Source organism: Pinus tabuliformis, chromosome 4_2, assembly GCF_031772625.1.
Source record: "Pinus tabuliformis cultivar Carrire ecotype Pingquan chromosome 4_2, CPIR1, whole genome shotgun sequence".
Lineage (NCBI taxonomy): Eukaryota > Viridiplantae > Streptophyta > Pinopsida > Pinales > Pinaceae > Pinus > Pinus tabuliformis.
The window spans coordinates 544,190,767-544,334,945 of record NC_142304.1 but is presented as its reverse complement, the minus strand read 5'-3'; the positions used below and the strand labels follow the sequence as shown (position 1 = coordinate 544,334,945).

At 36.9% G+C, this 144,179-nt stretch overlaps 1 protein-coding gene across 1 annotated transcript; it reads right to left on the bottom strand.

Moving 5' to 3' along the window:
- Window positions 1-64,781: 64,781 nt before the first annotated feature.
- On the bottom strand, window positions 64,782-131,305 carry LOC149170437 (uncharacterized). Its single transcript, XM_089429019.1, has 23 exons — window positions 131,095-131,305; window positions 130,296-130,997; window positions 129,887-129,952; window positions 129,506-129,777; window positions 129,239-129,313; window positions 128,902-129,036; window positions 117,269-117,390; window positions 116,391-116,693; window positions 115,941-116,052; window positions 115,485-115,590; window positions 115,255-115,368; window positions 114,242-114,405; window positions 113,943-114,060; window positions 92,532-92,756; window positions 68,546-68,736; window positions 68,064-68,231; window positions 67,829-67,934; window positions 67,479-67,616; window positions 67,183-67,347; window positions 66,845-67,057; window positions 66,254-66,448; window positions 66,076-66,147; window positions 64,782-65,867 (listed from the first exon to the last, which is right to left on the bottom strand). The coding sequence occupies exons 1-23, from the start codon at window positions 131,140-131,142 to the stop codon at window positions 65,709-65,711; spliced, it is 3,969 nt and encodes a 1,322-aa protein (XP_089285145.1). The 5' UTR covers window positions 131,143-131,305; the 3' UTR covers window positions 64,782-65,708.
- Window positions 131,306-144,179: the final 12,874 nt, after the last annotated feature.

Sequence of the window (144,179 nt, the reverse complement as noted above, 5' to 3'; positions counted from 1 at the left end):
CCTCTGCTTTCTAACACCTGAAATTTTTCCAAAAACTTGTTCACCTCAGTCTGCATATCCTGGGTTCTTCTTTCCAATGTCTGTACTAAGTTTCTCAGTGTGAGAACCCTTTTGACCATTTGGATAGTCTCAGTTCTGTTTGTAATTCCCATGGTAGCTAACTGAGAACTTGTTTTATGGTTAAGTACATTGATCATTCTAGTGGCCACTTCAGGCATATTGCTCAATAAAGCTCTTGATCTGTGAACCTCCCTCTGTGCCTTTGGGATGAGCTCTAGTTGCTCATGGATGGTTTCAATATATTGCCATTGCTCATTGATAGATTGACCAATGTTAGCCCACAGCACTATTTTAAGTTCAGCCACCACTTTATCTAACTTGAGCTCATTCTCTAGCTCTTTGATCTTGTCTTTAAGGGCTTTGATTTCCCTGCTCTTTTCTGCCACTTCTCTCTTTGATTTATCATGCCTGTCATTGATCTTGGCTAACTTTTCCCTGGTCTCATTTAACTCTGTCATTTGAGCTTCCAGGATTTGGATTTCATTCTTCAGCTTTTGCATATCCAGGCTTTGGGCCCGCTCTGTAGTTGTTGGCGCTGCTGAAGTAGATGTTGTTGTCTGTTCAGTCTGTTGAGGAGGAGGAGCAGTGATAGGAGCAGTTTCCTCAAGATTTATGGTCTGAGGAGGAGGCTGAGAGGTCTGACCCTCTTCTCTTTGTTTCAATGCTGCTTGCAGGGCCGCTTGTGTAGCCTCAGATTCTCCCAATTTTTCTTGTGCCTGAACAAGCTGTTTATAAATGGAGATCAACAAATCTGTGGTGTCCTTCTCATGCCTTTGTTGGGCTACCTCATCTGTCTGAGGGTGAATGGTAGCTGGGATTTTGATTTTCTTCCTCATGGCAGCCATGTCAGCATCCCTCAACTTCAAGATTTCCTGTATTCCTGAAATATCTTTGGGATCATGCCCAATTTCAATGATTATGTCTTCCAGGGACCTTATTCTGTTGTCCTTCGCCTGGGATGATGCCTTCTCCAATTCCAGTTGAGAGGCTGTGGCATTAAGGCTGCTCTTTAGTTTGTAATTTTCTAATGTTTCATCTGCCAAGGAGGCATACACCATCTCACCAGTCTGTTTGTGCAGTTCAATTTTGTCCATTGGGTGTATGTCTTTGGCCAGGACCTCCAGGTTGGTCCTGAGGTAATCTGAGGCAGATTGGGGATGCAGTGCTGTGGGCATAAAATGACTCATGATCATTTTGCCTTCACTTACATCAAAGGCAGACATAAGTCTTTGCTGATTGGTAGGAGCCATGTTTAGCAGATGATTGTACAGCTGTATTTTGATAGGATCACTCCTCCTTTTGATGTCTATAAATTGTTGTTTGATGCTTACTTGTCCTTCTTTTTGTTGGCTGGAGGAGCTGACCTCCCCTCCCATAGTCCTGTCCTGTTCCTGCTGGAAGGAACTTGCTGAAGCTTCTCTGCTGGGTGGGCCCATGCCCAATGCTTGTCTTATTGCTATGTCATCCTCCGAGAAGTCATTCAATCTTTGTCTTTTCTCTCCCTGGTTGATAGATGAAGTCAGAGGAGTCTCTCTATCCCTTTTTCTGCTTAAGTCCTCCTTCTGTGGAGTTTGGAGGACCGAGGCATCAGTGGTGACTTCTGGCCTAGGAGGCACTATGTTCTGAGCCTGTTGCTCAGTGGAAGTTGGAGTATCAATTACTCTTTCCTGCTGTAAGGGCTGTTGTTTGTCATGTTGCCCTTCTTCTTGCTGCAATCCTTGTTGCTGTTGTTGCTCTGCCTACTGCTTTTCTTTATCTTCCTGCTCTTGAGTCACTGGAGGTGACTGCTCCTTCTCTTGATGTGGTTGCTCTGTCTCCATTTCCTTTTCTTTGCCTTTGCTGGATGTACTTTCAGTGGCCTTGGTAGTTTGTTGTTTGGCAGTTGAGGAGGATGCGGCTGCTCCCGCTTGTGTGCTTGGAAGTGTGAATACCTGTGAACAAAGTTCAAGGTCAGCCATCTTCCTTAGATTCCTTAGTGCCCTCTTATTTAGATCTTCTTGTGACATGGGCTCTTCTAAGGTCCCTCTCCTCCATTTGTCTTGGTTTGCATATTTTTCAATGTGAGGGATACTATGGTGATCATGGGCAGATAACTTATATTTGAGCCTCCTCATAGATATGAAATGATTAGGGTCATAGGGAGCCCATATGAAACTGGTTTGCAGGCCAAGGGCCTCAAGCATTCTCTCTGCTTCCCTCCATCCTTGCTCCCTCTCATTATAGATAAAATGGCCAAGTTGGCTTTTCACCTTCAACTGTGCTTTTTTGCCTTTTCCTGAAAAGTGAAGCACATCAACTCTGCCAAATTGCCTAAAGTACTCTAGGGCAAATAGCCTCATAGGCACATACTTAGGTAGTTTGAATGGAGGTAGGTCACACCCATATATCCTGATGACAGTGTGGTTTTGGTAGAAGTACCAATCCCCAATGCTGTAAGCTTTGGACAGCTGAAGAATTCTCTGCATGTCATCAGTGAGTCTTGGAGGAGGTGAGCAGTGAGTCTTGGAGGAGGTGAGCTCATCAGCATTGCCATAGCTGGATGGATGAACAGACCCATGAATTCACAGTAAGTGTATGGAGACTCAGGTCTAATGTGGAAGACAGAAGACCAATAGACCACTGATCTGGGATTTCCTTGGGCATCCATTCTTTTGATTGAAAAATGAAATTTCTCATGTTGATGGTACAAGATCAAATGGTACATATACGAGGTGTATTTGAACATCCTATCTCTCCTCAAATTCATCAATTGCTCATGAATCTTGTCTGATATGTAGGTGGCATAGTCATAGCAGATTGGTGACTTGCCAGGAGCAAACATAAGCATCATTACCAGCACAGTTGCATCAATATGCTCAATTGAACTATATCCCAAGATGGGAGAAATCATATCTGCAAGGTCTCTGCCCAGCTCATTGAGATATACATGAACAATTGGAGGGTACATCACAATGTCAGTTTTAATGTATAATTGATTAAATTTGATAATTTGAGCATCTGTCAGTTTATCCCCTTGTTTTATCAGGTTCACTAGTGACAAAGGGACCAACTTCTTCTGAGGGTTGAAGCAAAGCATGTCTCTGATAGCTTGAGGGGTAACATAAAAAAGTACTGAACCAGATGGGTCAAAAATAGCCCTCTGAGAAACATCATATTGTTCAGCACACAGGTGGATTAGTTCAAGGAACTGGTTGACCTGAGGGAGCTTGAAAATAGGGAGGAAAGAGTCCCATAAGCCCAATATATCTGTCCCATTTTCATGCTTGGCTTTCAACTCATTCAACAGATGAATGTGGAATTTGCTGCTCATAAGCTTTTCTTCTGTAATTTGGTAATCCATATCTGCCAAGGTTTGCCATTTCAAGTTCTTTTGAGGGGCATTCAGAGGTTGAACATTTAGTACTACAGGTGTCTCCATTGCACAAGAGGATTTTGAATTGAGTGCAAAGTGGTTTTGATTGAGCAGGAAAGTACAGAGGAATGCCTCTTTTTCAGGGAGGTGAATTTATCAGGAACAGAGAGTGGTTCTAGTAAATAGCAATTGAAATACTATTTGTAGTGCAACTAGGACAAATGTTTGGCCTCACTCTGTCTCTCTCAGTAGTTAAATTCGGTTTGAATGAGTCTGTCGCGATTGCGCAGACAGAGCTTAGTTTTTTCAATGAAAATGCAGGTAAAACAAGGCTCGGCTAGTAGTTTTCGAGTTCACAACTGTCAAAGGGGCAGGTGCAGGGATTTCTGCCGGTGAATTCAAGAGTTTTCTCTGTTCTAAGCTCTTTCGAGGGACATAACAGATAAAGCAGGTACGTGAAGGATTTATGGCGGAAAATACCTGGTGAGGAGTAGGCAATGGTCACGGATGACTGTGGAAATGGCGCTCCTCCAGTCTCCTGGTCGGGTTCTGCAGGTTGGTGGACTTTGGACGTGAAAATCGCATGCAGGAGCAACAAAGTCTTTTGTGAGAAAAATGTGAAAAAACACGAAATTTCACCATATAATTGGTTTTTTGGACTTTTGGCGCGTTTTTCTGCTGACGTCAGCATGATGTCATAGGTGGGGTCAGGGCCGGCTGACGTCATAGGTGAGGTGGCGGGATCTGATTGGTCCACGGGGATGGTGAAGTGGCAGGACAGGTCGGCAGACGGTCGGGCGCAAGGGTTGACGTGACGGCATGGTGGCAGTGACGTGGGATGATGTGGAGGTGACGTAGCATAGGCGGAAAAGCCGAAACCGGAAACAGCCAGCGGTTTCATATCGCACCGCTTATGGTACGGGGGGGAATCTGTCAGACGTACCTCCGACGAGCTGTGGCGAGGACGCGTGGCTGCCGAGTGACGTAACCTTTTTACGGACATCGGACGATATCCGTCGGATGCGAGACCCACTCCGATATCAACGATGACCGTCGGATCTGGGGGGGCTCGATCCAACGGCTGTCGGGGGAGTGACGTGATCGGTAGATATGGTGGGTAAACGGCGGACGTCGGAGCCGCTCCGATGTGATAAGAGCCGTTGGATGCTCAAGATCCTATCGAACGGCTGTCGGGTGGATGACATGCACTGTGGATATGGCAAAAGGCGCGGCATTATTTTAATAGTTATTTTCGGGTTGCGCGCTTAGGCGGAGGGTCATCGGGGTATAGTGCTTTAGTAAGGTTTTCCATGTATTTCAAAAAACAAATATATGCGCCGAGACTTTGGTTAAGCAGTCAAAAGTGGGTTTTTGGGTCTTTTTATGATTTCAAAGGGGTTATGGGTAAAAAGGGGCTTGTATGGGGTTTTTCTTGGCAAATAATGGTTTAGTGAGTGGAATGACTTGAGGCAAGGGGGGTAGATGAGGTATAGGTTCATCCAAGTGGCCAGATGTCACTTTGATCCCTGACATAGGACTTATTGGCTATAATGCCAAGGGGAGGGGTATTTATACAAAATTTGGGGTTTATACACCATGGTGTTTAATATTAGTAGGGGAAAGGTGATATAGGGATTTACATAGTAAAGTTAGAGTTAATATGGATGGGGGGTGAATAAAGGGAGAAAACACTGAGTGGCTTTTTGTGAAACACTTGGTTTAAAGAGTAGATCAAAATGAAAATATTTTTACACAAGAAATGTGGCTTTTGAACGAACAAGAACCACCATGAAACCATGATCTTCTTCCTTGAATCTCATCTAATGAGGGGATGTTAGTAATGAAATGGAAGGGGGAAGGAGGGAGGTTAGTCATGCTCCCTGCTGCAACTTGATGAAGATGAACACCTTGTCAATTGATTGACTTTGCTTTGGTAAACACAGTGAACACATCTGCAATGGTAAAGATAATCTTTCTGCAACCCCAACTACTTACCCAGCTACTTGCCTAGCATTTTTTATTCCTTCTTGGAGGGTGCATTTGGACTTGCAGACCCTTACTTGCCTTTTCTTTTCTTTGGCTTTTTCTTTTGTTTTTCCTATCTACCTCTACCCTTATTTCTTCCAAGGTCCCAGATTAAGCTGTTGGGAGCCTTTTCTTCTCTACCTGGACTACTTGTCTGCCAAGATTAAACAGTTTGGACAGACTTTCTTCTCTAATCTACAACTGCAAATTTAAACCATGGAATGATCCAGATTAGACTGTTGGACCACCCATCAAAATTTTAAGTCCATACCAAGCTATAAACATGGATTGGATTCTCTTGGAAATATGTGATCTTTGAGTCATCAAAGCAGAGCATATTTGGTCCTTTCATAGCCAATCATGAAATATGAAACCTATTGGTATAGGTAGGTAACAAGACCATCTCCACCCTCTGACTATACAAGGAATTGAGAGACCATTGTTCCTCACCTAGGAGAGACCTTCGTCTTGCCAATCTTGCCAACCGAACTAATATCACAGTAATCCTTCCTTTTCTACAAGTGTCCTTTGTTGTTCCTCCTTACACTCATGTTGAATGTTGATAGAGTGAATGAAAAAAATATGAGTCTATGAGTGAAATGAGGTCAAACCCCTTTCTTTTGTTGTGCTTCTCCTACATACCAATTTAATTCTAAGAACCAGTCCATTAAAACACACCAACCAACCTTTAATGATTGTCACAACAGTTCAGATTTCTTTCACAAGGAAACCTTGAATATCCCAAACAAGCAACCTCCTCGACTCTGGAATATGTGTCCCTTTACTCAACCCCTTTTTAATATATTTTTGAATGAAAAAAAATACATTGCATTTTCATAAGGAAACTAGGGTTGGGGTTGTCACAAAACCCTCCCCATTGAGGGAACACTTCCCTCTATGTTATTCTACTCATATGAAACCACAAGAAAGAAAATAAAAACACATATTATTTTCATGGATCTTTATATATATAGCTCTATACAGTATTTACAAAAATATATACATTTTATTCAACCAGCAAACAAAAAATGCCTTATGGTTCCCTCATGGAGTTAGCCATTTCCTATGTAGAATCCTCTGGCCCAAATTTCCTCCACTGCACTTTGACTTTATCTATGGCTCGATTCTATAGCATGAGACTCCTCCGATCTAGAATGCACAATGGCTCTAGCTGGAACTCTCCCTCTAGTTCCACTTGTATCACTGACCAATCAATAACATGATTAGCATTATGTACATAGATTTTAAGCAAAGAAACATGGAAAACATCATGAACTTTAACTAAAGGAGGTAAGGCCAACCTATAGGCCACTATTCCAATCCTTCAAAAGATCTGAAAAGACCCACAATATTGTGGTTCCAACTTGGCACATGACCCAATATTTAAGTCACTCTTCTTGGGTTTTATTATCAATTAAAAATGCTCACCAACTTGGAACTCTTTATGCATCCTATGTTGCTTTGCATATCTTTTATGTATGTATTATCCCACCTTCAAATTATTCCTGAAGATCTAAATTTTCTACTCCATTTCCTTGAGCATGTTAAGCCCAATATGCACTTTGTTCACTAGATCACTCCAACTGATAGTAGTATTGAAACTCCTCCCATACATTACCTCAAATGGACTCATATTTATGGATTCCTAGTATCCATTGTAGTATGAAAATTATCTAAGTAGAAGATACTCCACCCACTTCTTAGGATGATGCCTTACATAAATCATCAACATATCTTTGAGGATCTTATTCATCCTCTCTATTTTCCCATCCATTTGTGGATGATAGGTTGTACTGAATGCCAATTATATTCCTAAACCTACAAACAGTTCCTTCCAAAATCTTGAAGTGAACTTAGCATCTCTATCTGAAATAATTTTCTTAGGAATTCCATGCAACCTCATGATCTCCCTTATGAAGATTTGTGCCACCTCACTAGCAACATTAGTAGACTTGACTGCCACAAAATGAGCCACCTTTCTCAACTTGTCAATCACCACCATGAAAGCACATGTTGTTTGTAGGTTCTAGGAAACTTGTGATGGAATCCATAGAAATTACCTCCCATTTCCATTCTAGAATGGGAATGGACTACAATAATATTGTTGGATTCTTGCATTTAGCCTTCAGCCGCTAACATTGTATTCATTTAGCCACAAAATCAGCCATTTCTTTCTTCAAATTTTTCCAATAATAGAACTTTTTAATGATTGTGGGGGTCTTTTGGTACCCTGGGTGACTTGAATATGGCTTGACATGGAACTATCTTATTATGATCCTCTTCAATTCACTATTATTTGGCACATAAATTTTTTTCTTGAACCTAATTTAGTTGTCATCATTGAGGTGATGGTCTTCATCCCCACCATCTTGTAGCATATTTTCTTTCATCAACTAATATTTTTCATCATGTTGTACCACATTCTTGACCTTCTCTACTAGGTCCATCTTGTAAGAACTTATGGCTACTAACTGATTCGCTTGAATTCTCCTACTAAGTGCATCAGCAACCTTATTCTCTTTGCCTTGGATGTACTTGATCTCAAAGTCAAATTTTCTAAGTATGGCCAACCATCTAGCTTGTCTTGTGTTCAACTTGGGTTGCTCAAATAAATACTTGAGCCCACTATGGTCCATCATAAGTGTAAATTTCCTACCAAGGAGGTAATACCTCCACATCTTCAATACATTAACGATGGCAGTTAACTCTAGATCATGAGTCATGTAATTTACTTCATGCTCTTTCAACTTCCTTGACTCATAACATACTACATGTCCTTCCTGCATCAAGACTCCACCGAGCCCTTCCTTGTAGGCATTTTTGCACACCACAAAATCCTTGTCAGCATTGAAATCCTCAACACTAGTGTGCTTGTGAGAAACTATTTCAACTACTCAAAACTTGTTGCAAATTGAGTTGTCCACCCAAATTTCTTCCCCTTTTTCTACATGGATGTGATAGGATGGCCTATCTTGGAGAATTTTTTTTATTAATCTTCTATAATAACCTATTAATCCCATGAATGGTATTATCTCATTCACACTCTTTGGTTTTGGTCACTCCATTATAGATTTAATATTCTCTTGATCAACTAATATCCCTTCCTTGGAGGCAATATGCCCAAAATAATGTATCTGTGACTGGAAAAAAAAACACTCACTGAGCTTTGAATAGATCTTATGCTCCCTCAGCAATTGTAGTATTGCAGTCAAATGGTTTTCATGCTCTTCCTCAGTCTTTGAGTACACTAATATGTCATCAACAAAAATGATGAAAAACTTGTCCAAATAAAGATGCAACGCACATTTCATTAAGCACATGAACATGGTAAGGCCATTAGTAATTCCAAATGGTACCACTATAAACTCATGGACGCTCTTGAAATTAGTGTTATGAATGTCCTCGTCCTTGATCCTTACTTGATGATATCCTAACCTCAAATCAATCTTAGAGAAGATTGTTTATCCCCTTAGCTGATCAAAGAGATAATCAATCCTTAGCAATGGGTATGTGTCTTTATGGTTACCTTAGTTAATTTCCTGTAGTCAATACATAATTTAAGGGTCCCATCCTTCTTCTTTAAAAAGAGTACTGGGGATTCCCATGGTGACAAACTTAGCCTTATGTATCCCTTGTCCAGCATCTCCTTCAGCTGCAATTTTAGCTCAACCAACTCAGGGATACTCATCATGTATGGTACCTTGGATGTCAGTGTTGATCTAGGCGCCAACTCAATAGAGAAATATATCTCTCTATGAGGAGATAATCCAGGAACCGCCATTAGAAATACATCTGCATATTGTTGTAGAACCGGGTACCCTGTTAGCATGTAAATTTCCTCATTCTCAACATCACCTCTAGCCTTTACATCACTTAGTATTTGCATTGTAAACAACATGCATCCTTTTTTGTTGTTGCACTTGGCTTGCATAGTCATGATCAGCCTTACTGAAGTAGTCTTCCTCCTGTCCTTCAAAACTCTTCTTTCTCCTTGCTCATTCAAGAATTTAATTTCATTTTCAAAAAAGTCCACTTTGGTCCTATGTAAGTATAACCAATCCATGTCCAATAATATGTTGTATGCACCCAGTGGAAATAAATTCAAATGTGTTGTTGTGGGCATGCCACTAAGCTCCAATGTGCCACATGATTTCACCCAATGATTACTCTTTCTTTTTGTTATGGTTTCCAATTGAACCAACCATGGTTCTTCATGTGATTCCTTGACCAAATTGCATTTTTCAACGATCATTGTGTTGGGTCCCTATAATACTAGTGATTACCCCATTACTATTATAGTTGCATCCCTTATTAATATTGTTGTGCCCCTATTATCCCCATATTGTTATTATTGTGCCCCATAGAATCCCTCTATTGTCATTTTTGTGGCTTTATATTATTATTGTTAGGTCGACTGGGTTATATTATGACTCCTTAGACTCCTATATATAGAAAGGAGGTTTTGTCATTTGAATCATCCAAGAATTGTTCATTTATGTAATGTAAAGGAGGCTGCCCCCTCGAAGAGGCTGAATTCTAAGGCATTGATCTATCTTTTCTATCTTTTCTTAAGCTAGTTTCATAAAATTTGGTATCAGAGCTTTGGATTCTAGGGTTTCGCTGCTCCAAATAGGTCATCATGGCATTTTCGCTAACAAAATTTCTGTGACGTTTCAGAAGCTAAAAACAAAACCCATTTGCGAAGACATCGCGCTGAACCTCGGGTCCAAATTACAGAGCTTTTTGCGCTATATTAAAGGAGATATGATCTGAGGAAGTTGGTATTTTTGCAAACTCCTGAATTACATTGCAAACAGGTGACTTGGGGAAAATCGTCATAACTTTCTCTCTGAGCATCAGATTGAAATTTTGTAAGAAGTTACAGAAAGAGGACAGACTGTAGTTTCTTGTAGATATTTTTTAGAGCTAAAGGTTGAAACAGTGACTCGTGGCACCTTGTACAAGTTTGCTCTACTGAACCCGTCTATAATCAAGTCACTATGGGAGATTTCGCATAACTCTTCCTTGGAGAATCCAATTTGGGTCAGACTGGTGGCATTGGAAAGAGGACATAGAGGGCTACTACAGGTCACAATTTTAGAACTGGATGATTATAAAGTACAGAGATACATCAGAGGCAATATCAAGCTCCTACAAGTGAAAAAAGGTGTGTAGATTTTTTTAAATTTTTGCTTAAGCTTGGTTTGAAAATTTATTTTGAAGGAATTCAAAGGGCATAGTAGAGCATTATTATTGTTAAATGATGCCCCGAGGAAAGAAAATGCAAACACCTAGTAAGAAACCTAAAAGCCCTAGCATGACTCATGAAGAAGAGGAAGAAATGCTACATGATATATCAAAATTACAAGAACAAGTGCAACAAATGTCACTCTCACAAAAGCTAACAGAAGCTAAGATAAATGGCGTGGAATCTAATATAAAGGGCGTGGAAGCTAAGATGGATGATTTGAAGATAGATTTGAAGACAGATTTGAAGATAGATTTGAAGACAAACATGGCAGATTTGAAGACAAATTTGACAAATTTTCTACAAGAAATACTTACTAATGGTGAAAAGGTAGTAAATGAAACTCATGATGCAAACAAAAGAAATGTTAATCATGATTACTTAGACTCTAATGTGGGATTGAAGACCCACCATATTCCAAAAATCGATATGAGGAAGTTTGATGGCAAGGATCCCGCAACATGGATATTACAGATGGAGCAATTTTTCGATCTCAATAATGTGCAAAACACACAAAAGGTACGTATTGCAACTTTATATTTCGAACCAAATTAGTTTGTCTGGTATCAATGGCTTTGATCTTGTAAACAAATTATCACTTGGGCAATTTTTACGGAAGAATTAACAACACATTATGAGGATACAAAAAGCAACACTTTTTTTAGCCAATTGATAAGTCTCAAACAAAAGGGTTCAATAATGGAGCACATTGAGGAGTTCCAAAAATTGAACATAAGGGTAAAAAATATTCCAAAGGAACATCGGATTGATGTGTTCATAGGGACTTTAAAGTATAATATCCAACATGATGTTCCCCTTTGGGAACCTGATTCATTAGAGAAGGCATTCAGGTTAGCAAGAAAAGTGGAAATCAAAATTATGGAAACCAAGAAGCATACCACTCACAAATATAAAGATGGAGGTGTTGTTTCCCCTAGTCTTCCACAACCTATAAGTTTGACACCACAAAAATTGGAAGAAAAAAGAGCAAAAGGGCTTTGTTACAGTTGTGATAGCAAATACACTAAAAGTCATAAGTGTGCTGAGAACAAATTATTCTACATAGATTGCGAAGAGGAAGAAGAAAAGGAGCAAGAAAGGTCAAAAGAAGAGGATATACTCCAAGAACAAAGCCTAGATAAAGAAGAAATGAATCCGACCATATCTTGTAATGCATTGGTGGGAATTACCACTCCTCAAACCATCAAGATAGAAGGACAAATCAAGAAGAAAAAGGTAATAGTGTTGATTGATTCAGGAAGCACCCACAATTTTGTTCATTGTAAGGTAGCAAAAGAATTGAATTGCTTCTTATATCCAACACCAGAGTGTCAAGTGATGGTTGAAAATTGAGGAACAATAAATTGCTTTGTAAAGTGCCATGATATCAACCTATCGATGGGAGAATATGTATTGACTAGCCCAATGCTTTCCATTCCAATGGGAGGTGCTGATGTTGTACTAGGAGTCCAATGGCTACAATCCTTGGGTACAATAGCTTTTAATTTTCAAGAACTTTTCATGAAATTTTCTGTGGAAGGAAAGGAATTTGAATTAAGGGGTATTGCAGGGAAACTGGGAAAGATAATTAAGCTCTAACAGTATGACAAAGCTTCTAAAAAGGGAACAAAGTGGTGTAATTGCACAATTATGTTCGCTCGATGTTTCCACCTTGCAATCATCTATTTCTCAAGATATCCAAAAAGTCTTGGACAATCATTCCAAGGTATTTGAGACTCCCAAGGTCTCCCACCTATTCGTGATCATGATCATGCTATTCATCTGATTCCAGGAAATGTTCCTCCAAACATCAGGCCGTAAAGATATCCCTATGCCCAAAAGAGTGAAATTGAACGTATGGTTGCAGAAATGCTAGAGGCTGGTATAATTCAACCGAGTCAAAGTTCTTTCTCTGATCAAGTAGTATTAGTGCACAAGAAGGATGGATCATGGCACATGTGTTCGGATTATAGGGAGCTCAACAAGCTCACTATTAAAGATAAGTTTCCCATTCCCGTCATTGATGAATTACTGGATGAATTGCATGGATCAATTTACTTCACCAAGTTGGATCTTCGTTCAGGATATCATCAAATCATAATGAATACTGAAGACATTCCGAAAACAGCATTTAGAACTCATGAGGGTCATTATGAATTTTTGGTCATGCCTTTTGGCCTTACCAATGCACCTTCAACATTTCAAGGTTTGATGAATTCCATTTTCAAACCATTCCTTAGAAAATTTGTGTTAGTATTTTTTGATGATATACTAATCTACGGCAAGTCTTGGAAGGATAATGTTGAATATGTTGATAGGATGCTACAACTATTGGAGGAGAAACAATTATATGCAAAAATATCCAAATGTTTCTTTGGAGTACAAGAGGTGGAATATCTGGGTCATATTTTATCTCATGGAGTTAAAGTAGACCCTAGAAAAATTAAAGCCATTAAGGAATGGAAAATCCCCACATCCATAAAGCATATGCGAGGATTTCTCAGGTTGACAAGGTATTATCGCAAGTTTGTTAAGAATTATGGGAGAATAGCAGCACCTCTAACAACATTATTGAAGAAATATGCATTTTCATGGACTCCAGAAGCAACAAAGGCCTTCGAACATCTTAAAGAGGCAATGTGCCAAGCACCGGTCTTAGCTACACCTGAATTCACAAAAACCTTTATTGTGGAATATGATGCTTCAAGAAATGGAATTGGTGTTGTTTTAATGCAAGATGAAAGACCCATTGCTTTTGAAAGTCATCCAATCAAAGGAAAGTTTTTACACAAAGCTATTTATGAGAAGGAAATGTTGGCAATACTCCATGCACTTAAGAAATGGCAACCCTACATAATGGGAAGACACTTCAAGGTAAAAACGGATCATGATAGCCTTAAATACTTTTTAGAAAAAAGATTATCCTCTGAAGAGCAACAAAAGTGGGTCACAAAGATGTTGGGTTATGACTTTGAAATCATCTACAAAAAAGGGAAGCAAAATGTGGTGGCAGATGCACTCTCAAGAAAGGATGAGGATGTGGAATCATTGTTGTGCGCCATTTCTATTATCCAACTAGATTGGATAAACGAAGCAAGGGAGGAATGGAAGAATGACGAAGAAGTGTGGGCACTTGTTCGAAAGTTACAACAAGATTCCAGTACGTCTAATACATTTAGCTGGCAAAATGATTCTTTATGGTACAAAGATCGCTCATACCTCTGTAAGAATTCCCAACTAAAACAAAAGATTCTTATGGAATTGCACACTTCTCCCTTAGGATGGCATTCAAGATTTTTAAAAACTTACCACAGGGTTAAGAAGGAATTTTTTTGGGATGGCCTTAAATCGGATATTCAAAAATTTGTGGCAGAATGTTTGGTTTGCCAACAAAATAAAGTTGAAACAATTAAGACATTGGGTCTATTGCAACCTTTATCCATTCCAAGCCAACGTTGGGAGGAGGTTTCAATGGATTTTATCACAGGTTTACCCAAGTCTGAGGGAAAGAGTGTCATCATGGTGGTAGTTGACAGACTTACCAAGCATGCACACTTTTGTGCACTATCACATCCATTTAAAGCCAGTACAATTTCTACTACATTTATGGAAACAATTCAAAAGCTACATGGAAACCCAAATATTATTGTAAGTGATAGAGATCCCATTTTCACTGGAAATTTTTGGACAGAATTACTTTCATGTCTTGGTACTCAGTTAGCTCATAGCTCATCTTATCATCCTCAATCTGATGGGAAAACTAAGATAGTAAACAAATGTTTGGAAGGATATCTTCGTTGCTTTGTATCTGATAAATAGACACAATGGGTTAAATGGTTGCCTCTGGCTGAATGGTGGTATAACACTTCCTTCCATACAGCAACAAAAATGACCCCATTTATGGCACTTTATGGATATCAGCCACCATCCATCACATCATCTTTAAGAGAAAATTCTAAGTTTCAAGCGGTGGAACATCACATCGAACATCAACAACAAGTCCTCCAACTCTTAAAGGATAACCTCGTGTTGGTACAGAATAGAATGAAACAACAGGCAGATCAACATCGCAGCGAAAGAAGTTTTGATGTAGGTGATTGGGTATTTCTACGGCTACAACCATATAAGCAAATGTCCCTCAAGCAAGCTAAGAAGGATCATAAATTATCACCAAAGTATTATGGTCCGTACAAGGTGTTGCAAAATATTGGTATTATGGCGTACAAATTGGAGCTTCTTGCAGCTTCTCGATTGCACCCAGTTTTCCATGTTTCATGTTTAAATAAGGTTATAGGCAACAACCTCCCAGTTCAAACAATATTTCGAGAACTTGACGAGGAAGGAAAAATTATATTGGAACCGGAAGCAGTCACGGAAACAAGAACTCGAAGCTACGAAATCGATCAATTTCGGAGTATCTTATCAAGTGGAAGAACTTATCTGCTAAAGATTCCACATGGGAGGATGAGAATTTTATACAGAAGCATCCAAAACTACTCAAGCGTTGAAGACAACACTTTTTTGAAGGAGAGGGGCATGTTGGGTCCCTATAATACTAGTGATTACCCCATTACTATTGTAGTTGCATCCCTTATTAATGTTGTTGTGCCCCTATTATCCCCATATTGTTATTATTGTGCCCCATAGAATCCCTCTATTGTCATTTTTGTGGCTTTATATTATTATTTTTAGGTCGGCTGGGTTATATTATGACTCCTTAGAGTCCTATATATAGAAAGGAGGTTTTTTCATTTGAATCATCCAAGAATTGTTCATTTATGTAATGTAAAGGAGGTTGCCCCCTCGAAGAGGCTGAATTCTAAGGCATTGATCTATCTTTTCTATCTTTTCTTGGGTTGGTTTCATAACACATTGAGCAGACATAGCTATAATTATAACCTAAATCAATTAGAATAGAAACAATTTGATTAGACAACTTACCTTCCATCTCAATGACAGATGCCTAGTGATCAGTCTGGTGGTTTTCCTTGTTGTCTTCATTTGTTTTTTTGTTTCTCATTCTCGCTTGAGTTGGTTGCTCCATATAGAGTACCAACTCCTAAGTACCCCAGACGCTTGGATTTTAAAAAAATTTTTAAATTTAATCAATTTATTTAATCAAAATTACATTATTGTACACATTTTCTTAAATAATAATAAAATATTATTTATAACCAAGAATAATAAAATAATTTGTTTATCTTCATTTTCAAAGTTTATATATATATATATATATATATATATATAGAGAGAGAGAGAGAGAGAGAGAGAGAGAGAGAGAGAGAGAGAATATTTGTGTGTGTAATTTAAAAATATATTTATTTGTATAATTAATATTTATAACTTTTTATTAATAAATATTAAATTTGAAAAAATATGAATACAAAAATTTCCTAAAATGTATCATAAAATTATGTCTTTAAAAATCTTAAAATATTCAAATTATAAAAAATTCAACTTCAACATATAATTTAGGGTTAGTGGTTAATAGGTTAAGGGGTTAGATGTTAATATATTAGGGTTTAAGTTAGTTTTAGGGGGTTTAGGTCTAGGCTATTTAGAGTTTAATAGGGCTTATCGGGTAAGGGGTTATTGGTTAAGGGTTTAGGGTTGAATGGTTTAAGTTTTAAGGGTAAAGCGCTTAGGGGTTAGGGGTTTAAGGGCTTAATTGTGGGGAATGGAGTTAAGGTGTTAAGGGTTATGGGGATAGGGTCTAGGGGTTAGGGTTTATTCCAAATTAAAGGGTTAGGTTTGGTGAATATTTTAGAGGTTAGTGGTGGTTTAAGCCAGGGATTAGAGGGAAAGCTCCCATCGACTTAAAATCCTATGTGGTTACCAAGTGAAATCAAGAAAGAATATGACATGATGATGAAGCATAAATAAGAATATGTTATTTTTTTTTGGTTGTGACTATCTATCTCACAAAGCGTATCTCTTTCTACATGTCAAGAAAAGTAACATTTTTCCTAAAAAATTTCAACATATTCCATAAACATTTTGATAAATTTCACAAGCTTCATCATTTATTTGTTTTTTTTGTTTCTCACTCTCACCTAAGTTGATTTATCCATCTAGACTACCAACTAATAAGTACCCTAATTCTAAGATGTTAATAACCTTTTAACCCCTAATCCTTCATCTTTTAACCCCTTATAAATTAAATTGTGGTCTCCAAATAGTTAGGCCAGGAAAAGTTTCCATCGACATCAAACTTGTGGTCTCCAAGTGAAATCGAGAAAGAATATGAAATAATGATGAAGGTAAAAAAAGAATAGGTTGTTTTTGTTGGTTGTGAATTTATATCTCACAAATTGTCTCTCTATCTAAATGTCAAGAAAACTATTAATTTTCCTATATTTTTTCAATGTATTCATAAGCATACTAATAAATTGCACAAGCTTCATCATTGATTTGTTGTATTTATTTCTCACTCTTAGCTAAGTTATATTTGTCATTGTCTTTCTTGTCTTTTTTTTCCTACATTATATTTTTAAAATTTTGTATCATTTAAAGATTTGTTATATACACTAATATTACTTGATTGTTTGTAATTATAAAGAAACATTTCCCTAGGGCACTACCCATGGATCAGGATGACGTGGCCATTATACAAGTGCATGTTCAGGAACATGGAACAAATATTGAATATCAAGTTAATGATCCTATGGAAGAAGATGATGATGCTAATAACATAGTAGAAGAAGAGGGGACAAATATATTTATCCAAGAGACATTTAATGATGTTGGAATGGATGATGATGATGACCAACTAGATGGTGTTTTTGATAGACCTCTAATTGATAAGGCAACAAACCCTCTTTATGAAGGCTCCAAAAAGGTCTTCTCTATTGTTAAGATAGTCTTCGGCAAAATCACATAACCAATCTTTTGTCGACGCGTTTCGAACCAACCAGTGTAGTTCATCGTCAGGACAAGTTGAAGAACCAATCTGGCTTAGCTCGATGTTAAATTGATACTAGTGAACTTAAAGGTTATGATGATTTGTTAGACACTTGTGCCACATAGATCCTAAGGTATGTAATACATTTTGTGACATTTAATACATGATGATAAAGGTTTTTGTTTTTCCTCTTTTTTATTGTTATTTGATCATTTGCAAAATTTGGATGGAGTATCTACGATTAATATTCTTTATATTAAGCAATAATGATTTTTTAATTATTTTGTAGAACTTTAAGTGATTTTTTACTACCATTGTCAAATGTTTTACCTCGCACATACCGAGATATGCATTCCATTATGAAAGATATTGGAATGGAGTATCAAGTTATCCATTCACATCCTAATGATCATATTATGTATTATGGTGAAGATATGTTGAAAGAAGAATGCCCAAAATGTCAAATTAGTAGATATAAAACCAATCAAGAAACAAAAAATGTGCCTCGGAAGATTCTTCATTGTATTCCCATAATTCCATATTTATGAATATTGTTCAGATGTAAAATCATAGCACAATTTATGGATTACCATGCAGAGAACATAAGTAAATATGGTGTCCTTCGAATCCTTACAGGTGGATCTGCATTTAAGAAGATAGAGGAAATATGGCCACTTTTTAAATATGAACCTCATAATATTAGGTTGTCATTGGCAGCTGACAGTGGCAATCCATTTAGCGAGCTCATATCTTACTTACTTGGTGTGGTATGTTTTTGTTTTCAACAATAATAGTCCTCTGTGGATGTCAATAAAATGGGAGCACATAATGTTGGCAATGATTGTTCTAGGTATTTGTTTAGAATATATTTTTTCAACACAATAACATATCATTTGTCTTCTTTGATTCATAAATATGTCTTATATGTTTGATATTTTTTATTTACCGATAAATGTAGTATTTATGTAATTTATGTTCAATCGATTAGGTGAGTACCAAGTAAAAGATATGAATATATATATCGAGCCTCTCTTCCACAATTTACTAGAGTTACAAAATGGCATCACTATGTATGATATGTCTAGACCAATAGGTGTGCAAAGTGAATTTCAATTCCATGCAATGCTCATATGGAAAATTTATAATGCCCCTGGGCTAACACATTTTTGTGGTATGTTATAACATTATACTACACTTTAGTAGTGTTTAATTTTATGAATTTCATGTCATACATCGTTTTTAAATAACATACTTCAAATAATTGTTATATAATTTAATATATCTCTTCTAGGTCTTCAAACAAAGGGTAAATTTGCATATCAAGATTGTGGTCCTAAGATGAAATCTCGACGTTCTAGAAGTTTAGGAAAGGATGTGTTTGATGAGTATAGACACTTCCTCTCTAAGAACCATATGTATCGAAGTACCGTAAATCATATTTTCAGTGGGAAAGAAGAGACTTGATTAAAGCCATGGAGAATGACACCTTGTCTATGGAAATTGCAATATAATAGAATTAATCATCAATTTATGGATTGACAAATATTTATGTATCATACATGAAATTTTTGGAATATTTTATATTTTTTTTCCTTTTTTTCAATATACTAATTGACAAGCATTGTTGTGATATCTTTAATTATGCTTCATTTTGAAGGTCATGATTGTTAGAAAATCAGAAAGGGAGAAACATTTTATTATTCTTAATAATTACTTGTGATGTTTCATGTTATTACAAATATTTATATCTTATTTCTTTTAGTTCATCAAGAAATTACCAAAGCAGCAGCACATAAAATAATAGACACCATATGTAGGCACTATGCCAGGGAAAAACCCCCCTCACATGGAAAACCCAGTCAAGAAATTCTTCCTTTCAATAGTATTCTTTGAGACTTTTCACCCTAGGCCAAGACCAGACATTCCCTCCACACCAAGTCAGCCTCCCAGAATTTCGACCCCTTTCTAGCAACTTCGACTAGGCAATAGCTTCCGAAAAGAGTGAAACTACTTCGATCTCCCAATCCAGGGCACAAAACAAAGAGAGAGAGAGGCACCAAAATTTCGCTTTTTCGTATCTCCTTAGACTTCCCCAAACTCGCACTTAATTTGGCTTCCCAGTAACGGACTTTGCACTTTTCCCAGCTACAAGACAAATAGAACTTCTTGTGAGAGAGTGCTCCCCAAATGAATTCGATGTGCTTGTATTTATAGGCTCCATGTGTGGTCGAATTAGGGTCCTTAGGCCGACTTGATCTCTTCTAGGCCGACTTGATGTGGAGGATACATAAATTATATTTGACTCAATACATAACCCTTTTACATGATTCGAACGCCCAAGAAGGATCTCTTAAAAGTACAATGACCATATTGATTCACAATACATCCTACAAGTCCTCAATGGGACTTTGACCTAAAACATGGTGACCCAAGCATGAAACTCATGCTTTAATAAGTCACATTGAGGAATTATTATTATTTTTATTGTGACTTATTAGAGCATGAGTTTCATGCTTGGGTCACCATGTTTTAGGTCAAAGTCCCATTGAGGACTTCTAGGATTTATTGTGAATCAATATGGTCATTGTACTTTTAAGAGATCCTTCTTGGGCTTTCGAATCATGTAAAAGGGTTATGTATTGAGTCAAATATAATTTATGTATCCTCCACATCAAGTCGGCCTAGAAGAGATCAAGTCGGCCTAAGGACCCTAATTCGACCACACATGGAGCCTATAAATACAAGCACATCGAATTCATTTGGGGAGCACTCTCTCACAAGAAGTTTTATTTGTCTTGTAGCTGGGAAAAGTGCAAAGTCCGTTACTGGGAAGCCAAATTAAGTGCGAGTTTGGGGAAGTCTAAGGAGATACGAAAAAGCGAAATTTTGGTGCCTCTCTCTCTCTTTGTTTTGTGCCCTGGATTGGGAGATCGAAGTAGTTTCACTATTTTCGGAAGCTATTGCCTAGTCGAAGTTGCTAGAAAGGGGTCGAAATTCTGGGAGGCTGACTTGGTGTGGAGGGAATGTCTGGTCTTGGCCTAGGGTGAAAAGTCTCAAAGAATACTATTGAAAGGAAGAATTTCTTGACTGGGTTTTCCATGTGAGGGGGGTTTTTCCCTGGCATAGTGCCTACATATGGTGTCTATTATTTTATGTGCTGCTGCTTTGGTAATTTCTTGATGAACTAAAAGAAATAAGATATAAATATTTGTAATAACATGAAACATCACAAGTAATTATTAAGAATAATAAAATGTTTCTCCCTTTCTGATTTTCTAACAATCATGACCTTCAAAATGAAGCATAATTAAAGATATCACAACAATGCTTGTCAATTAGTATATTGAAAAAAAGGAAAAAAAATATAAAATATTCCAAAAATTTCATGTATGATACATAAATATTTGTCAATCCATAAATTGATGATTAATTCTATTATATTGCAATTTCCATAGACAAGGTGTCATTCTCCATGGCTTTAATCAAGTCTCTTCTTTCCCACTGAAAATATGATTTACGGTACTTCGATACATATGGTTCTTAGAGAGGAAGTGTCTATACTCATCAAACACATCCTTTCCTAAACTTCTAGAACGTCGAGATTTCATCTTAGGACCACAATCTTGATATGCAAATTTACCCTTTGTTTGAAGACCTAGAAGAGATATATTAAATTATATAACAATTATTTGAAGTATGTTATTTAAAAACGATGTATGACATGAAATTCATAAAATTAAACACTACTAAGTGTAGTATAATGTTATAACATACCACAAAAATGTGTTAGCCCAGGGGCATTATAAATTTTCCATATGAGCATTGCATGGAATTGAAATTCACTTTGCACACCTATTGGTCTAGACATATCATACATAGTGATGCCATTTTGTAACTCTAGTAAATTGTGGAAGAGAGGCTCGATATATATATTCATATCTTTTACTTGGTACTCACCTAATCGATTGAACATAAATTACATAATTACTACATTTATCGGTAAATAAAAAATATCAAACATATAAGACATATTTATGAAACAAAGAAGACAAATGATATGTTATTGTGTTGAAAAAATATATTCTAAACAAATACCTAGAACAATCATTGCCAACATTATGTGCTCCCATTTTATTGACATCCACAGAGGACTATTATTGTTGAAAACAAAAACATACCACACCAAGTAAGTAAGATATGAGCTCGCTAAATGGATTGCCACTGTCAGCTGCCAATGACAACCTAATATTATGAGGTTCATATTTAAAAAGTGACCATATTTCCTCTATCTTCTTAAATGCAGATCCACCTGTAAGGATTCGAAGGACACCATATTTACTTATGTTCTCTGCATGGTAATCCATAAACTGTGCTATGATTTTACATCTGAACAATATTCATAAATATGGAATTATGGGAATACAATGAAGAATCTTCCGAGGCACATTTTGTGTTTCTTGATTGGTTTTATATCTACTAATTTGACATTTTGGGCATTCTTCTTTCAACATATCTTCACCATAATACATAATATGATCATTAGGATGTGAATGGATAACTTGATACTCCATTCCAATATCTTTCATAATGGAATGCATATCTCGGTATGTGCGAGGTAAAACATTTGACAATGGTAGTAAAAAATCACTTAAAGTTCTACACAATAATTAAAAAATCATTATTGCTTAATATAAAGAATATTAATCGTAGATACTCCATCCAAATTTTGCAAATGATCAAATAACAATAAAAAAGAGGAAAAACAAAAACCTTTATCATCATGTATTAAATGTCACAAAATGTATTACATACCTTAGGATCTATGTGGCACAAGTGTCTAACAAATCATCATAACCTTTAAGTTCACTAGTATCAATTTAACATCGAGCTAAGCCAGATTGGTTCTTCAACTTGTCCTGACGATGAACCACACTGGTTGGTTCGAAACGCGTCGACAAAAGATTGGTTATGTGATTTTGCCGAAGACTATCTTAACAATAGAGAAGACCTTTTTGGAGCCTTCATAAAGAGGGTTTGTTGCCTTATCAATTAGAGGTCTATCAAAAACACCATCTAGTTGGTCATCATCATCATCCATTCCAACATCATTAAATGTCTCTTGGATAAATATATTTGTCCCCTCTTCTTCTACTATGTTATTAGCATCATCATCTTCTTCCATAGGATCATTAACTTGATATTCAATATTTGTTCCATGTTCCTGAACATGCACTTGTATAATGGCCACGTCATCCTGATCCATGGGTAGTGCCCTAGGGAAATGTTTCTTTATAATTACAAACAATCAAGTAATATTAGTGTATATAACAAATCTTTAAATGATACAAAATTTTAAAAATATAATGTAGGAAAAAAAAGACAAGAAAGACAATGACAAATATAACTTAGCTAAGAGTGAGAAATAAATACAACAAATCAATGATGAAGCTTGTGCAATTTATTAGTATGCTTATGAATACATTGAAAAAATATAGGAAAATTAATAGTTTTCTTGACATTTAGATAGAGAGACAATTTGTGAGATATAAATTCACAACCAACAAAAACAACCTATTCTTTTTTTACCTTCATCATTATTTCATATTCTTTCTTGATTTCACTTGGAGACCACAAGTTTGGTGTCGATGGAAACTTTTCCTGGCCTAACTATTTGGAGACCACAATTTAATTTATAAGGGGTTAAAAGATGAAGGATTAGGGGTTAAAAGGTTATTAACATCTTAGAATTAGGGTACTTATTAGTTGGTAGTCTAGATGGATAAATCAACTTAGGTGAGAGTGAGAAACAAAAAAAACAAATTAATGATGAAGCTTGTGCAATTTATCAAGATGTTTATGGAATATGTTGAATTTTTTAGGAAAAATGTTACTTTTCTTGACATGTAGAAAGAGATACGCTTTGTGAGATAGATAGTCACAACCAAAAAAAAATAACATATTCTTATTTATGCTTCATCATCATGTCATATTCTTTCTTGATTTCACTTGGTAACCACATAGGATTTTAAGTCGATGGGAGCTTTCCCTCTAATCCCTGGCTTAAACCACCACTAACCTCTAAAATATTCACCAAACCTAACCCTTTAATTTGGAATAAACCCTAACCCCTAGACCCTATCCCCATAACCCTTAACACCTTAACTCCATTCCCCACAATTAAGCCCTTAAACCCCTAACCCCTAAGCGCTTTACCCTTAAAACTTAAACCATTCAACCCTAAACCCTTAACCAATAACCCCTTACCCGATAAGCCCTATTAAACTCTAAATAGCCTAGACCCTAAACCCCCTAAAACTAACTTAAACCCTAATATATTAACATCTAACCCCTTAACCTATTAACCACTAACCCTAAATTACATGTTGAAGTTGAATTTTTTATAATTTGAATATTTTAAGATTTTTAAAGACATAATTTTATGATACATTTTAGGAAATTTTTGTATTCATATTTTTTCAAATTTAATATTTATTAATAAAAAGTTATAAATATTAATTATACAAATAAATATATTTTTAAATTGCACACACAAATACTCTCTCTCTCTCTCTCTCTCTCTCTCTCTCTCTCTCTCTCTCTCTCTCTCTCTCTATATATATATATATATATATATATATATATATATATATATATATATATATATATTTGAAAATGAAGATAAACAAATTATTTTATTATTCTTGGTTATAAATAATATTTTATTATTATTTAAGAAAATGTGTACAATAATGTAATTTTGATTAAATAAATTGATTAAATTTAAAAAATTTAAAATCCAAGCGTCTGGGGTACTTAGGAGTTGGTACTCTATATGGAGCAACCAACTCAAGCGAGAATGAGAAACAGAAAAACAAATGAAGACAACAAGGACAACCACCAGACTGATCACTAGGCATCTGTCATTGAGATGGAAGGTAAGTTGTCTAATCAAATTGTTTCTATTCTAATTGATTTAGGTTATAATTATAGCTATGTCTGCTCAATGTGTTATGAAACCAACCCAAGAAAAGATAGAAAAGATAGATCAATGCCTTAGAATTCAGCCTCTTCGAGGGGGCAACCTCCTTTACATTACATAAATGAACAATTCTTGGATGATTCAAATGAAAAAACCTCCTTTCTATATATAGGACTCTAAGGAGTCATAATATAACCCAGCCGACCTAAAAATAATAATATAAAGCCACAAAAATGACAATAGAGGGATTTTATGGGGCACAATAATAACAATATGGGGATAATAGGGGCACAACAACATTAATAAGGGATGCAACTACAATAGTAATGGGGTAATCACTAGTATTATAGGGACCCAACATGCCCCTCTCCTTCAAAAAAGTGTTGTCTTCAACGCTTGAGTAGTTTTGGATGCTTCTGTATAAAATTCCCATCCTCCCATGTGGAATCTTTAGCAGATAAGTTCTTCCACTTGATAAGATACTCCGAAATTGATCGATTTCGTAGCTTCGATTTCAAATGTTTCTCAACGTTTCACCTCCATCATCATAGAATTCTCTTTATCTAGGTTTTGGTTTTCTTGTAGTTGGCATTGTAGGATATAATCACCATTAAATAATTGATTTCCTTCCATGCACATTAACTCCCCTTTGAATGATGGTTCTCCTTCATGGTGTTTAAATAAACTCTTCATATTTTTATTGTGGCCCAATGTATCTAACAAAATGTCGTAATATTTTATTTTATTTTATTGTCAGTCGAGTTAATCAAGCGTTATTGGGTGGGGTTTTGTGGTTGATCTGTGGACCATATTGAGACAGGGCATTTTTATGTCGATTGTTGATTCCCCGAATATTCGAGAATCGGACGGATATGGACGCAGTCAAATAATTGACCGCGCCATGTCTGTCCAATTCCCAGATATTCTAGGAATCAGCAATCGACATAAGCTTGGGGATTGAGACACATTACAATGTTGTCGACTTTCTCCATATCCCAAGGTTCATCCAAAAACGGCGGGCATATACAACCAACATGAACTGGATTATAATGTGACCCCACAACATTGGTGCCAAAGTTTGACCAGAAGAAAAGACCCTTTGATGCCCCATACATGCAACACAAGGATGATAGTCATTACATCTTCGTTGTAATTGTATCACACATTCTCATCACATCTTGCGTTAACATTTCAGCCCAACTGATCATACTTCTTATTGCAGCTTGGACACAGTCATTATGTGTGTTTCTTTGCCTTTCAAATCAACATTGTTCTTTTCTCCTAGCACATGAGAAGCGGACTCTATATGCCTCCCATTGCTCCTTCATGCACTTATTATCCTTTAAAATATTTCACGTTGTGCTTTTACTGGAGTGCGGTGTCATTTAATGTATATCCCTCCTTGCAATCTTGTATAATCTCCCCATCGTGATATGGTTGAATATAGTCTCTATAACTCACTCGGTGTGCCATAATATAATATATGTTAGTAGGGTCATGGGGAATAGAATGAGTTCATATTCTCTTAAATACTAAAGTTCTAAATAGATAGGGTGATTAAAAACATGGTCTAAGTGAGTTTTACAAAGTCTTCAAGAGGCTTCTACATTACTATGTCAGTGAAAAAGCATAGGATGTTTCAAATGTTTGTTTTAAAAGAAAGATATGTGACACAATGTATAAACTTATAAGAACCAACCTTGTATGTACAAGTGAAAGTTTTCCATCAACTTAGCATCCAAGCACATGACTAAATAATAAGGATGTAGAATGAAATCATAATAATATGGTGTTTTAATGGTGTCTAAGTGAAATGATAGTTACTTAAATCCTAATACGCTCAAACATATGAAGGTCAAGGTGGAATATGGTTATCAACATAAGACACCATCCTATAATTTGAAATGCATCTCATGGAGGCATAAGGCTTGAATGATAGATTCACAAACCCTAATGGATTCCAAGGGATGAGGATTAAGATGAAGGAAGTGATGAACAAGTACAATGTGCCACGTAAAGCATGAGTAACCATAGAATTTGATGGGAGCTTGGTCATGACACATCTGATCCATCAAAGACATAGTCATAACCATTGGATCCTTGAAAAGCAAAAGGGGGTACCCAAAATTTGAATAGTGTCAAAAAAATTTGGGTTGTGTTGTAGCGGCTACAACACATAGAAAACCACTGGTAGAATCCAACATCTCAACCTTAGTCCCATTAACAAATCTAGTTTTAAAATGGACACAAGGAAGTATTGAACTAGGTATTGTAGGTACCACTTAAGTTATTTTATCGGTTACAAGTATGTCATTTGTTTGTTCCATGGCTAGGTCCCTTAGTCTTTAAATCCTATATCAAGAGCTCACACGTGTCAGTCTTCAACAATGATATAGAGAACCTGAAAGAGAGCTTATTATATTCAAAATTTTAAAGAGAGTTTCTAGTGTTGCTCCACTACAAGCAGGCATGTTTAGTACCCTGGCAGAGTCACTCAAGAAATCACAAGCATTGCTTCACTGTCAGTAGGCATATTCATGACCTTGGCGAAGTTGTTTGCATCACCTCTATGCAGGAAGCCTTTCTCTTCATTCACCCTTTATTTTATTTTTCATCATGCTTTTGGAATTTTATTAGGCATTCATTGCACCAGGGTGGAAGAGGGATCCCAATTTACTTTACGGGAAAGAGAGGTTATTCCTCGTTTTACAGAAATTGGAAGATCTTTTGAGTTAGGTGTGTCCTCATGCCATATTTCTATGTCATGTCTCTAATTGACAAGTGGACAATGAAAATACAATATAAACTATCAAAACTCGATTGGAAATAAACTTCAAGTTAGAGATATCGGTCTTATAAACTGATTAGAGCTCCCTGCCAATATCCAATCATATTTTCCTTGTTGCTAAAGTAAATTCATGTATAAACATAAGGGACTATGTTTCAATGTCGGTATCTACAAGTGGTTTCCTCCTGAAGTGACCGCATCAACCACACAAGACCATTGGATGGGATCTCAGTATTTTGAACAAGGAGGGTAAATTTGATAAAGGAAGATAATGGGAATTCTTCATGGATCATTTATGTACAACTTAAAGGACATGTAGAGAACAAGGCTCAAATGAGAAGCACATGCATAATGCAAGAAAATGATTGAACGGAAGTATGATTGAAGATAATGCAATGTAGAAAAGAAGGAAATGCAACAAATAATGAAAAAATATGCAATAAAAAGCAATGCAAAATGGTAAGTTAACGTAACTAAAAACAATGCAATGCCCATGCAAACAATCCCAAAATGAAATGCAGAGAAGATGTAGTTGTGTACAACCATGGAAAACTATTATAATAACCAAAAAAAACTATTTTAAAACTAAATTCTGATCGAAAAGAAATGAAGGTTGAGATCAAGTGAAATCAAACTTCCATTATAGCCACAAGAGTTGCCTCCAACCTGCAAACAGAAATATATAAACGATTACTAATAGTATAAAAGGATGTGCAAAAATAAAAATACTTGCCTGAATAGTTTTCACATGAGAATGAAGGTCACGTCTACAAGTAAGAAGGTTAATAAAAAAATGTCGCTCTAGCCATATCACAACTTCATGTCGATAAATAGAATGATAAACAGGAGCATCCTGAAAATCCCTCATGAATGTACATCCATCCATGTCTTCATTCATATAAAGTATCATATAAAATTGAAAGTTCTTATTAGAAAGTAAGCTTGCTAAATAAGAATCCTGTTGGGTCCCTATAATACTAGTGATTACCCCATTACTATTGTAGTTATACCCCCTATTTATATTGTTGTGCCCCTATTACCCCCATATTGTTATTTCTGTGCCCCATAGAATCCCTCTATTGTTATTTTTGTGGCTTTATATTATTATTGTTAGGTCGGTTGGATTATATTGTGACTCCTTAGACTCCTATATATAGAAAGGAGGTTTTGTCATTTGTATCATCCAAGAATTGTTCATTTATGTAATGTAAAGGAGGTTTCCCCCTCGAAGAGGCTGAATTCTAAGGCGTGGATCTCTCTTTTCTATCTTTTTGTGAGTTGGTTTCATAACATTTGGTATCAGAGCTTTGGATTCTAGGGTTTCGCTGCTCCAAACAGGTCATCGTGGCATTTTCGCTATAACTATTTTTCTGTGACGTTTCAGAAGTCACAAAAAAAACCCATTTGAGAAGAAATCACGCTAAACCTTGGGTCCGAATTTCAGAGCTTTTTGCGTGATATTTGCGGAGATATGATCTGAGGAAGTTGGTCTTTTTGCAGACTCCTGAATTACATTCAAAACAGGTGACCTGGGGAAAATCATCATAACTTTCTCTCTGGAGATTGGATTGAAATTTCATAAGAAGGTACAGAAAGAGGACGGAATTTAGTTTCTTGTATGTGTGTTTCAGATTCAAAGGTTGAAACAGGCACTCATGGCACGTCGTACAAGTTCGCTCTACTGAACTAGTCTAAAAGCAAGTCACTGTGGGAGATTTCACATAACCCTTCCTTGGAGAATCCAATTTGGCTCAGACTTGTGGCATTGGAAAGAGGACGCAGAAGGCTACTATAGGTAGCAATTTCAGAATTGGATTATTTGAAATTACAGAGATACATCAGATTCAATATCAGGCTTCTATAAAGTGAAAAAAGGTATGTAGTTTTTTTTTTTAATTTTTTTATAAGTTTGGTTTAACAGAATTCAAAGGGCATAGTAAAGCATTATTATCGGTAACTGATGCCCCGAGGAAAGAAAATGCAAACACCTAGTAAGGAACCTGAAAGCTCTAGCATGACTCATGAAGAAGAGGAAGAAATGCTACATGATATATCAAAATTACAAGAACAAGTGCAACAAATGTCACGCTCACAAAAGCTAACAGAAGCTAAGGTAAATGGCGTGGAATCTAAGATAAATGGCATGGAAGCTAAGATGGAGGATTCGATGGCAAATTTGAAGATAGATTTGAAGACAGACATGGAAGAATTGAAGAAGTTGCTACAAGAAAGGGTCACTAATGGTGAAAAGGTAGTAAAGGAAACTCATGATGAGAACAAAAGAAATGTTAATCATGATTCCATAGACTCTAATGTTGGATCGAAGACTCACCATGTTCCAAAAATCGATATGAGGAAGTTTGATGGCAAGGATCCCGCCACATGGATATTACAGATGGAGCAATTCTTCGATCTCAATAATGTGCAAAACACACAAAAGGTACGTATGGAAACTTTATATTTGGAACCAAATCAGTTTGTATGGTATCAATGGCTTTGTTCTCGTAAACAATTTATCACTTGGGCAATTTTTACGGAAGAATTGATAGCACATTATGAGGATACAAAAAGCAACACTTTTTTTAGCCAATTGATAAGTCTCAAACAAAAGGGTTCAATAATGGAGCACATTGAGGAGTTCCAAAAATTGAACATAAGGGTAAAAGATATTCCAGAGGAGCATAGGATTGATGTGTTCATAGGGTCTTTAAAGGATAATATCCAACATGATGTGCGCCTTTGGGAACCTGATTCATTAGAGAAGGCATTCAGGTTAGCAAGAAAAATGGAAAGAAAAATTATGGCAACTAGGAAGCATACCATTCACAACTATAAAGACGGAAGTGTTGTTGCCCATAGTCTTCCACAACCTACAAGGTTGACACCACAACAATTGGAAGAAAAAAGAGCAAAAGGGCTTTGTTACAATTGTGATAGCAAATACACAAAAGGTCATAAGTGTGCTGAGAAGAAATTATTCTACATAGATTGTGAAGAGGAAGAAGAAAAGGAGCAAGAAAGGTCAAAAGAAGAGGATATATTCCAGGAACAAAGCCTAGATGAAGAACAAATAAATCCGACCATATCTTGTAATGCATTGGCGGGAATTACCACTCCTCAAACCATCAAGATAGAAGGACAAATCAAGAAGAAAAAGGTAATAGTGTTGATTGATTCAGGAAGCACCCACAATTTTATTCATTGTAGGGTAGCAAAAGAATTGAATTGCTTCCTATATCCAGCACCAGAGTGTCAAGTGATGATTGCAAATGGAGGAACAATAAATTGTTCTGGAAAGTGCCATAATATCAAGCTATCCATGGGAGAATATGTATTGACTAGCCCAATGCTTTCCATTCCAATGGGAGGTGCTGATGTTGTACTAGGAGTCCAATGGCTACAATCCTTGGGTACAATAGCTTTTAATTTTCAAGAACTTTTCATGAAATTTTCTGTGGAAGGAAAGGAAGTTGAATTAAGGGGTATTGCAGGGAAACCAGGAAAGATAATCAGCTCTAATGGCATGACAAAGCTTCTAAAAAAGGAGCAAAGAGGTGTAATTGCACAATTATGTTCGCTAGATGTTTCCACATTGGAATCATCTATTTCTCCAGATCTCCAAAAAGTCTTGGACAATCATTCCAAGGTATTTGAGACTCCCAAAGGTCTCCCACCTATGCGTGATCATGATCATGCTATTCATCTGATTCCAGGAAGTGTTCCTCCAAACATCAGGCCGTACAGATATCCATATGTCCAAAAAAGTGAAATTGAACGTATGGTTGCAGAAATGCTAGAGGCTGGTATAATTCAACCGAGTCAAAGTTCTTTCTCAGCTCCAGTAGTATTGGTGCACAAGAAGGATGGATCATGGCGCATGTGTCCAGATTATAGGGAGCTCAACAAGCTCACTATTAAAGATAAGTTCCCCATTCCTGTTATTGATGAATTACTGGATGAATTGCATGGATCAATTTACTTCACCAAGTTGGATCTTCGTTCAGGATATCATCAAATTAGAATGAAGATTGAAGACATTCTGAAAACGGCATTTAGAACTCATGAGGGTCATTATGAATTTTTGGTCATGCCTTTTGGCCTTACCAATGCACCTTCAACATTTCAAGGTTTGATGAATTCAATTTTCAAACCATTCCTTAGAAAATTTGTGTTAGTATTTTTTGATGATATACTAATCTACAGCAAGTCTTGGAAGGATCATGTTGAACATGTTGACAGGGTGCTACAACTATTGGAGGAGAAACAATTATATGCAAAAAGATCCAAATGTTTCTTTGGAGTCCAGGAGGTGGAATATTTGGGTCATATTGTATCTCATGAAGGAGTTAAGGTAGACCCTAGCAAAATTAAAGCCATTAAGGAATGGAAAATCCCCACATCCATAAAGCATCTGCGAGGATTTCTTGGGTTGACAGGGTATTATCGCAAGTTTGTTAAGAATTATGGGAGAATAGCAGCACCTCTAACAACATTATTGAAGAAAGATTCATTTTCATGGACTTCGGAAGCAACAAAGGCCTTTGAACATCTTAAAGAGGCAATGTGCCAAGCACCGGTCTTAGCTACACCGGACTTCACAAAAACCTTTATTGTGGAATGTGATGCTTCAGGAAATGGAATTGGTGTTGTTCTAATGCAAGATGAAAGACCCATTGCTTTTGAAAGTCGTCCAATCAAGGGAAAGTTTTTAAGCAAAGCTATTTATGAGAAGGAAATGTTGGCAATACCCATGCACTTAAGAAATGGCGACCCTACCTAATGGGAAGACACTTCAAGGTAAAAACGGATCATGATAGCCTTAAATACTTTTTAGAACAAAGATTATCCTCTGAAGAGCAACAAAAGTGGGTCACAAAGATGTTGGGTTATGACTTTGAAATCATCTACAAAAAAGGGAAGCAAAATGTGGTGGCAGATGCACTCTCAAGAAAGGATGAGGATGTGGAAGCATTGTTGTGTGCCATTTCTATTATCCAACCAGATTGGATAAACGAAGCAAGGGAGGAATGGAAGAACGACGAAGAAGTGTGGGCACTTATTCAAAAGCTACAACAAGATTCCAGTACTTCTGATACATTTAGCTGGAAAAATGATTCGTTATGGTACAAAGATCGCTTATACCTCTGTAAGAATTCCCAGCTAAAACAAAAGATTCTTATGGAATTGCACACTTCTCCCTTAGGAGGGCACTTAGGATTTTTAAAAACTTACCACAGGGTTAAGAAGGAATTTTTTTGGGATGGCCTTAAATCATATATTCAAAAGTTTGTGGCGGAATGTTTGGTTTTCCAGCAAAATAAAGTTGAAACAATTAAGACACCAGGTCTATTACAACCTTTATCCATTCCAAGCCAACGTTGGGAGGAGGTTTCAATGGATTTTATCACAGGTTTACCCAAGTCTGAGGGAAAGAGTGTCATCATGGTGGTAGTTGACAGACTTACCAAGTATGCACACTTTTGTGCATTATCACATCCATTTAAAGCCAGTACAGTTTCTACTACATTTATGGAAACAGTTCAAAAGCTACATGGAAACCCAAAGATTATTGTAAGTGACAGAGATCCCATTTTCACTGGAAATTTTTGGACAAAATTATTTTCTTGTCTTGGTACTCAGTTAGCTCATAGCTCATCTTATCATCCTCAATCTGATGGGCAAACTGAGATAGTAAACAAATGTTTGGAAGGATATCTTCGTTGCTTTGTATATGATAAACAGACACAATGGGTCAAATGGTTGCCTCTGGCTGAATGGTGGTATAACACTTCCTTCCATACATCAACAAAAATGACCCCATTTATGGCACTTTATGGGTATCAACCACCATCCATCACATCATATTTAAGAGAAAATTCTAAGGTTCAGGCAGTGGAACATCACATCGAACATCAACAACAAGTCCTCCAACTCTTAAAGGATAACCTCGTGTTGGCACAAAATAGAATGAAACAACAGGCAGATCAACATCGCAGTGAAAGAAGTTTTGATGTAGGTGATTGGGTATTCCTACGGCTACAACCATATAAGCAAATGTCCCTAAAGCAAGCTAAGAAGGATAATAAATTATCACCAAAGTATTATGGTCCGTACAAGGTGTTGGAAAAGATTGGTACTATGGCATACAAATTGGAGCTTCCTGCAGCTTCTCGGTTGCACCCAGTTTTCCATGTTTCATGTTTAAAGAAGGTTATAGGTGACAAGCTCCCAATTCAAACAATGTTGCCAGAACTTGACGAGGAAGGAAAAATTATATTGGAACCGGAAGCAATCACAGAAACAAGAACTCGACAGCTACGAAATCGATCAATTTCAGAGTATCTTATCAAGTGGAAGAACTTATCCGCTGAAGATTCCACATGGGAGGATGAGAATTTTATGCAGAAGTATCCAAAACTACTCAAGCATTGAGGATAAAACTTTTTTGAAGGAGAGGGGCATGTTGGGTCCCTATAATACTAGTGATTACCCCATTACTATTGTAGTTATACCCCCTATTTATATTGTTGTGCCCCTATTACCCCCATATTGTTATTTCTTTGCCCCATAGAATCCCTCTATTGTTATTTTTGTGGCTTTATATTATTATTGTTAGGTCGGCTGGATTATATTGTGACTCCTTAGACTCCTATATATAGAAAGGAGGTTTTGTCATTTGTATCATCCAAGAATTGTTCATTTATGTAATGTAAAGGAGGTTGCCCCCTCGAAGAGGCTGAATTCTAAGGCGTGGATCTCTCTTTTCTATCTTTTTGTGAGCTGGTTTCATAACAAGTCCTCCATCCAATCAGCGATTATGTCATGAAATTGGAAATAATGAGAATGAGAGACCCGAAAATCATTCAAAGATGAACATTGATTAAATGAAAATGTACTAGGGAAAGACTCTTGTGGAGAAAAATTATTTTGATCATCTTCAAAGATATTTTCAATATCGTGAGGACCTGACACCAACCATTAGCAGAATTTGGAGGGCCTCAACCACTTGGAAAGTGTCTAAACTCTAAAATGATGCATGGATCATCGAATTTGGGTGGCTCATAAAAATCAACCAGTGAATAAGAACAACTATCAGTATATGTATCTGTGAATTCATTGTCAATAGAATGATAGTTGTTACATCCACTAATTTGATCAGATTTGGCATTTAACACAAGAGGCTCTTGATGGATAAATAAATTTCAATGAATCAGTTGAAGGACTTCCTTGAACATTTAAAGTTTTAGAATCTTCCTCCTCGCCTACAATGGATTGGAAATTAGGTAAATCATGAACAACGCTTCAATATTTTCATCTTCTCATTGTCATACAACACTGTCATCTACCTGATTGTAATCAAGACCAGTAGGTTAGACATATAAATAATTATGAGCAATTGGTGGTGTAGCGGACTCATCAAACACATCAAGGTACAATAAATAATGTTTTATAGGTGAAGGAAGATTGAAAGACTAAGGTGAATAAATGTCAGTTGCTACTAAATCTGATTCAAAGTTCAAATCTTGGGTACTCATATTAGCTTGTAAAGACAATAGATCAATGTGTAATTTATACTCTATGAAACTATTTGAACATTTACCATCACCCAAGAAAATTCCTTGCTCATGGCAGGGAGGGAAATGTAGGAGCATATCATGGGGTGGTTGAAGAATAACAGAAATTTCATTTACATGATGGTCAAAAGATGATATACCAATGTGATTTTCAGATTGACCTCGCTCTTATTCACCAGGACATATTGAAGTTTCAAAAGCATGACAATTTGTTTCCTTATCTTGAAATGATCCTTCATTTCCTAATTCATGAGAAACATAAACTTCAATGTCAGTACGAGAGTTTGTTAACTCATTGGGGAACAAAGATGGTCTATAATGAGAGGAGGTAGGGGGATCCATCTCCTCTTCGAAGGCTTGATATTTTGTTTGAGTCTCACCAGAACAAGAAACACAAGTTGGCATAAAAACTTGTTGATTTGCAGGTGGTGGATTATTAGAATCATCAGTAATCAGTTCCGATTCAAATTGCTCCAAAGAAAGGTGAACCAATTTTGCACACTTTTCCTACAAATAATTCCAATCCAAGTATCTCTAAAGAAGGTTATAAGAAAGGTTGTTAAATATACATATAAAATGATCTAATGATTCACCGTTTCATTCTAAGCTTGTTGATCTTTCCAAAAAAATATTGGTGACTATATACCTCAAAAGGAAATAAGAACTCATAAATAGATGCAGGTCGTAAATTTTGAGACCAAACTGTGACATGGCCTTCAAAGGAAAGAGTGAAAAGTCTACATATCATTGCTTCATCCAAAAAATGAATTGAGATACAACCTTCAAGGAATTGATCAAGATGTTTTGATGCATAAATTTCACTCTCACCATTAAACTTGTTTTTTGATAAGAGATAAGCTTCGACAAGATTTTGAGAAGATATTTCTCCAAAAACACAACTCCAAACACAAGGTTCAGAAGAATCCATTATAAGATAAATGAATTAAACTCGGGTCGGTTTTTCATCTACGCTCCTTCTAGCACCAAATTCATTGACGGTGTTGGATAATCCGCCAACACTAGGGTGTCTCCCCAGTATGAAGTCTCAATTAGACCTCACACAATTTGGGATAGGAACCCCATCCAAATACCAGCCCAGCTACCATTATGTGTGTGTTTTTCTCTTGGGTATCAGATGTAGAGATAAGTGTGATACCAAGTGTACTATGTTAAAAGAATGAGATGAGATCATCTCTCCATTGACATCTTGTGAAACATGATATATTAACACAACAACAACATGATGAGCAAGAACATGACTTTAGAGAGAATTACATAGCCGAAACTAATTGAGACATAGACAAAGTGAAAGAGTTAAAAATCAACAAAAAATTAGTTTAGCATCAATTACTAGCACAACATTAAATGAGAAGCAAAGATTCAATGCCTACACACAAGTTGCATGAAAACAAATTGCTTCATAAACATGGAACCGATGTGTAGACCCATGCATACATAATTTAAATACCATATAGGCTATAGCTAATATAAAAATAGAGAAACAGATGGGAATCAATGCATGAATGGAAAACTTCTCATTAATATTATCATCTATCCAAACACATGTACATAAGCACGTCAAAACCCACTAGTGGGATGACAACAGTTCATATCATCTTCATAACATAACACTAGCCTCACAATCCCTCCACCTATAGGCTACCAAGATCGAGTTCCTTTAGCTCCTTGAGGTCAAAATAGCAATAATATTACTAGCCTATCTTAAGTGTTAAAAGCCCTCTTGAATGATGCATGATTTTGTATTTGTAGAGGTGGGGTGACCTTTCACCTTCCCCATGACTCTTGAACTCCCTCATGACCTTTCGACTTCCCATTGACTTTTCATCTTCCCTAAGGCCTTTCGACTTTCACCATAACTCTTAGATTCTCATGTGACCTTTGATATTCTTCTTTTGTCCTTTTCCATAGTTTTAATATTTTGTCATTTATGACAAAATAATATTTACAACATGATATTGGAAAGTTGACGAGCTCTGATATAGCCCATTCAATCTTGGGCTTTGTTGAAGTCTTCATTATGCCTGAGGGTCACCTTGGCATTGGGTTGACTATTCAATAGTTGTTACTATGTTTGAATATGCATCTATGAAGTGTTTAGGTCTAAATGGCCAACATACTTTGCAACTCCAATCCTACAAACACAGCCATCAATTTGTATAATTAGTGTTAACGGTTGATAATAGTTCACTTCCCTTAAAATGATCCTTTCATCTTGATGCAACATTGATCCATCAATGGTGTTTTACGTATCTTGGTCTCCTTACATCGCATTCCCTTGTTTTTTATAAAACATTGCATCTTTTGTCTTTCTCATCACATTTGTATAGCCTCCAAGTTGCTCTTGTCGCACTATAGTGTTGCAACAATACAATGGTAGCTTGGACATTTGATGCGCTTATGCCATAGAGCAGTGTGAACTACCCTTTATTTCTAAACTTCTCGGTAGCCTTGTGTCTTCACCCTTCGACATGTAAATTTCCTGAGCTAGGGCATATTATCTTCATATGTTATGGCCTCTCAAAACATTATGACTATTACTTTTTCACCCCACATTGGAATATGAATTTTCAAAGCTACTTTATATCACGTGGTTCTCCTCATAGCAAACATCCATTTCATTGTATCTCTGTGTGCAAGCATTATCATATAAGCTTTTGACACCTTGATACCTTAGAGTAATCATTAGTGCTACATTTGAATTAGTTATTCAACACATTCTTTAATCATCCTCAACACATTGCATTGCTATCTTAATCAACACATTCATTATATTTTTGTGTATCAAGGCTCTTTTAAGGTATCATTCGCTTGTCGCACTCTACTTTGATGGAAGCTAAATCGTCGTCGTGCTTTTGCAATCTAGTTGGGTGATATTATGCTAGGGGTAGAAGTTTTGATAGTAGATAAGACTAGCTTGCTTCTCTATAATGTTTCACTACACTAGAAATATCTATTTTTAATCATGATATCACACTCCATAATCAGAATGGAAGACCATGTTCCTCATTGTTATGCGCTAGTGCGAACGTTTATAGTTTTCATCACTTGTCGAACCTGGTGATTTCATTTCATATGCCAATATCTTCATATTCAGCCATGCATTCTTGATCTTAGCGCAGATTTGGGTGCATTGTGTATTCAAACCTTGGGCACTATCATAATCTTTATCACAAATCCCTTATTATAATAATTGTCGAATGTATGCAATATAGACTTACAGCGGCAATGATTTATAGTTTCTTCCACGTTAGGGGAATTTTGAGGTCTAAAATGGGTCTCCTAAGAAAAATGTACAACCAAAACAAACTTTATAAGAACGAATAGGATTCAAGATGATGATTTCAACCATGGGCTATGATTCACCATTTTTGGAGTAAACAAATAAAAAGATTAAAAAATAATAAAATAATAAAACTACTTTTTCAACATATCTCCCTAAGTTTTTACTCAAATTTCAAGGAGTACTCTTTGAATGCAAAATTTAAGTCCTCATTCAAGGAGTACCCATGTTTCATACTTTCAATGGACCCTGATACATTAAAAATGAGAAATACATGAAAAAATGTGATTGCAATCACGTTTTTAATGTATTTCTCATTTTTTGTGTAGTAGGATTCATCAAAAGTATGCAACATGTGTATTACTTGAATAAGAAATCAATTTTTTCATCCAACGAGTGTTGTCATTTGAAATTTGAGTAAACCCATATGGAGATAAGTTGAAAATATGAGTTGAAAAAATATATTTTTATTTTTTCCCTCTAAAACTTGATGATGTAATCTAATCTTATTTTATTATTTCCACTATTATTTTATAATTTCCATAGGAGGCCCATTTTAGACCTCAAAATTCCCCTAATGTTTACGCAGTTGCAATTAGGAATTCTAAACCTTCTCCTTACTGGTATGATGTGAATTTGCAATTTTATCCCTTTCTAAAGGTGTGCATATGATCTAATTAAAACATCTATTTTGTTTTGCTTCGCACCATAGCATCCATTGCATGTCATTTAAATCATTGCTTACCTTGTGTTTGACATGTTTTAATGTATTATGCTTGTCAATATGTAATTGAAAATTCATCATTAGTTAGACCTTTTCAACTCTCCTTCGTTTAACATGTGGCAATAGTTCTATTATATCGTATTTTCATTGCATGTATATCTATAACTGTATAACATATATTTAAACTACCTCCAACACATGTCCACAATTCTTCCAATGTGCTGCAATATCACTTCAATGCTCTAGCATCCTTAAAATGACTACTTAAGTGGTTTTTGAATCTATCATTTCCATGGTAAGATGTAGTGCACTATCGTCAGCGTAATAGTTAGGGACATGCACTCAAGGCTCTGGTCATGAAATGTGCAGTGTGCAGCATTTATTTCCTGCCTTCCCATAATGTGTTGGCGGCAACTCAAGAGTTGAATACAAGTTTTCAAGACAAGATACTTGGCAATGCGCAGTGTGCTTACCTATGATGTCTTGCAACACATTTTCTAGCAGCATATTATATAAGTTACGCGTGACATTCGACCATAGTATCGCTATTTTGAATTGGCACTAAGCATGCACCTGATATCTTGTCGTCCCTTCCTCAATTTGTTTGATATATATATATATATATATATATATATATATATATATATATATATATATATATATGTGTGTACTACAAATTTCACTCTTATGTTTGAAAAAGTGTTGCACGTATCCTTGTTTTATTGTTTGTTTTATCACAATGTGATTCAATCCTTATTTCATGTTCCAAGATTTACACATGCTTATGAAGATTTCTCTCCAATGTGCATATAGTGTTATCCCATCTTCCTATACATTGTATATATGTTCACTTTTCAATGAAGCACATGTTGTGTTTTGTATGGTCCTTTTTTTCTCTACATGTGTATTTGGCTCTTTATCCTTGAAGGATTTTTTTAATATTTTGTATGCATTTAGATGTTTCTCACCTTCATCGTTATTGAATTTTCCTTATGTAGGTCTTGGTTTTATTGTGGTTAGCCTTGTATGATATAATCACTAGTGAATAATCTCTTTCCTTCAATGTGCATTAACTGTACTATTTGAAATGGTTCTCCTTCATGGCATTTAAATTACTTCTTCACACTTTATTTTGACCCAATGTATATAACAAAATGTTGTAACATTTTTTTATTGTCATTCGAGTTAATCAAGAATTATTGGGTGGGCTGTCGTGGTCAATCCCTAGACAATACTAGGTCTATACAACCAACATGAACTAAATTATAATGCAACCCCATGGTGTTGGTTTGCATGCAACATTGGCACCAAAATTTGACCAGAAGGTTAGGCCCTTTGATGCCCCCCATATGTGCAACACAGAGATGATAGTCATTAAATCTCGGGTGCAATGTTATCGCACCTATTCACCGCACCTTGCATTAACATGTGTGTGAAACTTATCATACTTCTTATTGCATTTTGGGCGCAGTCCTTATGTGTGTCGCTTCACCTTTCAAATCAGTGTTGTTCTTCAATTCTAGCGCATTACAAAATGGGCTCTCTGTGCCTCCAATAGCTCCTTCATGAACTTATTATCCTTTTTCTTAGAATATGTTACATTATGCTTCACCTAGAGTGCGATGTCATTTAATATATAACCCTCCTCACAATCTTGTATAATGTCCCCATCATGATATGGTTGAACATATTCTCCATAGCTCACCCTGTGTGCCATAATATAATAAAGGTTAGTAGTGTCATGGGGAATAGAATGATTTCATATCCACTTAAATACTAAATCTCTAAATAGATAGGGTGATTAAAAACATGGTCTAAGTGAGTTTTACAAAGTACTCAAGATACTTCTAGATTACTATGACAGTGCAAGCACTTAGGATGTTTCAAATGTTTCTTTTAAAAGAAAGATATGTGACACAATCTATAAACTTATAAGAACCAGTCTTGCATGTACAAGTGAAATTTCTCCATCAACTTAACACCCAAGCATATGACTAAATGGCAATGATGTAGAATTCAATCATAATAATATGGGGTTTTAACAATGTTTAAGTGAAATGACAGTTACTTAAATCCTAATATGCTCAAACAGATGAGGGTCAAGGTAGAATATGGTTATCAACATAAGACACCTTCCTATCATTTGGAATGCATCCCACGGAGACATTACCCTTGAATGACAAATTCACAACCCTAATGAATTCCAAGGAATGAAGATCAAGATGAAGGAAGTGATGAACATGTACATTGTGCCTCATAAAGCATGAGTAACCGAAGGATTTGATGAGAGCTTGGTCATGACACATCTAATCCATCAAATACATAGTCATGACCATTGGATCCTTGAAAAGAAAAAGGGGAAACCCAAAATTTGGATAATGTCAAAAAAATATGGGTGGTGTTGTAGAGGCTACAAGACATGGTGAACCACTCATAGAATCCAACATCTATGCATTAGTCCCTTTAATAGATTTAGTCTTAAAATGAATGAAAGTATTGAAATAGGTACTATGGGTATCAATTAAATTATTTGACCAGCTACAAGTATTCCATTTGTTTGTTCCATTGCTAGGTCCCTTAGTCTTTAAATGTTATATCACGAGTTCACACATGTTAGTCTTCAACAATGATATAGATAACCTAAAAGACAGATTATTATATTCAAAACTTTAAAGTGAGTTTCTTGTGTTTCTTTCCTTCCAGGAGGCCTATTTAGTACCCTGGAGGAGTCACTCAAGAAATCACAAGCATTTCTTCACTGGAAAAAAGTTTATTAAGTACCCCGGCAAAATTTCTTACATCATTTCTTTATGTAGGAAGCATTTCTCTTCTTTCATCCATTATTTTTTTTTTCATTATGCTTTTGTAATTTTATTAGGCATTCATTGTGCTAGGGTGGAGGAGGGATCCTAATTTATTTTATAGGAAAGAGAGGTTGTTCCTTGTTTTATAGAAACTCAAATATATTCTAAGTTAGGTGTATCCTCATGCCATATTTCTATATCACATCTCTGACTGGAAAGTGGACAATGAAAATACAATATAAACTATTAGAACCTAACCAAAAACAAACATCAAGTTATAGATATCGGTCTTACAAATTGATTAGAGTTTGCCCAAAGTATCTAATCGTATTTTCCTTGTTGATAAAGTAAAGTAATGTATAAACATAAGGGACTAGGTTTCAATGTCAGTATCTATAAGTGGTTGCCTCCTCAAGTGACCGCAACAACCACACAAGACCATTGGATGGGATCTAGGTATTTTAACAAGGCAAGTGAATTAGATAAAGGGAGATAATGGGAATTCTTCATGGATCATTTATGTACAACTTGTAGCACATGAAGAGAACAAGGCTCAAATAATAATCACATGCATAATGCAAGAAAATGATTGAAAAAGGTACAGCTGAAGGTAATGCAATGTAGACAAGAAGAAATTGCAACAAATAATGAAAATTTCCACCAAAAAAAAAAAAAAAAAAAAAAAAAAAAAAAAAAAAAATTCAAGATGGTAAGTTAATGTAATAAAAAGCAATGCAATGCCCATGCAAACAATTCCAAAATGAAATGTAGAGCACATGCATTTATGTACAACCATGGAAAAATATTATAATAAGAAAACAAAACTATCTTATACCTAAATCCTAATCTGAAAGGGATGGAGGTCGAGATCAAGTGAAATCAAACTTCCAATGTAGCCATAAGAGCTGTCTTTGACCTATAAATAGAAATATATAAACAATTAGTAAAGTATAAAAGGATGTGCAAAAATAAAAATACTTGCCTGAATAGCTTGCGCATAAGAATGAAGGTCACGTCTATAAGTAAGAAGGTTAATCAAAACATGATGTTTTAACGAGATCACAACTTCATGTCGATAAATAGAATGATAAATAGTAGCATCCTAAAAATCCCTCATGAAAGTACATCTATCCACATCTTCATTCATAGAAAGTATGAGATAAAATTGAAATTTATTATTAGCAAGAGATCTTGCTAAATAAGACTCCTCCAACCAATTAGTGATTTTGTCATGAAATTGGAAATGATTATTATGAGAGACCCGAAAATAATTCAAAGATGAACATTGATTAAATGAAATTGTACTAGAGGAAGAGTCTTGTGGAGAGATATTGTCAATATCGTGAGGCCTTGACATAAACATCAGCAAAATTTGAAGTGCTCAACCTCTTCACAAGTGTTTAAACTCTAAAATAATGAATGGAACATTGAATTTGGGTGGCTTGGAAAAATCAGCAAGTGAATAAGAACAACTATCATTAGATGTATATGTGAATACATTGTCAATAGAATGATAGTTGTTACATCCACTAATTTGATCAAATTTGACATTTAACATAAGAGAATATTCATGGATAAAGAATATGAATGAATCGGTGTTGACGAATGATGATGAAAATGAAAAGTGACTCCCCTCTATTTTTATGAGGGAAACCAAGTCATTGTTTCATGAATTTCAAGCAAAACACATAAACAATTTACTTTAGCATTCCACTAGGTCAAAACTCACAAGTCGACCTTCAAATAGATTCTAAAACATAAAAAAATGTCAAAAATAACCCACACATGTGGAATGAAAATGGTCTCCACCATGGCGTCGTCCTCCAAAATATCCAATAATGCATCTAGAAACTAAGGCAATGTTCCAAGATTTATCCTCACTCCAAGAAAATCCCAAAATGCAAGTGTACATCTCCAAAAGGTGCCTTCTCCACTATGATGTCACCCAAATAAACCCTAAATCACCCTTTTCATGCATGTGGGAGTAATTTGGCACCTCTCAAAGCAAGCCTTGGCATCGAAAAGGGATGTGATATACTTCCCAAGTTATCTCTATGATAACCATCCTCATATTGGTTCTAAAAAAAGGTATCGTCCATCAAACAGGATCAAGGCCAACCTAGGGGCGACCGTGGTCCATCTAAGCGCATTATCAAATAGTCCAATGCCCAATATTTCAATCTCGACATTTCAGCATTTGGAGGCTCATCAAGAGGTGTAGTAACAATTGGAAGTTGATCAAGGCCCAACATTCATCTTTGGAGGGTCAGTTGGGGCCACAAATTCAAATTTTCTCTTAGAATGGGGAAAAGTACCCCCTAGAATGGTGCAAAGTACCCCCTAGAAGGTGTTGAAGAAGATTCAAGCTATCCCTTAAGGGATCTATGTTGCATATTTGATACCGTATAAACAAAACCTCTTAATATCAAGTTATATCACCTCCATTAGGGAAATGAAACCAATAAAGTGTCATAATGAACCATATCCAATGTAAGGGCCATAGGAATACTTCATAAAAAACTCACCTTCAAATGTCTAACTAGATGAGGATATGAAAACAAGCTACCTCACTTAGGGTTGATTAGGTCAGAAACCCTATTAGGTATTTCCAACCCCCAAAAGGGAGTGACATGTCTCATCTTAGCCTATAAACCCATAGATGTTTGTGATATGATAATCATGAAGTGGGAGAAACTTCAAGGATAGTGCCACATCCATGAGACCAACTAATTGGGGTTCAATATCTTGAGTGTAATAATGTAAGGAGGTAAAAATCATGGTTGCATGTGTTACCCCTTTCCTTAACCTTTTGTTTCCACCCCTTTAGTACACCTTTTACTTTAATGAGTTATATTTATTTGGTGCATAACTTAGGTGCCCAAGCTTGCTTTCTTTTTTTCTAATAATCCTTTAAGATGTAGAAGTTTCTCACTCATCGAGGTTAGGGCATCCAAGAGTTACTTTATTTAAATTAATCAGTAAATGCATGAAGAACTGGGTGATGGCTAATGAGGGCGATAGAGCTCATGCTAGTCTTTTTCCCATGAACTAAATAGTATCCCAACAATCTCTTGCATTTTACAGTTTCTTTCATTGTGGCTTTATATAATTTTGACATTATTTTAACTACATCAACCTTTGAGTCCAAGTTTTAGAGCCTTGACTTAAGGATGTGCATATATGGTGCCAATCCCAATGACTAATGACTACCAACCCAAATAATGGAGATGGATAATTGGGACATGCTATATTAATCAATGCCTCCCCCTTAATGCCTCTTCTAAGGCCCCAAAAGATATTCTACTAGACTATAATCAAAGACTAACCTCTCAAGTGAAGTGAGAGAACAATGATACAATCAAAATCAGTCAATCATCCAGTTTTCCCCATTATCCACATCAATATGCCCATAACATTAAATGAAAGTACATTATTACAAAAATGGTTAGAGTATTATTGTCGCTGCGACAAACACCCTCCAAAATTTTGCATACACTAGAATTTTGGAGCCTACTAGGATCTTGTGATCGGTCATTCCGTAGTCACTTCTTGGTCAGTTGCTGATCTTTGAGCTTTGTTCTTGGATTGGAAGTGTCAAAGTCACTTGCTCACACATTCTCATTCTATAACAAGCACATGAGCGCATTATTTTACACAAGCTTGGACAATAATAGTAAGTTCCATCAAGATTGTGCATGTGCGATGTCCAATCCATGTCGACAATCAGTGCGCACTGACAATGACAATTTCTCACATTCTAGCTGCGTTTCTACTTCCATTTCGGTGAGTTTTGCAAATTGTCTCTTATGCACACCTTTGTTCTCGTGAGTGTCATTTTCATGTTTTTGGTTGTCGCTTTCACTTTAATTAGTGTCATTTTCATGTTATATTTGTTTCGGCATGTGTTAATTTCACTATCGTTCACATATTGCAAGAGTCATTCGCACTTTAGCAATTGTCATATTTTCGCATGTTAACTGTTGCACAATGTATGTATGCTTGTTATGGTGGTTTCAAGGGGTTATATTTGTGTGAATGAGTTGATATAATCATGTAAACATCATTCACACTCATTCCCAAATTTTTAAGCACTGTCGCACAAGTGTCATCATAGTTATCGCAAAGTGTACCTTTAGTATCGCACTCATCGTAAAGTCATCGCAAAATTGTCACATTGAGGGAAATATGTTGTTAATTTGTTCCATATGATCTATGTTGTTGTGTCATCAAAGTTTTTAAAGGGTATGATCAGATTCAAGACATATCACTATTCACAATAGTCTCTTCGATCCCACACTTAGCCAAATTTCGAAAAATTATCAGCAACCTAGCCTCATACAACCCTCTTGAATTGTGCATTGTGCATTCTTAGCCCTCAAGCAGCGACCTTGTCTCTTTTAATTGTGAAATGCATAGTCTCTTCCTCCTAGAACTACATATTTCACAACCTCAATGCTCAATCCTAGCCCTTAAGTCCCTAAACTACGCAATCTTTCTCTCCATCCAACTCAGCACTGCACATTGCACAGTCTCAATCCTCAAGCCTTAGTCTTGAGCTCCTAAACTATGCAATTATGCAATCATCTGGCCTCATGTCCTTCCGGTACTGCGCATTTCACATTTTCGGTGCTCAAGCTTAGGCCCTAGCCTCCAAAACTGCTCAATCATGCCCTCCAACTAGGCATGAATTGTGCATTTTGCAATCTTAGACCTAAACCCCAATACTTGAGCCCTTGATTTGCATAATTGCATTATCCCAAAATCTTCTTTGCCTCCCATAATTACGTAGTTGATTGAAATAGTGCCCAACCCCTCAACCTGGCTCACTGAACTCCCAAACTACGCAATCTTCTTCCTCAATCCATCCTAAATTGGGAAGTGTGCAGTCTCAAGGCTCAAGCTTCACCCTTGACTACCTGAGTTGCGCAATTGCGCAGTTACTAAACCTATTTCCTAGCCTGTCAGACAATTTCGGATCAATCAGTGGATCAATATGCACCATCATAGACTAGGGGTTTATCATACTGATGTTGTCTTGTCATGAGTGGATTGCAGAGGCAAGTACTCTATCATGTTGTGGCAAGATTATGAAGAGGGAGATGGAGAAGGAGGACATGCTAGAAGACACATATGGAGTTGAAGAGTAAGATGATCAGCAAGCGAGAAGACGAAGGAACACTAGACTATAATAGAAGATTAAGATCAATATCACATGGAAGGCTCCTTATCTTGAAGTCATAAGGAGGAGGAAAAAGAATAACGTGTACCATCTTTTCAAGAAGATACAAAGAAAGAAGCAGCAAGAAGGACATCATGGCACTGTCACATCATCATGCAATCCATGTCATTAGTGTCATGTCATGTCTTGTCACAAGTCATCATATGCCACATCATTATTGTGGATTGTGTAATTATCTATTCAAAATGTATTGTAAAGTGGAAGTCCAAAGGACACATTCAAAATACAAAGAGTCATGTAAATTCAAAAATTCATAGGAAGTCAAACAACCATGAGGGTAGTCAAAGAGTCACAAGGAAGGTGAAGCATCACCTCTTGGTTATATATACACCGTCATTGTATGAGCAAGGGACTTTTCACCTTGGATCCTCCCGCAAGGCATTAGAAATACAAACTAGTTCTTTTGAGGAGCAAGGAGTGGCTCCAACGCTCCACTATTGGAGCTAGTGATGTTTAGTGTATACATGTGTCTTGGGAATTTTACTTAATAACAAAAGCCTTCATAGTTGGCACGTTCTTCATGTTGAAAAGTGTGCAACAAGAAATGCTTGTTGAGAATGCAACAACATGATGGAGCTTAGTGAAAAGAGTCACCTTCACTAAGTGGGCCCGTAGGCAAATTATGGCACAAGTTCTATTTTTGATCCCAGTAGGGATGATCACAGTATGGGTGATCACAGTATGAATGATCACACTATGGGTGATCACAGTATGGGTGACCACAGTATGGGTGACCACAGTCACAGTATGAGTGATCAAAGTCTATTTTTAGACTGGCTGTCAAAAATAGAAAAGTCAAATATTATTGTCTCATAATAATATTTGGACTATAAACTTGATCTTATTCTCTTGGAGCACTTCAGGATGAGCTACGAATGTGGTACATGCAGATCCTAGAAGGAAATACGTGGTTACCTATGGGATGACTAATATTTGCATGCAAGACTTCAGTTAGAACTCAAGTGAGTTGAGTTTAGTGGACTGGAGGTGCAGTTGATGGAGTTGTGTTCAGTTTAGCTTTGTTAAACTAGTTGTATTTAGTCTAACTGATTAATAGACTAGAGATGAGTTGGGTGAATTAGTTATTAATTAATTCACAAGTTATTAACTCATGATGCAACTATAGAATACATCAGTTAACTTAGTTGCATGTCAATGCATGTTCAGTTCAGCACGGACAGGTGTTAGAGGATCAGATTGCTATCAGTTGTGAATATAGTTGTGCATGATGATTTGCACAATCAGAGGGATTGAGTATGCCAATGAATTGGCCAATACCAAGAATTGTAGCCTGTGCTCACGTCCAACATAGTGTGAGTGATTCTTTGCAGGTGAAATATGAGTTTGGTAAACCATTCTCATCAGTTCTTGAGCAGGTATTGAGCTGGAGAGGCGGGCAAGCAGTGGAATAGATTTGGAGATCAAATCTGAGCTGTAATGTGTGTAACAGGTGGAGCTGGTACTAGATTGCTTGTGATAAGAAATGTACTTTGTAATGTTACATGATTCAATCAATATAATATACAGATAGTTGGGTTTTTTAGCGAGATGCTTTCCCCGGGATACATACTGTGTTAATGAGTTTGATTGATGCTTCTATGTGCGCCTGTGAATGTTTCTGCTTCTGTAAATTGATGATCAACGTAGAGGAGCTTATGTATTGTGTATGTATTCCGCAATAGTACATGATCAGGATAATCTCCATTGAATATGTGTTTATTATTCAAAATTTCTACACTTCATGCATGGATTATGAATATTTGTAAGACTATTGTGCAGATGTTTGTATTTCATGTTTGCTTTCATCTATGCTAAATTAGTTGAACTATTTCGGTTATTTTAGTACTCATCTTATTGACAATGCATTGTGATGGTTGTTATTGTTGTCCCATCCTTGTGGACTATTCAATGGGATACTAGACAGATCTTTCTCATCATTGGTTGTAATGACTGTCGCATATTTTGTGGACTATTCCGTTGGATGTCAAACGGATCCTTCTTGTCCACATGTGTCTCTACTTGGGTGGTACTATTACCTCTCTCTTAGAGGCTGACCTTAATTTTTTCCTCTACAGTATAAGAACTTTGACACACCTACAACCGAACACTCATCAGGCACACCTTATTTCCTTTTGAAGGTACCATGTGTTTCTCTCTCTTACTGATAGTTAGAGCCAAGGAAAATATGTAAGAATACATAGCAACCAGGTTGATGCTCCGGATGGGGCTCCTATTCCAATGGTGTGAGGTCTAATTGGGACTTCACACGGGGAGAACCCTTAGTTGACGGATTTCCAGTACCATCAACAAGTACCTAGCAAGATATGATCCATCATCCTTCAAGAAGCATGCCTAAAGGGAGAAAGAACTGACTAGAGTAAATGTTGGATAACTCCGACATAATGCTATGTGTTGACCATCATGGGGTTTTTGGCTAGTTGGTTTTCAAATGAGGATAATGTTTCTTATGTAGGTTACCCACGTAACAATCCTCCTTTGAGGCCTCGTGTCATTTTTTTTAATTATATTATGTCCATGTTTTGTGCTTCATATATAATTTCCCCCCTATGCTTTTCTTCATTAATTATATAACATATCCTTTCCTTGTATTGTTATCCTTTTTTTTTTTCTCTTCATCTATTTATTGGTTTCTCTAATTGGTATAGTTTTTGTGTTTATTATTTTCATCAAATTTTACTCTTAGCAAATGGGGTTTTAGTTTATATGGATCTTGTAGTGGTTTTGATACTAAATGATGGGCTTCAATTTGGTAACCCATATTGTTCACACAATAAATTTTAACACATTTGTCCCAAGATTTTACCAAATTGTTCACACAATAAATTTTAACACATTTGTCCCAAGATTAGATATTCTAAATAAATTTTTTTTTAATTTGGAAAACTTTAATCACATAATGGTGACAAACAACATTATTTTATTGCTATAATAAAATATTGTTATCATTGATGAATATGATTAAATTCCACTGAAACCATCTTTGGTTTATCAAACTTTACTTAAAAATGATAAAAAAAATGAATTGGCTTTGAAGCTTATGTCAAATCATGTGAAACTCAAGGATGTTGTAGGTTTGGTCAAAAATATCCTACTTGGTAAATTTATATTCCAAGCATACAAAGCTCTATGTCAAAATGAAAATGTGTGTCAGGTGAGAATAAATGATAGTGAAATTTAAATGTCTTGTAAAATATCATATATTTATGTGGCTTATAATTATAATCAAATCCATAACTTGAGAATTCTTATAAAGGAAAAATATATGGGGACCAAATAAATGTGATGTTAGAAAAGAAGAGGAAAAAGTTACTCACCACTTACAACTTATACATATACTAACAAAGCATGAAAACAAAAACAATTGCTAAATGATATGATGATATGATGATATATACATAAATTAAAATATATTATATCATTTTATTTGTTTTTATTGTATTGATTTTTATTATTATCAATTTTAAATTACTTTTTACAATTTTAAATTATCAAAAAATAAATGTTAAATATTATTAATATATTTATTTTGCTAAAAATATTAATATATTTGTTTCAAGAATTTTGCTTGTGTTTTTGTCTCCATTTAATCCTTATCAATATATACAATTATGTTAAGGTTGTTAATAGTTCAACAACTCCCGCCTTAGGTCGTGATCCGCGTTATGTTGAGCTTCCTCCTTGTTGTTGTTGCGTCCTCTTTGCGGCCCGTTCTCATGGCCTCTTCAGAGTCTAATCCAGGAAGGGTTCTTTCCTCTTCTGCGCCTCCCTCAGATGAAGCTACTTTAGCTTTTGCAAGCTGCACCTCCTCCATTGGTCCTCCTTGTGAGCAGGCCAACGTATCTAAATTTATCAAAAATCTTGATGACATCCCTGAAATAGTTCTTCCTCCTGCTCTGCCCTATAGAGATTCTCTTTCTTTTTCTGAAAAGGTCTGGTGGGGCAGTTCACCGGCCTTTGGCCCCCTCCAAAAATAGTGCAAAAATGAGTTGAGAGAAATTGGTCTCATTCAACTCAAGGAAATATTTCTATTTGTTTCTATCGAAGAGGTTTCTTCACCTTCCACTTTGAATCCAAAGAAGATAGAGATTTAATCTTCAGGAATGGTCCTTACTTCATGAACACAAGGGGCTTATACCTGAATTGATGGAATCTAGACTTCAACCCAGAGCTCGATGTTCCAAATTTTGTTCATGTTTGGGTTTGTCTCCCTCACCTTTCTCTTCATTGTTGGGGAGATGATTTCGTAAAATCAATAGGAAATGTTGTAGGGAAATACATAGATCGAAGTGAACCAAAACAAAACATGCATGCTTGTGCAAGGATCTGTGTGGAAGTTGATCTGGGAAACAGGCTCCCATAAGAAGTGAAAATCAAGGTAGACAGTTGTACACACATTCAACAACTGGAATACGAGTAGATTCCCTTCAAATGCAAGGTATGTCATGAATATGGTCATTTTGCAAATAGATGTACAAAGAAAGAAGTAGTTGAACAAACAGAATCCCAAGAATCCAAGTGGGAACAAATTAAAAAGCAAAAGGTTGCATCTAAGTCTATCAATCCTTCTACCCCTTCCTCCTCTGCACCCTTCCCCACGGGTGCTCCTCCCCCCTCCTCCTCTCCCATCTTACCCTCTGACTCCAATCCTTTCGCATCTCTTGACCCCCCTTTGAATCCATCTTCTAACCTTCCTTCTCTTCTAGTTGGCCCCATTTCCATTCCCTCTCCCTCCTCCCTCCCCCCAATTCTCCCTCCTCCCTCCCCCCAATTCTCCCCCAACCTCCTTTTGAGTACCCTTCCTCCTTCTTTTGAAAGAATTCTTACCCAAAATCAATCCAAAGAATCTTTTTTCTCCTCATACTTTCAGAAAATGTCTAGTAGGAAAACCAATAAAGAAATAAGGGATGAAGCAGCTACAAAATAAATGGCAATTAGAACTAAAGAGCCAATGGACTCGTATATAGAAAAAAAAACATGGGAAATAAGGAAAAACTTAAGCAAGTAATTCGAGGGGAAGGTCCCTCTGTTTCAAATCAAAGTAAGTAATGCATTTGGTCCCCTGGAACTGTAGAGGCCTTGGGGGTCCCTCAAAAATCAATGCAACAAAATATCTTCTAAATTCTAAAAGACCAGATATCTTCCTAATCCAGGAGACCAAAAGCTCAAAGCAAGATATGAACCAAATAATACAAAAAACAAAACATTATGAAGGAACAGCAATAAAATCTTTTGGGTCTTCAGATGGAATATGCACAATGTGGAATCATACCATATGGGAGTTAATGACCCATTTCAAAGAGCTTCATTGAAACAAAAATGAGTCAAGGAACAAAATCTAAGGGTTCCAAGTCTTACTTTATAGCATTTACGCCCCTACTCGTTATTGAGATAAGGAGCATTGTTGGTGCTTCCTGAATGAAAATATAAATATGGATATGAACAAACACGTTATAATCGAAGGTGATCTTAATCTGGTACTAAGTGTTGATGAACAAATGGGAGGTTTCTTCCAAGCAGATCCATTCAGAGACATTATATAAAATCACAATTTAATTAATATTCCTCCAAAAAATGGGAAATACACCTAGAGCAACAGGAGGCTCAGATTGGGCAATGTTAAAGATCATTTTGATAGATTTCTTATCCAAGACATTGTTATAGCATAAGAAAATGCAGTCCCCTTGAAGATAATTCCCTCAACTGCATCAAATCATAAGCCTGTAGCAATCAAGCTTGGTGAGAGCAAAAATATGGGGCCCATCCCATTTCGATATAATCCATTTTGGATTAATCAAGAAGAAGCTAGAATGTTAACCACAACAGCATGGAAGCAAAAGATAAAGGAATCGCCAAGTTTTTTTTGGGAGACAAAGCTAAAAAGTGTTAGAAAAAATCTAAAAGCATGGACCAAAAATCATTACAAAGAACCACAACAAAAGAAAGTTGATCTTCAAAATGATATTGAGAAAGTGCAAAAGAAATTAGAGGATGGAGAAGAAACAAAAGAAAACCAACTGAAAGAAAAAGAGTTGCATTGGGAAATCTATAAATAAAATAAAAAGACAAGAGGAGGAGACTTGGAGGTTAAAATCCAAAAATTTGTGGATTCAAGTTGGGGACCAAAACACTGCCTTCTTTCACAATTCCACTAAGATGAGAAAAATAAAAAATCGGATTGGCACAATAAAAGGAGAAGGGGAAATTGAAATTAAAGGGCAGGAGGAGTTAAAAAAAGAATCCCACAATCATTTCAAGAATTTGTTAACTATTTAGCTTACAAATCCCAACCATGATGAATTTATAAGGCACATCGCTAAAAGGATTTCTGATGAGACACTCAGAAATTACAAAAGAATTCGAAGAAGAAGAGCTTCAGGCAGCAATATGGTATCTTCATCTAGACAAGGCTCTAGGTCCTTATGGCTTCTCCATCGCCTTTTATCGTTCACTTTCATTGCTTATAAAAAAATACCTCCTAAAGGTGATTAGATGAGTGTTCAGGAAAAAGAAAATGGGAGGCTTCACCAACTCCACTTACTTGGCCCTTATCCCAAAGGAGTTGAGGCCTTCCTCTTTTAAACATTTCCGGCCAATATCATTATGCAAATCCTCTTACAAAATCACTTCAAAGATATTATCCAATCACATTAAGCCTCTTCTTCCCAATCTAATCTCTAAAAACCAAGGTGGATTTGTACCCAATAGGCAGATAATTGATAACATAATGGTAGTACAAAAAGAAATTCACTCAAGCCTAGCCAATAAAGAACAAGGATTTATCTTAAAACTTGATATGGCCAACGCCTTCGACAGAGTAAACATTTCCTTCCTCTCTGCAGTACTCCTAAAATTTGGTTTCTCTCCTGATTTTATAGACCTTATAAAATCTTGTGTCACTGGCCCTTGGATTTCCCCCCTCATAAATGGAAGACCAGGAATTTGCTAACTGTTGAGCTTACAAATCCAAACCATGATGAGTTTATAAGACACATTCCTAAAAGAATTTCTGATGAGACACTCAGAAATTACAAAAGAATTCGAAGAAGAAGAACTTCAGGTAGCAATATGGTATCTTCATCCAGACAAAGCTTTGACTCCTGATTCTCCATCGCCTTTTATCATTCATTTTTGCTGCTTATAAAAAAATACCTCCTAAAGATGATTAGATGAGTGTTCAGGAAAAAGAAAATGGGAGGCTTCACCAACTCCACTTACTTGGCCCTTATCCCAAAGGAGTCGAGGCCTTCATCTTTTAATCATTTCCGGCCAATATCATTATGCAACTCCTCTTACAAAATCACTTCAAAGATATTATCCAATCATATTAAGCCTTTTCTTCCCAATCTAATCTCTAAAAACCAAGGTGGAATTGTCCCCAATAGGCAAATAATTGATAACAAAATGGTAGTACAAAAAGAAATTCACTCAAGCCTAGCCAAAAAAGAACAAGGATTTATCTTAAAACTTGATATGGCCAATGCCTTTGACAGAGTAAACATTTCCTTCCTCTCTGCAGTTCTCCTAAAATTTGGTTTCTCTCCTGATTTTATAGACCTTATAAAATCTTGTGTTATTGGCCCTTGGATTTCCTCCCTCATAAATGGAAGACCAAGTTGTTTTTTGCAAAGCTCTTGAGATTTAAGACAGGGTTGCCCGCTTTCTCTTTTTCCTTACATCCTAATGGTTGAATCCCTCAGCGGGAATCTTGATTTCTACAGACGAAATGGCACCATTACTGGACTTTCCTTCATCGAAAGTGTCAAGAGCATAAACCATTCTCTATTTGCGGACAACACATTATTTTTCGAGGTGCTTCATGCATCGTGGCAAGAATGCTCAAAAAAAAATTTGATAGATTCTTGGAGGTCTCGGGATGCCTATTAAATAATTTAAAGAGAAGAATTCATGGTTGGAACACTCCCTCAAGATTCTTCAGCGAATATCTCAAATACTATATGTCTTTCTTCAAGAAAATTGGACCCATTTCATCCATTTGGGACTATCTGTCACAAAAGAAACCACAAATTTAGAAATATGGATTAATTCCATAAAGAAAATGAAAAAAAAAATCAATCATGGGGCATCATTTGGCTCAATCTTGCAGGGAGGGTAATTCTGATCAAATCAGTTTTAGCAGCGCTGCCTCTCTACCAATTTATAACAGTTCTTGCCCATGTGGGAATGCATAAGCAAGTAGAGATTATTATCAGAAACTTTCTATGGCAAAGAGGTAAGATCGAAACAAAAAAATTCACCCTTGTTAAATGGAATCAAGTAACTACTCCATTTGAAAAAGGAGGACTCTCTATTCGCATCCCTGGACTAATGAACACGGCCCTTGGAGCGAAGATCATTTGGAGTTTCATTACAGGGGAATCTTGTTGGTGGAAACAAGTTTTGGAGGCCAAATATTTAAATTCTTCACATCTGAAATTTCTCTCTGAGAAAATTATCATCGGATCATGCTCTCAAATCTGGAAATTAGTCAAGAAAGTTGTCCCTCTTATCAAAGAGAACATTTCGTGAATCTGTGGTGATAGTAAAGACATAAACCTTTGGGAATACAGTATCATGGAAAACTCTCCTATCTCCAATCACAATGTAATGCAAAATCTAAAACATAGATTATTAAAAAGGGGATATGCACATTGGAAAAAATATCAAACTGGAGCCAAAATGATTACTCTTGTGAGGATTGGCTACCTCCAGCTTTTCCCCAAGATCTCATGTCGCAATGGGGCATTCTTGTTTCTCATGTCAAAGGAGTAGTGTCTATCAGATATGGTCTTCAAGATTCCTTTAAATGGAATCCTTTAGGAGGAGATTATACTGTCAAATCAAGGTATCTAAAGCTACAAGATCAACATGATCATTTGGATTGGCTCCTTTGGAAATCAGTCTGGAAGACTAAAAGTCTACCAAATATAAAAAAAACTTCATCTGGACCTTTGCTAAAAGGGAAAATCCTAACATCAGAAAATCTCAAGAAAAAAGGCATCCTTGGTCCATCTAGATGCCCAATGTGCAATGAAGAAGAAGAAAATATTCAGCATTTATTCATCGGATGCAAATTCGCTAAAGAATATTGGAATATCTTAGTTTGACCAATTGAAACATCTATCAGCTTAAATATCCTCATTTCTTAATTCTATTCAAAGTGGAAAGACAAGTATCCATATTCTTTAAAAAACAAGAATATCATAAAAACGTTTTGGAATAGCCTTCCTCATTCTTATGTTGGCAAATCTGGATTTAGAGAAATAATCAAATCTTCCAAAACACCAAGGTAGAAGTCTGCAAAGTCCTTTCCAAAACTTGGGGACTTGCCACTGAATTTTTGTTTGTAAAAGTAGTCAAAATGATGGACTACAGCCTTCTCCAACAAGAGGAAAAAATATGGATGAGTTTTTCCACTAATAGGCCACAGATTCCAAGAAGCCCAAATAGAATTGATTTTATTAGAAGCTAGAAAATATGCTTGAAAGAAAAAGAATTTTTAATATGGTTAAATACTATAAAGAGGCCTTGCCTATTTTTTTATGGGACTTCAAAATCCAATCCAGGAAGATTAGGTGTTGGTGGCTTAGTAATAGATCAAAAGAAGAAAAACATAACTACTTTTGAATTGGACTGCGGTACTGAAACCAACAACAAAGCAGAGGATTATGGCTTCCTTCTGAGAATCCAAATCCTAAAAAGGAAAAACTACATGAATCCAGTAACCTTCGATGACTCCTCGATACTTATTCAGTAAACAATCAAGGATGTCAAGCCAAAAAATGCAAATATAGCTTAAATCATTACTAGAATTCAAATTCAATTAAATGATTACGGAAATGCTAACTTTTATCATATTCTGAGGGAAATAACAAAGAAGCTAACAAATTAGCAAACAAGGCAGTTGTCTGCTCCCCGGGAGAAACAAAACATTAGGGGAATTTTGAGGTCTAAAATGGGCTTCCTAAGAAAAATGTATAGCCAAAATAAACTTTATAAGAACCAATAGGATTCAAGATGATGATGTCAACCATGGGGGATGATTCACCATTTTTGGAGTAAACAAGTAAAAAGATAAAAAATTAAAAAAATAATAAAACTACTTTTTCAACTCGTATTTTCAACTTATCTCCCTAAGGTTTTACTCAAATTTCAAGCGGGAGTACTCGTTGGATGCAAAATTTAATTCCTCATTCAAGGAGTACCCATGTTGCATACTTTCAATAGACCTCGCTACATGAAAAAACGTGATTGCAATCACACTTTGCATGTATTTCTCATTTTTCGTGTAGTAGGGTCCATCAAAAGTATCCAACATGGGCACTCCTTGGATGAGAAATCAAATTTTGCATCCAACGAGCGTTGTCACTCGAAATTTGAGTAACCCCATAAGGAGATAAGTTGAAAAACTATATTTTTATTTTTTCCCTCTAAAATTTGATGATGCAATATAATATTATTCTATTATTTCCACTATTATTTTATAATTTCCTTAGAGGCCCATTTTAAACCTCAAAATTCCCCTAATGATTGATAATGAAATCCATTTTCAATTTATCCCGTAACTTCAGTTCTTCCTCCTTATCCCTGTTTTTTTCCCCATGTATGGGATTGTCCTTCATAGAACTCCGCTCCTTTTTCCTCTTGTCAGACTCGCAATCCCCATGCAATCCTCACATGTCAATCTACTCTTCCCCATAAAGATAGATCAGATCCTACTTCACTATTTTCTCTAATCCCCTCGTGATTTTGCCCATGCTGCTTCTCGTTTCTCTAAATTCTCCCCCCTTCTTCCTTTTTAACTTCATTCTCTTCCCCTCTACTTTACTCACTCCCCTCTCGTGTTGCGTTGTGCTTCGATTTTATCCTCGGAGCCTTGCTTCGTGCCCCCTAGCTGCGAGTTTCAATCCCTCTTCCAGCTTTGTTCATTGTTTTGTGTTTTACGATCAGCGTGTTTTGTTCTGCGTTCTGCATTCAGCGTGTTCTGTCTTGCGCTTCTTGTCTCTTCTTTGAGTCTTTGTGCAATGTCTTGCACTCTTTTGATCCTCAGGATTTCGAGTCTTGCCCCTCTCGTCTTCCTTTTTACCCCCTCTCTGCTTCTTTCAGCTTCTTTTTGCTTCCTTATGCTCCTCTGTCTTTTTTCAAATGGACCCCATGGAGAGCACTCCAAAGAGCCAATCTTGCTCGCATTGCAGAGCTCCCAAGGTTATCATCGATCAGGTCAAAGAGATTGTTAAGCAAGTTCGAAGTTAGACAAGAGTAGATAACACATTTCTTATGCAGTGACTCATCGAACATCAAAATGAATTTGAAAAGCTCAACAACATATGTGCACACTTGGAAAACACGATCACCTTTCTGTGAGAAATCATCACTAACAAAATGGATGAAAACTCTAACCCGTTGGATCGTAGCTGCGGGAACAAAGAGAAAGAGGAAAACATAGTTAATCAGGAATAGCTAGAACCCAAAGCAATTTGCTTCATGATAGTTTTTGTGGTTTGACAAAAGTGTTAATTCAGTTATAGATCTCTTCCTAAGCTACATATCTAAGCATGAAACACATTTGTAAGTTGTTTCTACCATAGTTCGTCAGAATCTATAAGTTAGTTGTAATAGGAAAGCACGGAATATATGAAGATAGGTTAGTAGTTGGGAAAGGAGCAAGAATTTTTTTCTTCTCCTCTTCCTTGCTCGCTTCAGCTTATATAATGGGAAGATCTACTTCCCCTTTTTTTTTTGGAATTAATACTTTATTTATCAAATTTATAAATTTAATTACAAATAGAAATTATTTTACGATATTTATTATAATAGTAATTTATTATAATAATATTTAATAATTTATCTATTAAATTTACAATTTTCTTAAATAAGTTCACTACTATTATTTAGTAATTTATCTATCAAATTTAAAAAATAAAAATAAAATAAAATTGTAAATAAGTTCACTATTAAGACATTTCTTATAACCAAAAATATATATATATTTAAAAGTAGGAATAAAATGAATTAATAAAAATCATAATTTTTTTACTATTCAATTTAATATAAATTAATTAAATAATAAAATGACTTCGTCTCCATAAAAACATATTTAAATCATAAAATAAAATAAAAATACTATTTAGAATTAATAACTACGTATCAAATTATGCCCACGGGGGTTTGGATTGACGGTGAATGGGTGCGTTGTTAAGGCACTACTTGCGATAGGTCACCGGTTCAAATCTCCCGTGGGTACGTAGGTTAGTCTTAATATAGAAAAAAAAAAATCTCCCGTGGGTACGTAGGTTAGTCTTAATATAGAAAAAAAAAAAAATAACTACGTATCAAATTTAAAATTAAATTAAATTAAAAAAAAGTCATATTCCCAATGGATTGAATACCAACCTTGCATTCACAATATATATTTTTATAAATGGACTAAAAACATTTCTCAATAGGTTACAATATATATTTTTATAAATGGACTAAAAACATTTCTCAATATGTTAAAAAGTTTTAATGTAAGTGTGGTAAAAAAAAAAAAATCCATATTTCTCAGAGATTGAATAGCAACTTTCTTTTGCCCAGAGTGCATTCAAAATATATATTTTTATAAATGAATTAAAAACATTTGCCAATATGGTATGTTTTAATGTAAATTTGATTTAAATGCAGAATATAGTGTAATTAGCAAGGTTAAAAAGTTTCAATTTTTAATTAATTTCAAAATTTTTAAAAATTATTTTCAAAAAATATTAAAATTTTAGTAAAATTAAATACAATTTTTTTTATGAGTGGATATTTTTTTTTTCACTTTCTGGTTCACGGATACCCGGGTCAATGGGTAGCCGCTACATCCAGGGTTTTTCAATAGCCCCTACATCCAGGGTTTTTCAATAGCCGCTACATCCAGGGTTTTTCAACACTGAGTGGACGCACCCGAACGCATCAACACCCCTCGGCCTATTTACTGACCTAACAACAAGAGCTTTCGGGATTCAACCCTGTAACCTCCCATTGGCAAGGCACTTGATTTGACCGATTGAGCTAACCCTTGGGGCTTTTATGAGTGGATATTATTTAAATGTTTTGTATAGTTATTTAATTTGTTTTTTTTTGTTGTTTTTTTTTATTTTTAATTAATTTGCAAATTTGTAAAAAATATTTTCAAAGTTTATTAAAGTTTTAGTAAAATTAAATATAATTTTTTGAGTGGATATTATTTAAATGTTTTGTATAGTTATTTAATTTTTTTATTGTTTTATTCTTTTATTTTGATGACAGACGAACAATGTTACACATCATTCTGGGTTGTAAAATGAGCCTCCTAACTCAATTAAACTTATTTTAAAATCAAATTTTTTGAATTAAATAAAAAAACAAAAACAAAAAACCTCTAGTCTCCTCATAAATTAATTATCATTTTTTTCTAAATTTATGGAATTTTCCATAATTGTCATTACTTTTCACACTTTTACTAATACTAATTTAAAAAACAAAATCATTAGGCAAAGTATTTCGGTAGAAATCACATAAGAGAAATTTTTGGCTAAAAAATTTCTCTTATGTGATTTCTACCGAAAGACTTTGCTTATTTCATTATGGATAACGAAAGCTTGAATACAGAAACAAAGCATATTACATTTTTTCCCTCGTTGATTTTCTTGGCTGATTTGTATTATTGAATGGAATTGGTTTAATAATTTTCTTCAATAAGCCTTACCTATATTAAATCATGATGCAATATAATAAATGAAATTTAAGTCAAAAGTACAATAAACAAGGGCTACCTAATAGCTAGTACCTCTCACTTAGCTTAAATAAAGCTTAAAAAAAAACACTAGACATAAAATCTCATCACAAAAATAAAACAACTAGTAAAATATTGTATTGTTGAAAGGCATCACCATAATCTTAAAAAAATGATTAACTAATATTATTTATATTAACATATATACAACTTAATATATGTGTGTTTTATTTTTTATTAATATATATATTTTTTATTATTAAAATTATTAAAATATGTTTTTAACATAATAATAAGTCTCTTATATTTTAAACATGGAGAAAAAATTTAAAGTCATGAAAATGGAAATAATATAAAAGAAAATAATAATAATAAATCAGAAAGTTAAATAAAAATGAAATAAAACAAACAATTAGTAAATAATAGAAATGGAAGTTACTAAACAACCCATAATAAGATCTCAAACAATCACCTTACAAATAAATAAATTTAAATATTAAAAATAATAAAAATAAATGAATTTCCGCAGAAATTTTTTATCAAAGGCAAACTAATGGACAGTCAAAGCAAAATTGAATGTCTAATACCATGTACCATGCCTACAACAGATATAATAAGATTTTCTTGTCTTCACAATTTTAATCATAAAATAATAAGTATAAAAAAAATCTTTTTAGAATTCTTTTTCACTTTCTTTTGTCTAATTATAATTTTTATTTTAATATACTAGACATAGAAATTTTTTAGAAATTTTTTAAAGTAAATATTTTATTAGATATGAATTCTTGCTAAGGCTATTAAGACAAGATATTTAAATTTTATTTTTTCAACATAGAAATTCTTCCATAAATTATTTATTTTCCACTGAATTAGAATGAGTATAAATTTAAAGTTATATAATAATTTGTTATAATAATTAGCTTTTCAAAAGATTATTTATTTTATTTATATCGTATATATACATTATTTAATATATAGATACTAGACATTTTAATTTTCCCTCCTTATTTGGTAATAAGCTAAAGATGGAATAAAATGTGCACAAGCACATTTCAATAAACTCTTAACTTTTGCAACAAACAATGATTTCGGGGCTAATATTTCTTCCAAAATTTCTATGCACCTATCTCTATTTTGCTACAAGGTTATCTAGTCCATTAATTACTTCTATTACTTCCCTTTATTGAAATGTGTTTCATTATTAAATTTATGAATTTGTTCAAGCATTAAATAATTGCTATCAATTACTTAATGCATAAGGGGCACTTACTTTTCATTATTAGATTTATGAATTTGTTCAACCATTAAATCATTGCTATCAATTACTTATTGCATAAGAGGCATGTACTAAAATAAACTCTAAATCCATTTATGCATTCAAAAATGTATTCTAAATAACAAAAAATCTTAAATTTACAATATCTCCATTTATGCATTCAAAAATGTATTATAAACAACAAAAAAATCTTAAAATTGTATTCTCTAATATTCCAATAAAACAAACTATTTGTGTTAAGTTAGGCGTAGTTAGACTACACCTAAATATATGTATGTTCCGACTTTTATTTTTTGTTTATTACATAAGAGACAGGTACTTTTCATTATTATATTTATGAATTTGTTCAAACATTAAATAATTGCTATCAATTACTTATTGCATAAGAAGCGCGTACTAAAATAAATTCTAAATATTTTAACATATTATTTTTAACATAAATATATGGGCCTAGTTTAACTTATTGAAGAAATGGTTATTTTCATGACGTTTTTCCTGGTTAATTTTATAAATCTGACATACAGTTTTAAAAAATTGAGTTTAATTGTTTAATCTGCATAATTCGAGTGCCCCAAGGTTTTCCAAGGCGTTGAATCCATTTATACATTCAAAAATGTATTCTAAACAACAAAAAATCTTAAAATTGTATTGCCTCCATTTATACATTCAAAAATGTATTCTAAACAACAAAAAATCTTAAAATTATAGTCTGATTTATTTTGTGAATTCTGATAAAAAAAACTATTTGTCTTTAAGTTAGGCGTTAGGCCTAGTTAGACTATGCCTAAATATATGTATGTTTGGACTTTTATTTTTTTGTTTATATGCCTAAATATATGTATGTTTAGACTTTTATTTTTTGCTTATTACACAAGAGGTAGGTACTTTTCATTATTATATTTATGAATACTTTTATTTTTTGTTTATTGCATAAAAGGCAAGTACTTTTGATTATTAAATTTATGAATCTGTTCAAGCATTAAATAATTGCTATCAATTACTTATTGCATAAGAGGCATGTCTTAAAATAAATTATAAATCTTTTTAACATAAATATATGGGTGTTGTCTAATTTATTGATGAAATGGTTTTTTTCATGACAACTTTTGGTTAATTTTAATAAATATGACATACATTTTTTTTTAAATTGAGTTTAAATTGTTTAATCTGCATAATTGGAGTGCCCCAAGGCTTTTCAAGGTGTTGAATCCATTTGTGCATTCAAAAATGTATTCTAAACAACAAAAAATATTAAAATTGTATTGTCTCCATTTATGCATTCAAAAATGTATTCTAAACAACAAAAAATATTACAATTGTATTGTCTGATTTTGTGAATTCACATACAAAAAAAAAAATTATTGTCTTTAATTTATGTGTTCGTCTAAATATATATATATATATATATGTTTGGATTTTTTTTTTTTGTTTAAAGCTATTTCGTCTACAAGTTAGACTACGCCTAAATATAAATAAATAAATAAATATATATATATATGTTTAGACTTATTTTTTGTTTTTGTGGATATTACAAGTTTAGATCTATTTTAACTCTGGATTTACCAAACACGAAAAAAGACCAAATCTCCTCAGATACAAACATATCAACATCTATAATCTCTTTTAAAAATTGATAAATTAAAATTAAAATAAATCTAACCTAATTTAATTATTGATTATAATATAATTATAATTATGTATTTTATTTCTTATTTTTATATAATTTCACAAAAATATAATCAATAATTAAGTATTTTCTTTTATATTTTTATATAATTTAACAAAATATTTTATTTTGTATTTTTATTAATAATTTATTAACTTTATGTTTATATTTTATTAATAATTATAATTATTAATTATCAAAATATTTTAAGAAACATTGCATCATGCAGAGAAATACATTTGGACTTAGATTGTCCTAATTATGCAGATAGATACATTTGGACTTGGATTGTTGTGGATATTACAAGTTTAGATCTATTTTAACTCTGGATTTATCAAACACGAAAAAAGACCAAATCTCATCAGATACAAACATATCAACATCTATAATCTCTTTTAACATCTATAATCTCTTTTAAAAATTGATAAATTCAAAATTAAATTAAATCTAACCTAATTTAATTATGGATTATAATATAATTATAACTATGTATTTTATTTTATATTTTTATATAATTTCACAAAAATATAATCAATAATTAAGTATTTTATTTTATATTTTTATATAATTTAACAAAATATTTTATTTTGTACTTTTATTAATAATTTATTATTTTTATTTTTATATTTTATTAATAATTATAATTATTAATTATCAAAATATTTTAAGAAACACTGCATCATGCAGATAAATACATTTGGACTTGGAATGGAATAATTTAACAAAATATTTTATTTTGTACTTTTATTAATAATTTATTATTTTTATTTTTATATTTTATTAATGTATAATTATTAATTATCAAAATATTTTAAGAAACACTGCATCATGCAGATAAATACATTTGGACTTAGATTGTCGTAATTATGCAGATAAATACATTTGGACTTGGATTGTTCTTGCTTCTGTGAATATTCTTTGAGCATCTAGGCTAATTAAGAAGTTTTATGGCCGTTAATTCACATTATATTCTTGGAAAATGCCTCTGCTAATCCACTTTGTGCCAACTTGTAAATACATATGCCTATAAATAACAAAACCTGTCAGTTCTGACAGAACTTAGCAGGATAGAGGAGGGTGTTTTAGCTGAATAGAGGGTTTCCAGAATCTTTTGTATGGATCATGGTCTCTTAGCGAAGGGCATACTAGTTGTCCCCTTAGAAATCAAAGACAATTGATGAAAATTCCGCATACTACATATCTTTCCAAATACCAGAATTCTGGTCTAGAATCCTCTGTTGTCTTAAAAAAAAATTGGTCTTAAAAAGCAATTAATTCCCACCCTCTCTCCTCATTCCACAAGAAGGGGAGGAAATTAGGAAAACGGAACACGTTAACAGAGATTACTGCTGGCACTGAATTCAAGAGCCATGGGCGTGGGCAAAGAATTTATTGAGTAAAATAGTGCTGCCTGCCCCTGAATTCAAGGGTGTCGGCGGCAGCATAGACTAGAATGCAGAAACTAATCTACAAACAAAGACAGGTTCCCTGTGACTTGACTCGAACTAGCACCTGGAACTGACTGACCACAAAAAAATAATGCTGAGCTCTAGACTTTGATATGTACATCATTGCCGAGAAAGTTGAAACATCAGAAACACAAGTTTCTGAGATCCTCTGCTCTTCTCTTGGACTTTTTCAATACTTATAAACTACACATCTGTTTGAAAATACATACAAGCAGCCTGGACAAATGACTGCATGCTATCTCTTTGCATACACATTGACTGCATGCTATCACCTTTTATTTCCTGAAGAAAAATGAATGGATGTAGATAGAAAGACAAATGACTGCACGCTATCTCTTTGCGCACACATTGGCTGCATGCTATCACCTTTTATTTTCTGAAGAAAAATGAATGGATGTAGATAGAAAGACAAATGACTGCATGCTATCTCTTTGCGCACACATTGACTGAATATTATCCCCTTTTATTTCCTGAAGGCAAATGAAGGGATGCAGATGGAAAGACAATGCACTTACTATCCAACATCTGGCTTGATTTACTATGTACCTAGAGGTAATAATAACTTGATGAATCTGCACCATCAGGAGTATCTCTACTTAGCATAGAGCGTGCTTCCATTATACAACGTGGTGGTTCCAGATCCTTTTCTTGCAGAGTATGTCCTTGCAACGTCTGCATCTGAGATGCAAAAGTATCATCCAGAATCTGAACAAAGTACAGAAGTAACCATAGATATCATTACATGGTCAGTTCCACTATAGTATAGAGAGAGAAGATTGGACAATTTCATTTTATATGTGACGAATATGCAGACATTCAAAAAAATGGAAAAACATTTTATATGTGAAGCAGATGCATACATTCGAAGGAATGGGAAAATAAAAGCAATTAGACACGGGGAGGAGGCTCTTACCCCCAAGGCAAAACAAGAACCCTTGTACCAAGATCTGTTTTCTTTCCTGTTTTCTAAGAAATTTAGGACTTCCTGCAACCATAACCACTTATATGCATCAGAATTATGTGAGATAAATTATATTTCAACCAAAAGGTGTGGATTGTTGGTAGAAATTATGAGAGAGAGAGAGAGAGACCTGCCCCATTCTATCCCAAAAGCCACGACAAATGGCAACAAAAATCCGGCTGGTAAAGATATCATGCAGACGAGAAATAGTGTCCATGAGCTGAGCATTTAAGGGCTGCATTCTTTCTCGAATTTCATTTTCACCTCCTGCTTCCTTTGTGTCTTGAAGAATTCTTTTGAGTTTTGTTGTACGTTGTACATGTGTCTAGAAAAATCAAGCACGAGATCAGCATGGGCCATTTTAACACAGCCGTATTGATTAACGATAATTCATCAACATAAGCAAAAATGTTCATTTAGCAATGAGCCCCCAAAAATGATCAGCATGGAATCCTTCAATTAAATCCGAAAGTGCTTCTATCATGCGCATTCATTTCAGGCAAGATCAATCTAATGAGCTTTTGCACAGCAAAAGTTATGTAATGAAGCATAGTTAAACCAAGGTCAATGCAGAAAGCCTTCAAGCATAAAAGAATCACGACAGATATATTTTTCTTGAACTAACACTTACACTCCAGGTTCAGGTAACATTCACACTTCAAGCATAATAGTTAATTGACAATCATAATTCCAGATCAACTTAGACACAGCATACACGTACATTGTCTAAAAGTTTCTCCACAATAGCTTGCAAGAAAGACTTGTACTTAGTTCTCAACATAACAGTAATCCCATTCATTTGCTCTCCAAATACCATCTTCCTATCTCCAGTCGCAGGTATAAGCAGGCAAGATGCCCAGGACCTGAGTTGTGTCTCAACTTTAGGATGCAACACATCAAGGATCCTCTTGATAGTGTTCAAAAATAATCCCAACTGCACATCAAAGAACATCTATTATCGTCATATATATCTAGGAAAAATTCAAAATATGTACAAGTCTGTAGAGCCGAAGAGAACTCTCAAAATTAAAAATTGCAGTGCTAGCAAAAAGGCCTTACCTGACTGGGAACACTGTAAAGACATACAGCATTGCCTCTGGTTAACTTTTGCATGTACTGAAGGCCAAATTTCTTTGGTATCATACCATCTTTCAAAGGAATCAAGATCTCAGAATACTGTTTCTCCAATGCTCTCACCACTGCCCTCTCTATTATTGTGATTGCCTTCAATTCAACCAATGTATTTTATAAGTTTAACATCTACATATTGTACTTAGAAAAGTTGAATTACAGATAAAATGTAATTTGTTATATTCAGCTCCATGATAAAATGTAAGAAATATTCCACCACATACATTTTCCAAATCAACCGAGTATTCAGGCCAGCGATTAACAATGACTTCGTACTCATTCAGAGTTTCTTTGATGTGCTCATACATTTCCTCAACAAATTGCGAGGTAGAGTGTTGTGTGGTTGTTTCCGTCCATCGAACCTACAATGCAATGATGTGCAGCCGAAGTGCTACTATTCAATATCATGCCTTTAAGGGTACCTCAAGTCCAACAACTATTTTACTAAAATGGGACTCCAAGGTATCAATTAATCACATTAAAAATATATACAAACAATGAATCATATATAATAGATCCCAAAATTAGCATACCCTGATTTATAAGATAATAACTAGATTGTCTTGCAACTCACCTTATCAAACTTGCACAAATCAAGCAGATGAAGGCGTTTTTCTTGGATCCAAAGGACAATGTACAGATGAAACAAATCCTTCGAGTCCACACCTCCTTTTATTGGACTATAAATTTATGCAGACATGAAAACCATATTAGATCATCCTTTCAGGCTTGTAAAACATAATATTTTTTATGACGGAATAAATGAAAAACCATCAACTATGAGAACTTGTTTTTTATGCTGGACATACCAGATATTCCAGGATGTAAGATCCCTTTGAAAGTCAGCAGTTGCAATTAAAAGCTCTGTTACAGGAGTGGAAGGGCTAGAGGGAGGGCAAGCAACAAGAAATTGTCGTAGTCTGTTGCACAGCTCCACACTGTATACACCTGCAGTTATATTTGGGAGATCTATGCAGCTGGAAAAGAAGGCACATTGAAAGCACAACTGTTAAAGGAAGCTCTTTTAGAACATTGATAATTTGCTTTTATCAGACGCAGAAGAGGGGTACAGAACCTCAAAGACGAAAGAAACTTAGAGCTGTAATGCTCTTACAATTGAAAGGAATCTTGAAAAATAGTAGCACATTCTTTAACTCCAGCTAAATAGAAATGGCTATCGGCAAGTGTATTCTATTTTCATACATTGCCCTTTAAACATTGTTCAGTCAACATACAGATGGAGTATAGGATTTAGAATGTGAAGGTTCACATATTTGATCTGGCTGCATACCTTGGAAGAATGTGTTGATTGTGGATTTTAATATCAGTATGCACTTCATTGCCAATATTCATGCAAAGTGCCTTCATTTTGAGATAAGCTGTTGAAATGGTTAAAGAATCCATCAAAAAACCTTCACTGTTGCTTGTCATAAATTCCTCCGTTTCGGCCATGTGCCGCTTGCATCTTTTCCTCGCAGCCATCTGTGATAAATGACATGACAGTGCAAAATTATCATAAGGTTAGACTCAAAATATGCCAGTAAAAACAAGCACAAGCAATACATTTTTCCAAAATCAAGGGTTCCCTTCTTATAATAAAATAATAGTTATTGAAGATTCGCAGGTATTATCAGTGTGATGCCGTATCAATCAAAGTACTGGAAATGTTAAGACGAAGGATTGCCATGATGGAACAAATATATAGAAATACGAATGCAAATATCAGATGTTCCCAGATTAATGTTAAATCCGATATTTGCACTTTCAGACGTGATGACTAATGATATATTCATGGCCTAACGTTAAAATCGTATTTTCATACTAAATAATCATATGGACGGGGACTAGCAAGAAATGCTCCATGCAATTTATCAAATGATCAGCTAACAGGTTCAAGTCAGGTTTGCCTAATAGTGGAGAAGACCTAAAACTACATAAATAAAACTAGTGCTCCAAAACATCATCTGCAAGTTGGCTGATGCAGTTACGACAACAGTCCAATATAATAACATTGTTTGATTCCTAGATAATAGAATTTATCCAATACCACAATATTTTTTTAAATACACTTTATGTAAATGAATAGCACCAAAATAATTATTCAAGTTGAGAAACCTTCCATTAGTTCTCTGCATTTAAAGTCCTACAAATCATAGCCATAATAAGAAATGATACAACGCTCCTAGGATGCCTGTACCTGTTCATTAGGATCACGATCTTATGAAAATGAACAGAATCGAAATAATAATTCAATTTGAGAAACCTTCCATTAGTCCTTAAAAATCCTAGCATGCCTGTACCTTTTGATAATCTTATGTCCCTAGAATTACTCCTGAGAAAATTTTCACACTATCCTAATCTTAACTGACTAATCGTGACAATTGCTAACCTGATAAAGTTTTACACTTCTGTTGTATCTAATTCATCCTAAGCCACAAAATCCACAGATTTCACAGATTTTTGAATAGAACAGATAATTTGTTGTGACAGCATCCTAATCGGCATTGTTGTTTTAGCGCTTTTCCACACCCATGTGGTTTATATTAACGGAAAACAAGGCTTAACTAAGAAAAAATTGCGATTTGATGGTTTCAAGTTATTAATTTTATTCAGCTAGAATGCCCAAAAACTAGAAAGCCTTTATTTTAACCAAATATAGATTTTAATAGAGGTAAGTAATTTTCTTTGTACTTGAGGAGAAATTTTCTTGTAGTGAGTTGCAGTGAAATCATTTCTTTTGTCAAGATGGTCTTCAACCAAAAACAAGCATGTGATGTTATTGAGTTTTGTTACGGCAGTATGGCGATATAAAGATGAGCTTTGTTACCGTACATAAATAGAAATTAGAATACATCAAGGCAGACATATCAATGGGCCATACTGCAATTATAGGCTGCCACTCCATACATGGCAAGGATAAGTTTGAGAAAATGGGATGAACTTTATTATGGAGACTTCTTAGGATCACAGCAGTTCGATTTTACAAACCATGAAGCAAGATGAGAAATTTTTTACTTTCTAACTGCAGACTACAACTAAAGAAGTAATACCTGCTCAAAGATTACACAATGAGTAAATCTATTTCAAAAATAGAAAAATCCAACTTCAATCGTATTTAAAAACTTAAAATTTGTAAACTTTAAATAGAGGAAACGCTTACAGTATATGTGACTGACAAATTCAACATTACTGTGATTAGTGAATTCGCTATTCTAGAGTATTTCATGACATTAGTACATGTTGCCACAAAATCTAGCAGGCCTTGTGATGGCTTTGACGAGGTGAGGGCCAGACCCTGTAGCAACAATGAGGAGATATTACCACTGCTGCTCTTCAGCTGAATTTCACAAGGGAGGCTTCCCTGTATTCACCTATAAGGATAAAGTGTAAGACTCAAAGTGATGTAAATAGGCTAGGTAAAGATACCCTATGTTGCAGAAGGCTCATTTTTTCTTGGTAAGGGAGCAATGTACCATATACCTAGACTAGATAAGGACCTCTATAAGCTAGGGTTACCTGATATACAATGATACAAGAATACCTAGACCTATAAAGGTTCAAAAAAGGGTTCACTTGAAGATTGGATCAACAAAGCAATAGAGAACTCAGAAAACCCTCAAATAGGCTTCAAGCTGAAGCTCAACTAGAGTTAAGGTTTTCCAAGGCACAAAATTATTTAAGGAAAGATGATAACAGCCCTCTTAGGGGAAGATTTACCACCATAAAAGCTAGATTTTGCATTTAAGAAGGGTATAGGGAGATAATCCTTGGGATATTATCCAGTAACATACATTCACAATGGCCTAGAAACAATTCAACCCTAGGAAAAAGCCCTAGCGGCTTCCCCTTGAAAAGCCTAGGAAGCAAGAAATGAAAGAATATTTTATTTTTGAAGATTTTTAATCAACACAAATTTTACTAGTGCCTAATCCTACTTGGGTGATGGAGTCTTATGGCAAATTTTTGGAGGAAGAAGACAATTGATTGGAGTAGGGGAGAAAATCCGTTTTCCACTTTATAAAGCCCTAACCTATGTCACACAGTTCGGGTTCGAATTCTAGTTCGGCAACAATTGAGTTCGATTCAAATTTGAATTTTCCGATGAGGTTCATATGAGGTTCAACATTAAGTTCGAATATACGTATTTTTCAATATATATATATATATATATATATATATATATATATATGACAAAATAATAAAAAGTAAAATCAATCAATAAAGCTATATGAGTAGCAATGAGCAACCATGAGCCACAAATCACGACCACTATTCACTTCATGCTCTGGGCGGTGGGGACAAGCAACATCTAGAAATTGAATTCAGGAAATTGCAGAGAATACAACGCACAGCGACAGCGCTGAGCACAGTAGAGCGAGTACACTTGGATTGAAGTTGGCTTGTGAAAATCTATCGACAGCCATAGTAAATAAAGCCAAACCAGTGGCCACCACAGGAAACTAACTGGCGGGAAGCCAAACAAGAGAAAACCATGTGTTTCCCATGCCTTTTCTCATAAACCTTAAAACAACTGACAAAAACCGCCCAAACTCTAACCTCGAACCCCAAAAAAAAAAATTAAAAATAATAAAATTCATCTTTAGGGTCGTCTTTAGGTTCGCCTTCGAGTTCGAATTCGTTGAGGTTCGACTATCAGGTTCACCAAACCTGAACAAATTTGAATTTTTTTTTGGGTTCGCCGAATTTCAAACCTCAAGGTTCAAATTCGGCGAACCCTGTGACATAGGCCCTAACTATCTTTTTTATGAGGGAGGAAATTAAATAGAAAATGCACACTAGTTCTTCTACGGATTTCAAGGAAGAAAATATTTAGCATGCAAGATTTCCAACCACTAATATTCTTTTAGTCAAGGATCATACAAAAACCATAGCATTAATTCATTTGCATGCAAAATAATGAAAATCAGCAATAAACTTACAATTTTTTCCACGAAAAGACCTTTCAATCCCAAAAAGACATCTCCAATACAAAATTTAATCTAAAATAGCAAATTCTCCATAGAAACCACATCTCCACAAGTAACGAAAAAGACAAGGCTAATTTGTGCCCTAGAAGAGAGGGTTGAAATCTCAAGTGTGATGATGAATGATAAGAGTGAAGGGATCCTCTATTTATATGAGGTCTATCCCTTTACACAGATATATTAGCCTACAAGCCCCTAAACAAGTTTGATTTTGAATGTTTGACAAGACAAGGGGTTACAACTTACAAGCCAACCCCAGAGCTCAAAATAATAAAACAATGCCATAAAAGCCCACATGTGGGTCAATATCCTCCAAAAGCATGCCATGCCCTTTTTGGGTCATTAATGCTATAAAATTGCATGGAATGGGTTAGTGAGATGTGCCAACATCATAATCAACTCCAAGTCTTGGGTGGAGACATCCAGAAGTGCCTCAAAATGCCTCCACGTGTCAAAACCATGGTGGTCTAGGTGCCTTATGTCACCTTCTCAAGGGCTATTTAGGTGATGTGGCATCATCTCTCTCCAATGTTTCGGCTCCAAGTGTGAGTCCTACCTTGTCATCCTGGGGATGACCATGAACATCTGGACTCCGGATTAAGCAATGCCCGTCAAACAATGTCAATGCCAACGTACAACATCAAGAAAATCCAACACCAAGCAAGAGAAGCTCAGTGTTTTAGCATCTACACCTGCTCTAAGGTGTCAACCATCAACTAGAATCATCAAGGTGCCCAACGCTATGTTCTATAGGGGCAACACTACATCTACAAGGCCATCACTACTCTCTAGACAATGTAAAACAACATGGACAAGTATATAATGTGTCCTCAAAGGCCTCCACGACTGTGTGAAGAACTACCTGGGGCAAAACCATCTCAAGATCAAGTGAAAGCCACCAATCATTAGGGACAATGACCATAGATGCATCATGGTGGACCATACTTAATTGTAAGGGCATAATAACACTTCAAACTGTGATCACCTTCAAATATCTAACTAGACCATGTCATGTAAAAGTGTTCCCTACCTGTGTTAAGGATGGCTAGATGCTCAACCCTATTAGGTGTTTCCAACCCCCAAGGGGAGGTGACATTTTCTAGGTCAACACTTCAATCTATAGGTGCTTGTGATAATATTGGCAATGGAGGGGAAGGACTTCAAGGCAATGTGTCATGGTCATGGGATCAACTGATAGAGGTGAGTTACACCTTTCCTCGGCCTGTTTTTTCCACCCATCTAATGCGCCCTTTACTTTTTTATAATGTTTTCATTGGAATCATAGCTCAAGTGTTCAAGTTTACTTTTAATGATTTAGCATTTATTTTACCCCTTAATGATGAGTTAGTTTCTCAATCATCAGGGTTGGGACATGCAAGGGTTCCTTTAGAGCATCAAGTGCTCAGGAACTGGGTGATAGCTAATGAGGGGGGTAGAGCTCATGCTAGCCTTTTTCCCCACGCACTAATTAATGTCTTGGCCATCTTTTGCATTTTAAATTTCTTTTTTGTTCATTGTGACCATTTTATGTTTTAATCGTTCTTTAGTTGCATCAAGGGTTCCTTTAGAGCATCAAGTGCTCAGGAACTGGGTGATAGCTAATGAGGGGGGTAGAGCTCATGCTAGCCTTTTTCCCCACGCACTAATTAATGTCTTGGCCATCTTTTGCATTTTAAATTTCTTTTTTGTTCATTGTGACCATTTTATGCTTTAATCGTTCTTTAGTTGCATCAACCTCGAAGGCAGAGTTTTTAGCCCAAACTCAAGGATGAGGATATGAGGGTGCCAATCCCAATGAGCCAATGACCACATGCCCAATGAATGGAGCTTAAATTTGGGGAATGATGGAAAATGGTCAGTATGGAAAAATCATGGACATGCCAAGTAGTGTGCCCCTCCTATAACCTAAGGCCTCAAAGGAGGTCCCACTGGATTAGGATCAAGAACCAACCTCCTTGTTAAAATGAGAGAATAAGTTTACAATCAAGATCAGTCAATGGAGGGGAAGGACTTCAAGGAAATGTGTCATGGTCATGGGATCAACTGATAGAGGTGAGTTACACCTTTCCTCGGCCTGCTTTTTCCACCCCTCTGATGCACCCTTTACTTTTTTATAATGTTTCCATTGCGAGCATAGCTCAGGTGTTCAAGTTTACTTTTAATGATTTAACATTTACTTTACCCCTTAATGATGAGTTAGTTTCTCAATCATCAGGGTTGGGACATGGAAGGGTTCCTTTAGAGCATCAAGTGCTCAGGAACTGGGTGATAGCTAATGAGGGGGGTAGAGCTCATGCTAGCCTTTTTCCCCACACGCTAATTAATGTCTTGGCCATCTTTTGCATTTTAACTTTCTCTTTTGTTCATTGTGACCATTTTATGCTTTAATCGTTCTTTAGTTGCATCAACCTCGAAGGCAGAGTTTTTAAACCAAACTCAAGGATGAGAATATGAGGGTGCCAATCCCAATGAACTAATGACCACAAGCCCAATGAATGGAGCTTAAATTTGGGGAATGGTGGAAAATGGTCAGTATGAAAAAATCATGGACATGCCAAGTAGTGTGCCCCTCCTATAACCTAAGGCCTCAGAGGAGGTCCCACTAGATTAGGATCAAGAACCAACCTCCTTGTTAAAGTGAGAAAATAGGTTTACAATCAAGATCAATCAATCAGCCAAAGCACCCCTTAATCTGTGTTAGAATGCTAATTAATGTCTTGGCCATCTTTTGCATTTTAACTTTCTTTTTTGTTCATTGTGACCATTTTATGCTTTAATCATTCTTTAGTTGCATTAACCTCAAAGGCAGAGTTTTTAGTCCAAACTCAAGGATGAGGATATGAGGGTGCCAATCCCAATGAACCAATGACCACAAGCCCAATGAATGGAGCTGAAATTTGGGGAATGGTGGAAAATGATCAGTATGGAGAAATCATGGACATGCCAAGTAGTGCCCCTCCTATAACCTAAGGCCTCAGAGGAGGTCCCACTAGATTAGGATCAAAAACCAACCTCCTTGTTAAGTGAGAGAATAGGTTTACAATCAAGATCAGTCAATCAGTCAAAGCACCCCTTAATCTGTGTTAGAATGCCCAAAACATTAAGTAAAAGCACATGACTTTAAAAGGGTTCAAGTACCTTCTGAATGGCGACCCACCTTCCTGCAAGAGGAGTGTCGAATGGTGAGAGGTGTCTGACGGGTGCAAAAAGAGGAGGAATATGGAATGTCTTCATATACTAAGCAAATGTAGGGTTGTTAGATGGTTGGTTGCCCAAAGCACCCCTTAATCCGTGTTAGAATGCCCAAAACATTAAGTGAAAGCACATGACTTTAAAAGGGTTCAAATACCTTCTGAATGGCGACCCATCTTCCTGCAAGAGGAGTGTCGAATGGTGAGAGGTGTCTGACCGGTGCAAAGAGAGGAGGAATATGGAATGTCTTCATATACTAAGCAAATGTAGGGTTGTCGGATGGTTGGTTGCCCAAACAAGGAGAAAATTTTCCTCTTGTGCGGTTACCCACTTTTTTGTGGGTAACATTTGGCTCCAACCTGGGATATGTGTTCATCATAAAGCGCATGATCCATATGCTCAGATTGGGAGTGCATGAGAACACCGGAAATACCCAAGCTCGCAAACCTATTACCCATACACTCAAATCAACTTGTTGATAGCATGTGAACAAGGTGTTGATCGTCACACTTGCGATTATAGGATATATAAAACAAATACTAGAAAGAAAAGTTGGCTAAATGCAATCTAATCTAGTATATAAACACATCAGCATGAATAATGCAAACACACTAATGCAATGCAACTATCTAAATGTAAATGCATCAGGTTCCATCAAAAAATGTAAGGTGTTTTGCCTCCCACAGGGGAGGACAACAACTCACCACCCATTGTTTCTTTTTAATGTTCTGGGGTGTGTTTCTTATTTTTGTTTGCAGGCATTGTTTTAATTTGACAGACATTTCCTGATGATGACTCAACCTTATTTGGATCTTTCAAGGACCTTTGGCTCAAAGTATTTTTGTTTCACACACTGATCTTTGGGGTGTGTACCGGGCTTGGCTTTATCAGGATGCTTTGGGAAAGGGAAAGGTTCCACATCTTCAACATGCTCAAGCATTTGGGGCTCTCCATACAAAATGAATGATCCCCCATGGTGGGCATGGCAGCATATGATAAGACCTTCTATAATTTCCAACCTATAGATGCACACCACTTTCTAGACAAAAGCATACCCCAAGCATCTAGAACATCAATGACTACATTATCCATTATCCTAGTGATTTGCATTTCCAACTAGTTCATAACTCTTAAAAGCAACACATTTGTTGAGGCCCCGGAGTCAAGCATACAGTGATGCAAAATTAGATTGTTTAGCACTAAAGATAACAGGAACGGTGCATGGCCGCCATTTCTTCGATCGTTGTACATATTTTGAAGTATCACGGGAAGATCCTCAGAATCTTTTTCAAGGTTAAGCACCTTCTTAAGTTGCTCTCTCTGGGGTTCAAGTTCAACCAACTATAATAGAGGAAGTTGCACATTCATCTTTGTCAAAGCACTTCCTACATCCACATCCAAAGACACATTGTTTGAATTAGATGTATTGGTTTTAGAGATGTTCCTAAGAGGTACTAGTGGAGGTGACCTAGCACTCTTTTGAGGGATATTACTATTACTACTACTTTCTTGAGGGTGTTTAGCATTCTTTCTAGAGTTTTTCCCATTACCTCCTTCTTCAACAACCATGATTGGCTCATCAAAATCACTACTAGGTTCTTCATTGGTTTCCTCGTGTTGTTGTTGAGAACGAATCACCAAGCTAAGTATTAGATGCTTTGGGGTTTCTTCTGTTGATTTTTCATAAGAGAAATTGATCTTCTAATATGATCATTACTTTCCAATGATTTCTTAATCAAGTTAACTTATGTCACATCCATCAGTAAGCAATTATACATAAAAAATCTCAACAATAATGCAATAATGACAGTAGGATCATAAAGAGACAGCCAAGCACAAAAGAGATACAAATTTACCCTAGGAAAACCCAACCTCGAGAAAAACCCAACAATCTTTTCTTAGGAGAAATTGTTCAATTCATTAAAGTACAATCTGATACTTTTCAAGTCAAACTAACCACAGAATCCACATAGGTCAAACCTGGTAAAACATGCCAAAATTTTCCTTCCTACTGCTGCCTAGAATTCGGTCAACTGGGCCAAAATTCGGCCTCCTGCAGCGACTCAGAAGATTCGGTCAACCTACCCAAAATTCGATCAAATTGTCCAGAATTGCAGCTCCCACATGTGAGGTCAAGTTTTTGGTCAAATGCAAGACAAATTCGGTTGCCGCAGAAAATCATCTTCCTCACGAAACTCGGCCTCTTTCTCAGTCCTCTTCGCAAATGTGAGAGAGAGATGTAATGTTTTTGTTATGAGTGAGTGAACAAATGAGGAGGGTTGATGCCCTATTTATAGTGATTTAGGGTGCCCCCAAGTGGTATGTCCTTATGTTGGACCGACTTGACTTTTGGAGGAAAATTAAATCAAAATTTAAATTTTAAAGTTCTCCCTTTTGATTTCCTTTTAAGGCCGACTTGGAGTAGCTAGGAATACCAACCGCAACTACCCAAAAATCAACACTCCCTCTTAGCTAGGGAGTTATTCACCTTGACTTCCTCAAATGTCCTCTTTGCATGGTGCTTTCCACTTCATATTCTAGAATAGAACATGAAGTGGATGGATAGATTAACATAGCAGGCTCATTCAAAAGATCTAGTTACCCACTAGCCAAATACCCTTTAATGATATGGTCAGGTACCCCTTGAACGGAGTAAACACAAGACCATGTGGAAAGCATCATGCATTAGCATCATGCAAAGGATCTAGTTACCCACTAGCCAAATATCCTTTGCAAATGGATCTAGTCACCCACTAGCCAAATAGCCTTTGGCGATATGGTCAAGTACCCCTTGAACAGAGTAAACACAAGACTAGTCTTGGGTCACCAACTATCCAAGTCGTCACTTGGAACCAGGTCAGTATCCCCGACAAATGGTGAAACCTTGGGCCAATTTACCATTCCTTCATGTTGTCACATGATACTTGAATGGTAAAACACTTGCCCAGTGTTATGGGGCACTCACTCTATCCACTAACCAAATAACCCTTGGTAATACGGTCAAAACCCTCTGACCCGAGGAGCACTCTGGGCTTTGATGCTCTCTAGCCAATCTCCCTAGCCACATTACATGGTTCTTGGTCAATACCCTTGACCTAGGCAGAATATTTTCCCTTTGATGCTACAACATCAACACTCCCTCTAACTGAGGGAAGCATTCTCAACCACTCCAAGTTTGACCCTGAAGTAAACAAACTTCATATAGACTATCAACAACCTTCTCGTCTATACTAGATCCTCACTGCTCCCTTTTGTACCATGTCTCAGTCATTGATCTCAATGTGCTTCAACCTGTCATCACAGTCATCTCCAGCGCCTAGTCAAACAATCCAGTGAGCAGCTTCTGAAGCCACACTGCTTCACAACTCACCAAACTAGCTACAATACATTCAACCTATGCAGTTTTGAGTGTGACAGATGTCTACTTCCTGTTCATCTAGAATATCGTAAGCAAAACCCAAACTTAAGCAACATCCTGATGTGCTCTTCTTGTCTTCTGCACTCTCTGCTCAATATGAATCTGTATATCCCAACAATTGTACTTCATTTGAGACATATTTTAATCCATATCCAATTGTACCATGTTGCCACCTCAACACATGTGTTGCATGCCTCAGCTCAACCATAAATAGATCAGCTTCCTTCACTAGATCCATCACCCAAGTTGCTTTCTAGTTACTCTAACTAGGTCCTCCCTCTGACACAAACAGATCCTGTTGTGGCAATCTTGGCTGCTCCCCCTGCCACTATTGCTTCCTAGTCACTTACGCATATATGGTGTCTGGCATGGTTGACTTAGAGAAGGCATACTGCTCGTAGAGACCTCCCATATTTGAGCATCTAGTCTAACAATCTCAATCTCATGACATCCACTTGGATGGTTGGTCCTTCCACTTTCCCTGATTGTCTGTATATAGTGGGATCTACCAAATCTGAAGCAGAGTTAGAGCCACTTAGCTTGCTTTAGCTTGATCAGATTGATCACCATGGGAGTGGCCATGGACTTGCAATCCATCATCCCAAATCTCTGAAGGATCTCAAGAGTACATTTCCCTTGCCCAAGGAAGTAATGCATCAAACCTAGATCCTTCATCTTGAACTAAGAAGTCAGCACCCTATGACACTGAAGCAAGGCTTGATTTCTCCCTCTATCATGGAATCAAATCCCCCTACCACTGACTGTGGCTCCCTCTATCACATGAGTCCTTCTTCTCCGGTCAAAAACAAGTTATATAATATCAAGATCAACCAAGACTCATCAGATAATCATCAATCCGAGAATAGCATGCCTATAAAGCTTTCTTCAGTTTGCAGACATGAGATTCCCTCTCAAAGCCCTGAGGTTGTTTTATATACAGTTTTTCCTCAATTACTCCATTGAGGAAAACGCTCTTTACGTCCATTTGTTGTAACCTCAAGCAATAGAAATAATAGTTCTAGTAGAAGTGTACCTAGCAACTGGAGCAAATGTCTCTTTATAATCCTCTCCCTCCTTTTGGGAATACCCTCTCGCCACGAATCTTGCTTTGTACTTCTTGATCTTGCCATCTACCACATGCTTGATCTTGTAGATCTACTTGGAAGTCACCACTGACTTCCCTTCCTTCAGGTCTCAGCATAAACACAATGGATTGATATTCCTCCATCATGGCATCCTTCCAAACTACCTAATTGTCTGCTCCCTCCAAACTAGAAGCTCTTTCAGTCATTTGGCACGGTTCTAGTACAATTTCTCCCTCGTGAACACAAATCACTCTAATTGAGTTCATGCTCGATCCTGGGATATTCCTTTTGTCATAAACTTTGCTTCGTTTTTCCCAATGCTTCCATCTGTTGCCAGAGCCTTGGAAACCTTTATGATGTACATGCAAACCTCATTAGGAGGCCATGGAAGAAACTATTATTAAGAAAAAGATAGAAAGACAAGAAGCTAACTAGAAATAAAGAAATAATAATCAAGGAAGAAAGATATGAAATACTCTCTTGATGCTTTCCTTCTTGCATAAATCGTTGAATCCATCTACAATCTCATCAATCTAGAAATGCTCATCCTCGTCGTCATCATCAGCTACATGTTACTTTTGCTTTCCTTCCTTGCATGAATCGTATGGGCTAGGGTTTCTTCATCCTCGAGTTATACAATAACACCAAAGGCTCAACTGCAAGCTAAGACATCTTCATGCTAACAGGAAGATGAACCAAGTATAAACTCCACTAGTATTTGACATTCTAGGTCTCATTCTAGGGTTTCACAAACCCTTAGGACCAAGACTTCAATACAAGTCATATCCTTCTAGACTTCTAGGGAAAACCCTAAGCCTCTCAAATTTCATCAAAACCCTTTGCAATTCCAACAAACTTGTCATATGCAAATTTACCATCTTAAATCTTTGAAGAATATTTACCACCTATGAATCTGAGAAAAGATCACAGACCCCTAACAATGCCATGAAGAATTTTTCAAGTAAAGTGGAAGGGCTTGTTCAAATCTAGTATTTCAATAAGGTCTGAGCATTGCTCAATGCCCTTAAAAACATGCAAATCTCTTCATTCTTCTCTTCATCTGATTCACTATCTTGCTCTTTAATTTCCATCTCTTTTGTTATACCATAACCTGTTAAGTGTTCTACATCAGAAGCGTTCCAAAAGTATGATCAAGTATGACAAAAAATATAAGATGCTTCTTAGGATTTACATCGCCTGTAAAATCATGTTTCAAGGAAGGTTAACAGGTTATAAAAATTAAAAATAAAACACTCAAAAAACCACAATATCCATAGACAACATGCAATAAAGATCTTCTAACTTCATCTTCATTGTATGACAACATGATTGATTTTAGTGCTTTTCAACATGCCATAAGCAGATCTATAGCATGACACTTGTTTAGCCTTGAGTAAATTGATCACCATAACCCTTTCAATCATTGAAACAACTTGATCTATGTCAATTCCTAGAATCCCAAGGCAAGAGTATCATTGTGATTAATGTTCTTTCTTATCAAAGGTTTGAGCGCTTCCACATGCTTTTGTTCCTTCTACTCAAATTTATTGCTCTATGTAAAAGTGGGAGGCTTTCTCCTCAACTCTCTCTGGCCCCTGAGTTCTACCCATGGAGATGCCATGAAACCAACTGTTAGTTTTTGTAGCATCGAATGGTGTTCTAGTCTCGATAGTTGTCACAAAGGCTAAGAATCACTAGGACTCCAAACCCTAGAAAAGGTTTCAGAAAAATCCACCTAGAAATGCTTGAATTAATTGGTAAATAAATTTTTCCTAATTCTAATGTAGGGAAAATGATTAATTAGCAACAATTAATTGAGGAAGGTGAGATTTCTCTAAAAACTCACACAGATCGACTAGGAAATAATCTTAGCCATTGATTAAGCTTTAATCTTGGTCGTTGGAGTCCCAACTACAAGTTATAAGAAGAAGTCGATGGGTAGATGGAGGAACACACTTGAGATCGATTTCCTTGGGCAGTTTGACTTTCTAGAGAACAACAGCAGTTTGTCGGAAGAGTTCAAGCTAGAGAGGGGACGCAGAGACAGAGAGGGGCAGAGACAATGAGTCCGAAGGAAGTCTTTCAATTCCAGCGAGTTAGCAGTAGAAGGGTCATATTTCCCAAAGAAGTTTCTTAAAGCCAACGCAGATAGCTACAGAGGGAGATCGATTTTGCTGAAGGGAAGAGAGATTCAGTTGCAATTGGTCTGGAAATTCTCCAGAAGGCCAAGTGAATTCCTTCCAGAGGTAGAGTCAGCTAAGACGTCATCTTTCCAGCAGTTCCAAGGATTAGCAAGTTAGAGCCTGCGCAAGCACTATGCAGAGGGTCACACAGAGGGTCACAAATAATTTGTTCAGGCATGGTGTTGAGGTATTTGCCTCACAAATATTCTCGCCAGATTATTTCGTTGATTGGATTGCCAGTTGGGCATCCATAGATTGTACTCGGAACTTCTCTTTGTTGCTTAATAATAAAAACCCTCAGGTGTTGCACTGGTTTTCCCACATTGGGTTTTTCCAGGAATGTTTGTCCAAAAATAACGGTGTTATATTTTTCTGTGTGTTTGCCAGTGTTTTCTCAATTTCCAGTTTATCTTTCGTAGTATTTTTATTTGTGAAGATTGCAGTGTGATTAATTCGTTGTTGCCGTAGCAATAAACTGCATAATTAATTTACAGTTAGAAGAATTAATTCCAGTCGTTGCAATAGAATTTTAGTGGTGAAATTTTCACATGGTATCAGAGAAAATCAGGGAGGAAGCTTAAAAGTGGAAGGAAGAAATCATCCAAATTCAGAGGGAGTCTGGCAATTCGACTTCCAAATTTGCATTGAGGATGGCCAGGCAGTTCGAACTATTGGGTAGAGAGTTTGATTTTTCCAGTGTAGGTAGCAGGAAAAATTCACAGAGCCCAATAGCAGTTCTAGCAGGAAGTGGTGGAGTCGAGAAGCAATTCTGGTGAAGCAAATCAGTATTTTCACTGCGCAGATTCCTTGTTTGGGCGCGGAAGGGTCTTGCAGCAGTTGCTCGAGCAGAATCAGCATCGAGTGGAAGAGAAAGGGAAACACAAAAGGAACTTCTCTCAGAGGGTTTCTAGTTCAGAAATCCAATATTTCCAATTGCAGTCGGCAGTAGCTGCAAGCATATTTTCTCACTCCAGAAGGAAGTGAGAATAGCAGAATCAGTAGCCAAGCAGGAGGGAAAAGGGAAATTTCTATTCTAGTTTCAGAGATGGCCGCAACGGGCTTAGAGATTAAAATAGGTTGGAGGAAGCCTCCAATTATGTCATCTGAAAGGCGAGGATGCCCTTCCTGCTAGATGAGCATGGCCTAAAGACCTTCGCAGAGAGTGTTGTGGCAGTACCGACTGATGCAGATCAACTGAAAGAATACAGGAAAGAGATGGCCAAGGCGAAGCGGATGAACTTGGATGGAGTCCGGGACCATATAGTTTCACGTATATCTGGCAAGGATACTGCCAAGGGGATGTGGGATGCTCTCGCTCAGCTTTATCAAAATGTATAAGGGTGAAGGCATCGATCCCTTTCTCAACAGAATTTAGAAAATATGGTATCAGCTTGCAACAGTTGGGGAGGCGCTTTAGGACACAGTATGTACGTTTGGCACTGAACAGTGTCTCAAAGGATTGGGAGATCTTCGTCCAAGGCATTTTAGGACGAGATATTCTCCTAGGTGGGACAGGATGTGGTCAGTATTTTCGCTAAGAAGATTCCCTGTCTGGGCACAGAAGGGTTTTGCAGCAATTGCTCAAGCAAAATCAGCATCAAGTGCAGAAGAAAGGGCACACACAAAAGGAATTTCTCTCATAGGGTTTCTAGCTCAAAAATCCAATATTTCCAATTGCAGTCAACAGTAGCTGCAAGCAAATTTTTTAACTCCAGAAGGGAGTGTGAATAGCAGAATCAATAGTCAAGCAGGAGGAAGAGGGAAACCTCCATTCTAGTTTCAGAGATGGCCACAATTGGGCTTAGAGATCAAAATAGGTTGGAGGTAGCCTCCAATTATGTCATCTGGAAGGCTAGGATGTCCTTCCTGTTAGATGAACATGGCCTGAAGACCTTTGCAGAAAATGTTGTGGCAATATCGACTGATGCAGATCAACTGAAAGAATACAGGAAAGAGATGGCCAAGGCAAAGCGGATGAACCTGGATGGAGTCCAGGACCATATAGTTTCACATATATCAGAATCCTTCAGAGATGTATAAGGGTGAAGGCATTGATCCCTTTCTCACCAGAATTCAAAAAATCTGGGATCAACTTGCTCTAGTTGGGGAGGCACATCGAGACACATAGCTTGTACGTTTGGCACTGAACAGTGTCTCAAAGGATTGGGAGATCTTCGTCCAAGGCATTTTAGGACAAGATACTCTCCTAGGTGGGACAAGATGTGGTCATACCTACAGTAGGAGGAGATGGGGCTAGGAGGCACCTCAAGACACATAGCTTGTACGTTTGGCACTGAACAGTGTCTCAAAGGATTGGGAGATCTTCGTCCAAGGCATTTTAGGACAAGATACTCTACCTAGGTGGGACAAGATGTGGTCATACCTACAGTAGGAGGAGATGGGGCTAGCTCTTGTAAAGACCTCCATCAGCGGACGCAACAGTAAGGGTTCAAAAGGTGAGGAGGAGGAAAAGAATGTGGCCCTTGCATCAAAGGGTCGAGTCCCAGTTAAAGATAGGGGGAGAAGAAGAAAAATAAGGACCTATCTAAAGTCAGGTGCTTCAAATATGGCGATTTTGGCCACTACAGCACTCTTCGCTAGGGTGGGTAAGAAGACTGAGGACACACACATATTTTGCACGCACCACCTCGACCGAAGAAAGAAGGCCTTTTCATATCTAGCAAAGGGCTACGCTCAGGCAATATAGTAAATAAAAAGGTTTGGATGTTCAACCCTAAGAAGCTTACTTCTCTTCCCCTGCCAATGACAGGGCATTGCGTTCTATCAGCAGGCACACGTTGCTCCTCCATCAAAGCTCCTCCTTAGACGTTCTCCTACGGAGGACGGACAACGAACTGCAAGAGGTGCTAGGAATAAGGAAAAGCTATCGAAAAGACACTGAAAGAGTGAGAGGTTTGAGGCATTCCTTATTCCTTATACCTTATCCCTTATCAAGGCGTGGGCATTCGTTAGCAAGGGAGTCCGATTCGGTATGGGTCCAGGATCAAGGGCATCGGGGTGTTCATCAAAGGCACCGATTCGCAAGGGGTCGGGGATCAAGGGGTGATTGGTTCAGGATCAAAGGCACCGGGGCATTCTCATTATCTGCCAGGGCCCATATTTCTTAAGTACTCAATCTCCTCAGAGGAAGAAGGACAAGCAGGAGAACAAAGACCAGATAGCAACATCCGCAGAGATAGACAAGTTGTCCCCCAGGTTAGAGAAATATTTTGCCATGTTTGAAGCTATACTTACAGGAGTGAGGTGGGGCAATAAGGAGTTATAGTCCCAGAGTTATGTAGATTTGGGCAAGGTCCATTGAGGTGGCCTCCTCGTGGACGGATCAATGTCAATTGATGCAGTCAAATTCCAGAGTGACAATGGCAAACTAGCTACAGTCAAGTGCTGAGGAGCGCAGTGCAGTGTTGACAGCAGAGCAGGAGGCTCAGTGGCAGAGTCAGCAACAACACAGATTCCCCAATGGACAGTGTAGAGGCTAGCAGCACTCAGATGCTCAAGAGAGAGAGATGCAGCACAGAGACAGTTGATTCAATATTTCGGATGCTTCTCAATCACAGTAGTTGCAGTAGCAGCAACAACAGTTGAGAGGGAGTTGTAGTGCAAATGTAGAGTTGGCAGTAGTATAGCAGTGTCAGCAGCGACACAGACGCAGCATCAGAGTTGTGTAGCGGTTGGTGAGCAGTGGAAGGTAGTCACAGTGGCCAGACATTAGCAGCGTATGGAGGATGATACAGAGATAGGGTGTTGGAGTAGTTTAGCACTAGAACACCTTCCTCGTTGAGATGAAGTGTTAGTTTTTGTAGCATCAGATGATGTTCTAGTCTCAGCAGTTGTCATAGAGGCTAAGAATCACTAAGACTCCAAAACCCAGAAAAGGTTTCAGAAAATCCACCTAGAAATGCCTTAATTAAGTTAATTAATTAGTAATTAATTTTTCCTAAGTCTAACTTAGGGAAAATGATTAATTAACAACAATTAACTGAGGAAGGTGAGATTTCTCTAGAAATTCACACAGATCGACTAGGAAATAATCTCAGTCATTAATTAAGCTTTAATCTTGGTCATTGGAGTCCCAACCGGAGGTTATAAGTAGTCGATGAGTAGATGGAGGAACACACTAGAAATCGATTTCCTTGGGTAGCTCGACTTTCCAGAGAGCAACAACAGTTTGTCGGAAGAGTTCGAGCCAGAGAAGGGAAGCAGAGACAGAGAGGGGTAGAGACAGTGAGTCTGGAGGAAGTCTTCTCGTTCTGGAGAGTCATCGGCAGAAGGGTCGTATTTCCCAGAGAAGTTGCTTAGAGCAAGCACATATAGATTAAGAGGGAGATCGATTTTGTTGAAGGGAGGAGAGATTCAATTGTCGTTGGTCTGGAAATTCTCCAGGAGGCCAAGCAAATTCCTTCCAGAGGCAGAGTCAGCCAGGACATCATCTTTACATCAGTTCTGGGGGCTTAGTGAGTTAGAGTCTGTGCAAGCACTGCGCAAAGGATCACACAGAGGTTGTATGACTAGCTAGTTTTTCCAATTGTCGGAGCTGGATCAAACGTGGTGTTGAGGTATTTGCCTCAAAGATATTTTGGCATGATTATTTTGTTGATTGGATTTCTAGTTGGGCATCCATAAATTGTACTCAAAACTTTTCACTGTTGCTTAATAATAAAAACCCTCAGCTGTTGCACCAGTTTTCCCACATTGGGTTTTTCCAAGGACGTTTGTCCAAAAATAACGGTGTTATATTTGTGTGTGTGCAAGTATTTTCTCAGTTTCCAGTTTATCTTCCACGGTATTTTTATTTGTGAAGATTGCAATGCGATTAATTCCTTGTTGTCGTAGCAATAAACTGCATAATTAATTTACAGTTAGAAGAATTAATTCCAGTTGCTGCAATAGAATTTCAGTGGTGAAATTTTCACACCAACCTTTAATCAATCCTTCCAAGTCCTCCAACGTCATCTCCATTGTATGACAAAATGATTCATTTTAGTGCTTTTTGACATGCCATAAGCAAATCTATAGCATGAAACTTGTTTAACCTTGAGTAAAGTGATCACCAAAACCCTTTCAATCATTGAAACAACTTGATTTAGGTCAATTTCTAGAATCCCAAGGCAAGAGTATCATTCTAATCAATGTTCATTCTTATCAAAGGTCTGAGCACTTCCACGTGCTTTTGATCCTTCTACTCAAATTTATTGCTTTATGTAAAAGTAGGAGGCATTCTCCTCAACTCCCTCTGGCTCCTGAGTTCTGCCCATGGAGATGCCATAAAACCAACCTTTAATATGTCCTTCGAATCTTAGCTCGTTGGCCTCTCCATTGTCTAAGAGACTTCAGAACACCCTAATTATCATATGAGGCCCTTTTGGCCCTCCTATTCATTTCATGAGGCCTTTCAACCCCCTCCTAAGGTCCCTCAACCTCCTCCTGTGATAGATTTGAGGCTCCTTTCTTCCTTTTAGGGCTTCGGCCCTCCCTTCTTGAATGGAACAAACTACAACTATAACTCAACTAGGCATGCCCTTGGTCAGCGTTCTTGAATTTTGTTCAACCCTTTTAGTCTACAGTCAAGACTATATCCAACCCTTCTTCTATGATTCATCTTCTTTGATCTGGACTTGATGGATGCTCTTTCACCTAGGCTCTGATACCATGTTGATTTTTAATAAGAGAAATTGATCTTCTAATCTGATAATTACTTTCCAATGATTTCTTAAACAAGTTAACTTATGTCACATACATCATTAAGAAATTATACATAGAAAATCTCAACAGTAATGCAATAATGACATTAGGATCATAAAGAGACAGCCAAGCACAAAAGAGACACAAATTTACCCTAGAAAAACCAAAACTTTAGGAAAAATCCAGCAATCTTTTATTAGGAGAAATTGTTCAATTCAGCAAAGTACAATCTGATATTTTTCAAGTCAAACTTGGTCAAGCTGACCATAGAATCCCTACAGGTCAAACTTGGTCAAACAAACCAAAATTCACCTTCCTATTGCTGCGAAGTATTTGGTCAACCCCAGTCTACAAGGTCGAAATTCAACCTCTTGCAGCTACTCAAAAGATTCGGTCAACTTGTCCAAAGTTCGGTCAAACTGTCCAAAATTGCATCCCGCACATGTGACGTCAAGTGTTGGTCAAATGCAGAACAAATTCGACTACCACAAAAGGCCATCTTCCTCAGGAAACTCGGTCTCTTCCTCGGTCCTCTTCGCACATGTGAGAGAGATGTAATGTTTTTCTTGTGAGTGAATAAATAAGGAGGGCTAATGCCCTATTTGTAGTGTGTCCTTATGTTGGGCCAATTTGACTTTTTGGATGCAAATTAAATTCAAAATTTAAATTTTAAATTTCTTCCTTTTGATTTCCATTTTGGGTCGACTTGGAGTAGTTGGAAATACCAACCGCAGCTACCCAAAAATCAACATCTTCCACTTGATTATAAGGGCACTCCTCTTGACTATGGAATTCATTACGTGTTTGACACCAAGAAACTCCCTCTTGACCAACCACATTAGTTGGGGCAAGTGTATTAGGCACACTTTGTTGTGAGACATTATTCCCATTTTAAGGGTTTTTCTTAGGAGGCCTCTCTTTATTAAATTGTGGTTTAGGAGGAAAATTTTGCCAAGATCCCCTTTCCAAGATTGAGAGCTTATTCATCATGGCCATCTACCCCCGCATTAGCTCAGTGGTAACTTTATCAAATTTATGGGTAAAGGCCCACAAGGCAAGGTCAATCAAGGCATTATCCTTAGCTTTGACTTCAACTTTAGCCCTTGGATATGTAAGCAGATTAATCTTCGACAAGCTTAGATTATGTTCAATTTTCATGGTTGGGACCTTGGCTTCATCTAAGGTTTGAGGTCCCTCATCTTTTAAAGCATAAGACAAGTGTCCAAGGGAAGGCCTCTATGCATCTTTCAAGGAGGGTTGGCTTATATATGGAAGAGGGACTTCCTTGAGTAATTTATCAAACCTTTTGGGTAAATTCTTTAATAGTTTCATTCCCGGTTTTCTTGGCTCCTTAAAACTTATGCAGAAGTTGTATTCCTTCCTTGACCATAGCCCATCTTTTGTCAAATGCTTGATGGACCCAATTTTTAATACTTCTTGCAAGTATATCTAATTACAAATCCCTAACACTTCCTTCTAAGGACAAGGCAAACAACAGCATCACAATGTCTTCCTCTGCAATCAATATTCCACTCACAACCCAATAAAATTCATGCATATGTTTTTTGGTTGTTATGGCATAAGTGCCATTGAATTTTGGTAACCACTATTCATACTTAACATGCAATTTATGAGGATCATTATGGAAGCCACTCACATCCAATTGTTTGAATGTTGTACTAAGCCATGGTGTCAGGGGTGGATGAACTATTGAAGAGGTTCTTAACCACAAGAGACTTGGGAATTATAGGGGAAGTGGAAGTGTTAGCAGACGTCTTGCAAGTAGTTCTTTTTTTTCCTTAGAGTGATGGCTTCGATAGACAAGCTACTATGGGAAATAGATGCTTCAGATTTTGGAGTCACCAAGTGAGAATCTATGTTGTCATTTTATAAGTTATTCTCACCAAGAATTTTTTGAAGCTTTGACTTCGGATTGTGAGGAGGTTGACTCAACTCCTCCCAGGCAATAATGTCAAAATTGTTGCCGCAAAATCTAGCAGGCCTTGTGATAGAATTAACAAGGCTAGGGCCAAACCCTGTAGCAACAATGAGGAGATATTGCCACTGTCACCTCAACAATTCTCCTCCTTCTCTTTAGTGGAATTTCACCACAAGTGAGGCTTCCCTATATTAGCCTATAAGGATAATCCAAGTACAAGTCTCAAAATGATGCAAATAGGCTAAGGTAAAGATACCCTATGTTGGAGAAGGCTCAGTGCTTGTTAAGGGAGCAATGTATCATGTACCTAAACTAGAAGCTAGGGCTTATTGATGTGCAAATGACAAAGGAGTACCTAGACATGTAGGAACTAGAGAAAGGGCTTACATAATGATTAGATCAAGAAAGGCACAAGATAAACCCTCAAAATAGGTTTCAAGTTGAAGCTCTGCTAGGGTTTAGGGTTTCTAAAGTACAAAATCGCTTGGGAAGGATGACATCAGCCTTATTAGGGAGGTTTTACACACAAAAAATGCTATATTTTGCATTTAAATGGTTTATAGAGGCAACCCCTAGATTTTCATCCACTAACATTCACCCAAAATTGCCCTACAAACAATTCGATCCCAGAAAATCCAAGCAACTTACCTTAAAAAACATAGTAGAGAATAAAGAAGTAAAAATATTTAGGTTTCAAAGATTTTTGATGAACACAAATGTTACCCATGCCTAATCCTTCTTAGATGATGGAGTCTTAGGGAAAATTTTGAAGGAAACGGACAAATGATTTGAGTAGAGGGGAAAATTTATTTTCCTCTTTATAAAACCCTATTTGTTATTACTATCATGAAATTAAATATGACAAATTAGATGAATTTGATCCAACTTTTAATTGAATTAGGGATTATTAAGATGAAGGGGGATTAATAAATCAACAAGAATTTTCTTATTTTATAGTTAATGGCCAACAATAAAGCGAGAAAAATAAAGAGGTTAAGAAATAAAGCAAAAATAATAATAAATAATAAATTTAGATAAACTTTGATGATGAAGAATAAGTATATTTATTAGTTAGATAAAGTTAAGAAATAAGAATTCTTTAAGATGACCAAAAATAGATAAAAGAAAGGAAAGGATCGGAAAGGGGAACAGAGATCAAGGTCATCTCAAGAAGTCAATGGGTGAGATGGTGGATGACAGGTTTCCAAGATTGGTTGAGCCTGTAACCATCCTCCCTATTAAATTTATTAGGGTTCTTCTCAATTTCGAGGGCTTCTCGAATAATATGAGAGTTGTAGAATGGTGCAGAAGCTATGATTTTAGATTGATTGAAACAAATTAAGTGCTTGGACTTATATGAGTGTTTTGCAATGGCAGACTTTGAAAGACGGTTATGGTTGGTGTCAGCTATGTGCTCCTTGAGGCGGGCTTTGAAAGGACGACCCATTTGACCAATGTAAGATTTACCACAAGAACAAGGAATTTTATAAACCCCTAATCCTAGCATGGGATCTGATAAGTCTTTGGCCGATCAGAACAATTGCTTAAAGGTTTTGTGGGGTTTAAATATGGTTTTTATGCTTTTCTTAGCCAAAATCTTGGCAATAAGATCGGTGGTCCCTTTAATGTAAAGGAGGGTGACTTGGCCACAAGAGGGAGAGGGCTCCGACTTTTTGGGTTTAGGGTGAGAAACAAACTGGAGAGCTTTAGAAATCTGAGCAAAGGAATAGCCATTGGCTTTGAAAGCCTTGACTAGATGGGATTTTTCAGCTGAAGAGACTAGGGAGCAAAGAGTTTTAAAGCTTTGGAGAAGAGGGTTTTAAGAACACCAGACTTTTGGGATGGGTGGTGATGAGAGTTTTTGCACCATATATTGGTTTAAGAAACATTATAAAGAATAGTCACATAACCTAAAAAGGGCCAATATCCTACTAATTAGGTTATTTTTTACTTTCTTTGTAAATCAATAAACAAATGAAGTGTAGCACAAAAGTTTTCAAGAGCAAGAGAGACTAGAGATATAATTGGATCACGGTTGTTTAATGAAAAAATTCACAAGCCAAGAATTCAATTGTTGTACTTCTCCTTGACCATTGTTGCAAATTCAAAAGCAAGAAAAACAAGCCTTTATCATAAAAGAAAATTGAATCCTTGTTCTTTTTACGTTTAGTGATTGATTGGAAGAGATAATGGCAATGCCAATCACAAGGAAACAGTTATGGGAAATGCAAAATTGGTATTCTAGATGTCTCAATGATTAAGTAGTAAAATACTACTAAAAAGCGGGAGTTTGCCTATTAACAAGGGTTTTCTTAGCTTTACTTGACTGATGTTCCCTATAAAAGGCAGCCAACAAAAATGTAGCATATTTTTTTACAAAGCAAGCATAAGTTTTTCCAAAGAAAGAGAGAAACTAATATAATTAAAGTCAAAGCCCTCTACTAAATTAACTCTCAAAAGTGTACAATTTCCTTTTACTCATCCATGATCCTTGGTCCCCTTGAAGTTATTTTCAAAGCAAGCAAAAGGCGGCCTTATTTCAGAGACAAAAGAATATCATTAATTCCTTATAGTAATTATCGGGCCAAGACTCTAAATAGTGATGGAACTGCATATAGATATATGAAGTGATCTAAAAGGAACCCTTTAATAAACAAACTCATCAATTTAACCCCAATTGTATTTTGTGTGTCATTATAAATGGCATAAACACTCAATGTCTTGACTTTTATCATTGTCAACTTCTCATATAAATTGTCAAGTATAACTCACCTGTAAATAGTTTCTTAAAGTTGTTTGTGTCTCTGGAGAAAGTATATCATGGATAAGGGTATAAACTTGCACTGCAGGTACAAGTGCGGGTGCAGCTACACCGGTAACTGGCCCAAACATGTCAACTAAACCAGATGGAGATGATTCATCTAATGACTTGTAATTCTCAAAAGTTGTCGCAAGCAAATGTTCCAATTGATCTTCACTCTCATTCAACATCCGTTTCTGCAATGAAACAATGAAATGAAGCTTAATACATGGTAAAACTTTCATCAATAAAATTAACAAAGAATTGATAGATAAGAAATTGGCAGAATGGCTAAATCTGAATCACCTCTTTATCAATAATAACAATGAATTTTCTTTCCTAACCATATTAATGAAACAAAAATTTGGAATCTACTTGATTTTCAACAATTAGATTTTTTGCTTTTTTTTTATGTTCAAGGATAATGTACTCCAATGATCGGCTACTGGAAAACATCTAGAGACAAATAAACTACTAAATAACTATGCATCACATACACACAAAGGAAATACGAGATGTAGAAAGTTAATAAAGATGAAAGTACATGGTAATAATATCTCTGTGTGTAGGACAAAATGCTTACATATTCGTGTATGGTCTTTTGGCTAATGATTGATTTTAATTTTTTTCTTATGCACTAAATAAATCAAAGTTGAAAATAAGCCCACTTGGTGGAAAAGTGATTAGGCTGTCCATTGTCTATACAAAGACACTTAGAGGTCTTGTATAGGATTTTTAGTGTGATATTGCGGTGTTTTGATATTGTCCACGTAACAGTGAGGCATGCAGTAGCACAGGGTGATTATGGAAAAAACAATGGTCTATCATATAGTAACCTATTTAAGGATATAAAAAGACAGGCTTAAGTAGGCTTTAGCCTAACAAACGGGTTCCCACTATATATTGCTGTGTATTTTAATTACAGATTATTTATTATTTTTCTGTGATGGGTACACTGCTAACAAGAATAACGATATAATCTTCTTGTTGATATATTTCTTGTTGAATAGTGGATATCGATTCAATTAAATGATTTTATCTACTTCTCATGTAAATGGACAATGACACTAACTATAGTGTATCTTTGTCGTTGCTTTTGTTAATGTTCTTGTTAACTGAGAAACTTCATTACTGTGACACTCGAGGAATGCTAACAGTTTGTTTTTGTTTATGTTTCATGTGTAAGTGTTAAATACATTTACTTTTAATGTTGGACCTCATACGTCCAACATTTCAAGATGCATTGATATGAAGTCACGAAAGATTTCCAGGGGCATTTGCTAGAAGCTAGTTTTCTGACATTTCAAATTGAACTAATGTATGAATGGATCAATGGCCAAAGGGCAACTCTTCTATTTGAGTGGAGCCATGGATAGCTTGAAGGAAACTTACCCTCATACATCCATGCAGCTTGATGACAATGAGAAATCAAATACTTGATCTGAATTCCTTCACCTCTCAATCACAATCTGTAGCGAATGGGGTAAACGATCGACTTTATGGTCAAGTGTGAGGGGCCCACATCACCCTACTACCTTGTAGGACACCAAGTGGCCCAAGGACACCTCCAAGCATAAGTTTCATGCATGTCTGAGGGGGTTTTGGAGGTTCTATCAAGAATCTCAATATTTATTACGGTACTTTACTATTACCTCCCAATTTAGGGCACTATTGGGTGAGCTTGCTATAAATAAGCATGTCAATGCTGTTTGTGGAACACTCTTCAAAAGCAAGGTACTACAAACCAAAGCCATGACCGTAGTATCTAAATGCATCTTTGTACAAGCAAATGAAAGAGGACGAAAAAAAGTTGGTTTCAAAGTAGGCTTTTCGCTATAGAGTTGCACCAAAAGGGAAACTAGAGTTGGTGGAAAAATATCTCAGACCACACACATGGAGTTTAAGTCTAATTCATTCCAAACAGTGGGAACTAAGAGTTGTTAACGCCTGCCTATATATATGGTCGAGTGGAGCTATTTCAAATGGTTATTTTTTTTTTAACCACATTAATCAAAACTATGGACTAAAACCAAGGATCGTGCACCTTGAAAAGTGTTTGGATTCTAGGATGAGTAGACAGGACATTTGGTTGACAAGAATGGAACACCATTTTAGTCAATTGGAATGCATGTTAGTAAACAAGCACAGGTCCTCCAACCATGTCTGTCCAACAAGCCATTCCAAGACATAGGAGGAATAACACAATGAAGAAATGTGGTGAGATAGAATAATTTTACCCTAAATTTCTCCAGACGTTATAGTCAAACTATTTCACTTTCCTCAAAGTACGCCTTATCTGAAATTTGAAATTTAAATTTCAATAATGCAATGGGTAATCAAATCATAAAACAAGGTATTCAATAAAGTATGAAAACATGTTCAATTTCCCAAGCCGCGGACCCACAATGCATACATATGGCCAAACGTTAAACATAAAATTTCAACAAATATCCATTGTCGTCAAATCCACACGTAATTCCCATCTTAATTATATTAGACTGTCTAGATAATTGACCATAACCTGACTTGACAACTGGAAGTTTTCCTCCAATATCGACACTATTGGACACCGGCCGTCTGTGACAGGTATGCAACTCTCAGGAAGACTCCCGTCACAGGAAACCCTCCTGTGAATACTCCAGACTTACATAGTGATCGTTAGATTCCCCGAACGATGTCGTGCAACAGTGCTTCGACCGAATGACGTATTTCCCTTGCGATTAAGCGGCAATGCTTGTGTCAGGCAAAGTCTTCGGCCTCCACGATTATTCTGCTAACTATTCAGAGCGAACGTTGAAACAGGATTAAGGTTGCTACGGATATCTTGAGTCACTTCCACGAGTTTCTCGTTAACCGCAGATATACTCCAGTGTGTGCACAGGGAGGCGTTCTTTCCACGGAGAGATGCCGACTAATGTAAGAAGCTACTCTTCAAACGAAACCGTTTTTTTTACCTTGCGTTCAGTCCAGAGTGACGCTGGAACCCTCAGAATGCTATAAGTTCTCTCAATTCGGACGCTCCTCAGACTCGGCTTGTTCCTTTGCTGATGTCTCCGAGAACCACTCTTCTCAATACCTGACCTCAGACGAATTACAACACTTCGCTGCCCAAATTAGAAGGGTTCGCAGGCAAGAACAGGAAAAGTCAAGTAACCACTGTGCAGAACAGAGTTCGCTTCCCTTTTGAGGTGTAATTCCTGTGTTATCACCGAACCAAAAAAATCAACAAGAACTTTGCTGCTCTCCAGAAAACCTGTGCCCAAACCAAACTCCAAACCAGAAGAAAAAATGTGCTGCCTTACCAAAGAGAGAGTGAATGGAAGAGGTGTCAACTAGGGTGGAATCTTTCACCACCGAAATTGACAAGAGATATTGGGGTTTTAAAACCCTCAGAAGAAACAAATGAATTGATACACACTTGATGTTCCAAAATGAATCCAAGTCTACTTAATTTATAGACTTCCTTGAAGGATTTCATTTTCTTAAGTGGTTGAGTTTTCCTTACTCAAAACCCAGATTTGGGTTTTTTTGCCCAACCTACCCAAAACTTGCCCACAATGGGGGTTTGGTTCTCAATTCGTTGAAGACATCAAAGTCCCCCTGCCTGAAATTGCTTGCCCTCAAGCAATTGCAAATTCGAGTGTTGCAAAATTGGTTCTCCTTCCCATGTCATGTCCGTTCTCCGATATATTCTTCCATCTGATGAGGTACTCTGAAATTACCCTTCCCCTTAACTTCTTCTCTCGAACGGCCATGATTGTTTCTGGAATCAATTCCAATTGCCCTTCTTCATCTAATGGTGGCAGTTCAATGAAAGTGGTGACCTGTTGGCCTATAGCCTTCTTGAGGCACAATACATGAAATACATTGTGGATTTTGTTGTCACTCGATAGCTCCAACTCATGCGCCACTTCACCCACTCTTCGGAGGATTTTGTAAGGCCCATAAAACCTTGGCTTCAGCATCTCTGCGCCGCTCTTCTTGAGTGTAGACTGTTGATAAGGCTGCAACCACGGGAAAACAAGATCCCCGACGTCAAAATTGCACTCTGTCTCCTGTATCCAATCCTTGGCAAGAGGCATCTTGTTGTCTCCAAAGATTCTATCAATGAAGGAGGGTGCATCATACCCATACAAAGCCTTGAAGGCAGTGTTGTAGTAATGCTCCCCAAGGTACAACCACTTGATCCATGTCTTTTGTTGACCTGTCAAATACCCATTAATCCATTTATTTACAATTTGCTAGGGGTTAATTCAGTGCCGACTAGTCTGAAAAGTTCCTGCAAGAATGCGCCCATGAATTTGCTATCGTGGTCGCTAACTATGTTCTTTGGCAACCCATTAATTTGAAGACTTCTTTGAAGAAGAGTTATGCCACTTGCTTGGCCGAGTAAACCGCTAAGTAGCAAAGAAGTGTGCGAATTTAGTCAATAGGTTGACCACAGTGTATATGCAATCATTTCCCTGTGCTTTGAATAATCCTGTGATAAAATCCATTGATATGCCTTCCCATTTCTGTTATGGAATGGGTAGAGGTTGGAAAAGACCTGCGGGAGGTGTATGCTCAACCTTATTTTGTTGACATGTCATGCATTCCCTAACATATGTATAGCATCATACCCATACAGAGCCTTGAAGGGTGTCATTCTAATGCTCCCCAAGGTACAACCACTTGATCTATGTCTTTTGTCGCCCTGTCAAATACCCATCAATCTATTTATTTACAATTTCCGTTTGGCCATCAGTGTGCGGGTGATAGCTAGTGCTAGGGGTTAATTCAATTTCGACTAGGCTAAAAGGTTCTTGCCAGAATGCGCCCATGAATCTGCAATCATGGATCTGGTGAATCTCCCATCCCATTTGAGCTACTAGGGATATAACGGATCTAATAGAGGTATATCTAACTACTAGGGTGAAGGTCTCCTCATAGTATATTCCTTCTTTTTGCGTATATAGCCTTGTACTTCTAAATACTACCACCTGCAACATACTTGATCTTGTAGATCCATCTGGTCTAGGTACCACTTCCCAGATATCATTCGTCATGATAGAACTATATTCTTCTACCATGGCATCCACCCATACTTGGTGTTGTATGGCTTCCTGAAAGCTAGAGGGTTCTTCAACCTGTGCTATCAAGGCTTGATACCTGTCAAGTTGTCTACACTACCTCTTCTCGGCTCTAAGAGCTCTGACAAACTCCTCTGCGTCCCTCAACGTCTGTCGTACTTCTCTACTAGTTCTGCCATTGGTGGTGGGAGGCTCAATCAAATCCCCCTCTTGTTCCTATCGTTCCACCTGCTGAGAACTACTTGGATTTCCTCCTTCTAAGGAAACATTGGTGCTGGTCACTATGCTCGTTCTAGGTGTCTGTCCTCCTGCTTGTCCTCCTTGCTGCCCCTGCTGCTGCTGGACTAAAGGAACATCTACTGACTGATCTTCTGCTAGCATCTCTCGAGATTTCCTGAAAGCTCTATCCTCCATGAACTTCGCATCCCGTCTTACTACAATCTTCATGCTACCAGGAATGTAGATTTTGTATGCCTTCGAGGTCTCGTATAACCTACGAGGTACCCCTTTTCTGCAGTCTGATCCAATTTACTACGCTTCTCGTCCGAAATGTGACAATATGCCACACATCTTAATATTCTAAGATGACTGACTTCTGCCTTCTTCCCTGTGAAGACACCTTCAAGTGTTTTCTTCCCCAATGCTCTGTGAGGAGTTCTATTCTGGATATACATCGTTGTGTTGCAAGCCTCTGCCCATAAGAATCTAGGCAAATCCTAATCATACAACATAGCCTTTGCTAAGAATCTACGCAAATCTTGATCATACAACATAGCCTTTGTTGCCCCAACAATAGTTCTATTCTTACGCTCTGCTACTCCATTCTGCTCTGGATTATATGGAGTTGTCCATTCTCTTTTGATGCCCTCCTTTGCGCAGAAATTTGTGAAGTCTTTGTCTGTATATTCTCCACCATTATTTGAACGCAATACCTTTATCTTTTTCCCTGTCATGTTCTCAACGAGAGCCTTAAACTCTCTGAACCGATCAAAGACCTCATCCTTGGTCTTTAAGAAATAGATCCAGGTTTTTCTAGAGTGATCATCAATAAAGGTGACGAAGTATTTGCCACCACTAAGAGCTCTTGTGGACAATGGACCACAGATATCTGAGTGTATCAATCTCAATACACCTTCCGCTCTGTTTTTACTCCTGGAAAAAGCTATTTTAGTGCACTCCCCTAGTACGCAGCATACGGTCCATATATAATCATGCTCAGTACTAAGGACTGCCACTCCTGTAATAGTGTATCTTAACATCCTCAATGCTCCATGGTGTAAGTGTCCCATTCACCTGTGCCATAGCTCATTCAGTTCCTTTTCACCATTAAGATTGTGGCCTATTCATGCCATTGGAGACTCACACTGCAACCTATATAGTCTGTTGCTTCGAGCTCCAATTTGTCTCTTCTTCTTCAAGCTTGGGTGTTTGACATATACTTTCTTTCCAATGAAGTATACATCATATCCCTTGTCCTGTAACTGGGACACTGAAATCAAATTAATTCTTAACCTGGGCACATGCAGCACATTAGTGGCTTGGATGTTGGTTCCTTCTTCCGTACAACATAACCTTTGCTGCCCCAACAATAGTTCTATTCTTACGCTCTACTACTCCATTCTGCTCCAGATTATATGGACCAAATACATGAGCGACCCAATGAGCTGTCTGTACAAGGTGGGGTCCACCTCCTTGTCTCTTGATGCATCTATTTTCTTCCAATTGGTGATCATAGGCGTAACCATGGGCCGACAATCCTGCATTATGAATCTCTTCAGAATAAGGTGTATGCTCAACCTTATTTTGTTGACATGTCATGCATTCCCTAACGTATTTCATCACGTCTTCCTTGAGTCCCTTCCACGAGAATCGCTCTCGGATCTGTCGTTATGTCTTGAAGAACCCCTGGTGTCCCGCCAAAGGAATTGTGAGACTTTCTAAATAGAAATCCAACTGCAATGATCGATATTATTTCTTCTACTTATTAATTCAAAAATAAGTTATTCACATTGTTTCTACCGCAGATATCGAAATAAATTCTACTACAACCTTCACAATTAAAATATTGTGGAAAGTAAATGCAAGGAAAAATACTAGCACAAGTATAATCACAATGACAATTGCTTTTGGACAATTATCCCCAGAAAAACCCAATGCGGAAGAACCGGTGCAGCAAATGAGGGTTTCTTTATTAATCTTCAGCGAAAATATCATGTACAAGATAGAACCAACAGAATAGAAGAGGAATCTCTGTGAGAAATTTACTGACAACTCTCTCACACTTCTCGGCGAGATTCTGGTCCAAGAGAGGACTTGCTGCCCCCTCTACGTCTCACTGCGTCAGCTTCTGCGTAGGGACTGCGCAGTCCCAGCGCCATAGCCTCTGCGCTGTCCCTTCTTTGCTCTGGGTCTTCTTCTCCTGCACTCTCGATTGATGTTGCTACGCTCTCTCTCCTCTTCACCTGCAACTCTCCCTCTGAATCGATTTCCTCTTGTCGAACTTAGTGAAAAAATCGATCTTACTTGGGTAAGTGAGTATCTGCCTAGTGTGTTTTCCAAATGCCCATCGAAGTCCTCATAATCCTCCAGTTGAGAACCAACGGTACAGATTAGATTCTAGTCAATGGTTCAGATCATTTGGACTCGATCTTCATCTTCTTCTAGAAATTTCACCCACAGTTAGATTAATACCCTTTAATTATTTTAATTTCCTAAGTTTAGACTTAGGGACCCATTAAAAATAATTAATTATTTTAATAAAACTGTCTCCGAATGGAATTTCCCAAAAAGATTTCTCGGTATTGTGGAATGCATGTGTCCAAGCCTCACTGCAATGTTTTAGACTTAGAGCACATCTGATGCTACCAGAAATCAACAGGATTATTGTGTGCAACCGTCATAATTTTCTCCTTAAGTGTCCGTAAGTGTAGATTTAGGGACCAAATATATCTTGTCTTTATTGTAAATGACTTCATTGACTATTTTGTACCTATCATCTTGGATAATCCCGTCGAAAAGAGTGCAAGCAAACTTGTTCTTAGCATATTCGATGGAGAGGTGCCCCTTCCAATCTTCCATGAGCTCCATGAGGGTGCAAGCCACTATTTTCCTAGAGGGTGCATCAGCCACCACATTTTTCTTCCCTTTCACATATTCGATGTCAAAATCGTAAGCTTGAATTTTGCTTACCCATTTTTGTTGTCAATCATTCAGGTCCCTTTGACCCAAGAAATGTCGTAGGCTATTGTAGTTTGTCCCTATTACCCACCAGATACTATCTAAACTTTGCTAATGTGTGCATGATGGCCAACATTTCTTTGTCACATATGGAGTAAAGCCTTTCTATGTGTTCTAGCTTCCAACTTTCAAATTTAATCAAATGACCTTTCTACATTAGGACGGCTCCTATTCCTTCTTCAGACGCATCGCACTCTAATATAAATGGTTGGCAAAAGTCAAGAAGGGCTAGTACTAGACACGAGCTCATTTTTTTGAGCTTGTTGAATGCCTTGTCAATTGCTCCCTTCCACCTTAATGCCTCCTTCTTGTCAAATCTGTCAAGTGCGCACTTAGTTGGGAGAACCCCCTAACGAATCGTTGATAATGGCTGCAAAGCCCAAGAAACCCCCGTAACTTTGTTAATGTCTTAGGTGTAGGCCAATCCACTATTGCCTGGATCTTCTCCTGGTGGACCTGTACCCCATGTGCACTAATCATATGCGCTAGATAAAGAATCTCTGTCAACCCAAACTCGCATTTGGTCGCTTTGGCATAAAGGGATTTTTCTTGCTCAAAATCTGATCGAGGTGTCTCAAATGATCACCCCACATCTTACCGTAGATGAGGAGGTCATCAAAGAATACCAACAAAAACTTTTTTAGCTGCTTATTAAAAATGCTATTCATGCATGATTGGAAGGTGGCAGGGGCGTTGGTTAGCCCAAATGGCATGACCAGAAATTCAAAGTGAAAGTGTCCATAGTGGCAACGAAATGTTGTTTTTGGCATCGTCTTCCTCCCGAACTTGAATTTGGTGGTAGATAAAGAATTTCAGTACAGCTTCCGTAGAGGCAAATCTTGATCATACAACATAGCCTTTGCTGCCCCCAACAATAGTTCTATTCTTACGCTCTGCTACTCATTCTTCTCCGGATTATATGGACCAGGTACATGAACAACCCAATGAGTTGTCTGTACAAGGTGGGGTCCACCTCCCTTGTCTCCTGATGCATCTATTTTCTTCCAGTTGGTGATCACGGGGGTGGCCGACAATCCTGCATTATGAATCTCTTCATAATAAGGTGTATGCTCAACCTTATTTTGTTGACATGTCATGCATTCCCTAACGTATTTCATCATGTCTTCCTTGAGTCCCTTCCACGAGATTCGCTCTCGGATCTGTCGATATGTCTTGAAGTGTCCAGCCGAAGGAATTGTGAGAATTTCTAAATAGAAATCCTACTGCAATGATTGATATTATTTCTTCTACTTATTAATTCATAAATAAGTTATTCACAGTGTTTCTACAGTAAATATCGAAATAAATTATACTACAGCCTTCACAATTAAAATACTGTGGAAAATAAATGCAAGGAAAAATACTAGCATAAGTATAATCACAATGACACAATTGTTTTTGGACAATTGTCCTCGGAAAAACCCAATGCCGAAGAACCGGTGCAGCAAATGAGGGTCTCTTTATTAATCTTCAGCTAAAATCTCATGTACAACATAGAACCAGCAGAATAGAAGAGGAATCTTTGTGAGAAATTTATGGACAATTCTCTCACACTTCTCGACGAGATTCTGATCCAAGAGAGGACTTGTTGCCCCCTCTACGTCTCACTGCGTCAACTTCTGCATAGGGACTGCGCAGTCCTAGCGTCATAGCCTTTGCATTGTCCCTTCTCTCCTCCTTAATTGCAACTCTCCCTCTGAATCGATTTCCTTTTGCCGAAACTTCGACCAGTGAAAAAATCGATCTGACTTGGGTAACTGAGTATCTGCCAGGTGTGTTTTCCAAATGGCCATCGAAGTCCTCATAATCCTCTAGTTGAGAAAAAGCGGCTAAGATTAGATTCTAATCAATGGCTCAGATCAGTTGGACTCGATCTTCGTCTTCTTCTAGAAGTTTCACCCACAGTTAGATTAATACCCTTTAATTATTTTAATTTCCCAAGTTTAGACTTAGGGACCCATTAAAAATAATTAATTATTTTAATAAAACTCTCTCCGGGTGGAATTTCCCAAAACGATTTCTCGATATTGTGGAATGCATGTGTCCAAGCCTCCCTGCAATTTTTTAGACTTAGAGCACATCTGATGCTACTCGAAATCAATAAGAATATCATGAGCAACCTTCATAATTTTCTCTTTAAGTGTCCTTAAGTGTAGACTTAGGGACCAGATATATCCTGTCTTTATAGTAAATGACGTCATCGACTATTTTGTACCTATCATCCTGGATAATCCTGTCGAAAAGAGTGCAAGCAAACTGGTTCTTAGCATATTCAACGGAGAGGTGCCCCTTCCAATCTTCTATGAGCTCCATGAGGGTGCAAGCCGCTAGTTTCCTAGAGGGTGCATCAGCCACCACATTTTTCTTCCCTTTCACATATTTGATGTCAAAATCATAAACTTGAATTTTTCTTACCCATTTCTATTGTCGATCATTTAGGTCCTTTTGACCCAAGAAATGTCGCAGGCTATTGTGGTTTGTACTGACTATGAGCCTATTATACCCACCAGATACTATCTGAACTTTGCCAATGCGTGCATGATGGCCAACATTTCTTTGTCACATATGGAGTAAAGCCTTTCTATATCTTCTAGCTTCTGACTTTCGAATGCAATCAGATTACCTTTCTACATTAGGACAGCTCCTATTCCTTCTTCAGACGCATTGCACTCTAATATAAATGGTTGGCCAAAGTCAAGAAGGGCTAGTACTGGACACGAGCTCATTATTTTGAGTTTGTTGAATGCCTTTTCAGTTGCTTCCTTCCACCTGAATGCCCCCTTTTTTGTCAAATATGTCAGGGGCGCACTTAGCTGAGAGAACCCCTTAACGAATCGTCGATAATAGTTGCAAAGCCCAATCCACTACTAACTAGATCTTCTCCTGGTGGACCTATACCCCCTTGTGCGCTAATCATATGCCATAGATAAAGAATCTCTGTCAACCCAAACTCGCGTTTGGACGCTTTGGCATAAAGGGATTGTTCTTGCATCATGCTCAAAATCTGATCAATGTCTCAAATGATCACCCCACATCTTACCGTAGATGAGGTCATCAAAGAAAAGTAAATACCAACAAAAACTTTCTTAGCTGCTTATTGAAAATGCTATTCATGCATGATTAGAAGGTGGCCGGGGCGTTGGTTAGACCAAATGGCATGACCAAAAATTCAAAGAGTCCATAGTGGCAACGGAATGTTGTTTTGGGCACCGTCTTCCTCCTGAACTTGAATTTGGTGGTACCTGGACCGTAGATCGATCTTTGAGAAATATGTTTCTCCATGTAGTTCATCTAGTAATTCATCAATTCAAGGAATGGGGTACCTATTTTTTATGGTCTTTTTCTTAAGTGCCCGATAGTCAATGCACATTCTCCATGTGCCATCCTTCTATACCAAAACCACAAATGATGCAAATGAGTTGGGTCGGATATGTCCCATAGCTAACAATTCTTGGATAGTTTTTCTATCTCGTCTTTGAACTTCTTCAGATGTCAGTACGGTGTGGTGATCACAGGCTTAGATCCTTCTTCCAGCTCAATAGTACGCTCAAATCCTCTTTTAGAACCTAAAGGAATGTCATCAAACACTTGAATGTGCTTGTCTAGTACTTGTTGAATATCAACCATGTATTGTGGTTTACCATTGTCAAGAGTCTTTTGGGTCATAACCTTACATTCTACTGCATATGTTATATCCCCATGCCTAAAAAGGGCTTCCATCCTTCTGGCTGAAATAATCTGTGGCCCGTCATTTGACATGCCTCATAATATGACCTTACTACCATTTGGTGCTCTAAATTCCATTCCCAACGATTGGTAATCCATTGTGTGTTTCCCGATGAATATAACCATTGAACTCCTAGTACCATGTTGAGGTCTGCAAGATCTATTACATAGAAATCACTGGTAAAAGTATAGGTACTAAGAGTTACACCCAAACCTGGGATCATTCGTGTGCAATCCAAGTTGTAACTGTCTGCAACTATCACATCCAAGCCCTCGAACTCTTCGGTAGGAAGTCCTCTTTTTGCTACTAATGTTGCATCAATGAAGTTGTATGTGGTTCCTCCATCAATTAGTGTTGTGATGCGTTGTACCTTGACAAATCCCCTGACCCTGAAGGTGTAATACTTGGGCGTGCCTGAAAGAGTTGCAATCTTGACTTGTGGTCATGTCCTCTTTTCTCCGTTGGGGCTTCCCTCTTGTGGTGGTCCTTCTTGGGAGTTGTCAGGATTTTCTTTGTGCTTTGCTTCCTTCTATGGTGGCTCTTTGTTAATTTTAGGCAACAATGGTATGTTCTATGCTTTAGAGCAATTTTACTTCAATTTCTTTAGGAGCCCAATATCAATTTCAGTTTAGCAATCTCATAAACAGGGAAGTAAAACGTTGATAGAACATAAACATAAACAGTAGAAGACAAGCCAAGACAAGAGGACACAAGATGTGGCACCATCCAGGGACAAACCCCAATGTGGGGAAACCCTTGATCAAATCTTCTTTTAGTCTTCAATAGTTTAGCAGAGAGAGATAGTACAATTTACAAATTCTGATAATTTATAACAGCAACAAAAGAGCCCTAACCAAAAAAGTCAACGCTGGTCAACAGGGTAGATTTCTTCCTCAATTCAGCTCGATCAAACCCAGTCAACTTCGGCCTCCAACAGCAAGTCTAATCAGCCCAAAACAATCCAAAAAAGTCCAGTGAAAACTGGTCAACAAAAGTCAACACTACGGCCAGCCCTAGTACAGTTAACGTTGGTCAAAACAGAGGTCAAATTGCCTTGATTCTTGTGCCCAAATCTGCGGCCTGCTAGGACAGAATTCTTCCACCAAAATTGCACCAAAACAGGTCAACGCTTGGTCAACACAGCCCAAAACAGCCTTCTAGAAATTCTGTCAAACCTGGTCAACGCTGAAACAGAAAAGTACAGTCCTTTCCTTCGCACGTGTGGAGAAAGAAGCCGCCCAAAAATGTGTACCCAATCAAATGAGGGGAGAGAGAGATGTGTGAATATGAGTGATGTCTAAATGAGAATGAGGCATCATATATTTATAGGTCAACGCTTGGTCAACACAGCCCAAAACAGCCTTCTGGAAATTCTGTCAAACCTGGTCAACGCTGAAACAGAGAAGTACAGTCCTTTCCTTCGCACGTGTGGAGAGAGAAGCTGCCCAGAAATGTGTACCTAATCAAATGAGGAGAGAGATATGTGTGAAGATGAGTGATGTCTAAATGAGGATGAGGCATCATGTATTTATAGGCTAACGTTGAGGATGAATAGACATGACTGTTGGGCTTCTGAGCCTACATGAGTTTGCTGGTCGACCTTGACAATTTGTCCATAATCAAAATAAATTCATAACTTCATTTGTACATATCAGAATGGGATGATCTTTAGATCAATCCTACACCTCTCAGAGAGAGGAATCCAAGAAAAATATCAGTTGTCATAAATGAGATGACCCATGTGGAGTTTGGCCCTAGTTGCCAGTTTTAACACTCTTCATCGGAACCTGTAATGGCTTCTTCTTCTTCTACGCCATCAGAGAGTACTTCGATGTAGTGAATCTTCCCCTTTCCTAAACAACGATGACCAGGTTCCCATGGTCCCCTGCAAGTAAAACATAGTTTTTTCCTCCTCAGTATGCTTTGAGTTTCCTCATCTAGTCTGTCTCTTTTGGGCCCATCACATTGGAAAGGCCTCTTCTCCTTATCATTTGGAGGGATGGAAGACTTTGACCCATCTTTGTAGGGGCTCAGTTAATGCTTCAGTGAAAAGCATAACTAATCGCTCTTCAGATATATTTGTTACAATAACTGCGGTGCGTTCACATTATGCAATAAACTCTTCATGTGCCTTTTTGCTTAAGTAGTGTCGACTTTCTAAAATGGATTTTTGGGTTCTTTCAGTCGAATCTTTCTATCAGTCTTTGGGTAAAATCTTCATATGAAGTGATGTTAGCATGTCCCAAAGTTACTAGGGCATGGTACCGCCACTCATGTGCTTCCCCTTCTAAGTGTAATGTGGAAAAATGAATTGCGTCTGTCTCAACCATAGGATTGAGCCTGAAGTAGGTGTCCAATTTTTCCACCCCAACCCTTGTTGTACATTTAGATGACCCATCAAATGAGGGTAAAGGAAGTTTACTTACCTCACGTGCTAATTATCCATTACGCTCTCCTCCGGGTCTATTCCGATACCGGAAGTTACTATACTCATTGAAAATCATAGTTGCTCGAGTATTCTCTTCCAATCGTGCATAAGCTTCAACATAAGTGTTTAGGAATTGATTTGGCTCAACTACTTCCTAGCCTGCTGGCACCTGATTCTCTGCAAATTGAGGTAGAAATGGTCATTTATGCATCCTGTTGTTGGCTTCGTTGACGGGATTATGATTCCCACTTCCTTCAGTTGTAGTCCTATTAGTGGCAACGAAATTCAACTGGCCGGTGAGGTGAGTGATTAGCACTGCAATTTGTTGTTTTCCTTGGTTCAAGGCCTGAGCTATTTGTTGTTGCCCTTGAATCATTTGTTGCTTCCCTTGCTGGTGCAAATGTTTATTCATCTGTTGTTGCCCCTGTAATAATTCTTGTAGTAAGATACCCGGGTCATGTTCCCCCATAGCAGAATGATGGTTATTCCTCCTTCTTACAGTGACGTTGTTGGTGTCTTCAAGAAGCATAAACTACCATTCACCACAAGCTAGCAAGATGCTTGGGCTCCAATAACACTGTAGTGAGATAGGATAAATTTACCCTAAATTTCTCCAGACGTTATAGTCAAACTATTTCACTTTCCCCAAAGTACGCCTTATCTAAAATTTGAATTTCTCAATAATGCAATGGGTAATCAAATCATAAAACAAGGTATTCAATAAAGTATGAAAACATGTTCAATTCCCAAGCCGCGGACCCACAATGCATACATATGGCTAAGCGTTAAACATAAAATTTCAACAAACATCCATTGTCATCAAATCCAACAAATGGCGATCCCACTGTGACTGCAAATATCCACATGTAATTCCCAGCTTAATTATATTAAACTGTCTAGATAATTGACTTAACGACTAGAAGTTTTCCTCCAATATCGACACTGGTCGTCTGTGACAGGGATGCAACTCTCAGGAATATTTGTGAAAATTCCAAACTGGAATCCTATTGTAACAACTGATATTATTTCTCCTAATTGTTAATTAATTAACAATTTATCTGCTACGGAAAATATCGAAATAAATACATTGCAACCTTCACAAATAAAATACTGCAGAAAAATAAAATGCTGGAAGTTGAGAAATGCTAGCTCACACACATAAAATAACACAATTATTTTTGGACAAAAGTCCCCGAAAAACCCAACTTGGGAAAACCAGTGCAGCGGCTGAGGGTTTTATTACTATGTAGCGGTGAGGATGTCGAAATTTGGCAATCCTACAGAGAAAAAACACTGGCAAAAATCTAGTAAGGAATTTTCCTCACCCCACAGGCAATCTCCCGGCACAACTTGCCTTCAAAAACTTGGCCCTTGACCCTCTGTGTCAGCCTCTGCAAGGCCTGCTAGATGTCAAGCCTTTGACTAGTCCCTGATGAAGTTGTTTTGCCTTCTGCTGGCTGGAAAGATGCTTCTCCGGCACACTGGGACTCCTTCCAAGCCTCTGGAACTGAAGACGTCTCTCCCTCTCAGCAAATCGAACTTGCCTCTAGAAGTTGTTGCGTTGCCTCCGCATCAGCTTCTCTATGGCTCTTCTGCCTCTCTACAAATGCACTCACTGGATCTGGAATGCCTCCTCCAACCTCACTGTCTCTGCCCCTCACTCACTGCTTCGATCTCTAGCTCTCTCTAGCAATTGGCTGTTGCTACTCTAGAAATCGAACTGCTAAGTATCTCAAGTGTATTCTCCATCACCACATCGACCTCCTCTTATAATCCTCTGTTGGAGCACCAACAACCAAGATTAAAACATAATCGATGGCTAGGATCATCTCTAGATCGATCCGTGTGAGTTTCTAGATGATTCTCGCCTTGACTTAATTAATATTGATTAATTAATCATATACCCTAAGTTTAGACTTGGGAAATATTTAAAAATCGGTTAATAATCTCTAGGCAAAATTTCCAAAAACGATTTCTAGGTTTTGAGATCTCATGTATTCTAGCCTCTCCACCAAATTTTGTGGCTAGAACACATCTGATGCTACAAAAACTAACACTCCCTCTTAGCGAGGAATGTGTTCTAGTGCTACACACCTTGTCTCTGCATCATCTCCTGTTAGGTTCTTGATGTCTATCCATTGTTTCCCACCAACACTGCACAACTCTGATGAACGCTGCATTTGTGCTACTGCTGACACTGCCATATTGTTGCCAACACTGCATCTGAACTGAAACTCCCTCTCATCTGTGGTTGTTGCAATTGCAACTACCGCAACTGAGAAGCATCCAAAATACTAAATCAAAATGCATCTCTCCTGAGTCTCTTGACTGCTACTAGCATCTGCACTGTCACTAAAGCCACCTGCGTTGTTGTTGACTCTGCTATTGAGCCACCTGCTCTACTGCCAATACTACACTACGCTCCTCAGCATCTGGCTGCTACTAGTCTTCAACTGTCACTCTAGTATTGACTACATCAACTGCCACTGATCCATCCTACTACTGAATACTATGGGCCTCTGTAGCCAGGTAATGAATGATCCATGAGGTGGACTCCACAAGGACCCTGCCCAAATTTGTAGCTCTCTGGGGCTACAACTACAAGTCACCCCACCTCACTCCTGGAGGTATAGCTACAAACATAGAAAAATCTGATCTACTCATATTGTTGTTGCTACTACGAGAATGAGGTTGATCTCCTCAGATCCTCAAGTGCTAGCTTCCATAGGGTTTCTCCCTCTAAAGCTACACTCCTCTCTAAGTCTCAATCTCCCTATCGAATTCTCTTTACTCCCTGTCTTGGCAACTCGCATTGTCCTCCTGCATTGGAAACTGGATTGCATAGTTCTGCACTAGGAATCTTCTGGCTGGAACTGCACCTGCTTACTGCAACTAGGTAATTTGCACTACCTGTTGTCACTGCATCTAGCTCTGCAACTGCCTCACGTGTACTGACTACAACTAGACTTGCAGTTTTCATCTGAATAATTGGTTACATTTGCTAACACTAAACTTGTGACAATGATACTATGGGTTCCTATAGCAAAGGTGATGGTCTCACTGCAACAATATGGAATTGATCTGACTGATCTCCTTGTTGCAACTGTGTTGGACCCTGCCCATCTGGCACATCGGACTTTCATACTCCTCTTGGATCTGGTGCCCCACTATTTTCTTTTGAGCAGTCCCTGGCACTAGGAATCTTCTGGCTAAAACTACACCTGCATACTGCAACTGGGTAATTCGCACTGCATGTTGTCACTGCATCTAGCTCTGCAACTACCTCACGTGTACTGACTACAACTAGACTTGCAGTTGTCATCTGAATGATTGGTTGCATCTGCTAACACTAAACCTGCGACAGTGATATTATGGGTTCCTGTATCAAAGGTGATGGTCCAGCTGCAACAATCTGGAATTGGTCTGACTAATATCCTTGTTGCAACTGCGTTGGACCCTGCCCATCTGGCACATTGGAGTTTCATACTCCTCTTGGATCTGGTGCCCCATTATTTTCTTTTGAGCATAGTCCCTATCTGGGACCCTTCCTTTCTTTGCGACTCTCACTAGACAACTCACACTTCCTCTCGGACCTGTCTCCAGTAATTGGAAGTCGATCTGCTACCCAGATCTGCATTCTGGCTAACTCACACAACCTCCTCTCAAAATCTCGTACGGTCATCCCTGCAGAGTTGCAAAAATCTAGAAACTCAAAACTAGAGGAAATAAACTCGGAAGCTCCCTCTCTTCCTTGCTTGGTTGCTTCTCTTCTATTCACACTCCCTTGTGGAATGCGCAAATCTACTAGCTGCTATTGCCAATCTGCAATGGAAAATCAAAATTCTGACACTCGAATTTCCCTGAGAGAAATCTTCCCTCTACTGTGTGTGCTTTTCTCTTCCACCCAATGTTGATTTTGCAACTGCAAACTGCTACAAAACCCTCTATGTCCAACCAAGGAATCTGCTCAACAAAAATCTGAGCTGCAGTTGCTCCCTCTGACTGCTGGAATCACTCTCATGGGAAATTCGAATTTTCTGCACCCCTGCAACTGAAAATCGAACTGTTGGCTCAGTAATTAGACTTGCCTGTCTAAGCACTATGTTGCCTCAAGAATTTCACCCTGCTGCTCCCTTTGAACAGTGAAATTATTTATCCGCTTCTAAGCTTCCCGGTTGATCACTCACGCTCTGATACCATGTGAAAATTCCAAACTGGAATCCTATTGCAGCAACTGATATTATTTCTCCTAATTGTTAATTAATTAACAATTTATCTGCTATGGCAAATATCGAAATAAATATATTGCAACCTTCACAAATAAAATTATGCAGAAAAATAAAACGTAGGAAGTTGAGAAATGCTAGCACACACATAAAATAACACAATTACTTTTGGACAAAAGTCCCCGAAAAAACCCACTTGGGAAAATCAGTGCAGCAGCTGAGGGTTTTATTATTATGCAACAGTGAGAAATTATGAGTACAACTGTATGTCGAAATTTGGCAATCCTACAGAGAAAAAATACTAGCAAAAATCTAGCGAGGAATTTTCCTCACCCCATAGGGAATCTCCCAGCACGACTTTCCTTCAAAAACTTGGCCCTCTGACCCTCTGCGTCAGCCTCTGCACTGCTTTGCGCAACCTGTTGTATGTCAAGCCTTTGACTTGTCTCTGATGAAGTCGCTCTGCCTTCTACTGGCTGGAAAGATGCTTCTCCGACACTCTAGGACTCCTTCTCGGCACTCTGGACGTGAAGAAGTCTCTCCCTCTCAGCAAATCGAACTTGCCTCTAGAAGTTGTTGCGTTGCCCCCGCGTCAACTTCTTTGTGGCTCCTCTACCTCTCTGCAAATGCACTCGCTAGATTTGGAATGCCTCCTCCAGCCTCACTGTCTTTGCCCCTCACTCACTGCTTCGATCTATAACTCTCTCCAACGACTGACTGCTGCTACTCTGGATCGATGGCTAGGATAATCTCCGGATCGATCCATATGAGTTTCTAGATGATTCTCGCCTTAACTTAATTAATATTGATTAATTAATCATATTCCCTAATAAGTTTAGACTTGGGAAATATTTAAAAACTGGTTAATAATCTAATTAAGTCATTTCTAAGCGGAATTTCAAGAAACGATTTTTGGGTTTTGGGGATCTCATGTATTCTAGCCTCTCCACCAAAGTTTGTGGCTAGAACACATCTGATGCTACAAAAACTAACAAGACTCCCGTCACAGGAAACCGTCATGCGAGTACTCCAAACTTACACAGCGATCATTAGATTCCTCAAACGGTGTCGTGCAACAGTGCTTCAACCGAATGACGTATTTCCCTTGTGGATAAGCGGCAATGTTTGTGTCAGGCAAATTCTTCGGCCTCCACGATTATTCTACTAACTATTCAGATCGATCGTTGACAGAGCTTCTAGTTCTAACCACAAAGATACTTTAGTGTGTGCATAGGTAGGCGTTTTTTCCACAAAGAGATGTCGACTAATGCAAGAAGCTACTCTGCAGACGAACGCCCTTTTTTTACCTTGCATTCAATCCAGAGTGACGTTGGAACCCTCAAAATGCTATAAGTTCTCTCAACTCGGACGTTGTAATTCGGCTTGTTCCTTTGCTGATGTCTCTGAGAACCACTCTTCTCAATACCCGACCTCAGACGAATTACAACACTTTGTTGCTCAAATTAGAAGGGTTCACAAGCAAGAACAAGAAAAGTCAAGGTAACCAATTACAACACTTTGTTGCTCAAATTAGAAGGGTTCACAAGCAAGAACAAGAAAAGTCAAGGTAACCAATTACAACACTTTGTTGCCCAAATTAGAAGGGTTCACAGGCAAGAACAAGAAAAGTGAAGGTAACCATTGCGTAGAACAAAGTTCGCTTCCCTTATGAGGTGTAATTCTTGTGTTATCACTGAACCAAAAAAATCAACAAGAACTTTGTTGCCCTCCAGGAAACCTGTGCCCAAACCAAACTCCAAACCAAAAGAGAAAATTCATTGTCTTGCCAAATATGTTCTTGTGCCAAAACAGAGAGAATGGAAGAGGTGTCAACTAGGGTGGAATCTTTCACCATCGAAATTGACAAAAGAGAATGGGGTCTTAAAACCCTCAGAGCTAATGCCCAAGAAACAAATAAATTGGTCCACACTTGATGCTCCAAAATGAATCCAGGTCTCCTTAATTTATAGACTTCCTTGAGAGGTTTCATTTTCTTAAGTGGTTGAGTGTGTTTTACTCAAAACCCTAGATTTGGGTTTTTTGCCCAACTTACCCAAAACTTGCCCACAATGGGGGTTTTGGGGTTTTATCCCCATTTTTTGAAGGACTATAACCTACGGAGACAGATAGGCTACTTAGTCCATTGGTCTTCAATTCGTTGAGGACATCACAAGAAAGTGCAAGCGACTCTAACCAAAATGAAGATTGATAATAAGGATGGCATGTGACCCCATCGATTTTCTCCATCTTATTAAAATTATCTCTCTTTGTTTTGTTTCTAGCTTAAATAAAAGACTAGCAAAAATACGTCTAGTAAGTTAATAGTTCTAGTAGCATTTTAAAATCATGGCTAAGTAGGGCCACTAAGATTAATCTAGAAGTCTCGGCCAGAGCCAAAATTTGTACCTATCATTCCAGAAGTGCAAAAAACTAGAACAAATAGATAAAAATTAAGACTCCAAGTAAGGTTACCTAATTGTAGAATACAAATATGAATGAAAAGTATTTTGATTCTGAAAACAAATAAAATTAAAAGAAAAAAGACATTAGTCTCAAAGACTGTTTTCTTATTATTTGAAAATAAATAATCAATGTTGCAAACATCCAGCAAACATTCTAAAAATGGGAGATCACACATTCTAAAATTTACCAAAACATAAATGTGGAATACACAATAGAAAACACCACAAAATTACCTCTTGTCGATTTAAAGTGTTCTCATCTCGAGCTTTTATTATTGGAACAAGCAATTCATACAGAAGCTCAAAACAATCTTTTGTTGGAGTTGCCACATCCATGATGCATGAAAGATACCTGGATAATATTAAACGCTATAGTCAAAAGATATATAACTCTTAAAGTAGATGAGATTGAAACGTTGAAATTTGTAAGTAATAACTTCACAATTATTTAATGATTTTGCGATTGTAGGGGAATGCAACAAATTTGGAGGCATTGACTCATAATGAATAAATAAATATTCGTTGAAAGCTACCTCAGCTTGGTGTATGAATCTGACACCCCATAATAAGAAGCAAACTCTGTTAGCAACCATTTCCATGGCCCATGCAAACGCAAGTTCCGTGATCGAAAATTTTCCTTTCTCATAGCAGCTTCTTGTACCAAATCATATGCTAGAGTTTCTCCAACAGTGCCACACTGACAGCAAATCCAAACAAAAACATTAACCGAGAACTTAAACAAACAAGGAATATGCTTTCCTTGTGAAATGAAAACACTTAACATAGACGATAGATGTAGGAGTATATATAGACACCCACTCAACTACTGTGCAAACCTAAAGGTTTATTTCCGATGAATTGAATACTTGGTTTATCTAGGATAATGGTTAAGAAGACGCTTAAAATGCTAAGATAAAGTATTAAACAGCATAAAACTTATATTTGAAATAAAATTGCTGGGGACCTTAAGAATGCAAGAACAAAATCACGTCAAGAATCTTGCTAATAATTAAATCATTCTTTTCAATTATAAAATTTCAATGTCTATTCTTTTACATCCTCACTACATTTCCCTCCTTTTTAAGATTGTGAATGGCTTCTGTTGGATTCAGAAAATAAATTAATCCCAATCCACAAAATGTCAAAGTTTTGGAATTTGCTTGCCAAAATCACTAACAGGAACAAAAGAGCCATCAGATTTGTAACCCATATGAACAGAATCTAGGTGTACAAGCTAGCACAATCAGCTGACCTGATTATCAGTTCATCGCTTACATGAACTGTTCAAAGTCAGACATCTTATAAAGACAAGAATTAGCAGTGCACATAATTGTAATTTGCACTATCGTCCAGCATTCTTTGTTACAGTTAAACTAAAACACAAATTTCCCACTTCCTAACAAAGAGATTTTATAAAAGGCCCCCCAAAATTCAGGCATAGAACAATCAACCCTTTGTCACAATAACTACAATTCTACAACAACTTCATTTAATTGTGGAAATGATTGGTGGAAAATGTAAACGATGACAGGAAATTACTGTATACCTTAGTTGGCCCCAGTTCACCAGACGTAATTAGACAGCTTATGGAGAGTTGCACCTTTCCTACACATTCATGTTCTGGTTCACTGTAAATAGGCCACCAGCGAACTTTGTCATTCTGTACAAGAGATAAAAATTGTCATAAATAAAGGAGAAAACCAACCGTGTTTCACTTCAAAAGGATTTGAATCGTGAAGTCAACAGATTTAAATGGAACTAGAAAATACTGCATACTGGGTCATCCGTTATGGAAGCAATCTTGATCCTAACTCGACCATAAGCAGTTCCCTTGGAGTCCTGAACCTCCAATATAAGAACATCTCCTTGGCTCTCAGGAAAACTGAATAAGAACAACAATGGTTAGAAACCTCAAAAAGCTAATGAGAAGACTAGCAGGATAAAAATAAAGACCTTGAAGACTAATCACCTTAGAAAAAATGTGAAATCTATTAAACATCAACATTGGAAATAATTTCAGATAGAACATTAAATTGAAAACTAGGTTATTTACAGATGAAATGTTGGCGAAGCATTAAAATTTCAACAACAACAACAAAAACTGTGTCCTGTGAATGAGATGAATGAAACATGAAAAGGTGCCAAAACTGAAAGAGTGAAGACTAGTAGTGAAAATAATTTATTGATAGAAGAACAAATCAGTAGAATCAGAAGGATTCAGTATCTTCTTACAAGATATGACCTTCACCGGACCCTGGTTGCATCCACACAGCTGAACCTGGCTGCATCAGGACAGATTCTTCTTCCACTGAACTCTTAAGTTGAAGCCAGCAAGAAAAGGTCTCTGTATACAACCATTGCAAGATACGCCAATTCAATATCATGATAAGGTCAGCCAATCGTTTAGATTATAGAACGATGTTGTTACTTAAGTTTATTCTCCAAAATATGGCTCCCGTCATTCTTTCAATTCCAACAAACAGATTTTCCCTTTGACATATCATATATATTAGATAATTTTGGACACATTCAAAAAGTAATGCAAAAACAGTTTCCCAGTTTCTGGGTCATTTTCAACATGAAAGTCAACATAATATGAAGTGACAAAGGTCCTTATTGTTCATGAAAGAATAAACAGCATCATTCTAGTTTGACTAGAAGCAAATGGTGAGAATTTTGTACCTTGTGTTGTTTTCATCATTGTGCTATTGCAAAGTGTGTTCACCCCTGCTTTTAATAGCCCAGAAATTTTTTGTATGTATTGTGCTCCAGCTTGCATATATGCGACACTGCGCTGTGAGTAGGTAGCCTGAAGTGGTGCCTGTGGTACAACACGAACTTTTCTCACTGCCGCCCACCCAGCAACAAGAGCTGATTTTATGTTAGAAAAAAGTTTTCCCAGAGATTTTAACCATTCAAGGATCGGCCCAAGACATGGGAAACTGCAGCCGGAAGCCATCACCAACTTAATCTTCACTCTATGCACTGCTCTCAGACCCGACATACAATCCTTAGATTAGAACTCACCTTCCCAGTGATATGCATTCAAAGAACCAAGACACTGCTATTGCAGGCACTCTTCTCTTCCACTTCCTAAGGCACTTTTACATTTGAAAACATGGGAAGAGACATTTACTATTTATCTAATATTATTGAAAGACCTCCTCATTATATATGTTAAGTATGCAGTAAAATCCATTTGCTTGCAAGTTGATGAAAGGACAGGAGATAATCATGATTCAGTCTATGCACTGCTCTCAGATCCAACATGCAATCATTCAATTAGAACTGACCCTTCTCAGTTATATACATTCAAAGAATCAACACATATCAATTGCAAGCCTTCTTCACAGAAGATTCAATAAAATTCATAACAAATTCAAAAAGGTAGGAAAATACCTATTAAGTTCTAAGGTTTTATAGTTTCCACCAACATTCAGTAAAATGGATGTTAACCTCCAAGCCAATATTTTAACAAGCATCAACAAAGAAACTACAAGAAACACTTACTATAATCCCCATATATATCGACAAGGTTTTAAATGGAATCAAAGCCATACCTTCCACCTTCAGTTTCCCCACAGTTTTCTTTAGCTTTGGTGCAGAAGCTTCTTCCATTAAACCAGCACTAGCTCCGTTCTTCAGTAATTCCTCTTGTGGTTGTAGCAAAATTTTCTGCAATCTGCAAGATTACCACAAATATGAACAATAAAATGTAGCATTTAATTATGTTTGTCATGACTGTTAAACTCTATGGGCATGGATAATTTTCAAAGAAAGCCTTGCAGTTTTCTTGGAGTTGAAACATGAAATAGCACAGACACATCCATATGACTGACCTTTCTCAGATGTGGAGATATGAACACATTGGAATAAATCATCAGGGGAATGATCAAAGAAGATCTGAGGGTACAATTCAAAATTAACAAAGCCTGCAAACCAGCAGGTCCTTATTCAAATTGCCAAAGCAAATTGATTGTGATGATTATTAAAATCATTGAGTATGTAATCTTCTCACAGAAAACCTTCCTGTTTGACTTGAGCCACAAAGCTGGATAGCTCCAGCCAAAATATGACTGACCTTTTGCATACAGACTTCAATGAATTGGAACTAATCAGAAAAGGATTTGACAAAAAAAATTATGGAATGGAAACATTTTTCAAGCCCTGTCATGAAGCATATGCCCCTGTACCCAAAAGAGATCTGACACTCCTTGGGCATTTGGAGTACAACTCCCTTTGCAATGTTTTGAGAGAAATGCACTGTAATGCAACATTAATCAATGGTCAAAGTTTCAAACACATTAAAGAGAAAGTTCTAGCTTTATTTGATTTACGTTAAAATGAAACATACCTTTCATCCAGCAATAAATGTCAATTTTTTAAACAGTAATGCCCAAAGTCTAGAAGAGGAGATCTGAACCACAAGTTTATTCAAATGCCATGTTTCTCACAGGATTACCTTGATCAGTGTAAAGGAAGGGTACATTATTAGTCAGACATTTGCTTATAAATTCATCCATCAACTGACATCTCTTTTCCACACCTATGCTCAAAGGAAGAGGACTAAGTTACATGAACATTTGGAGACTTGTATTACTGTGAAACCACTTAAAATAACACAGGCTGAGTATGAGAGAAAAACCTGTAGTGAAAGAATAAGATGAATTGAGGCATCACGACATACCAGTGAAACATGAATCTGTCAAACTCTGCTCTTCCCTCAAACAATCCGATTCAACTCTGGGCGAGTCAAACTCGCATTTACCGAGTTTGACTCGTGGTCAACATAATTTTGACTTGCAACTCACTGATTAATTGTGATTTAAGCGAGGCGATTTTCAGCCCTCAACTCGGCGAGCAAGGGTTTTAACTTTTAGGGATCCCGCATTTTTAGTTGCATGGTTTAGTTAGGTTAAAAATTAAACGTCGGTCCATAACTCTCTTCTCACTGCTCAGGCCCACAACTCATACACTGAGAAGGTAATAGAGGCATGGTTTCAGTTTCAGTTTACGCTGCGTAATATAGTCGTAGTGTGCAATGTGCTCCAATGTTAGCTTCAGCACATGCTCTGTCAGATATTTCAATACCAAACCATTATCGTATCATTTCAGCAGCAATCAAGAGATTTTAGTTACTGCTTTTTAACTGATTAGTATGCAGTATTTTATACACTTTTAGAGGCAGATGCTTCTGGTTCTATGTAGTCATTGGTTAGGAGTCAGGACTCAGTGCTTTGGATCATGTTTGGACTCATAACATATATGAGATATTTATTCATTCATGATATTTTGGACATCTATTGATATTCTGCATTGTTTGGAGTCTTGGACATGACTTTATTGAATATCAATGAAAAATGATTTTTTTTAATTCGATATATGTGTATATCTTTAATTATTGAATTCACCGATTTTTTCCCGATCCGATTAAAACTCTTCGCTCTTTTGCCTCGCCGATTTATTTCCGATTCCGAGTCTGGTAACATTGCAACATACTGTGCAGTTTGACATGATCATAGGAACCATGAGAACAAATAATATTGTCCTTTGACAAATAGATATATATAGAAGCGAAGATGTGGGTTTGGGATAAGTGAGGTTCAACATAACTGTAAATAGGCCCAATGTTATTACATGGCTGTGAAAATGAGCAAGTTCCATATCGATAGCAGGTAGAGAAAAAAAATGTTTATAATCAGAAATGTTCTATCATCATGGTCAGCATATCCTATAAAATCATGCAAGCAAAGCCATATATATGAAAGAGCAGCTATGAAAGATTGTATGTTCTTGAGATGAGAAGAATGTTAAGAGGCAACTTTGGGAGATGTTAAATGGAAGCAGAAAATATTGTTATAAATGACAGCAATAAATAAAAAAGGAAGCCTCCACCAAAGGAACATAGAATCAAAGACAAAGGTTAAACAAGAGCCAATGGACTCAAACTTGCACAAGTAGGACTGTATGAATCAAAGATTGAGACCATGAGAGAGCCAATCAACATCAGACATTTAAATCTCAACAAAACAAGATGCTTCAAGTAGCGCTGACAGAGAACCTTCATATAAAAATAAGCACATCCAAAAAAGAATGAAATATGGCCACCAAGATGAAGGAACAAGAAATATTGGTGATGTTGAATCTTGAATCAGCAAGTTCAAGAAGCTTAAGCTGATTGGGAAGGTTCAAATAGTTCAAGCAAATTGAATGCAAGATTTGAATTCAATAGAGCTGTTCAGCATTCAAAGTTCAGATTCTAGGTCAATGATTGATAGCAGAACAAATTGGTGGAGGTCAAGTTCAAATTCTAATAGAGCTTGGTCAATCATATTGTTGATAAGTAAAGTTGGAGGCAGTTAAGGTGGGGTAAAGTTTAGTGTTTTAGAGTCCTATAAACAAGGTACCTTGGGGCAGTTTCTGAGCACTTTCACAAGGGATATAGGTGTTAATTGCAGTCATGCTCCGTTGCATACATTGCATTATTGTATCTATCTCCATGCGCTGAACTCAACAAAATATGTGTATCCCACTCAATCCTCTGGGCTTGAATGCATGTGGATGCCATTGATGAATTTGTTTGTGTCCTAATTAGGTTTTGCTTTCTTGCTTAACATGACTAATATAGAATTCTTAATGAGTTCGATCTCATTTTGTTCTATGGATCCATTCATTCAAGGTACAAGAAAGATTCCTGACATTTTTTGTCCATCAAGCCTTACTTGCTACATCAGTCGGTATCATAGTTTGTCGTTGCAGAGATCAAGTGACTTCTCAAGGGATGTCATAATTCTTATTGTTGTCAAGATTGATCTGAAATTGGTATGCCTGGTTTTGGTGTTTACAGGATGTTAGTGTCAAAAAAAAGTGCAAGCATTGTTGCAATTGTTGCATATCAAAAAATCTGGTCGTACAATCAAACATTTGGAAGATTCGAATGAAATTCTACCTCATGGATTGAGAGTTCTGGTCAATAATTGTTGAATGAGATATGATTGGCTAGGATGACTGGAAACAAAGAGATGAGAAGGCACAATCCACAATCATTTCAAACTTAGAAGATGTGTTCTTACATAGGGTACACACAGTCAAATTGGTGAAAGAGATGTTAATGCACTTGTGACAACATGAGTGAAAGAACCAACAACTGCAAGTAGACGAACTGGTGCAACTGGTGCAGTGGGCCAATGCTTGTAAGTTGCAACGAAAATACACTCATGCAAAGATGCTTGATGGAATGCCAATGATGCAACACATGGATAACATAAAGAAATTTTTTAAACAATCACAATCATTGTTGTTCAAATCTTCGAAGAAAATCAAAACACAAATTTGGACATTTTGCCACCATCTTCTCATGGTATGTCATAATTCTTATTGTTGTCAAGATTGATCTGAAATTGGAGTGCTTGGTTTTGGTGTTTACAGGATGTTAGTTTAAAAAAAAAGTGCAATCATTGTTCCAATTGTTGCATATCAAAAAATCTGGTCGATCAATCAGACATTTAGAAGATTCGAATGAAATTCTACCTCATGGATTGAGTGTTGTGGACAATGATTTTTGAATGAGATATGATTGGCTTGGATGACTAGATACAAAGAGATGAGAAGGCACTATCCACAACCATTTCGAACTTAGAAGATGTGTTCTTACATAGGGTCCACACAGTCAAATTGGTGAAAAAGATGTTAAATGCACTTGTGACAACATGAGTGGAAGAAACAACTGCAAGTGGACAAACTGGTGCAGCAGGCCAACGCTTGTGAGTTGCATTAAAAATACACTCATGCAAAGATGATTGAGGGAATGCCAATGATGCAACACATGGATAACGTGAAGAAATTTTTTAAACAATCACAATAATTGTTGTTCAAATCTTCGAAGAAGATCTAAACAACATAAAGTTGGACAGTTTGCTACCATCTTAGGAGACTTGTAGTTGTATAACTTGAAAATATTGTGGATGCATTAGACCTGAATGCTCTAATCGAAACACTGCTTAAAACAACAGGGCAGGAAAACAGTGAGAGGTTCAACAAAAACACCAATGTCATAATTGAATAACGATGTTGACATGGATTTGTCTAACGATGTTGACATGGATTTGTCAGTAAATTTGACTTCAATTAGAGATCAATCATCTACTAGGCTTGTTAGCAAAGGACATAAGAGGAGTGAATATAACAGCTACAAAAAGAAGTTGAACGAGAAGAAAAAGACACATGTGATGTAATACAAGGAAAATTGTAGGATGAGTGGAGAGCAATGGCTTCATTCTCTATTTTAACTTATGTTTTTGCTGAAGATGAGTAATTTTGTTGGTGGATCAACTCATGGGTATCACAGCACGTGACATCAAATCAAGAACCGATACAAAGTACAAACATTTCTAATGTCGAACATGTGAAACACACACATGCATAATCAATACAACTACATCATATAAAAAACAAATACATGTAAAAAGTACAAACATAAATGCACAAAGGGATTACAAACAATTCTAATGTCATGTAAAATACAGATTGAATTGCATTGATTGAATGGTGGTTGATGCATTGACTAGGGGTGTGTTAGCCAAAAAACAAATGTGGTGTTGAATAGATGAGTATCAGTTTGGACCAAGTCTCATCAATTCCTCCTTGCTTTAGAGGAAATCGTCTTCAATTTCCATCATAGCTGGTGGTAAACTCCCAATAGAGTACAAAATAATCCTTGGACTTTGTGTAGTTGAGGTCTAGGTACTACACTCTTGTGACCTACTAATAACATAATGAGCCGACTGCTGATAACTAGGTGTATGAATAGGTCTGAAAATGGGTTGTAGTGCAACCCCATATGTGCTGTCAAGTCCCAAATAATCCTTGGACTAAGTCTCATTAATTCCTCCTTGCTTATCGAATAACGATGTTGACATGGATTTGTCAGTAAATTTGACTCCAATTAGAGATCAATCATCTACTAGGCTTGTCAGCAAAAAGGACATAAGAGGAGTGAATATCACAGCTACAAAAAGAAGTCGAAGGAGAAGAAAAAGACACAAGTGATGTAGTAGAAGGAAAATTGTAGGATGAGTGGAGAGAAATGGCTTCATTCTCTATTTTAACTTATGTTTTTGCTGAAGATGAGTAATTTTGTTGGTGGATCAACTCATGGGTATCACAACACATGACATCATTTCAAGAACAGACACAAAGTACAAACATTTTTAATGTCAAGCATGTGAAACACACACATGCATAATCAATACAACGACATCATATAAAATACAAATACATGTAAAAAGTACAAACACAAATGCACAAAGGGATTACAAACAATTCTAATGTCATGTAAAATACAGATTGAATTGCATTGATTGAATGGTGGTTGATGCATTGACTAGGGGTGTGTTAGCCAACAAACAAATGTGGTGTTGAATAGATAAGTATCAATTTGGACCAAGTCACTCAAAAGTGAAAATTAGATAAAGTACAACAATAACACATGCTCACTAGTCTAAGACTCTAAGTCTCATCAATTCCTCCTTGCTTTAGAGGAAATTGTCTTCAATTTCCATCATAGGTGGTGGTAAACTCCCAATAGAGTACAAAATAATCCTTGGACTTTGTGTAGTTGGGGTCTAGGTACTACACTCTTGTGACCTACTAATAACATAATAAGCCGACTGCTGATAACTAGGTGTATGAATAGGTCTGAAAATGGGTTGCAGTGCAACCCCATATGTGCTGTCAAGTCTCAAATAATCCTTGGACTAAATTTATCAATTCCTCCTTGCTTTAGAGGAAATCCTCCTCAATTTCCATTATAGGTTGGCGTAAACTCCCAATAGAGTACAAAACAATCCCTGGACTTTGTGTAGTTGGGGTCTAGGGACTACATCCTCATGAACTAATACCATAATGAGCTGACTGCTGATAACTAGGTGTATGAATAGGTCTGAGAATGGGTTGAAGTGCACCCTCATATGTGCTGTCAACTCAGTGCATAAACAGAAAATCATCACCAACACCTATTCACCATGGATACATACTCAAAATAGATGCCAGAAGGATCGCCCTTTTCTCACTGCTGAAAACTTAAACGCAAGCACAAATCTAAATATAAGACAAGACTACCCATACATGCAGCTTCAATCCCTTAATGATTGTTAACTCTCCACGTGCTAAGAAAAAATAAGCACAAGCAATTCAAACTCAATCTGTCCATGTTCTAAAATAACATAGTCACTGTACTGTTGAAATGTGCCCTGCATGCAGCCCCTCAAAGAGATTTGAAATCACCAAAATTAGTGTGTTATGATTCATGAATGCTACTGTGCCTTCCAAGGAATGCACCCAGCCTGCTATTTAAGATATCAAATGTATGTTTGAACAAGTCAAAGTAAACATCCTCTTACATTACAGCACACTTCTTGATATGCATAAATGGATAAGATGGGAACCATAAATAGCAGATCTTCCTCATGACTCTGCTTTCCCTCTAAAATGATATCTGATCCTCATGATAAGGCTGCATATTCTTCCCTGTTATCTTGTCTCCTGTTGCTTCTGTGTGCTTCCAGATATAAAGCACTCAATTCAAAGCATGCAAGAACTGAAGGAGATGTCCATATATTATTTGCAAACCTATAATCATCAGCTATAAGGAGCATTTTTACATGTGGTAGTAATTTAATCTAAAATAAAATCAGTGCTGGAAACACGAACAGGAGACATTTGTGACAGCAGCCTCACTCCTCAGTACGCTTTCTGTTATATGTATCCAATGCATGCAGCCCCTCAAAGAGATTTGAAATCACCAAAATTAGTGTGTTATGAATACTACTGTACCTTCCAAGGAATGCACCCAGCCTGTTATTTAAAATATCAAATGTATGTTTGAATAGTCAAAGTAAACATCCTCTAACAGCACACTTCTTGATATGCATAAATGGATAAGATGGGAACCATAAATAGCAGATCTTCCTCCTGACTGTGCTCTCCCTCTAAAATAATATCTGATCCTCATGATAAGGCGGCATATTCTTCCCTGTTATCTTGTCTCCTGTTGCTTCTGTGTTCTTCCAGATATAAAGCACTCAATTTGAAGCATGCAAGAACTGAAGGAGATGTCCATATATTATTTGCAAACCTATAATCATCAGCTATAAGGAGCTTTTTTACATGTGGTGATAATTTAATCTAAGATAAAATCAGTGCTGGAAACTTCCTACAGGAATTAGGTTCTTCATACTATAAATCTGCTACAAGAATTAGATTTTGTACACCGACAGGAGACATTTGTGACAGCAGCCTCACAGTACTCTTTCTGTTATATTTATCCAATCCACCCGACCAATTTAGCCTGAGCTGAATTTATGCTAAATCAGACATGTTACCCCTTTTTCAGCAGTAAAACATATGAGCAGATTCTTTTTGGCAGCACCATTGTACGCCCAAAGAATCCAAGTCCAAAGCCTTGTAAAAGCCTTTTGGGATGATCTTTATGTGAGTCTGTTCAAGATCCCTAGTGCGCCTGTCTTCTTAGCTTCATTTCAATGGTTATTGATTCTATGGCACTGCTAACATCGCCCCCCTGGTGGGTGGTAACTCTCTGCTTTGATGGGCATCCTGGACGTGGACATATTGGGACTCGTAATTTATCAGACCACTCAATGTCTAGCCCTGTAAAGGTGATTGTTTACTGTATTTTCCCTTATATTATCGCTTTTATCCCGATGCACCTACCTTTTCCCTACTTTGAGTTCATCATGTCACAGTTCTTCATTTCCAATAGTTTACATATCCCAATGCACAGGTTCCTCATAGGGTCATTGGTCAAAGAGCTCAGATGATACAGCAAATTCTCTTCTTCCCGTGCCCCTTGGAGTTTTTCAAAAGATGGTGATCCAAAAGGAAGATATGCACAGAAGGAAGGGGGAGTCATATATTTATGGAACATGTGAGTTTCCAGAGGCATTTTGAAGTTCATTCCTTGGTCAAATGGGGCAAGTGAGCAGTCAATTAGCATCTGCACATTTTTGCTACGAAACCCAAGTTCTGAATTTTTTCATACAATCAAGAACGTTGGAGATCTACACTTGGGGATTGCTTTTCTAGGGGTCAATCCACACATATGTTGCTAGGAGAGCCCTTCAACTCACTCAAGGGAAATATTCGACCAAGGAAAATCAAAAAGTCAAGGAAGAACAAGTCTTCAAACAAAGAAAAAGATAAATTAGCAAGGAGAAAGGAAAGGCGTCTATTTCAAAGGCAAATGGACCAAGTCGACTTCATCAAGGGAGACATTGGAAGATTAAAGAGTGTGATAGCCCCACTTAGCAAATATTGCTAAGTGAAAATACAATTTTGCTCCGTTTTGATATTTTGGGTTGTTAATTTTGGAAAAAAGGGTTGGAGGACCCCACTCTCAATTTTTGCTAATGATTGGGTTAAATAAGGCAAATTGAATGCCAAGTGCATTGTGGGGGCCACTCAATAAGGAAATATGCTCCCTTGGGCAAACTCGCACTTTTGGAGGGAGAGGCTCAAGGGGAACGATGTATGGGACCCACATGGAGAGAAGGGAGCCCAAGGATAAATAGGAGAGGCATACATCATTTGGGGGCTTCTGATATTTTGACAAACTCACTCACCAAGCACACTTGAGCTGTTGAGCCAAGTTTGCAAGTGTTGTTCAGCACATAAGATACTTAAGCAAGTTTCTCACCCCTTGGCTTTAGTGGACTTCGAGTGCCAGCCCAAGGAGGGAAATTGATAACATTGTGAGCCAATTCCAGCGCTGCATCAGGCAATTCATGGGGCTTTTTTCAGCAGTTTGGGCGTGGGAGAGGACTACGCTTTTCTTGGGGAAGCTAGTGGAGGAGCAGAAAAATTATTGAGTCTTCCGGGGAGCATTGGACCTTATTTGCTGAAGATTCAGGGTGATAAAGACAGTCAAACCTTATGGAGCCTTGTTGTAGCAGAGGGGTCATCCCAGGGACTACGTGGGCCTGCATATGAGGTTCTTTTGGGCAGCACGTGGGAGCTGAGGGTGTGGCCATTTGGGGCTAGATTGAGCTGGGAATTTGAGAGTTATGTGGAGGGGAAATTCACCAGCATTTAACACCATTTTGGAGGGTCAATTCCGAAGGTCAGAATTAGGCCAAACCCTTTCTGGGTTTTGGTGGGTTATTTCAAGGGAGTCAAGGATTAATTTCTCAGGAGGCCAAATAGCATTTTCATTCCAGCAGACAATGCAATTTTTCCAGGGCAGCGCAGGGCATAGAGGAGAGAGCACATCTCAGCATCCGGGCTTCACATTTTATCACCTAGGACTTGTTTAGCTTGCCTTTGGCAAGCCTAGGTGCATTCACACTATACTCTCAGTGTACTTCCATTGTGTTATAATAAAATGGCTCAGTTAGGTGCAATTTTTGGAGAAATTATGGGTGTTTACTTATGTGTTTAAATTTCATGTGTGCATGTGCTTGTTATCACTGTAAATTTTCAATTAGGAATATTACAAAGAGCAAGTTAAGGAATACTCCAAGTCAATTCAAGCAAAGAACGGAGCAAAGGAAGACTTCGTCACCAACAAATCATCTAAAATCAAGCAAGCAGCCATTCAAAGCAAGTTAAAGAACCTCATCTATAAATTTAGAGTTCTCCCTTAGCAAACGATGTTGTGAAAATGTGAGATCATTAATGGCATAATAGAATTTTTTTGGTGCAAACATATTGTATACAATTTGTGGATTGGCTTTTCTATTCTTTATCTTCTTAGCTCTTACAAAAATTATTGAGTTTCATAAGATATTTTATTGAGTTTGGTGAAGTTACACAAAGTTAGTGAGGAGCTAAATTAGTCACTTGGAGAAAAAGGGTTCGGATGTTAGGCCTCATCTTTTTCTTCTTGAATTGAGGGCTTTTGAAATCATATTTTTGGACAAACCCTTATCGGGGGTTCCTCCTTCAAAAATTAAATCTCTCCGGTCTCATAATTGATTCATTGGCCTCTAAGGTGTTCCACTAATGATTTTTTTAAATAATGATTAGCATAGAAGAGGCATTTCTCTAAGGACATGACCATTCATGAAGGGACACCTGCCTAGGTATATAAGTGGGCCCTCAATTGTAACAATTTCATCATCATCTCATATCTCTTATGCATTTCTACATTCTTACATGAATATATATTTATGTAACAAACAAGGTTCATATACGAACAAGGTATTCATAACAAGGAACTGCTCCTAGTTGGATTTTGGCATCAGTTTCTTGATATATATATATATATATATATATAACATTTGACTATCTATAATTTTGGATTTTGGAAGACCTCCTTCAGGAAAACAATGTTGTAACCTCGTCAGTTGTATATCCAAAATATGGTAATAAGATATCCAATGCTCAATGTGTTTTTCAAAAAGATTTGATGTCTGTAACTTTAGATAAGCCTGTATTTTTTATTCGAGATATCGTCAAGATGTCTCTGTTTAAGAGTAAATCCTGTATTTTTTATCCACAACACCATGCTCAGTTTGATATATTTCATGGTGCATACATAGAACTTCAAATACAGAGGTTATCATGCCTGGTTTAAGATAATTTAAATATTCATGATGTATTCAGTATTTCATGGTGCATACATAGAACTTCAAATACAGAGGTTATCATGCCTGGTTTAAGATAATTTAAATATTCATGATGTCATAAACTTCAAATAATTCTGCATTTCAACTTGCACTGACATTTAATCAATGATTATTTAAAAAGACAACTCATTTGGAAAATACGGATTTAGAATCTGAACATCTAAAAATAAAGAAAGGGCCCAGTTTCCTATCATGTGTTAGATACAGAGCCGAAACAACAACATACTTGAAGCCAGAATAAGAAGAGGGAGGGGAAATATCTTAGTACTTAAGCAAGTCCACTCCTGCACAATGAGTGGTAAATGATCAATTTGGATGTTTTGTGGGTTTGAGAATTATTGAGATTTTATATAGTTAAAGGGCAGACACGTCTTTCAGAAAATTACATAAAACTATAAATGCTTAATAGAGAGTAACAAACTTCAAACTCAGACCCCATCACTTTTAACAAAAGGCATCTTGGATCACGTTTAGTACTTAAGTGCCACTGAGGTTATAGTTATATTTTCATGGAGATACAACAGAATGACAACAGAGTCGACATGACATACCCAAAAGCATTACGCAGAACAGCACATTCATCTCTAAGGAACTCTGGAGCCTCCATGCAGCCTGTAGCCCAGGCATGCAAACACAATCGGATACATGCTTCATAAGCTATAAGAATCTGCCAAGCACCATGACCACTGCAACACGAAGATGTAAGGTCCTCATCAACCAAAACTGGAAGGAACATATAATTGTAAAATAAAGGCTCAAAATTGAATGATTAAAAATGTTTAAGAAGGGCTGAAAATTTACATGTATATAAAATATCTAATTCAATTGAGTTTCTATGAGCTCCTAATCGTTCTAAAATCATGGAATAAAAAGCAAACATAAAGCAACCTGACATAAAATGTTGGTAGATGAGAACGAGCTTGTCTGTCTGAGGTTTGCACTCCCTCTTCCTCAGAAGCAGGTCTGTAAAATGAAAACTTTGTCAATATCACAAAAGTAAGCTTTCACTATTATTCAGCGTCACGTCCAATCATCAATGACATGCCACTCAAACCATGTTGCTTATTATCTTTTATAACATGCACGTCAACCGGATAAGATAGCTTCTTCAAAACGTTTCTAAAGACAATAAAGTAGGCATTTCTAAGTAGTTACCTTGTATATTGATCATTTATTTCATGTACTCTGCAATGATTTTCATCTGTATTCATGTCATATGTTAAATTTGACTCCATTGATCCCAGTGGCAAGTTACTCGGTGGCCCTATCTTGACTCTGCTATTTTCTTCTGATTGTGTGGAGAAAGATGGTACTGGCTTCTGATCATTTGCCTCAGGAATTTCAGTTCCAGATTCAAACATTGGCGGTGCACTGGGTGTTCCCGTTTCTGACAAGTTCCTAGGTTTCAGATCAGTGATGTTACAATCCTGCAACCAAAGAGCAGGGATCCTAACGTCAATTTACTTGCGGGTCCAAAGGAACCATAAATACTGAAGCAATTAAAAAAAAAAAATGAGGACCAAGCACATCAAATACTTGGTCTTCCGCATCGGGCTCAAGCGCCCGCTTTCCAGCTTGATGAATGCCACTTGGATACATCTTCTGCACAGACATATTTTATGAAATTATTTTTGTAAACATTAGAACATACATTGATCAAGCACCATACATAGTAAACCACAAAGCAAATGGCAACCAAAGTAACCTAAGGCCTTGATCTCACCGAAGTGATTCACGGAGGCTGCAGATTGTGAGATACATCAGTTAAAGCATCAATGTTTGTGCAGGTGAAATGGCTTAAAAGGATTTGAAACAGTAACCCCAAGTTTGCAATTGCAAACACAATGCCTCAAGGTATAGCAAAACATCTCAGAGCAAGAAGCACTACATATGTGTACATAAAGAGAAACATAAAACATGAGAAACCAGGTATATTAGTGCTCACCTCTTTAGCCTCTAGCCCCTGCCCTTTGCAATCTGAATGTATGCACCTCTCTTTGCAATAATCTGGAACATTATCTTCTTTCTCCTCCGGACAGTCGATATCCTCAGAAGATCCGGTGCCAGAACAGGGGCGCTGCCTATTGGAACGAAACCTTAATTCATCACCCACCGATTCCCCATGGAACTGGGGATCCATTTTCCCCTTTACCTCGCAAGGACCACTCTTAGAATCTGACATCGAAACTGAATCAGAATTGGGCTTCTGCAGTCTATCATACGTATACCTGCATCTGTACTCATATCCAGCATTGCGCCGTGCCAGCTTAAAATGACCCTGGTCTTGCTCAACGCCCTTATAGTCATGCAATAAAGGGTTTTCCTGCAGATCAGAATCCCAAGAATCCCTCTCCTCACCAGATGAGTCATAGAAATCCCGGTCCGGCGCAGAGCCAACACTCTCATCATCATCGTCCTCATCATCATCAACATCTATTACAACATTTCCACTCAGATTGGGAGGAATGTGTGAGCTGAGCAAGCCTGAATGGTAATGAATGCCAGACAGTTTTGTGGCCGGAAGGCTGGGAGGAAGGCCCCAGCTCTTGGTCTTAGCAGCACGGGCAGCATTGTATATCAAAGGATCAGTAACAAGGTTTGGACTGATATTTTCAGAGGGATATACATGGGGTTTCACATCCAATCCCTGTTTATAAATACAAGATAGGGTTTAATCAGGGAAAATTAAAATCTTTCCAGGGCGTTTCAATGTAGAAAATGAAGTTGAGTCATGTAACACTTACCTCTCGGACCCAGTTCAGGGCTTTTTCATCCAGACCATCCGTGAACATTTTCTCTTTCTCTTGGATATAGGTACTTGAAATGCCGCAAAACCCTGGCCACCAGAACCCTCGCCTTCGACCTGTGATCTCTGCCGAATTAGTTTTGCAGGAAAATTAGATTCGCATAGCAGGATTTTGGTTAAATGGCCTCAGTCCGTCGCTGCACTTAACCAATGAATTCAATGTACGAAATGAAACAAAGTGACTCTCCAACGGCTAGATTATTTTTTGAACACTATTCAAATTATTAGTCAAAATTCTGTGTCATTCCAACGGTCTTTTCAGATAATTTGGTTTTTTTTTCCGCAATTTTATTGGTTTTTAAATTAAAGAATTATTATAGTGCAATTGTACAATAAATCTAGGTAATTGCATTTGAAAGTGAACTTTTGGATTTGACAAAAGCTTTTGATGCCGATGTCGTTCATGTTAAAGAATTTAGTAGTGAAGTGGCTATTTTGTTAATTTTACATTTTGAAATTTGATTTTTAAATATGAATAAATTATAATAGTGGATTAGGGCATAAATAAGTTTTCAATGATTTGGGGAGTAAATTTGTAATTTTAATTTAGAAAATAATATATATATATAATTTAATTTTGCAATTGGTATCAATATGAAATTATTCATAATATATATATTTGTTTAAGCATTTTGTTCATTTGGTGGGGAGTTTAGGGGGCAAGGATGGGGTGGCCAAATCTTTGCTGCTCCAACCTAGTTCGTGCCTCCTCTTATCATTTTTGTCACATTTTTAAAATCTTTGCAGCTATTGAAGCTAATTCGTGGAGCCATTTTTCACAGTGTTCTCGTGTTGTTGTCTATCCATTTTGGGATGAGTTGAGGGGGCAGAGGTTTAGTTGGTCACTATTGCTCGACTCTCTTATTCGTGTCTTTTCCTGTCAAAGTTTGTCGTCACCATATGTAGTGGTATTTTCTGTGATGGCCTTTGGCTCTTTTGGCGGTCTTTCATATTTGCAATGTCGGTGTTGTCATCGTCTCTAGGATGAGTTTTGTTTGTGTTACATCTCAGTAGCTCGCTCACGCAATTCTTTCTTTCTTCTAGTGGTCACCTCTTCAGCTTGTTGCAACGTTTTTGCTATGGGTTTTCACTAGGCATAGTGGCCTAGTCTTTTTCTTTTTCCTAAGGCTTGGTTCTATGTCTCAGTTTTAAGTTAGCAGGTTGTTTGTGCCTTGATGGGTTTTGATGGCCCATTTGTTTGCTATTTTTTGGGGTGTGGGTTCTTGTCCAGTTTTTTTTTCTTTTCTTTTTTTCTTTTTTTCTTTTTATTCAGATCTATCATGTGGCTTTGCCTGGTCTTTTGTAATGATATTGCTCTCTTTTGGGATGTTCACGGGTCTACCTGCCCATATCTTCTATTTCTCTCTTTGCTCTATGATTAGGTCTTGTTGTTCCTAGGTTTTTTATCCATACCCTTTTTTTGTTAATTTTTATACTTCCTTGTTCAAGACAAAAATTAGCTAAGTTTGCATGCACACATGATGTGTCTACAAAATGTAATTGTATTTCGTATTTACACAATAAAATTACATTTTTTTCTTCAGAAAAAAATAAATAAAATAAATAAATAATAATAATAATAAATAAATAAATAATAAAAAATTATTCATAATATACATTAATTATAAAGTTAACCACACATAATTAAAAAATAAAAAATTATAAAAATTACAAAAAAAAAAAAATTATAAAATAGAACACTAAGATAGAAATATCATATCACATAAATACAAGTCAAAAATGCTCTAAAAAACATTATTGATAAATGCTATGATATCTAAATGGTTTTGGAGATATATATATAGCATATGTTTGAGATCACTTTATGAAAAGATTAAATAAACGAAATTATGTATTTCAGACTTCACCTAGGTACAGGGTGAAGGAGTGCTTTAAGAAGTAGGCACGTTTAACATTTTTATAAAGTATTTCTTTTAAACTCTCAATCCACTTATTTGTTTTTCTAGATCTTAGCAATATATGTTTTCTTTAAATTGGTAAAAATAATCTTAATGGCAAAGTTTCATGATTAAGGTTCTCATTAATCAAGGCAAACTATAATTTCCAACAAAATTTCTACTAAATTATGAAAGCATCTTTTACAAAAAAAAATAGTTTGTCAACTTATTAATTTACTTTGAAGGGGGTAAGTTAATAAGTGGACAAACTCAATTTTTTTAGCTTTTGTCGATGTAAAGTGTTGCCTACATTTGTTCATTTTTTATTTATTTTTGATAGCAATGGCCCAAAGCCCCTCAGGGTAAAATTTCATTGTCAAAGTTATCATTAATCAAGTGAAGCTACAACTTTTGGAAAAATTCTTAGCGAGTTCAAGGAAGAATTTCCACCATAAAAAGGTTGAGTTTGTCATGTTACTAACTTACTCCATATGTATCAATCTAAGTCCCTCTTCAAGGACCCTACACATCATAGCACCAAGATGTCACTTAGAACTCATTTGTATAGCCCTACAAGTGTGGTGATATGTTTTATGATTATAATGTTTGTCCCCTTTACACGATAGTGATCATATAGAGTAAGCTATTCTTATAGAAAATGGACGACCTTCTTTTCAACCATACTTTTGATAAATATCCAATAAAAATATAAAACATCAATAAAATTTTACCATAAATATAATACATATAGTGAACAAAATTCTTGAAAATTTTACCCAATTTTAAATTTATACAAATTATGAAACCTTTAATCAATATTTTAAATAAATGTAAACTTGAACTTTCAATTTTATAAAATTTCAATAAAACAACGAAAATGCATTAATAATATGATTTATTTAGTGAAATCTAACAGTTATATTATAATGACTAAGAACTTTTCTCTTCGTCTATTTAACTTGATGCCAAGATCTTGTTCTTCATCTTGTCCTCACGATGAACCACACAAGATGGTTTGAAACGCGTTGACAAAACTCTAATGTGTGATTTTTACCGAAAGATTTCTTACACAAATAAATTTTATTATAAAATTATATAACAATTTTACTATACCTTTATATATAAACTTGTTATAACTTTAATAAATAAATAAAATCATTATGAACTACCTTTAACCACATCAACAACTTTAACCTAAAAAAACATAGCATGGTAACCTTCACAAAGCCGTGAAAGCTCAATATACTTAGAGGTTTGGTAGGAAAACCTCTAATACTACTTGAGTGGGCCTAATAGTTAAGAGCATGTGTTTCCTCCTACAAGGTCACAAGTTCAAAACCGGAGGGGGTAGAGTATGTATGCCTTCATAGACTTAGCAGTCAAATTGCTCCCACAAACAAGGGGGTCTCATACACCTAATATATATTATCTAATCTAATTGTAAGAAAACATGATGAATCTTAACCAGAGTAACACGTTGTTCGGCCAAAGATTCCCTTAGTATTTGAATCACATGTCTGTAGAGTATGTATGCCTTCGTAAACTTAGCAATCAAATCACTCCCACAAACAGAAAGTCTCATACACCTAATATCTATTATCTAATCTAATTATAAAAAAACATAATAAATCTTAACCACAACTAACATGTTGTTCGGCCAAAAATTCCCTTAATATTTGAATCACATATCTAATACTTTTCTTTCAAAATTATAGCACATTCTTCTTTAAATTAACGGCCCAAGACCCAGAGGCATCTGGCAGGAGTGAAAGCCTGCTCCCTTACGAACCACCAGCGGGTTATTTCAGGTGGCGTGGTTTTCCTTGATAACAATGATGTGTCAACTGACATTCGCGGATAGCAGCCAGAGATAGCTGTCCTCACTGTTGGTTTGACAAACTGAATTTGATAGATTTTTCCACCTTTTGAAAAAATAAAAAATAAAAAAATTCCCCTCAAAATTCCCTTAGTATTTGAATCACATGTCTAAGAATTTTCTTTCAAAATTATAACGCATTGTTCTACCAAAGATTCCGCTCGCATGTTGAATCATACGCATAGACTTTTCTTTAAAAACTTGTCCTTTCCGACTTTAAAGGACCTCACTTTTTAAGAAAGTAATCAAAACCTTAACGAAAAAGTATGAGTGAACTTTAAATAAATATTTTCATCCTTTTAAAAAAGATATATATTCAATTAGTATTATATATATTATTGGTGGAATATAATTTATTTAAATTTTTTATTTTTTATTTATAATAATGATTAATTTTTTTTAATAATTAATATAAATTTAATCTATTCTTGAAATGTAAATTTTTTATTATTCAAGATACATTTTCTTTTAATGTAAAATAAATAAATAAAATTGCACCGGGAAAAATTTGATTCCATTTGAAATTTGATACATCAAAAATTAAAATAAATTTATATTAGTAGAATTTAATAATATAAACAACTTAAACTCAACATAAATGGATTGAGTATATTAGAAAAATATGGGTTCTTAAACAACTTAAACTCGAGTTTGTAAGAATCTATGTCATTTTGATTAAAAAATAAAGAAATAAAAAAACCACCATTTCTTCTATAAGTTAGGCTAAATCTCTGAAGGAAAAAAAAAAAAAAAAAAAAGCCATTTTTTCTATAAGTTAGACAACGTCATTCTAGAACAAAAAATTGTCTGTAATTTTGTTAATAAAAACAAATTATAATATACCAAATTGCATTGTCTAGACTTATTATTTCTTATTATTATTTTTATTACTCTTTACTTTTATTGTTTTTTTAATTAAGTTAACATCAAATTTTATTATTATTATTTTTTATCTAACACTTCATTATATCTAAACGTAACGCTTCACTACAACATCTTATCCATGTTAACTAATTGCCTCTTTGTATAATAAATTGTATAAAATATATGATTTTTGGTAAATTAATTTGAATTAGTAAAAAATGAACACATTTACAAATTATTATTCGTATTTTCATATTAACAGAGGAACTAATAATTTATTGGAAAAAAATTGAAGAAGTAATAATATCTTTAACACTACACTATATTTTAATTTGTCTTTATGTGAATCAAAACCATGTTCAAATAAAAAGAAATTTATTTTAATGTTCAACTCAATAAAGATAACTTGGTTGAGAAGTTGGTTATGAAGGAAGCTCAAGGTTACATGATTGATAATGAGGTTGAAGAAATGGTCGACAATATGAAAGGCCATACTATTGTTCAAACTACTTGTACTCACTTTCAAAGTGTTGTGTAGTTAAGGAAAGCACAAAACAATTAAAAGATTAAAAAAAGAAGAAAAGAAAAAAGATAAGGATAAATGGATCATGAATCAGAATACTACTACTAAGAGGACAAAGGAGGAAGAGTGTTAGATTTGGATGTTGGAGAGTTAGAGACACCTCGCTTTCCCACTTCTCCCAACCAGTCTATTCTACCTTAACCTTTTACATGATGTTGAAAAAAAGGTTATTTTGCATATAAGAGACTGACTAAGTAAGATATTTCTAAGATTTTAATATAATAGAAGGTTTAGAACACCAAAATCTATTTGTACTTCTATGATTGCTAAGAAACCAATTCTAAGAAGAGTCATTTGATGCTAGTTTTCCCATTTGGTTTTCTAGGGTAAAGCTCTTGTTTATTATGTGTTAAGTTATTGTTTAGATTAATTTTGTTATTGTGTGGATTCCTTTAATTATCGGTTTAAATGCTTCATTAGGTGAATTTAGATTATATCTCATTCATTTTTTTATTGCAAATTGTTGTATATTTCTCTACTCTCATACATTCTAATAGTCACAATGGTTGGTTGCCCTGGATTATTCTTATGAGTGCTAGAGGAAATCAATGGCATGAGAAAAGGAGTTGTTGATTGTAATTTCCCTTTCCTAAATTGAGTTTCTAATTGTATTAAAGAGCTTGGAGACTATACAATCTTTACACTCTTAAATTAGCTTATGTTCAATTGATTACAACACCTATACATACCATAACATAGTATGATCAATTTCTTTTGAATGGGCCATTAAGTTAAGAGTATAGTTATCTCCTTGCCATATTCAAGCCATAAACCTTTGTATGCAACCTCGACATATGTTCCTCAAGCATGTGTATTTGATTAAACATTTACCACCATCATGTGACCGACATCAATTTCTTGTAGCATTTGAATAAGAAGAATGTATGCCTTATTCATTACCCACAGCCATATATTTTTCAAGGAGTGTGTATATGTGTTCAATTTCCTACAACATTTGAGTAAGAAGAATGTGTGTTTTATCCACTACTTATAGCCATTTATCTATCAAGATGTGTGCATGTGTGTGTAATGTCTCATGGTCATAGCCATTGTGTGATCATAAGAGATACTTGTACTTTGCTTCAAGATATGGAAATGAATGGTGAAAGGATTGGTTATTAGGTGTTGTGTGTTATCATAGCAATGTTGGAGAGAGGGTTGTGCTTGATATGAATTTAGAGTGTTGTGTGGCAACATTCAAATGGCGGGGCATAAATAGTTTTTTGCATGCGACGATGTATGGTTGATTAGATTTAGTGATTATACATTCAAAACCAGCAAGTGCATTGTTTACTCTTAATGCAATATAATTTTAAGTGTTTTCTAGTTATTTCATTGCAAGCATATACTAAGTGTCCACAATAATCTAAACCTTTGTGTTACGTTTTGTGCTTGGTTATATCAAGTATGGAGATGATGTCTTGTTGTAGCCTTGTGGGGGTGCAAGCCCCTCCACACACCCCCCCATCAGGGACTGGGATCCAAATGCGACTAAAACAAGACCTCTAAATCATCATGAAGATAATTAGGCTCCACACCTAACAATCTCCAACTTGGAAACTGATTATAACAACTCCACCGCTACTTCACTTGTTGGACAATGTTTCCACTTGGACTTGGCATGTTTCTCATCCTTATAATCATTCTTGAAGGTGTTGACAGTGTTGGAACTCACCAACATACAGGGGGTATCCTCGATATGAAGTCCCAATTAGACCTCACATTGTTTGGTATAGGAGCCCTTTCGAAAATATGGCCCGACTGCCATTGTTCTTAAAGATTTTCCTTGGTTGCAGTGGTTAGCACAAGAGAGCAATGCACATGTACATTTGAATGAGCAAGCATGTCTTGTGAAATGTTCAATTGTAATATGTATAAAGTTTTTTTCACCGAAAGGAAACGAAAGTGATCCTTTAGGAGAAAATTATTAGTACTAATCTAATAAAGACACACGAATATATGTATGAAAGAATCATTAATCAACTAGAAAAATAGTTCACATAGAAGTAACGATTGTTAAAACAAGTACACCACACATTCAACAAAATGAGCACCAAAGCCAATGAAATAGTTCAATTTCTTTAGTACAAAATGACAACAACATATACTGCAAACATTCAAAGAATAGTATTACAACATTTACGATATACGCGAAAGTGTGTTGGCTCAAAGAACTTCAAGTATTAATCAAAATTTCCAAGATACAATGAACACCACTAGCTCCAATAGTGGAGTGTTAAGCCACCACTTACTCTCCAAAAGGACTATCTTCCTCTGTAATGCCTAGTAGGAGAAGCCAAGGTGAAAAGTCCTTTTCTTGAGCTATGAGGGTGTATATATAACAAATGAGGTGACTCTTCACCTCCCTTGTGAATCTTGAGCTCCCCTCATGACTCTTGACCTTCCATATGACTTTTCAAATTCTCATGAGACCCTTTAACTTCTACATGACTTTTTACATTCTATAGGTGACCTTTGGACTTCCACATACTTTATATTTTTCATTTTATTGAAAATTACATAATTAAATCCACAAATGAGGTGGCACGTGATGACTCATATGACACTTTGACATGAAACGACTCGGCACTAATGACATGGACTTGATGGCGATGTGTCAATGTCAAGCTTCTCCTCTTGTTGCTATCATTGTCTCTTCATGAAACAAAGTGGTGCATGTTCTTCCTCTTCCTCCTCCAAAAGGCTTGAAGATAGGGAGCCTTCATTATGATTTTGGTCTTCCGACTTATGTCACAATCTAGTGTCCCTTCATCTTCTAGTTCAATGACCATCTTTTCTTCACAGCTTCATAAGTGCCTTCTAGCATAGTCTCCTTCTCCTCCTTTCTGAACATTATCCTTTCATGTCAAAGTACAATACCTACAGATGAAATTCACTCATGACTAGATGACATCAATCTGGAAATATCCTAGTCTAACTTTCTTCATGAAAATCATTGATTAGCTTAGGACTGAGTACTGAACAAGGAGGAAAGCTTAGGGATTGTGAAATGCACAATTCTAGAGGACAAGAGTGAGGGAATGATGACTATAACTACGCAATGCGCAATAATTGGAGGCCTAAGAAGCAAGATTGCGTAGTTGAGGGTCACAGTGAGGCATGCTTGCCTACTGTAACTGCATAATGCATAGTTCAGGAGAGAGGTTGGGCCACTGGATTGCACAAATGTGTAGTTTAGAGAGACAGGGAGATGAGATGTTGATTGAAACTATGCAGTGCATAGAAAGAGGTTGGCTGGCAGGTAGGATTGCACAATTTGGAGAGAAAGAGGCAATTCTTGAGCACTGTGACTATATAATGTGTAGTCCTTGGAGGCAATGACTATGCATTATGTAGTTCCAGGAGTGATCCAGGAGGATTCCGTTGATTCAGTTGTACAGGTGTTCAAGTGTCGTCATTAGTGTTCAAGTGTCGTCATTAGTGTTCAGTGTCGTCGTCAATTCAGTTCAGCTTCGACAATTTGACAGGTTGTGGATCAGGTTGTTCATGTAATGTTATGGTCTTCATGGTGTTCAGTTGATATGGGTTTGTACCCAACTATCGACTTATGTTCATCAACAATTCCGCCGGGATTGGTCGACGACATGTGTTTTGTCATTCGTCTTCGCAGTTTTGATGTCAACATGGGTGTCGTTGATGGCAAAGGATCAATATGGTTCGGTTGTCATCGCAACTGTGGTTTGTGTTGACAATATGCATTGGTATGTCATCGTGCAACAAATGTCGCTAATGTCACTTAGCAACGAATGATTGTAAATGGGTGATCAAAATCTAAAACCCTAATCTAAGTCCTAAACCTAAACCTAAATCTATGCAACATGCATTATGTAATAAACCTATTCTTTTACATAAAACCTAAGTCGTATTGCATTAAACCATGTATTAATCCATATACCTAAGCTCTAAACCTAATGCTAAGTCCAAAATCCTTGACATATAACCCTCGCCCTTGCAAATATATGTAAAAACATTACAAAACTATACATAGTCAGTTTGACCGCCCAGGTAGCTTAACTGTGTCGGAATTCATGTGACCAGAGCGGGAAAGACCGTCAGGGTTAGTATAGACCGTTAGCCCTTAAACCGTAGCGGAGAACATATGAACAGAGATCAGACCGGTGGGTTACATATGTCCCTGTACACACCAAGGTTTTGTAATTGCTGTATAGTTTCATGCTTTATTCCTTTACGTTCTTGATGCCATAATTGTTTACTTGTATATATTACACTTCTTATGGTATTCATGTTGATTGTTGTCCATAGTTTTTGTGCTTTCTAATGTTGTTAACTGATCAATGTCTTTATTTCAGGTTCTAATAGGTAGCCCGGCATTTGCACATAGCTTTATAATGACTACTGACATGGAATTATCTTGTCCTTCTGCTGATTTATTTTCTTAGTTCTAATTCCAGCACTGTTTATTTATTTCAGTTTTGTTCATTTACTTTTCTGCAAGATAGATATTAGATTACTCATGTCATTTTCAGTTACCTCCTATAGCCAGAGCGAGTCAAATGGTGAGGGATTGAAGTATGAATGCGTAGTTTGATATTAGTTTATTTTTCTGCAAGTTAGTTATTGAATTGCTCATGTCATTTTTAGTTACCTCCTATAGCCAGAGCGAGTCAAATGGTGAGGGATTGGAGTATGAGTGTGTAGTTTAATATTAGTTTCATTTTATGCAAATTAGATATTAGATTGCTCAATTTGTTTATGATTACCTCCTAAAGCCAGAGCAAGTCAAATGGTGAGGGGTCAGAATATGAGTTGATGTAATATGATTTTAGTTTACTTTGCTTGCAGTTTTTGAATTTATTTGAGTTCAATTTCTTTTTTTACAGCAGCAAGGATACTGGGTTTGATAGTCACTAGCTCACTGTTTGGTTTAATTATAATATTGGTACATTTTTATTTTCTCTTAGGAATTGATTTCATCATTGCAAGTTTTAAAACCTTTTTGAAAACTTTGAAGTTTGGAAATCATTTTAAAGGTCACCATTGCCTTGAATACTTATATCCATACTTGATTTTTAGAATTTCCATCTCACATTAGGGAATCAACAAAAGATAAACCCAAAAACAAATCAAAAATAAAAAACGACAAAAAGTAAGAAATCGGTTATCTTGCATATATAGTGCACCTCACTTCATCAGTTTACAACTCCAGGATTGACAATTAATATAGCAATTTAGGACACTCTAAATTGACCAAACAATATGTTTCTAGCACCTTCAAGGAATTTTGTGCCAAAGAGGGTATTAGAAGAGAATTGATAAAACCCCATAAACCACAACAAAATGGGGTGGATGACAGGAAGAATAGAAGCATAATGGGAGCAATAAGAGCCATGTTGCATGATTAGGGTCTACCATTTCATATGTGGGCAGAAGCATGCAACACCATCGTTTATTTGTAGAACAAGAGCCCTCATAGAATACTTGGCATGAGCACACCCAAAGAATATTTCTCTAGGAGGTATCTAGATGTATCTAATTTCAAGATTTTTGGAGCTAGTATTGTCATGTCTCGAAGGATAGAAAGAACAAACTTGAGCCTACATATGAGATGGTAATCATTGTAGGATACACAGAGACACCACATAACTACAGGTTATATTTTCCCTCACTCAGGGTGACAATAGTGAGGAGAGATGTCAATTTTTATGAGGAGAAGGCCATGATATCCTCCATAGAGTGAGAGTTGAGTATCCCACTGGAGGAGGAGCTTCTAGCTCCAAAGGAGGAGCCTTAAACAAATCTTCAGGATGTTGTGGAGCAACCACAGGCAGAGGAGCGGACAGGAGGTAGTGGAGGCACCCACTCAACCAGAATCTTCCAGAGAGGGGAGGAAGAGAACTAGAGAAGCTAATAGATTGGTACATGATGCATGAGAGCATGTGGGAGCTCCTACTTCTCAATGTAGGCAGAGGTCACCAGATAGGTACACTAGATATCTGGCTCTCATGAAAAAACTCATTGAGATAAAGCCTTCTTCATTTGAGGAAGTAGTTTCTCAACTAGTGTGGGTTGATGCCATGGTGAAGGAGTATTAATCCATCATGAAGAATAGCGTATTGGAGGTGGTGCTGAGACTAGAGAACAAGTCAATGGTTGGTTCCAGATGGATCCACAAAGTGAAGCATGCAAGTGATGGGAGCATCGAAAATTATAGGGCCAGATTTGTGGCCAAAGGCTTCTCTCAAGTAGAGGGAGTGGACTATGAGGAAGCTTTTGCCCCAGTGGAAAGATATTCCTCAATCAGAACCATTCTAGCATTAAATACGTAGATGGGTTGAAATATCCATCAGATGGATGTGAAGAATGCCTTTCTCATTGGTGTTATTGAGGAAGAAATTTACATAGAGCAACGAGAAGGATTTGAGACTTATGACAGGGAGACACATGTGTGCAGACTCAGGCGAGCCTTATATGGTCTCAAATAGGCGCCCCAAGCATGGACACTCGGATCGACACATATCTCAGTGGATTGAGCTTCACCAAAAGTGAAGCATATGCAAATCTTTATCATATTGTTGTAGATGGAAATTTGCTTATCTTGGTATAGTATGTTGATGACTTGATACTTACAAAGGATGAGAAGTTGATATGCTCTTGCAAGGAATACCTTGCGAGAGAATTTGAGATGAAGGACATGGGCTTGATGCATTACTTTGTTGGGCTGGAAGTATGGCAGAGTGATGGTGATTTTTTTGCGAGTCAGGGGAAGTATGCCTCTAAAATACTTCAAAGATTTCACATGGAGAACTACAAGCCTATGGACACACCTCTAGCTACAAACTGGAGGAAGGAGAGTACTTCGAGAGAGAGGCAGTAGATGCTACCATCTACATACAACTTATGGGTTCCTTGATGTATCTAGTGAACACAAGACCCGACATATGCTATGCAATTAATCAGTTGATTCAAGCTATGGTGAAGCCTACCAAGTTGTATTGGAAGGAAACAAAGCATGTGTTGAGATACCTCAAAGGCATAACTGAGTATGGGTTATGGTATAGATGGAAAGAGGGAGTGAAGCTCCAAGGTTTCACCGATGCAGATTCTGAAGGGAGTCCATTAGAAAGGAAAAGTACTTGAGGTGCTAACTTCATTGTTAGATATGTAGTTATTTGCTGGTATAGCAGGAAACAAAGATCTATGGCACTCAGCTCAACGAACGCTGAATACATGATTGCATATCAAGCAATATGTGAGGCCATATGGATGAGGAAAATACTTATGGGTCTTTTCAGTTAGGAGATGGACTTGATAATGATTTATTGTGATAATGAAATTTGTATCAAACTCTCCGAGAATCCAGTATTTCATGACAGGTCCAAGCACATTGATATCAGGTACCATCACTTGTGGGATTGTGTGCAGAGGAGAATTATGATGCTATAGTACATTCCAACTGAGGAGCAGGATGCAAATATCTTGAAAAAGGCATTGTCAAGAGGAAAATTTGAATTCCACAGGTGCAGGATAAGGGTGGTGCAAAATCCATTTCTTGCTAAGAGGGAGTGTTATAAATTGTAGCAAGAAAGGATAAATTTGACTTGTGCCTTAGTCAAATTTAGTAATTCAATTTTCCACATCAACAGGATGACTTTGATTGTAGTTAACTTGTGTGACATGGCTTTGTTTACTAGTTTACTCAGTAAATTCTAGTTATAAGATAGAAGTAGAGTTGTGCATGTAGTGATTACTAAATTTATCAATCTAGATCAATTATTTTCAGTTTGACTCAGTTAACTACGCTCAAGTACCCAGTTGAGTCA

What these genes read in the sequence shown, in the direction of transcription:
- LOC149170437 (XM_089429019.1), bottom strand. Translation starts at nt 131,142, where the DNA reads ATGTTCACGGATGGTCTGGATGAAAAAGCCCTGAACTGGGTCCGAGAG. An exon ending in CTACCAACATTTTATGTCAG is followed by an intron (nt 129,037 to 129,238) that starts GTTGCTTTATGT and finishes TTCGTGTTGCAG; the next exon opens with TGGTCATGGTGCTTGGCAGA. An exon ending in ACTCGGTTGATTTGGAAAAT is followed by an intron (nt 67,348 to 67,478) that starts GTATGTGGTGGA and finishes GTTGAATTGAAG; the next exon opens with GCAATCACAATAATAGAGAG.